Source organism: Pseudorca crassidens, chromosome 2, assembly GCF_039906515.1.
Source record: "Pseudorca crassidens isolate mPseCra1 chromosome 2, mPseCra1.hap1, whole genome shotgun sequence".
In the NCBI taxonomy this organism is placed as follows: Eukaryota; Metazoa; Chordata; class Mammalia; order Artiodactyla; family Delphinidae; genus Pseudorca; species Pseudorca crassidens.
In genome coordinates, this window is record NC_090297.1 from 122,002,641 (window position 1) to 122,146,819 (window position 144,179).

Sequence of the window (144,179 nt, forward strand, 5' to 3'; positions counted from 1 at the left end):
AGAGACCTCCCAGCTCCACATAACATCAAACGGCGAAAATCTCCCAGAGGTCTCCATCTCAACACCAGCACCCAGCTTCACTCAACGACCAGCAAGCCACAGTGCTGGACATCCTATGCCAAACAACTAGCAAGACAGGAACACAACCCCACCCATTAGCAGAGAGGCTGCCTAAAATCATAATTAGTCCACAGACACCCCAAAACACACCACCAGAGTGGACCTGCCCACCAGAAAGACGAGATCCAGCCTCATCCACCTGAACGCAGGCACTAGTCCCCTCCACCAGGAAGCCTACGGAACCCACTGAACCAACCTTAGCCACTGGGGACAGACACCAAAAACATTGGAAACTACGAACCTGCAGCCTGCAAAAAGGAGACCCCAAACACAGTAAGATAAGCAAAATAAGACAGAAAAACACACAGCAGATTAAGGAGCAAGATAAAAACCCACCAGACCTAACAAATGAAGAGGAAATAGGCAGTCTACCTGAAAAAGAATTCAGAATAATGATAGTAAAGATGATCCAAAATCTTGGAAATACAATAGACAAAATGCAAGAAACATTTAACAAGGACCTAGAAGAACTAAAGATGAAACAAACAATGATGGACAACACAATAAATGAAATGAAAAATACTCTAGATGGGATCAATAGCAGAATAACTGAGGCAGAAGAACGGATAAGTGACCTGGAAGATAAAATAGTGGAAATAACTACTGCAGAGCAGAATAAAGAAAAAAGAATGAAAAGAACTGAGGACAGTCTCAGAGACCTCTGGGACAACATTAAACGTCCCAGTATTGCAATTATAGGGGTTTCAGAAGAAGAAGAGAAAAAGAAAGGGACTGAGAAAATATTTGAAGAGATTATAGTTGAAAACTTCCCTAATACGGGAAAGGAAATAGTTAATCAAGTCCAGGAAGCACAGAGTCCCATACAGGATAAATCCCATACAGGATAAAAGACACATATAAATCAAACTGTCAAAAATTAAATACAAAGAAAACATATTAAAAGCAGCAACGGAAAAACAACAAATAATACACAAGGGAATCCCCATAAGGTTAACAGCTGATCTTTCAGCAGAAACTCTGTAAGCCAGAAGGGGCTGGCAGGACATATTTAAAGTGATGAAGGAGAAAAACCTGCAACCAAGATTACTCTACCCAGCAAGGATCTCATTCAGATTTGATGGAGAAATTAAAACCTTTACAGACAAGCAAAAGCTGAGAGACTTCAGCACCACCAAACCAGCTTTACAACAACTGCTAAAGGAACTTCTCTAGGCAGGAAACACAGGAGAAGAAAAAGACCTACAATAAAGAACCCAAAACAATTAAGAAAATGGGAATAGGAACATACATATCGATAATTACCTTAAATGTAAATGGACTAAATGCTCCCACCAAAAGACACAGATTGGCTGAATGGATATAAAAACAAGACCCATGTATTTGCTGTCTACCAGAGACCCACTTCAGCCCTAGGGACACATACAGACTGAAAGTAAGGGGATGGAAAAAGAGATTTCATGCAAATGGAAACCAAAAGAAAGCTGGAGTAGCAATTCTCATATCAGACAAAATAGACTTTAAAATAAAGACTATTAGAAGAGACAAAGAAGGACACTACATAATGATCAAGGGATCGATCCAAGAAGAAGATATAACAATTGTAAATATTTATGCACCCAACATACGAGCACCTCAATACATAAGGCAAATACTAACAGCCATAAAAGGGGAAATCGACAGTAACACATTCATAGTAGGGGACTTTAACACCCCAGTTTCACCAATGGAGAGATCACCCAAAATGAAAATAAATAAGGAAACACAAGCTTTAAATGATACATTAAACAAGATGGACTTAATTGATATTTATAGGACATTCCATCCAAAAACAACAGAATACACATATTTCTCAAGTGCTCATGGAACATTCTCCAGGACAGATCATATCTTGGGTCACTAATCAAGCCTTGGTAAATTTAAGAAAGTTGAAATTGTATCAAGTATCTTTTCCGACCACAACGCTATGAGACTAGATATCAATTACAGGAAAAGATCTGTAAAAAATACAAACACATGGAGGTAAATAATACACTACTTAATAACGAAGTGATCACAGAAGAAATCAAAGAGGAAATCAAAAAATACCTAGAAACAGGGCTTCACTGCTGGCGTAGTGGTTGAGAGTCCGCCTGCCGATGCAGGGAACAGGGGTTCGTGCCCCGGTCCGGGAAGATCCCAGATGCCGCCGAGTGGCTGGGCCCGTGAGCCATGGCCGCTGATCCTGCGCGTGCGGAGCCTGTGCTCCGCAATGGGAGAGGCCATAACAGTGAGAGGCCCCTGTGCCGCAAAAAAAAAATCAAAACAAAACAAAACAAACACCTAGAAACAAATAACAATGGAGACACGACGACTCAAAATCTATGGGATGCAGCAAAAGCAGTTCTAAGAGAGAAGTTTATAGCAATACAATCCTACCTTAAGAAACAGGAAATATCTCGAATAAACAACCTAACCTTGCACCTAAAGCAATTAGAGAAAGAAGAACAGAAAAACCCCAAAGTTAGCAGAAGGAAAGAAATCATAATAATCAGATCAGAAATAAATGAAAAAGAAATGAAGGAAACAATAGCAAAGATCAATAAAACTAAAAGCTGGTTCTCTGAGAAGATAAACAAAATTGATAAACCGTTAGCCAGACTCATCATGAAAAACAGGGAGAAGACTCAAATCAATAGAATTAGAAATGAAAAAGGAGAAGTAACAACTGAAACTGCAGAAATACAAAAGAGCATAAGAGATTACTACAAGCAACTCTATGCCAATAAAATGGACAACCTGGAAGAAATGGACAAATTATTAGAAATGCACAACCTGCCAAGACTGAATCAGGAAGAAATAGAAAATATGAACAGACCAATCACAAGCACTGAAATTGAAACTGTGATTAAACATCTTCCAACAAACAAAAGCCCAGGACCAGATGGCTTCACAGGTGAATTCTATCAAACATTTAGAGAAGAGCTAACACCTATTCTTCTCAAACTCTTCCAAAATATAGCAGAGGGAGGAACACTCCCAAACTCATTCTAGGAGGCCACCATCACCCTGATACCAAAACCAGATAAGTATGTCACAAAGAAAGAAAACTACAGGCCAATATCACTGATGAACATAGATGCAAAAATCCTCAACAAAATACTAGCAAACAGAATCCAACAGCACATTAAAAGGATCATACACCATGATCAAGTGGGGTTTATTCCAGGAATGCAAGGATTCTTCAATATATGCAAATCAAACAATGTGATAAACCATATTAACAAATTGAAGGAGAAGAACCATATGATCATCTCAATAACTGCAGAGAAAGCTTTCGACAAACTTCAACACCCATTTATGATAAAAACCCTGCAGAAAGTAGGCATAGAGGGAACTTTCCTCAACATAATAAAGGCCATATATGACTAACTCACAGCCAACATTGTCCTCAATGGTGAAAAACTGAAAGCATTTCCACTAAGATTAGGAACAAAACAAGGTTGCCCATTCTCACCACTCTTATTCAATATAGTTTTGGAAGTTTTAGCCACAGCAATTAGAGAAGAAAAGGAAATAAAAGGAATCCAAATTGGAAAAGAAGACGTAAAGCTGTCACTGTTTGCAGATGACATGATACTATACATAGAGAATCCTAAAGATGCTACCAGAAAACTACTAGAGCTAATCAATGAATTTGGTAAAGTTGCAGGATACAAAATTAATGCACAGAAATCTCTTGCATTCCTATACACTAATGATGAAGAATCTGAAATTGAAATCAAGAAAACAGTCCCATTTACCATTGCAACAAAAAGAATAAAATATCTAGGAATAAATCTACCTAAGGAGACAAAAGACCTGTATGCAGAAAATTATAAGACACTGATGAAAGAAATTAAAGATGATACAAATAGATGGAGAGATATACCATGTTCTTGAATTGGAAGAATCAACATTGTGAAAATGACTCTACTACCGAAAGCAATCTACAGATTCAATGCAATCCATATCAAACTACCAGTGACATTTTTCACAGAACTAGAACAAAAAATTTCACAATTTGTATGGAAACACAAAAGACCCCGAATAGCCAAAGCAATATTGAGAACGAAAAACGGAGCTGGAGGAATCAGGCTCCCTGACTTCAGATTATACTACAAAGCTACAGTAATCAAGAAAGTATGGTACTGGCACAAAAACAGAAAGATAGATCAATGGAACAGAATAGAAAGCCTAGACATAAACCCACGCACATATGGTCACCTTATCTTTGATAAAGGAGGCAGGAATGTACAGTGGAGAAAGGACAGCCTCTTCAATAAGTGGTGCTGGGAAAACTGGACAGGTACATGTAAAAGTATGAGATTAGATCATTCCCTCACACCATACACAAAAATAAACTCAAAATGGATTTGAGACCTAAATGTAAGGCCAGAAACTATCAAACTCTTAGAGGAAAACACAGGCAGAACACTCTATGACATAAATCACAGCAAGATCCTTCTTGACCCACCTCCTAGAGAAATGGAAATAAAAACAAAAATAAACAAATGGGACCTAATGAAACTTCAAAGCTTTTGCACAGCAAAGGAAACCATAAACAAGACAAAAAGACAACCGTCAGAATGGGAGAAAATATTTGCAAATGAAGCAACTGTCAAAGGATTAATCTCCAAAATATACAAGCAGCTCATGCAGCTTAATAACAAAAAAAAAATCCAATCCAAAAATGGGCAGAAGACGTAAATAGACATTTCTCCAAAGAAGATATACAGACTGCCAACAAACACATGAAAGAATGCTCAACATTACTAATCATTAGAGAAATGCAAATCATAACTACAATGAGATATCATCTCACACCAGTCAGAATGGCCATCATCAAAATACCTAGAAACAATAAATGCTGGAGAGGGTGTGGAGAAAACGGAACCCTCTTGCACTGTTGGTGGGAATGTAAATTGATACAGCCACTATGGAGAACAGTACGGAGGTGCCTTAAAAAACTACAAATAAAACTACCATATGATCTAGCAATCCCACTACTGGGCATATACCCTGAGAAAACCATAATTCAAAAAGAGTCATGTACCAAAATGTTCACTGCAGCTCTATTTACAATAGCCCAGAGATGGAAACAACCTAAGTGTCCATCATCGGATGAATGGATAAAGAAGATGTGGCACATATATACAATGGAATATTACTCAGCCATAAAAAGAAACGAAATTGAGCTATTTGTAATGAGGTGGATAGACCCAGAGTCTGTCATACAGAGTGAAGTAAGTCAGAAAGAGAGAGACAAATACCGTATGCTAACACATATATATGGAATTTAAGAAAAAAAAACTGTCATGAAGAACCTAGGGGCAAGCCAGGAATAAAGACACAGACCTACTGGAGAATGGACTTGAGGATATGGGGAGGCAGAAGGGTAAGGTGTGACAAAGCGTGAGAGAGGCATGGACATATATACACTACCAAACGTAAGGTAGACAGCTAGTGGGAAGCAGCCGCATAGCACAGGGAGATCAGCTCGGTGCTTTGTGACCACCTGTAGGGGTGGGATAGAGAGGGTGGGAGGGAGGGAGACACAAGAGGGAAGAGATATGGGAATATATGTGTATGTATAACTGATTCACTTTTTTATAGAGCAGAAACTAACACACCATTGTAAAGCAATTATACTCCAATAAAGATGTTAAAAAAATAATAATAATATTTCTTAAAAAACCTGACCACTAAAAAAAAAGAGAAAAAGAAAAATGCTCATCATTAGGAAATATTAAAGATATGCAAATCCAATCTTCAAAAATGTATCAGCTCACACCGGTCAGAATGACCATCAGCAAAAATTCTGCAAACAGTAAATGCTGAAAGGGCTGTGGAGAAATCCGTACCCTCATCTCTAAGTGGGACTAAACTGGAAAGAGCCACTAATGAAAACAGAACGGACCTGCCTTTAACAGATACCCATTGAGGCACCATAGGACTCAGCAGGCACGCTCCCGGGCCTATGACCTAAGAAGACACAATTAGAAAGACACAGGCAGGCAAAACTGCACTGCAACAGTATGACAATAGGCCAGACAGGGAAGCTACCAAAAAGTCCATCCAAAGATGAATGGAAAAGGAGAGCCGGTACATGTACAGATGGAATAGGAGCCAAGGAAAAAAATGAAACAATGCCGTTTGCAGCACCATAGATGAGTCTGGAGGTAATCACAACACGAAGTAAGTCAGAAAGCGAAGGACACATATCCTATGATATCACTTAATGGTGTTACCTGAAAATTGATAATAAAGAAGATTTTTCACAGAGCAAGGCAATCAAAGATTCGATCGGCAAACGTATGGTTAACCAAATGGAAAGGTGTGAGGTTTGGATAAATTAGCATATTGCAGGAAACAGAGATATACCAACACATGTGAAATATATAAGCACCAAAGACCTATGGAATATCAAGAGAAGACTACTCAACACTGTGTCCTAACCCACATGGGAAATGGATCCGAAGGTGAACAGATAATATGTATATTTGTGTCATAACCTACATGGGAAATAGGTCCTAACATAAAGAGATATATGTATATGTTTAAAAGAACCACATCTTGCACACTTAGAAGAAACAAAACATTGTAATGAAATTTGCTGTGATAACAAATAAAATGTAATTAAGAAAACCAACAAGAAATAATGAGACATAAATGTATGGGGTTTTTCCTGGCCCATTCCATTCTAACTTACAAGTTGGAACATTACACCCAGGAAGGTTCTTTTGCCCTAGTAACCAGATATGGGAATGGAGAAATGCTGCAGCCTTGTGACCGTCTCCTGCAAAAGCAGCTTTAACCACAGTGCTAAGGGTCACTTAATATTCACAAGAATTGCAGATTTGTAAATGACACCTGCCCTCAAAAAAATCCTGGATTCGAATACAGTTGAAAAAATTGAAAAGAGGGCAACCTTGCAAAACGAAAATTTCAAGAGGCACATTTAACTCATATTTTTCCTTTTCCTTCTTTTTTTTCAATTCAAAATAAGCCATGGAAAAAGCTCAACCTCACGAATTACTAAAGACAGGCAAATCCAATCTACAAAAACTTGTACCTGACAACAGTCAGAATGATCATCAGCAAAATATCTCTAAACAATATATGCTCAAGGGGTTTTAGAGAACTGTGTACCTCTAGCTGCTGGTGGGATGTCAAATGGTAACAGCCAGTAGTGGGAACAGAAAGGATGTGCGTTTTCAGGTAAAAATTGAGCTACCATGTGATCTGGTAGCCCACTACTGGCTCTAACACCTGAGAAGACCAGAATCAAAAAGATACAGGCTGACAATCCTACAGTGCAGCACTATTTACCCTAGCCAAGACTTGGAACAACCAAAAAGTCCATCAAGAGACGAATGGACAGAGAAGAACTGGTACGTGTAGAGACGGAATATTAGCCACGAAAAATAAATGAAATAATGCAGTTTCCAGAACCATAGATAACTCTGGAGGTAATCACAGAACTTGAAGTAAGTAAGAAAGTGAAAGATACATATCCTATGATATCAATTATAGGTGTTACCTAAAAACTGACACCAATGAAGATATTTCCATAGAGAAAGGCAATCACAGATTTAGTAAACAAACTTATGGTTAACCAATTGGAAAGTTGTGAAGATTGCATACATTAGGATATTGGGGTTAACAGGTATATACAAACACGTGAAATATATAATCACCAAAGACCTACGAAATTCCAACAGAAGACTACTCAACACTGTGTCATAACCTAATGGAAAAAGGATCCCAAGATGAATACATATATGTATAGGTGTAAAACAAACACATCTTGCACACCTAGAACAAAAAAAAAACAGTATAATCAAATTTGCTGTGATAAAAAATAAAAATTAGGGCTGCCCTGGTGGCGCAGTGTTTGAGAGTCCGCCTGCTGATGCAGGGGACACGGGTATGAGCCCTGCTCCAGGAAGATCCCATATGCCGCGGAGCGGCTGGGCCCGTGAGCCATGGCCATTGAGCCTGCGCGTCCAGAGCCTGTGCTCCGCAACAGGAGAGGCCACAACAGTGAGAGGCCCGCGTACTGCAAACAAACAAACAAATAAATAAATAAATAATTTTTGAAAAATAAAAGTTATATTAAAAAAACGAACAAGAAGTAATGAGGCATAAAATTATAGGGGTTCTTCCTGGACCTTTCCATTCTAACTTACAACCTTGGAACAGAGCTTCCCAGAAAGCTCAGTGACGTAGTAACCAGATTTGAGAATGAAGAAATTGTGCAGAATTTTGGCCTTCCTCCAACAGCACTTTTAAACACAATGCTAATGATCAGTGAAAATTTACCTTAATTGCAGGCCTGTAAATGACCCCTGGCCTCAAAAAAAATGTTCTGAGGCAGGGAGTGGCCAAAGAACTCAAAAGAGAGCAAATTTTTCAAGAAGATCCTATGAGAGGTAAGTTTTACACACTCTTTACAGAAAATAAAGGAAAATGGATAAAAGCTCAAACTCAGGAATTATTAGACTCATGCAAATCTAATCTATGAAAAGGTTTCAACACACACCACTCGAATGACCCTAAGCAAAAGGTCTACAAACAATGAATGCTGAAGAGGTTTTAGAGAACTGTGTACCCTCTAGCTGCTGTTGAGGTGTAAAGGAGTAAGAGCCAATAATGAGACCACAAAGGAACTGTGTTTCAAAGTAAAAATTGAGGTACCATTCAATCCAGCAGGCCCACCGCTGGGCCTTTCACCTGAGCAGATCAGAGTCGAGAAGACACAGGCTGGCAAAGGTGCACTGCAGCAATATGCACAAAAGCCAAGACATGGAAGCAACCAAAATGGCCATCAACAGATGAGTGGACAAAGAAGGAGTGGTCCATGTGCACAGTGGAATATTAGCTGTGGAGAACAATGAAACACTGCTCTTTGCAGCACCATAGATGATGCTAGAGATAATCACAGAACATGAGGTAAGTCGGAAAGCAAAAGACAAATATCTTATGATATCACTTCTAGGCGTTATCTAACAACAGACACAAATGAACTTATTTCCTCAGAGAAAGACACTCACGGACTTAGAAAACAGCTATGGTTATCTAAAAGGAAAGGTGGGAGCAATGGACAAATTAAGATTAGGGTTGCCATAGGTATATCAATACATATTAAATACATATATCAAAGAGACCGACCATATACCAAGGGAGGTCTACTGAACACTCTGTATTCATTTAAATGGGAAAAGTATCTGTACATGAACATATATATGCATATGTATATATATATGTATGTGTATATATATAAAATGTACAAATGAACCAGATTGTGTACACCTAGAACAAATAATATTCTAATCATTACCTTGATTAAAAAATTTAAATTATAACAATAAATAAGATGTCCTGAGACATAAAGTTATGGGGTTTTTTACTGGCACATTCCATTCTAATTTACAACCTAGGAACACGACTTCCACAAAAGCTCTGTTATCCTAGTAACCAGATTTGGGAATGGAGAAACGCTACCGCCGTTTGGCTTTTTCCCACAACAACAGTTTTAAACCCAGTGCTAAACGTCACTAAATATTAAAACAATTGCAAGCTGGTAAGTAATACACGCCCTCCAAAAAATCCTGAGGTTGAAAATCGACCAAAAAATTCAGAAGAGGGCAACCTTTCAAGAAGATAATTTCAAGAGGTATATTTTCCTCGCACTTTTTTTTTAAACAACAAAAAAAAAGGGATGAAAAAATGCTCATAATTAGGAATTATTAAAGACATGCAAATCCAGTCTACAAAACTGTATCAGCTCACACCTGTCAGAATGACCATCAGCAAAAACTCTTCAAACAAAAAATGCTGAAGGTGCTGTGGAGAAATTCGTACCCTCATCTCTAAGTGGGACTAAACTGGAAAGAGCCACTAATGAAAACAGAATAGAGGTGGCTTGAACAGGTACAATTTGAGCTACCATAGCATTCAGCAGGCACACTCCTGGGCCTATGACCTAAGAAGACACAATTAGAAAGACACAGGCAGGCAAAACTGCACTGCAACAGTATTACAATAGGCAAGACATGGAAGCTACCAAAAAGTCCATCCAAAGATGAATGGAAAAGAACTGGTACATGTACAGATGGAATATTAGCCAAGGAAAAAATAAAACAATGCTGTGTGCAGCACCACAGTTGAGTCTAGATGTAATCATAAGTTGAAATAACTTAGAAAGCAAAGGACACATATCCTATGATTTCACTTACTGGTGTTACCTAAAAATTTATACCAATGAAGGTTTTTCACAGAGAAAGGCAATGAAAGATTCAATCAACAAACATATGGTTAACCAAAATGAAAGGTGTGTGGATTGGATAAACTAGGATATTGGGGTAAACAGAGATATACCAACACATGTGAAATATGTAAGCACCAAAGTCCTATGGAATACCAAGAGAAGACTACTCAACATTCTGTCTTAACCCACATGGGAAATGGATCCAAAGATGAATAGATATATGTATGTGTGTAAAAGAACCACATCTTGCACACCTAGAACAAACAAAACATTGTAATCAAATTTGCTGTGATAACAAATAAAAATCAAATTAAGAAAACCAACAAGAAGTAATGAGACATAAACTTATGGGGGTTTTTCCTGGCACATTCCACTCTAATTTGCAACCAAGGAACACTACTTATAGAAAGGTACTGTTTCCCTAGGAACCAGAGTTGGGAATGTAGAAGTGGTGCACCCTGGGGCCATTTGAGGCAACATCAGCTGTAAAACCTGTGCTAAAGGTCACTTCATATTCTCAAGGACTGCAGGGCTATAAATGAGACCTGCCAAGAAAATGTGTTGAGGGACATAATGGCCAAAATAATTCAAAATAAGGCACATACGTCAAGAAACCATTTGAATATGTAAGCTGTACTCACTCTTTAAAAAAAAAAAGAAGAAAAGAAAATGGCTAAAAGCTCAATATAAGAAATTATTAGACATATGCAAATCTAACCATGAAAAGGTATCAGCTCACACCAGTCAGAATGACCATCAGCAAAAAATACAAACAATAAATCCAGAAGAGGTTTTAGAGAACTGTGTACCCTGTAGCTGCTGGTGAGATGTAAAGTGGTAAGAGCTAATAATGAGAACAGATAGGAACTGCGTTTCAAAGTAAAAATTGAGGTACCATTCAATCCAGCAGGCCCACTGCTGGGATTTTCACATACGAAGACCAGAGTCGAGAAGACACAGGCTGGCAAAGGTGCACTGCAGCAATATGCACAAAAGCCAAGACATGGAAGCAACCAAAATGGCCATCAGCAGATGAGTGGACAAAGAAGAAGTGGTCCATGTGCACAGTGGAATATTAGCCGTGGAAAACAAGGAAACACTGCTCTGTGCAGCACCATAGTGATTCTAGAGATAATCACAGAACATGAGGTAAGTCGGAAAGCAAAAGACAAATATCTTATGATATCACTTATAGGTGTTATATAACAACTGACACAAATGAACTTATTTCCACAGAGAAGACACTCACAGACTTAGAAAACAAACTGTGGTTATCTAAAATGAAAGGTGGTAGGATGGATAAATTAAGATTAGGGTTACCATAGCTATACCTATACATATTAAATACATATATCAAAAAGACCGACCATATATGAAGGCAGGGCTACTGAACACTCTGTATTAATTTACATGAGAAGAGGATCTGTACATGAATAGATATATATAATGTACAAATGAAGCAGATTTTGTACACTTAGAACAAATGATATTCTAATCATTACCCTGATTAGAAAAGATAAATTAAAAGAACATACAAGGGCTTCCCTGGTGGCGCAGTGGTTCAGAGTCCACCTGCCGATGCAGGGGACATGGGTTCGTGCCCCGGTCCGGGAAGATCTCACATGCCGCGGAGCGGCTGGGCCCGTGAGCCATGGCCGCTGAGCCTGCGTGTCCGGAGCCTGTGCTCCACAACGGGAGAGGCCACAACAGTGAGAGGCCCGCGTACCGCAAAAAAAAAAAAAAAAAAAAAAATACAAGAAGTACTGAGACATAAACTTAGGGGGGTTCTTCCTGGCACATTCCATCCTAATTTACAACCTAGAAACACTACGTCAAGGAAAGGTCTACTGCCCTAGTAACCAGATTTGGAAATGGAGAAATGCTGCCACTTTGCGGTCGTTTCCCACAATAGCAGTTTAACCCAGTGCTACTGGTCACTTAATATTAACAATATTTGCAGGCCTGTAAATGACACCTGCACTCAAAAAAATCCTGGGGTTTAAAATCGACCGAAAAATTCAAAAGAGGGAAACCTTTCAGAATTCAGAACAATGATAGTGACAATGATCCAGGGCCTTGGAAAAAGAATGAGGGCAAAGATCGAGATGATGCAAGAAATGTTTAACAAACACCTAGAAGGATTAGAAAAGGAACACCTAGAAGAATTAAAGAACAAGCAAACAGAGATGAACAATACAATAAGTGAAATGAAAAATACACTAGATGGAATCAATAGCAGAATAACTGAGGCAGAAGAACGGATAAGTGACCTGGAGACAGAATGGTGGAATTCACTCCCATGGAACAGAAAAAAGAAAATAGAATGAAAAGAAATGAAGACAGCCTAAGAGACCTCTGGACTACATTAAACGCAACAACATTCACATTATAGGGGTCCCAGAAAGAGAAGAGAGAGAGAAAGGAACAGAGGAAATATTTGAAGAGATTATTTTCGAAAACTTCTGTAACATGGGAAAGGAAATAGCCACCAAGGTCCAGGAAGCACAGAGAGACCGAGGCATGATAAGCCCAAGGAGAAACATGCTGAGACACATAATAATCAAATTGACAAAGTTTAAAGACAATGAAAAATTATTGAAAGCAACAAGGGTAAAACGACAAATAAAAGACAAGGGAACAGCTGATTTCTCAGCAGAAACTCTACAAGCCAGTAGGGAGTGGCATGATACATTTAAAGTGATGAAAGGGAAGAACCTACACCAAGAGTACTCTACCCAGCAAGGATCTCATTCAGATTTGATGGAGAAATCAAAAGTTTTACAGACAAGCAAAAGCTAAGAGAGTTCAGCACCACCAAACCAGCTCTACAACAAATGCTAAAAGAACTTCTCTAAGTGGGAAACATAAGAGTGGAAAAGGACCTACAAAAACAAACCCATAACAATTAAGAAAATGGTAATAGGAACATACATATAGATATTACCTTAAACGTGAATGGATTACATACTCCAAACAAAAGACACAGGCTTGCTGAATGGATACAAAAACAAGACCCATATATATGCTGTCTACAAGAAACCTACTTCAGACGTAGGGACACATACAGACTGAAAGTGAGGGGATGGAAAAAGATATTCCATGCAAATTGAAATCAAAAGAAAGCTGGTGTAGCAATACCCATATCAGATAAAATACTTAAAAATAAAGAATGTTACAATATACAAGGAAGGACACTACATAATGATCAAGGGATCAATCCAAGAAGATATAACAATTATAAATATATATGCACCCAACATAGGAGCACCTCAATACATAAGGCAACTGTTAACAGCTATAAAAGAAGAAATAGTCAGTAACACAATAATAGAGGGGGAATTTAACACCTCACTTACACCAATGGACGGATCATCCAAAATGAAATAAGGAAACAGAAGCTTTAAAAGACACAACAGACCAGATAGAGTTAATTGATATTTATAGGACATTCCATCCAAAAATAGCAGATTACATTTCTTCTCACGTGTGCACAGAACATTCTCCAGTATAGATCACATCTTGGCTCACAAATGAAGCCTCAGTAAATTTAAGAAAATTGAAAACATATAAAGCATCTTTTCTGAAAACAACGCTATGATATTAGAAATTAATTACAGGGAAAAAAAGTAAAAAACACAAACACATGGAGGCTAAACAATAGGTTACTAAATAACCAAGAGATCACTGAAGAAATCAAAGAGGAAATCAAAAAATACCTAGAGACAAATGACAATGAAAACATGACAATCCAAAACCTATGGGATGCAGCAAATGCAGTTCTAAGAGGGAAGTTTATAGCTCTACAAGCCTACCTCAAGAAACAACAAAAATCTCAAATAAACAGTCTAACCTTACACCTAAAGGAACTAGAGAAAAAAGAAGAAAAAAACCCCCAAAGTTAGGAGAAGGAAAGAAATCATAAAAATCAGAGCAGAAATAAATGAAATAGAAACAAAGAAAACAATAGCAAAGGTCAATAAAACTAAAAGCTACTTCTTTGAGAAGATAAACAAAATTGATAAACCATTAGCCAGACTCATCAAGAAAAAGAGGGAGAGGACTCAAATCAATAAAGTTAAAAATGAAAAAGGAGACGTTACAACAGACAACACAGAAATACAAAGCATCCTAAGAAACTACTACAAGCAACTCTATGCCAATCAAATGGACAACCTGGAAGAAATGGACAAATTCCTAGAAAGGTATAACCTTCCAAGACTCAACCAGGAAGAAATAGAAAATATGAACAGACCAATCACAAGTAATGAAATGGAAACTGTGATTAAAAATATTCCAACAAACAAAAGTCCTGGACCAGATGGCTTCACAGGTGAATTCTATCAAACATTTAGAGAAGAGCTAACACCCATCCTTCTCAAACTCTTCCAAACAAGTGCAGAGGAAGGAACACTCCCAAACTCATTCTGTGAGGCCACCATCACCCTGATACCAAAACCAGACAAAGATACTACAAAAAAAGAAAATTACGGACCATATCACTCATGAATATAGATGCAAAAATCCTCAACAAAATACTAGCAAACAGAATCCAACAACACATTAAAAGGATCATACACCATGATCAAGTGGGATTTATCCCAGGGATGCAAGGATTCTTCAATATATGCAAATCATTCAGTGTGATACACCAAATTAAAAAATTGAAGAAGAAAAACAAGAAGATCATCTCAATAGACGCAGAAAAAGCTTTTGACAAAATTCAACACCCATTTATGATAAAAACTCTTCAGAAAGTGGGCATAGAGGGAACCTACCTCAACATAATAAAGGCCATATACGACAAACCCACAGTCAACATTATTCTCAATGATGAAAAACTGAAAGCATTTCCTCTAAGATTAGGAACAAGACAAGAATGTCCACTCTCACCTCTATTATTCAAGATAGTTTTGGAAGTCCTAGCCGTGGCAATCAGAGAAGAAAAAGAAATACAAATTGGAAAAGAAGAAGTAAAACTGTCACTGTTTGCAGATGACATGATACTATACATAGAGAATCCTAAAGATGCTACCAGAAAACTACTAGAGCTAATCAATGAATTTGGTAAAGTTGCAGGATACAAAATTAATGCACCGAAATCTATTGTATTCTTATAAACTAATGATGAAAAATCTGAAAGAGAAATTAAGGAAACACTCCCATTTACCACTGCAACAAAAAGAATAAAATACCTTGGAATAAACCTACCTAGGGAGACAAAAGACCTGTATGCAGAAAACTATACGACACTGATGAAAGAAATTAAAGATGGTACAAACAGATGGAGAGATATACCATGTTCTTGGATTGGAAGAATCAATATTGTGAAAATGACTATACTACCCAAAGCGAGCTACAGATTCAATGCAATCCCTGTCAAATTACCAATGGCATTTTTTACAGAACTAGAACAAAAAATCTTAAAATTTGTATGGAGACACAAAAGACCCCAAATAACCAAAGCAGTCTTGGGGGAAAAAAGCAGAGCTGGAGGAATCAGACTCCCTGACTTCAGAGTATACTACAAAGCTACAGTAATCAAGACAATATGGTACTGGCACAAAAACAGAAATATAGATCAATGGAACAAGATAGAAATCCCAGAGATAAACCCATGTACTTATGGTCAGCTAATCTACGATAAAAGAGGCAAGGATATACAATGGAGAAAAGACAGTCTCTTCAATAAGTGGTGCTGGGAAAACTGGACAGCTACATGTAAAAGAATGAAATTAGAACACTTCCTAACACCATACACAAAAATAAACTCAAAATGGATTCGAGACCTAAATTTAAGATGGGGCACTAAAAAACTCTTAGAGGAAAACATAGGAAGAACACTCTTTGACATAAATCACAGCAAGATATTTTTTGATCCACCTCCTAGAGTAATGGAAATAAAAACAAAAATAAACAAATGGGACCTAATGAAACTTAAAAGCTTTTGCACAGCAAAGGAAAAGATAAGATGAAAAGGCAACCCTCAGAATGGGAGAAAATATTTGCAAATGAATCAATGGACAAAGGATTAATCTCCAAAATATATAAACAGCTCATGCAGCTCAGTATTAAAAAAATAAAAATCCAATCCAAAAATGGGCAGAAGACCTTAATAGACATTTCTCCAAAGAAGACATACAGATGGCCAAGAAGCACATGAAAAGCTGCTCAACATCATTAATTATTAGAGAAATGCAAATCAAAACTACAATGAGGTATCACCTCACACCAGTTAGAATGGGCATCACCAGAAAATCTACAAACAACAAATGCTGGAGAGGGTGTGGAGAAAAGGGAACCCTCTTGCACTGTTGTTGGGAATGTAAAGTGATACATTCACTATGGAGAACAGTATGGAGGTTCCTTAAAAAACTAAAAATAGAATTACCATATGACCCAGCAATCCCGCATATACCCAGAGAACACCATAATTCAAAAAGACACATTCACCACAATATTCATTGCAGCACTATTCACAGTAGCCAGGTCACGGAAGTAACCTAAATGCCCATCGACAGACGAATGGATAAAGAAGTTGTGGTACATATATACAATAGAATATTACTCAGCCATAAAAAGGAGCAAAATTGGGTCATTTGTAGAGACGTGTATGGATCTGGAGACTGTCATACAGAGTGAAGTAATTCAGAAAGAGAAAAACAAATATCACATATTAACGCATGTGTGTGGAACCTAGAAAAATGGTGCAGATGAACAGGTTTGCAGGGCAGAAATAGAGACACAGATGTAGAGAAAAAACGTATGGACACCAAGGGGGGAAAGTGGCTGGGGGGGGGGGGTGGGATGAACTGGGAGCCTGGGATTAACATATATACATTAATATGTATAAAAGATAACTAATAAGAAACTGCTGTATAAAAAATAAATAATATAAAAAATTTTTTTTAAAAGAAAGAAAAAGTTCTTCCCTTCCCATAGACGTATTTATATGAATGAATTATTTCTATGCTTATATCTACAAATACAAAAAAAAGGAATAAATCCTACCTTGAGGGCTTCCCTGGTGGCGCAGTGTTTGAGAGTCCGCCTGCCGACGCAGGGGACACGGGTTCGTGCCCCGGTCCGGGAAGATCCCACATGCTGCGGAGTGGCTGGGCCCGTGAGCCATGGCCGCTGAGCCTGCGCGTCCGGAGCCTGTGCTCCGCAACGGGAGAGGCCACAACAGTGAGAGGCCTGCGTACCGCAAAAAAAAAAATAAAAAATAAAAAAACTTACCTTGAAACAAAAAAAGAAAAAAAACCACAGAACCCACCAGTTATACAGAGAAAAACCCTATCAGGGCACTTGCTCCAGTGGTAAACAATTCTGAAGTTGGTCAGAGGTGGGGAATCCTCTCCCATGCAGCCAGCAGCCCACCCGCAAGGAGCGTCCTCATTACAAAGCTGGCGGACCGTGCTGAGGCGTCTGTGAGTAAACGTGAGCTGAACCCAGGCCAGCTGCTGCTGAACTGTTCCCACCCTTCCCAGGTAAAACACCTGAATGTGTGCAAGGACTTGAAAGCCTAGAGGAAGGGCCGTGGAGCCACACCGGCGACAGCACGCAGGCCGACTTGGTGCCTGCAGGCCAACCAGGATGGTCCTGGCCCTGGGCGCACTTCTGGAAGCTTTCCATTTCCCTGCCTGAGATACCCCTCCTGTCCCGGCCCCCACTGCTTTTTTCATTCCTCACCTCTGCCCAGGGAGAAATTCCAACAGCAGGTACGGGTGACACATAGTCTTCTTTAGCAAGTAGCAGACTGGCAACTCCTGCAGAAAGTCCAGCAGAGCCCCATTCACACCGGGCCACCCACAGAGCCGTTGGCCCTACTCCCTCCCACCAGCCCAGCCCCGACACTGCTGACGGGGCAGAGAAAATGGCGTCAGACACAGCTGCAGGGGCTTTTGCTGCCTGGAGCGGTGTTTATATACACCTCAACCCAGGCACACCTGGGGAGGGCTGGCCGGCCGGGTCAGGCTGCCCAGGTCAGCCAATCCTCGCCCCTCAGGGGCTCACAGTTGCAGAAAATGGGCCTTGCTGCACCGGCCAGGTCGAAGGAACAAGTGTAGGGTTTTGAGAGCCAGGATAGACAAGGGGCTGCAGCTCTGGCTTGTTTTCTAATCATTTTATTTGGTCCATGAGTGGGAGACAACTTCAAGAAGACCCACTCCTAATGGGAGGAACCTAGGAGTCAGGGAGAGGAGGGGTGGTGGGTAGAGACAGAGGCCTGGTGCTGCGGCTGTAGTGGAAGCCTCTGGAAGACCAGGTGGAGTGAGGCCGCCCAGAGTGAAGCCCAGGGTCACAGACCTGTCGGAGCTGCTGTTTGTTAGTTCAAGTCCTGCTCTGAGGTGCTCTGGGTCAGCTCTGAGCGACAGGTGAGCTGGCGGTGCTCTGCAATGAGGGCTATGTGCACGGTTCCTGTGTGCCCAGCCCTGCCGGGGTACCTGCCCAGGTGAGCTCCATATCCTGGGAGGGGCCTGCCCATGAGAGCCCCGTGGGCTGCTGGGTGCCAGCCCAGGTGAGCTCCATATCCTGGGGGGGCCTGACCACGAGAGCCCCGTGGGCTGCTGGGTACCTGGTAAAGGGTGTCAGGACAGTCAGTGAAGCCACCAAGGATATACATCCAGTAGTTCCTAATTCCTACACAAAGCTTGTCATTCTACTATCAACCAGCACCTGGTATTCTGTATTAGACTTAAAAGATGCCTTCTTCTGTATTCCATTAGTCCCAGAGTCACAAGAAACTTTAGCTTTTGACTGGCAGGACTCAACATGCAACAGAAAGAATCCAGCTGGGCCGTCCTACCACAAGGGTTCAAAAATTCCCCCACCATCTTTGTGGAAACTTTAGCTAAAGACCTAAAAGATCTACCTCTGGAGAAGTGAACCCTCCTTCAATACGCAGACGACATTCTGATCGCCAGCCCTACTAAGGAGGTCTCTGAACTACCAAGCCAATAAAGGATAGAAGTTGTCCAAGACAAACGCTCAAATATCACAGACTAAGGTGACCTGCCTGGGCTTCATTCTCACAGAAGGTCAGAGAAGCCCATCCCAGGAAAGGGAAGAAGCCATTTGCAGCCTTACCCCTTTCTAAAACTAGCTTAGGGGTTCCTGGGGAGGCCGGGGTTTGCTGCATCTGGATCCCTAACTACAGTCTACTAGCTGGGCCTCTATGTGAAACACTGAAAGGAAAAGATGATGATCCTTTTGAATAGAATCCAGAAGTGGCCTTTCAAGAATGGAAAGAGCAGTCAATTCAGACCCTTGCCCTGGAACTCCCTAATTGAGCTAAACCCTTTGACCTTTCCATTCCCGGTGAAAGGTGAATCGCCATTGGAGAATTCGTGCAAAAACTGGGACCACTTGACATGGAACAACGCAAGAATGCCATCCAGGTAGGATAAACTACGGTCACCAAGGGGCTTGGCCCACTGCCACATCTGGCCAAGATACTGGCGGTATCTAAACTCCTGGAAATCAGCAGCCCAAAAGGCCACCTCCCTCCTGAGGGAAAAGGACCCCACGTGGTGATCCTAACCACCAACCATGCCCTGAAGTTGCAGGGTTCGCTCCGTGGGCACACCAACCTCGAGTGAGGAGGCCCTCCAACTCCAACATCCAGAGAGATAACCGGGGGCAACAGGGCACCATGACGACTCGTGTGAACATCACTTGACCTGGAGCTTCTCTCAGAAAACAAGTGTGTACCCCAAAAAAGCAGACTACTGCTTGCAGGACTTACTGCACCCAGAGGGGAGCTAATAATCTTGGCAGGGGAAACGTATATCACACTGTCACCATAGAAAAGCCAACAGCCACCGCGGTGACGGCGGCCAGTGAGACCGGCTGGACTCCTGGCTACTTCAAAAGGCCGTTGACTCAGTGGCTGTCATGGTCTTGGATCAGCACCGGGCCTGGACTGTCTGGGAGCTGAGCGGGCAGGGCCCTGACACCTGGTGCTGTTTGTACGTTAACTCAGGGGCCTAACTGAAGAAAGCGCAGACTACTGGTCAGAGCATCTAGGCTGGCAGAAACGGTCAGCCTAAGGTGGCCGAACAAATGTGGGGCGGGGTAAAACCGGCCTCCACAGCGTCTCTGCGCATCTCTTTCCTGGACCCTTAAAGGTCATTGGAATCTATAACACTTCCAATGCTGGCGCTCAGGCGGACAAGCAGTGAGGCAGGAGGCCTAGGGACAATCAACCTCACCTGGAGGCTGCTGGGGAGAAGTTCTGCCCCTCCCCACCGGGTATGAGGACTCCCAACTTAGCACGAAGCATTTACAGAAGAGGGGTCTGCACCCTCAGCGCCCCAAGAATGAGGAACGGGACAAAAGGCAGAGGAGGGTTTTGTCACTGGCAAAGCCCATTAAAAATTCCTGGGAGATAAAAATAGAATCTGGGCAATAAAATAAAGTCTAACCTTTTTTTCCTTTGTGCTTTGTCTAATTTCACTTGCTCCTAGGGTTCCGCAGACAGAGGCCTCACACCCGGCACTGCAGACCCGATTTCCTAGTGCAAAATGGCTGGGCCGACACCTCAGCTCGCGGGGCCCCGTTCAGACTCCGCGACATAGAGCCGGAGCTCCAGCCAACCCGGCCCTCGAGAGCTCCGCCCCCTCCCACCTGCTGACGCTGACGGGATCCCTACACAACAGCCCGGCCCACAGCCCGCGGGGGAGCGCTCGCTCTTACCTCTCCATTCTCTGATCAAAATATAAAGTTTCCTTTGCTTCTGAACCAAACTCAATCTCGATCTGTTGGCTCCAATGACACTGGGCAGGGGGACCCTTGTTGGGGCCCACTCTGGAGGATCAGTATCGGAAATTGAGAACATTGTAACTTCAATGAACAGATGTGTGAGCCAAACTGTAATTAACATAGAGCAGTGTATAAGGCTCGGGTAAAATAAGATGTTTCTAACACTTCCCTTGGATATTTCCATCACTTTATTATAAGCAAGTTCAGTGAAAAGGTTTGTCTTATTTGTCAGGTCAATATTAGAGAAATGAAGTGATTTCTTTCCAAGGATGTACGTCTAATAATCTTGGCTGAAGCTTCAATCTTGTTTTGAATGCTTTTCCATTGAAAATGATACCTCTCTTTCAGCTCCCCCATTTCTGAGTATAAGATCTTATAACTTATTATTACCAAAGGGGAAACGCGGGAGGAGGGATAAATTAAGAGTTTGGGATTAACACATACACACTGCTATGTATAAAATACATCATCAACAAGGAACTACTGTATAACACAGGGAACTACACTCAATATTTTGTAATAACCTATAAGGGGAAATAATCTGAAAAAGAATAGATATTTTTATCGACATCATCTATCAATGACAGATAAAATGTAACCTAAAGGAGGTCGATGGTGAGCGCTTCTGACCGTGAAGACTTCAATCATCTAAAGCTCGGAATCTGACTACTGCCCAAGGCCCTTAATGAACAAACATGTACCCGTAGCTTAAAAATTTCCCAGTGTGGGGTTCGGGGAGACACTGATTTGGAAAAATCCCTGGTGTTCTCCTTACATGCAGGGAACTCTTCCTACAGCTAAAACATGCCTGTAACACCTAGAAGATAGTACACCCTTTGATCGGAAAGAGTTTGGAAAAGACACGTCATCTCCTCATATCCTGGTAGTTGGGTTCACCCCTCCAGCCTCTTTCCTAACAAGCTCCCCACTTGGAGAATCAGCACCTGTAACCTCCTGTTTTGTACAGTTTGCAATTTTTCCGAGGATGGACGGGAAGAGGGGGAACCAATGAGAGACAAGCTCTAGGTGTTTGGACAGGCACATGTCACTCTAATTTCCAATCAGGAATAATTAACCAAAGGCTCAGCTTGTTCCCCGGAACCAGAATAGGGCCTGAAGCAATCCTGCTGTTTTGCGGCCAGCTCCCAAAAAAGTGAGTTGAAAAATGGAGCCGAGGGGCACTGCAATTCACAAACCTGCAGAGTTATAAATGATAACTATCGTCCAAAAATATATTGAGGTAAGGCAACGAAAAGGATTTGAAAGCAAGGCAGAGTTGCAGGAAACAGTTTTCAAGAGATACATTGGACTCGCCTTTAAAGCACATGAAAAGCGGCAGAACTTCGCCAATGATGCAGTTGGCCAAAAAGGGAGTATGTGTTTTTCCTGAATACAATAGTATATATATATATATATATATATATATATATATATACTATTTTACAATTTTTTTACCATTTCTAAAACCTAAAATAAATGGTAAGCAGGAGGACTGGAATGAGGTGGGAATATTCCTAAATTACCAAATTCAGGTTAGAAAAGTATTTAAATATGTGTTTGTTACATGTATATATAGAAGCATGTAACAGTTCAAAAATATTTTTTCTAGGTCTTCATCTACCTGAAGGTTTACATATTGGGCATTTCAAGTTGTCCTAAGGGTTACAGATACATAAAAATTGGATAGGATTGAACAGTTATACTTTTTATTTTTAAAAATGATTTCCACATTCTTCATCATATAATTTGTCTTTTCTGATAGAAACTTGTACCTCTGGCCACACTAAATTTTGTTTCTGTGGCTTTTTTTCCATCGTGGGTTTTACTGTGCTGTTGCACACATAACCTAGAAATATGCTAAAATATCACAGATTAAATGCTCTGTATATGATTCCTTCCTAAAGCATAGCAGACTTTGTCAGTGCCCTACCTAACCTCAGGTCTGACTGTTGTACTTACTCCACCAACGTCCAGCTGCCTGAGGTCTTCTGGCATCAGGAGCTTCTGCTTCTCTAGTGAGGTCACAGGAACCTAAATTAGTTTAAATTTTAAAAGCAATTTAGTAGGATGCATCAAAGGCCTTAAAAACGTGCATACCCTTTGATCCAACAAGAGGAAATAATCAGATAGATGGCTCAAGAAGCATATTTAAGGATGTTTTCACATTCTTACCTAATTAAAAAAGCAGAATATCTAAATGTTAAAAAAGAGGACCATTAAACAAATTATAACAAATTTATGCAATGGAATACTGTTCAGTACTTAAAATGATATAAATGCATATTGATGGCGTTGAAAGTTCACAATATATCATGTGACTATATTGGTTCATTGGTAAATGTATGTTAGGACAATCTTTGCTTTTTAGTGCAATCTCTTAACTGTGGGTACTTGGCTAATGAGATCTTGGCTGAAAAGGACCACTTTTTAAAAAGTTACATATATATATGCACACACACATACCACATAGGAAAACATCTAGAATATTGACAATAACTTGTAATTTATTGTCAGTATTCTAGATCTTGCATAGGGTGGTAAATGTTTATTAGCTTATTAATAAATAATAAAGAGGGTCAATGATGAGAATGTGTTACAAAGTAAGGGTTATGATTATTTCAAATTTGTGCAGTTGAAGTCCATTAAAGAAAGGAAAGAAAGGAAAGGGGAAAAAACATCTAGGAGGTTATACTCTAAACTGTTCATGGGAGTTATATCTGACTAGAACTTTAAGGGTGATTGTTTTCTTTTTTACTCATTTACGAGTTTCTAATATGACTATAGTTCTATATTATGTATATAATGGAGAAATAATAAAAGTCAAAACCATTAAATTTAAGATTAAAAATATTCAACAATAACAACAACAGTGAAGCTTTACGCTCTTAAATACACGAAAGACTATTGTGTGTGTTGGCCAATTATGTTCCTTTGTAGCAAATGCATTACACTGATTTGTGGGGCATCCCATGTGGAATACAGACAAAACATTTCTGTAAACAATGGATAAAGTATATTGGATTTGATTCATTTCACCTATGTCAGGCTACTTTTCCACAATACTTGCAGAAAATGCCGGGTTGTTTATCAACTAACACATAAAAGAAAAGAAGCTACTCGGAAATATAAAGCCATTTGGAAAACACTCCCCTGGGTTGTAAGGTGTTATTGATATGGAGGTGCCTGAATGTAGCTACTTTTTTAGGGAAAGGAGAATTTCTAAATGTTACTACTTAAGGTACTTTATCTTAAATAAAGGAGAACTGCAGATGTAATTTATTTAAACATTCATAGTTTCAAATAGTGAAGTCATTTTAAAAAACTGAGGTTGCTTTGGGACTTGGTTATATGTCTCTGCTAAATATTCCCTAGTACTTTCCCTAGGATTACATTTTATTGTCTTGGAGTGTTCAAGTACCTGTCTTTCTACATTGTAAGCGCAGTAGGAATAGGAATGATATCTGTCTTACTGGCACATTAATAGGAACTTAATATTTTTTAAAAAATGAAAGAATGTATAAGTGAATGAGTGGATAGAGTTGTGAATTTTAAAAAAAATTTATTGGAGTATAGTTGATTTACACTGTTGTGTTAGTTTCTGCTGTACAGCAAAGTGAATCAGTTATACATTACATATACAGTTATACATTACATCCACTCTTTTTTAGATTCTTTTCCCATATAGGTCATTACAGAGTATTGAGTAGAGTTCCCTGTGCTATACAGTAGGTCCTTATTAGTTATCTATTTTATATATAGTAATGTGTATATGTCAATCCCAATCTCTCAGTTTATTTCCCCCCCTTTTCCCCTTGGTAACCATGATTGTTTTTTATATCTGTGACTCTATTTCTGTTCTGTAAATAAGTTCATTTGTACCATTTTTTCTAGATTCCACATATAAGCGATATCAGATATTTGCCTTTCTCTGTGTGACTTACTTCACTCAGTATGACAATCTCTATGTCCATCCATGTCGCTGCAAAAGGCATTATTTCATTCTTTTTTATGCCTGAGTAATATTCCATTGCATGTATGTATCACATCTTCTTTATCCATTCCTCTGTTGATGGACATTTAGATTGCTTCCATGTTCTGGCTATTGTAAATAGTGCTGCAATGAACATTGGGGTGTATGTATCTTTTTGAATTATGGTTTTCTCCAGATATATGCCCAGGAGTGGGATTGCTGGATCATATGCTAGCTCTATTTTTAGTTTTTCAAGGAACCTCCATTCTGTTCTCCATAGTGGCTGTACCAATTTACATTCCCACCAACAGTGTAGCAGGGTTCTCTTTTCTCCCACCCTCTCCAGCATTTATTGTTTGTAGATTTTTTTGACGATGGCCATTAGGGTTGTAATTTACAGCTAGGAAATAAAGGGTTGGGGTTTTAAAAAGCACAATGGAGATGGTTACTTACACACTGATGGAGAAGTGTATGTTACATTAAGATTTGAGATTTTAAGGTAAAATATTTACATCTGTAGTTGACACTAACCAACTGCGGTAAATGAAATGCCAAGATAGAAATATAGTGCTAAAAGTTCCTATGAGGTGTAAGAATGTAGAGAAAAATGGCAGATAAGCTACAATAGCATAATTACATAAATTCAGAGCTGGGAGGGAACTTAAGGCACCTAAAAGTCAATCCTTTCATTTAGTACATGAATAAATTAAATAACTTACAAGGTCACATAGCTCATTATTGATAATACCAGACCGTGGGCAAGGACTCCTGACTTGCTGTTTCCACCAAACCTAAAGAAGGATTGACTATCATCTAAACCAAGGAAAGGGGGGTGGTCAGAGACAATCATCTTGTTCATTGAACATGCTGGTCCAGACTGGTTCTTCAGCCTCAAAGAGCAGCAAAAATGTGGGGTCATTAGGAATGGCATTGTAGAGGAAACAGAAGAGTTCACATTCAGAATACAGTATGCAGTTCTGTGTCCACACTGGAGGAAAGATACATTAAAGCTGGAGAAAGAACCACAGGAGGAAATGAAACTGATCTGAGAGTTGGAAGAATAGTATATAAACACTCTGACATTTCAGCCTGAGCCGTTAAAAGAAAATAATTGTTGGAACTGGACCTGAAACGTCTGAAGTCAGCATAGAGGAAAATGAGATGCTTCCACAAAATAGCCCTGGACACCATTGTCAGATGTTGTCATGAATTAAATGACCCATAAGACTGATCCAGTATGATAATTACTATGGCCTTGTTTACAAAACCCTTTTTCTTGTCATTTCAATTCCCACTGGATCCCTAGAAACGCCACCAATGGAAAGGGGACTAGTTGAATGCCTAGTTGTTTCCCTTGGTGACAGTGGTGCTTCAGGTGTCAACAGGATGACACTTACTTGGAGTCCCTCCTCTGTTGACCTTCATTTCATTCCAAATCCTGGATTATTGTGAATGAGAGACACCTCCTCCCCATCAACCATAACTGTCAACTACTGATGTCTTTTATCCATTTTCTCTTGTTGGCGTAAACAGTAATTTCATGCCTGTGAATATTTTCCTGTGTAAGTATGCCTTGATTTGTAATAGCCATAGTGAAAACTGTTTTTTATGAAACTGTCAGAGCATTCAAAAGGTAAGTGTTTTGTGTATCCAGAAATAAATAAATTATCCCTTTGTTTCCCATCTTTGGTGTGTTCCATTTCTTGCTTCAAGTTAATCAGATGTCACAGTCATCATCTTTCTTTTCCTAGGGTTTTTTCCTTCTTTTATCTTCCCTTTTGTATTTAACTTTTAATGTTCATCTTCTGCATATATTTTTTTTAAACTCTGATATTTTCATATTTATTTGAAAGCTTAGAGGTTTTAATGGTATTAATGTGTGCATTTTCATTAGATAGCAAAAACTGACCAAATCCTCTCCTAGTGAGCAATTATTGTAAAAAACTTTGCAAAAAATATGAGTTTTAAATACTGAATAATAACACTAAACTGCTAATAATGATAATCTCTAAAGGAGGGGATTAAGGAGAAATTTAACATTCTATATAAAACTTTTCTGCGTTGCTTGATTTTTATACACTAAACATCTATAACTTAAGTGAGAAAACAATTATAATAAATTATTAATAACTGAATATTGAACATGAGATATTGAGCTAATAGAAAGCTGAAGTCAATAAATATCTTTCTCAATGTAAATAGGTCTCTTAGGACCTCTTCCAAGCTAGCAAAATACTGTTTAGTTCCTGGTAGGAGATAATTTGCTGTATGGACCCTTGGTTACTATAGACGAGCATTTCTTAGGGTGAGCTCCACAAAATACTAGCTCTGCCCCTTAGTAATAGGCATACAGGAAAAAAAAGGATTCTGTGCTTTGGTAACTTTGGTAAAACACTGGTTTAAACAAACATAAATAAGTTTCTTCACTGCAGTATTTCTCAGGGTGTTTAATATGCTACTGCACAAGTGGGAACAGAGGGTATTACACAGGTTTTTCCAAACTTATTTGTTCCCAATACCTTTGTTCCTCCCAGAACTACTGTTCCAATGCACATATTTTGGGAAACACTGCTGTAGGGTGTTCAAGAAAGAGTTCATTTCATAGTGATAGGTAATGAAGGACCCTACACCTTCTTATTTATCACAGGATTTATCCATATATAAAGATACCCTTACTGAATGAAGTAAGTCAGACAGAGAAAGACAAATATCATATGATATGGCTTACATGTAGAATCTAAAAAAATGGTACAAGTGAACTTATTTACAAAACAGAAATAGAGTCACAGATGTAGAAAACTAACTTATGGTTATCAAGGGAGAAAGGGGGTGGGAGGGATAAATTGGGAGATTGGGACTGACATATACAAACTACTATATATAAAATAAACAACTAATAAGAACTTACTGTATAGCACAGGGAACTCTACTCAATACTCTGTAATGACTTATATGGGAAAAGAATCTAAAAAAGAGTAGACGTAGGTATATGTATAACTGATTCACTTGGCTGTACAGAAGAAACTAACACAATGTTGTAAATTAACTATACTCCAACAAAAATTATTTAAAAAAAATAAAGTTACCCTGTTTGTTGCATGTCATTTTTGAGCCAGATGTAGAATATTGAAGGTATAGATTTTTCCAATATTAAACTAATACATTTTTTTAACTAAACAAAACTTGTTTGTGATGGATTGTCCTTTTTATGTATTGATGGATTTAAAATTGTGGTTTACGTTCAGGATTTTTACATATTACGCTTATAAGAGAGACTAACCTTTAATTTTCCATTCTTGTAACATGTTGTCAGGTTTTGGTGTTAAAGTTCTGCTGGTCTCATAAAATGAGTTGCTTAGTGTTCCATCGTTTTTCTTCTCTCTGGTAGAGCCTGTGAAATCTTGGTATTAACTCTCCTTTGAATGTTTGGTATAACTCACTAATGAAAATATCAGAGCCTGGAAATTTATGTTGCTGTGTTTTATTTCGCTCGATAGTTTTCAGTTTTGCAAGAGAATCTCACTTCTGCAAGAGGAGTCAGGCGCCATTCAGTGTAGTGGCCACAGTCCCACAGCCTTGCCAGCAATAAGCAGTGGACTTAGTTGGGCACAAGGGAAATGCTTCACGCAGCTCTGCCAGCTTCAAGATGACGTTCAGGTTCAGAGCAAGTGGTGAAGCAGCCAGAAATTTAACAGGGTAATTCTGGAAATGAGACACGCATAGAATAGCTGAGATAAGCTCCTCATACATCCTTGGCTGACTGAGACACTACACATGGTTAGAGAAGATCCAAGAGACCTTGGAGAGACCAGCAAAACGTAAAAGATGAGGGACACTTGAGCACAGGCTGAAACTTTGAATGCATTCCCCAGTCCACACACATATCAGTCAGCAGAGGGTAGGAGCCTAATTGGCTCAAGATGTTTGAGTACAACCTCTGCCCAAAGCATTGACTGACCAGTAAGCTATGCAGTCACAGAGGAAATCACTAGGGAGCCAGTTTAAGCAAACATAACAAATTAACAAACAAAAATAAAACAGCAGAGGCATCAGTGGCTGCACATCAGGGAGATAGATTCTGCAGTTTAAATCTAGGCATGTTATTAAACAAAAAAACCAAAACTCCAACAACTCTCAAAAATATAAAATGAAACTCAGAGTAGCTACAATATATTATCTAAAATGTCCATTTTTTTTAATCAAAAACTACTAGATACGCAAAAAAACCCAGAAATGTTCTACCCATATACAGAGAAAAAAGCAGTTAGAAGAAACTATGAGTGGGCCCAGCTTTTAGCTTTAGCAGGGAAACACTCCAAAGCAGCTATTATAAATATGTTCAAATAATTTTAGAAATGCTAACAATGAATCAACACAAATCAAATCTCAATAAGGAAACAGTATAAAAAGGAACGAAATGGAAATTCTAGATTTGAAAAGTATAATAACTCAAATGAAAAATTCACTAGATGGTCCCAGCAGCAGATTTGAGATGACAGAAGAAATAATCAGTGAATCTGAGGATAGACTAATAGAAATTATCCACTCCCAAGAACAGAGAAAAAAGAGGATTGAAGAAAAATAAACAGGGTCTTAGAAACCTTGGAGTCAAGCATTCCAACTTAAATGTAATGGGAGTCCCAAAATGGGGAGAGAGAAAGGAGTAGAAAAAATATTCCAAGAAATAATGGCTGAAAACGTCCCAAATTTAATGAAAAACTTTAACTTACACATCCAAAAGCTCAATGAAATTTGAATAGGATAAACTAAAAGAAAACCACACCTAGACATAAGAGGCAAATTTCTGAAAGCCAGGGACAAAGAGAAAAATCTTGAAAGCAGTGAGAGAAAATGACTCATCATATATAGGGGGAAAACAATTAACTAACTAACTTCTAACTTCTCACTAGAAATACTGAAGGCCAGAAAGACAGTGGAATGACTTATTAAAAGGGCTGGGGAAGACGTAGAGAACGGACTTGAGGATACGGGGAGGAGGAAGGGTAAACTGGGACGAAGTGAGAGAGTGGCATGGACATATGTACACTATCAAACGTAAAATAGATAGCTAGTGGGAAGCAGCCGCATAGCACAGGGAGATCAGCTCGGTGCTTTGTGACCACCTGGAGGGGTGGGATAGGGAGGGTGGGAGGGACACACAAGAGGGAAGAGATATGGGGACATAAGTATATGTATAACTGATTCACTTTGTTATAAAGCAGAAACTAACACACCATTGAAAAGCAATTATACTCCAATAAAGATGTTAAAAAAAAAAAAAGGGCTGGGGAAAAAATACCATCCTCTTAACCAAGAATTCTATATCCAGTAAAACCATTCTTTGAAAAAGAACCTGAAATAAAGATATTACCAGACAAGCAAAAACTGAGAGAAGATGTTACTAGCAGACTTATTATATTATACTGTTAGATCTACTACAGATTGTCAGGCTATATAAAGAAGCAAGATCCAACTATATACTGTTCACAAGACACACACTTTAGATTCACAGACACAAAGAAGTTAAAACTAAAAGATGGAAAATGATATACCATGCAAACAGTGATCATAAGAGAGCTGGAGTGGCTTATTAATGTCAGACAAAACAGGCTTTAGGGCATAGAATATTCCTAGAGATAAATAGGGACATTTCATAATGGAAAAGGATAGGTATATCCTTTATATATATCTATATATATGTGACCACTCATAAATTTACATGTACTTAACAAAAGAGCCCCAACATACATGTAGCAAAAAGGGAGATAACTGAAAGGAAAAATAGATAATTCAACAATTTTAGTTAGAGATTTCAACACTTCACTCTCCATATGTGGTGGCCAGGAGAAATGCCTCAAAGAACTCCACCCACAAGGAACAGACCTGACCAAGAGCCTGAGCTACTGTGCTGCATTTGCTCCCCGACTGTGCTTCCCACAGGCTACGGCCAGCCAGTTGGAATACTCCATGTCACTGGAATACTAAGGCAGGTCCATTCCTAGGAGAAATGAGGCTCTTCTTATTGTTAACTTTAACTTGAGGACTCCCAGCAGCTTGGCTGAACCTTTCTTAGTCTGCACAGTAGTCTAGCGTGCTTCTGCCCAATCTTCCTTCTCCCTCTCCTTCACTCAGAGCCAGGTCTGTATTGCAGTCTGGGGTCTCTCCCAAGTTTTTCCAGCCCCCTCTTTCCTCTCACAGTCATTACCCCTAATCTTCATGTGTTTAATCCCATCTTGGCATCTGCTTCTTAGAGGACCCAGATTAGCACCACTGGTACCAAGAGTGGTCCAAGAAAATAGGTGGTCAGACAGAGATTTGGAATGGCTCACTTACTGCCCAGCAGAGGAAGAAGATGCTGTCCTGGTTGGGGAATGGGATGTGGCACAAGATGGTGCCTCAGTTGCTAAAGGTTTCACTGGTGGTGGCCTGTGAAAATGTCCTGGTGGCGGAGAAAGCCGTGGCAGGAGCCATGTTTCAGGCCTTTCAGAAAATATGGGGGACCAGTGTCTACAAAGGCCGGAGTTGGCTGGTTGCTGCTAAGTTGTGACATGCTATTGTTAGCAAGCAGTTAATGGTTAAGTGTGAGAGTCAGAGAACCTCTGGTAGCTTACAAAGAGGTCCTGATTGTAAGGTCGGATCTTAACAGACGGCACCGCGAAACAGAGGAAAGCTTCAAGTGAGCTTTATTAGGGAGCGCTCCCGGGCCAGGTTCACTGGTCCGAGAGAAAGGGGCCAGAGAAGTCGCACCCGGGCGAGGGTTGGGCAAGATTTTTTAGGGGAAGAAGGGAAAGGGGTGTGGTGAATCTGGGAGGGCGCAGGGTATTCCTTATTTGGTGGTCTTTTCAGGTATCCTGGGGGACCGTTAGTACCGCGCCTCGAAAGGGGGGAAGGCTGGGCTGGGTTCGAAGTCCCCAGGTCAGTTCCCGGAACTGGGTGGTCCGGAATGTCTCCAGGGCAGTTTCTGGAACTGGGTGGTCCGGAGAGTTTCGGTCTGATGCAACCTGTGAATCTGATTGTGTTCCCCTGCCTCGGGCCAGTTGGCCTTACACTGATCTTTTGCAGTAGAAGTGCAGGCACATTTGAGCAGCAGGCTGAAGACCTAGTTGTTAGAGGCTCAGAGCTCAGTAGCTGTTTACACTGGTCAGCCAAGGCAGGACCGGTAGGAAAATGTCAGGGCCTTGGTGATAAAAACCTAGGATCCTAAAATATGGGTGGGGACATCTGGATGGGTGCCTTTGAAGATATTGCCTTGGCAACCACCATGCCCCCCGGGGCCCTCTGTGCGCGCAGAGATGGCCCATATTCCTTAAAAAGAGATTTAACACTTCCATTGTGCTGGCAATAGGTGCTCTCCTCAGAAGCTGTCCTCACCCCCACCACCTCCCCTGGCCACCAGGATGAAAACTGGGGCTATGTCAGGCCTGAGTAAATTATACTCAAAATTCTACTTGTGTGTGTATGTGTGTGTGTTCCTGGGGAATCGCCTCCTTTTTTTAGCTTTCTCAGTCTGTGACTAAAAATATTTCTGAAACACTAGGTTCCATCACTCAAAGCCTTAGGCCTCTTTGCCACCAGAAACAGCTGTAATTTCATTATGAAGCAGATTTGAACTAATTTTCTCTCCTAATGATCTGGGGAGAGGTTGCTTCCAGATACCAAAGTAACTTTTCAGCAACATACCATTTGAACTCTGAGCAAAAACTAACCTGCTAAATCTGCAATCTCATTTAGCCTCCAACACCAATTAGCACCTCAGTCCATTACCCTGAGGAGAGTCAAACCTGCCATCCTTGGCCACCAGTCTAAATACAAGCCACGCCACCAGACTAAATGTAGCTACTGCTCTGAGGTTGATGCCATTAGCTGTACTGTCCTCTGCTTCTCCTGTTGACAATTACCAGGGCTGGGACTGGGGTGAGGCGAGGAAGGAGTCTAGAGCAAACGCGTAAGGAAGACTTCTTTTTAAGTTCCACCCTACGCTAGCACTTCCTCCATCCAAGGGTCAGAGCCTCCTTACATTTTGCACCCTAGGGGTCTCCCTTGTGTCACGCTAGTCCCCAGCACTGTACATCACCAACCACGATGCATCCATTATGGTGTAATAGACAGAGCATCAGCCCCAGGGTGGAGGGGGGAGGGGTAGAAGTAGAAGTAGATTAATTACAGAGAAAGTGACCTTGTAGCTAATTGAGGAAGGTGAAGGAAGTCATTGTAGAAAAGTGGGATGGGCAGGGTGGTAATCTGGTGATAGGAAAAGAAGCAAAGGGTCAGATGCAGGTCTGGGATAAGACCTGGGAACAAAATGAAGCTAAATGGCTTAGAACAAGGAGAGTGAACAAAATAGTGATGCTGGGAGCTGGCTGGGCAAGACAACTGAACTCCTTATTTTATTTAAAGTCTTATTTTCATAGAATCACACTAGAAAATCCTGTTATAAGGTAGGGAGAGAAAATCAGAAAATCCCTATAGAACTAAAATCTATATGTTAATGTTTTCAAAGTCTGGGAAGACTTCTGTGGGCATGTGGGATTTCTGAAGTTGGGCCAGCTAAAATTTAAGGGCCCTTGTATGACTATTATTTTTCTGAGGAAGGGGACGAGCATATGTGCAAAAATCAATATACTGAATTTAACAAAATTAACAACTTGCATTTGGGTACTGTTTTATAGGTTACAAAGTCCTCTGACCATTGTCTTTTTAGTTCTCAAGTCTTTTTTCTGTGCCTTTGCCATTTCTGTTCCCAATTCTGAAAAATCTCTTACCCCTCCTAGACTGCAGGTTGAGACTTAATTTTTGAAACTGCTTTGAGAAATAATTTACGTACCATACAATTCACCAACTTAATGATTCAATGATGGTTCTTAGGCAAAAGTTGTGCAACCATCATGACAATTAATTTTAGAACATTTCCATTACCCTAAGAAAGATATCCTGGACCCATTGGTCGCCACTCCCTATTTATCCCCCAACTTCTCTAGCTGTAGGCAAGCTCTACCTGTAGTTACCTATTCTGGACATTATATTTCATTTTTAGTTTAAAGTGTCCTTGGGGATTAGGAGTCCTTACCTTTGGAATTCCTAATCTCTAAATGGTATGACTCTTGCAATAATCAGGGACCTGTGACAGAAATAGGAGGGAAAGAGAAATGATATTTAACAACCACTATATGCATACCGATATAGATTCGTTATTTTCACAACCATCCTATGAGCCAGGTACCATTTAACAGCTGAAGAAACCAAGGATTATAGAAAGTAAGTAACTTGCCAAAGGTTACAAAGTTAGTAACAAAGCAAGGATGTAAAGCTTGCTTTTCTGACTAGAGCTCACACTGTCTTTGTTCCACTAAATCAGTAGTTCTCAAACTTTGGTGGGCACTAGAGTCAAGTGGAGGGTTTATGAAAGACAAATTGCTTGGCCCCTCCCACAGACTTTCAGGTTTATTACCTCTGGGGTGGGGCCCATGGATTTGCCTTCAGAGGCTGCTGAAGCTGCTCTTTCTGGGACTGTGCTATATCCTGCTGCTTAACAGAACAGTATCTGAGAACAGGATTGATTAAGATCACAGAGCCAGATGCTGAAGTAGCTTTCATATCATCTGGTCATCTTTTCAGAACAGTACTTTTGACCTGTCAAAGCAATTGCTGATTGATAAAAGGCAGGAGGTAGTTGGAAAGGCAAAACAGGGAACTAACATGCTGCAGAAGACATACTGAAGTGTGAGAACATTTTTTTCTGGTTGGGAAATGTGATAAGCAATTAGAGAGTTAGCTATGGTGCATGAAGCACCTAGAGGTAGCATTTGTCAGCTGGATGCAAAATGTAAGGTTGCTTGTCTAGTTCAGAACTATAGCTGCTTTAAGGAGAGAAGGCAGGCAGATAGAGGACTGTCAACAGCAAGGTCTTTTCTCCTTCTTTGGCTACAGCTATAGTTGCACACTCATGCTGACTTCATTCCCAAATGTTAACTAGGCCAGAGCTTGATCAGACTGAAATCTGAATTTGTATTAAAAACATTCTCACAGATACTGAGAAAATGTGTTCCCTTGAATCTGTTCTAGCTCTGGATTTTATTGAAAATGTTTGATTTTTTTTTTCTTAGTGGGAGGGGAAAGAGGGCATCTGGAAATCACTTAATCCAGAATCTGCAGTGTAATTGCTAGAGGAGGCGCAAACATGATTTGAACATCCCTAGCTGTGGGATTTGGTGACCAGGCTCCCAAGAGAGGATGACACAGCACAGGGAATAGCACAGACAGCCTGCCTTGCTTTTTAGAGAGCAAATATGCAAAAGTCCTTGCTCAGGTCACCAGTGCTGAGAATACTCTTAATAATTTAAATGGACAAGGGGAACTTCCTTATGTGTAGGTGAGCCTGCCCTAGAGACAGAATAGAGAAAAAACAGCAAAGTGAAAACAGGGAGTGCAGAGTGCAGCTGGATTAGGCCTTTATATAGATAGCTTTTGTTTTTTTTTCAGAGCACTTTTTTTTTAAGTTATTTATGTATTTATTTTTGGCTGTGTTGGGTCTTCGTTGTTGCGCGTGGGCTTTCTCTAGTGGTGAGCAGGGGCTACTCTTTGTTGTGGCGTGCAGTGGCTTCTCTTGTTGCAGAGCACGGGCTCTAGGCACGCGGGCTTAAAGTGGTTGTGGCACGCGGGCTCAGTAGTTGTGGCTTGCAGGCTCTAGAGCTCAGGCTCTGTAGCTGTGGCGCACAGGCTTAGCTGCTCCGCGGCATGTGGGATCTTCCCAGACCAGGGATGGAACCTGTGTCCCCTGCATTGGCAGGCAGATTCTTAACCACTGTGCCACCAGGAAAGTCCCCAGAGCACTTTTATGTATATTAACTCATGTCAAATATTATTATTATTAAACAGGGTGCAGATAAGTGTAATGAGTTAGCTCAGTTAATGAGTTAGTTTAACTAGTTAATAGATGCACGTACTAGGATTAGAGGTAGACAGTTACTTGGAATGCCAGGAAAACAAAACATTCAGAAATAATAGTAACCACATAAATGCAATCTAGGGAAAACCACATTTCCTTCCAAAGTGGTAGAAGTGAAGTTTACTTGTTGGTATTTTCTTACCTCTTTCATATTTGTTCATTCATTCATCCATCCATTCATTCAACAAACATGTATTGAGCGCTTCCTATTTCCAATTATTTTGCTCTGTGGGCCTTGGGAATGTAGAAATGAGATATGGTGTCCATTCATTCAACAAATATTTATGAAGGTCCTACTGTGTCTCAGAAATTGTTTTAGGTGCTAGGGATATAGTAGTTAAAAACAGACAAACAGGGGCTTCCCTGGTGGCACAGTGGTTAAGAATCCACCTGCCAATGCAGGGGACATGGGTTCGAGCCCTGGTTGGGGAAGATCCCACATGCCACAGAGCAACTAAGCCCGTGCACCACAACTACAGAGCCTGCGCTCTAGAGCCCGCGAATCACAACTACTGAAGCCCTCGTGCCTAGAGCCCGTGCTCTGCAGCAAGAGAAGACACCACAGTGAGAAGCCCGCGCACCGAAGCGAAGAGTGGGCCCCGCTCAGCAACAAAGAACCGACACAGCCAAAAATAAATAAATTAATTAAATAAATTAAAAAAGAAAAGATTAAAAAAAAAACTAGACAGACAAAGCAAGAAATGTATAAACCAGTTTGGAGTAACAAAGGGAAACAAGCTATAATAAAAATAATAAAAATGTGATAGAGGATAGGTAGACAACTAGTGTGATGAAACAAGTATAGTACAATGTTAACAGCAGAATCTAGGTGGTGGCTATATCAGTGTTTACTGTAAAATCTTTCAACTGTATGTCTGAAAATTCTTATGATAAAATATTGTAGAAGAAAGTTATAGGAATGATTAAAAAAAAAAGGCAGAGATTTGGGGAAAGTTCATGGAGGACATGGCAGTGTTTTATCCTCTTCTTCCTCTCAGCTACCTAATATCCCCTTAGCTATGAGTCCATCAACTTCCAAATTCCAATAGGCCTTGTCTTGGGCTGTGAAGAGCTCTGCAAAAGTCCTTGAAGATCTTATCTTTTTAGTGGAGAAAAACTTGGAGGAGGAGAAGCAGACACATGAATCAGCTAAAACTCACCCACCCCACAGGCATTTGATAAGGCACCCTTCTAGCTAACCTCCCCCAAATGCCTGCCTCTGGGTACCAGGTAGCTGCATTCCCCAGCTTAGTTTCCTGTCTGAGCTTCTGTGGAGTTTGGTTTTGGATGGTTACCTTTAATATATAAAAAGTGAAGCGAACATTTGTTTTTTCTAATACTCAATTTTCTTTAGTAATTTTTTTTCAAAATAATTCTGAATTTTAGGTAACACTAAGTTTTGAAAGAGAATGCTATAGACTTAACTTCTCCTTTAGACTGTAGGACCCCCATCAGCTCATTTATACCAGTCCCAGGTTCACAGGGGCAGCGGCTGTGACTAGTCTAGTCCTCCCTCTCTCCCCTGTGCCCAAACGAAGCTTCCCTTTCCAGTTTCAGCCCTTTAGGGGCTTTTCCTCATAGATCATTTATATAGGGTCTTGTACCTGTGCAGGGTACCACGTTAAGTACTTTAAATACAATAGTTCATTTAATATAATAATCTTAGCATGTAACTGCCATTATTATTCCCATTTAACAGATGAGAACATTGAGCAAGGGAGATTAAGTAACTTGCTCAGGGAACTGCAAGTCAATGCAGAAATCTGGCTCCAGAGGCGGCGCTGTTCTGAGTCATCAGCAGCTACTGCCTTTGTAACCAAGTGCCTAATTCCCCATCTCTGAGAAACCAGTTCACTTAAAGGTATTAATAAGTCAACGTGACATTAAGCATCATTTATCGTTTCCACAGCTCTAACTCCACAGGAACCTCAGTGTTTGGGATTTCAAACTACGGTTAGAAAGGGCGTTGATGTTAGGAGGGAGGGCTTCCCTCAGATGAGCTCCTCAAATTACCTTTCTCTAGGAAGGACTCCAGAGAGTCGCCGTTTAAGGAGGATGGTGTTTGGGGGTTTCTAAGAGAGGAAATATTTAAAGCCAGAGGCTGACATATTATTTTGGCAAACGGGATGGGAAAAAGAAATCTCATTTTCGCAACACAAGTTTTTAGTCTGGATAATGGGTAAATGACATTAACTCTTTGTTTCATCTTAACCTTCCAAGCTTGTTCTAATTTTGCTTCTCAAACCTGAGGCATCTCCTCCATTATTTGATCTGTCCTTTTAGCTTTTTATCCCTTTTGAAATAGGTGGGAGCATACCCAATTAAAACGCAGAAGGCTCCTTTCTTTTCCCTTGGTCCCGCCGCAGGTCGTCGTCGCGGAAAGGGTTAACCAGGCGGGTTGGGAGAAGGGTCGGGCTCATACCTTTCCCAGAGACCCCAGGCGGCGGCGGCGGGGCCCGGGAGGGGCGGAGGCTAGGGCAGACGCCTCGCCGCCGCTGCCTCGGCGAATAGCAGTGCGCTGTCCGCCCGGATTGGAGCAGCAGCATCACGCTGACCTCTGCCTGGGATGTAAACCGGGGCGGCCACAGCGGGCAGAGGAAGGCTCTCGGCTCCTTCGGGAAAGCCAGCTCCAGCACCGGGATCCGAGCGGTGCGCAGGGAGCCGCGTCAGCCTCGACCTGGGCAGCGCCCAGCGGAGGCTGCGGGAAGCGGAGGGAGCCCGGCGCGGGCGGGGAGCGTGCGTCCGTTCGCACAGGCAGCGGGAGGAGGGGCGGCGCGAGCCATGGCTGGGGACAGCGAGCAGACCCTGCAGAACCACCAGCAGCCCAACGGCGGCGAGCCCTTCCTGATCGGCGTTAGCGGGGGCACAGCCAGCGGCAAGGTACGGCGGGGCCCCCGGGCCGCTCTCTCTTCTCCTCCCCACCTCTCCCCACCCCGGCCGGGGCCCGGCGGCGCCGCATGTGGCCGGCGGCCGCGGGCCATGTCAGTTCCTGCAGCCACCGCGTGGCCCGCGCGCCTCCGCTGCTGGCCCCGCTCCAGTGCAGAGTCTTCCCCGCGCAGACTCCGGGCGCCGCGGCAGCGGATGGGCGGCCGGGGACTCGGGCCATCTGAGATTCCAGGGGTACTGCGGCCACCGATCACAGGGCTGGCACGCTCCCCGGCGGCGGTAATTCGTGGCCGGGGTCCTATGGGGGAGGGGCAGAGAAAGCGGATGCTTATTGTTTTGCAAGTCCGTCGTGGGGGAGAGGGCTTTAAGCGGGGTCCTCTACGAATCCCCGGTACACCCGTCTTCCCTCGGCCTGGCGTTGATGTGCTCGCCCGGCGACGCAACCCCGGTACCGGGTGGGAGCGAGCCGGGTAGCCCGACCGGGAGGGCTGCGAGAACGTGACGCGGCGTCCCGGGGAAGGGGAGCCCCACTTGGGCTGGACGCCGGTGCCGGGCACTGCAGAGGTTTTCGGGTAAAATCCCGAGAGCCAAATAGGCGAGGTGACATCAGTGAAATGATCATAGTCGGGGCTTCTCTTTTTGGGGGGTTTTAAGAGGAAACGCGGTCGGCTTCAATGAGAAAGTTGTGCTGGCCCCATGCTCTTAGATGTCTGGGGCCGTACGCGTCTTGCATCCGCGGAAGGAGGTCGTTCTCTGGCTGTCTGACTCCTCTAGGAGCCTGCTTTCTTTGTTTTTTCAGCACGGCAAGGAGAGACTAGGGATATGCTTTCCTAGCTTTGCCCGCGGCTTTTTCTGCAGGTGGAGAAGGGTAGAGTCCTCTCAGATAGTTTTCTTTGCTCCCCTGCCTTTAAGATGTGGCTACTTGTTTACCCTACTGTTACCCTACTGTTTAACAAGTTCATTTGGTGCCCGGGCTCCTCAAGGGGAGCCTGCGAGAAATAGGTGCTGCGCGCTGGGTTTGGCGAGGTGGGATGATGCCTCCTAGGGTCAGGGAGAGCGGAGCAGGAAGGCTGGTTGGCGCCATGAGAAGCGAGCCACGAGGTTTTTGCTCCGGAGCAGACTCTGCCGTAGCCCCTCCTCCATTTTGGTTTTACATTTTTCCCTCCAGGTCTGGACTACTTTGGCGCCCGGGGCCCAGGCACGGCAGCTGGCGCTATGGAACTTCTTTATTGATTAGTTAATCTCGACTGTAGCCCCCAGGGCTTGGGATCTGCCTGCTTTATGTCCCAGAAGTTTATGTTGAATTTGCCCCTGGTTGAATGCCTTTTTTAATTTTTAAAAATTTTACATGTTTTTTATTGGTACTATTACTAGTAAGTCAAAGCCAAACCAGGATGCCAGCTCTTTTAGGAAATGTACCTGTTATATTAGAATTTTCTCAGTCCCCCTCCGCACCCCCCCCCGCCCTTTCCATAGTATATTCGTGTTATGTGGGACCTTTTTTGTTGTTGATGGCCATATTCCCAGCGCTCCTAGCACGATGCCTGGCACATAGTTGGACCCAAATATTAACCTGAGATCCAGCCCTCCTAGGGGAAAGGAGACCGAAACTGGCAGGTGAGTGTAGCATTTAGAAACAAAATGACCTTGGTAATCATCTAAATAATTTAGTCACTACAGAGGTGGAAACTAAGATCCTAAAAGGTGAACTAACTCGCTTCTTATTATTGTGCGTTCCTCAATCATCACCTTTTCTCAGTGGATAATCAGTATAAATGTGTTTTTTCTGTAACGTGTCAAGTAGGAGCTAGGAATGAGCCATTAAGGGAACTCTTAACTCTGCTGTCCCTATTTCTCATCAAGGAGGAAGATACTCCTAAGAAAGGGTCTATTTTCATGCAGTTTTTAAAGCATGTTGTATCTTTTGGGCATTAACAAATACTTTGTCATTGTAAGATTTTATAATTTTTTTGTTATTAAGAAAAAGTCCAAAGGAGCATTGGACTTCAAAAATTCTTTACTGCAGTCAGTTTGCTGCAATTATGTCTTGATTCTTTAGTCCAGTCTTTAGTGCCTTTTCTCCAAGGAATTTGAAGTTTTTGTTTTTTTGTTTTTTTTTTAAAGGATGGTCAGCATTAACAAACTGGACCTCCTTTGGAAGCCTCAAGTCTGAACATTGTGGTACAGGAGGGCCTGGAAGCAAAGTCGATACTCTACCCCCTGCATATTTGCTCTGTGCCTGTTAAAGGAATTTGGGAGAAGGCAAAGGGCCCAAGGACATCAACAAAAAAGGACAGTTTTAGAGCTAGAAGGAACCTCGGAGGCCCTGGAGTCCAACACTTCATCTCATCACTTACGGATGAGAAAAATAATGAATTCAGATCATATATTTGTCCCAGCTATTGGCCTTGTTTAAGAAGAATTGACTAAGGCATGCCCGGAGAACACAAGTTTACACTTTCAACCTGGAAAGGGGCTACTTGGAAATGGCTACAGAATGGTTTCAGAGGTACTTGACCCAAAAGGAAATGGAAATGCAGATTGCTTTGTACTCAGTGGCCTGGCAATATAGATCTTGATTGCTTTCTCCCCTCCTTTATAAGAGAAAACAACTCCCTGTTCAGCTTCTCTTGAGAGCTCTAATTTGTCTCAATGTTGTTGTTGCCCTGAGTTAACAAGTATTTTATCTTAGCCTAAATTAGTTTGGTTGTAGAAGGCAAAAATAGCGATTGTGGTTATATATTACATTTTTGTTTGTTTGTTTTGGCCATGCCACACAGCATGTGGGATCTTAGTTCCCCCACCAGGGATCGAACGCGCACCCCCTGCATTGGAAGCGTAGGGTCTTAACCACTGGACCGCCAGGGAAGTTCCATACATCACATTAAAGTTTGTTTTATACATGAAGATTAATTAGGACTCTAGAGTAAGCTTTGCTAGGCTGACATGGCAAATCATTCTTAAAAACTCACCTTAAAATTGTGGTGGGGGCTTCCCTGGTGGCGCAGTGGTTGAGAGTCCGCCTGCAGATGCAGGGGACACGGGTTCATGCCCCGGTCCGGGAGGATCCCACATGCCGCAGAGCGGCTGGGCCCGTGAGCCATGGCCGCTGAGCCTGCGCGTCCAGAGCCTGTGCTCCGCAACGGGAGAGGCCACAACAGTGAGAGGCCCGCGTACCGCAAAAAAAAAAAAAAAAAAAATCACATTCTCGTATTTCCTCCTAAAGGACAAGTCTAAGAGAGCAAGAAGTAACACTGGATGGGGAAAAAAAACAGTTTAAACTTCTTTACCTGAATATATATCCATGACTTTAAGTGCCATTCCCTCTCCTCTTTATTTTTGCTGTTTACTGCGCTGTGACTTCTTCGCCAATTAAAATAGCTTCTCAGTCTGCACTGCCATCAGAGCGGTCTTCCTTAGTGTAGCTCTGACTGTGCCACTCTCCTTTTTGGAAACCTTGGATGCCTCTTCACTGCCCAGGCTATAGGTCAGATATTTCAGCACAGTGCACATCCCCCTGGCCCCCAAATGTGGTCCCAGACTATTTATTTATTTATTAAAAAATTTTTTTTAAATAAATTTATTTATTTATCTATGGCTGTGTTGGGTCTTCCTTGCTGTGCGTTCAGGCTTTCTCTAGTTGCAGTGAGCGGGGGCTACTCTTTGTTGCAGTGTGTCGGCTTCTCATCGTGGTGGCTTCTCTTGTTGTGGAGCACAGGCTGTAGGCGCGCAGGCTTCAGTAGTTGTGGCTTGCGGGCTGATAGAGCACAGGCTCAGTAGTTGTGACGCATGGGTTTAGTTGCTCCTCGGCATGTGAGATCTTCCCGGACCAGGGCTCAAATTCTGTGTCCCCTGCATTGGCAGGCAGATTTCTAACCACTGTGCCACCAGGGAAGTCCCACCAGACTATTTTTCCACTCTTGTCCCGCTTCCCCACACCCAAATGCACACACACACATCTGTGGAACTTCTTTCATTTATACTTTTGCTTCTGGTCTTCTCTCTGGAATGGCCTCTAATCCTTTCAAGGTTTCAGTTTTGTTAATACTTCCCTCAGGGAACTTTGTTATCCATTTTCTTAATCAGAATTATTTTTTGTCTCTAATGCTTCCATAGTTTCACCACATTTTGCCTAGTGCTGGGGTTATTTGTTGACTGCTTCCCCCGCTATAGTAAAAGTTCTATAAGAGCGCCTCATTTATTTCTGCCTTAATGACCATTACAGTGTTTGATACAGTGTTTGTTGAACTGAGTTAGGCAGACCATCATTTGTAATTATCCTTTTATTCTTTTAATTCATAAGACTATTTGAATTAGGCTTTGAAGCCACAGTTGAAACCATGTTTAACTGTGCTATTCGTGTTGCAGTGACTAGACAGTAAAAAACCCCGCTGAACCCTAATACTGTACATTGGTATTGCTTATTCAGAGCCTAGCATTTAATTAGTATGTACTAAATGAACATTTGTTGAATGTCATTGTGAAGAATACTGTATTATGAGGAAGTCAGGTCGTAAGGAAATATGAGAGAAAGTCTGTCAGTATTTTATAGTTGCAAGCTGCTTAAACAGCTCATCAAGCCAATTTATCATTAAAGCATTTCCTTATCTCTTCCTTTTGAAGTGGGGCAGGTGTCTTCCCCACTGATGGATAACACTGGAAGGTGTTAGGAGAATTTTTGACTTGCCTGAGGTCATGTAGCTAGTAAGTGATAGAACTTGGATTGGAATCCAGGTTTTTCCTTTACTAAAGCTATGCCTGTTTTGAACTTTCTCCACAAGCAGGGACCAGCCCTCGGACGTATTTTGAGGGAGGTCAGTAGGACAGTGTATGAATAATACAGACCAAGAGAGGACATTGCAGTCCCCTCAGAGGTGGGGGCTGTCACCTCAGCTCTGCCTGACCATGAGTCAGCATCTGCTTTTGGAGCGCTCTGGAATGCTCCCTGGACCTCCGGCTCCGACTCCCATTGCTGGGTTCCTGGAACCTCGGCAGCCATCCCCATCCGGCCAGATCACTCATTCCGCACCCTCCCTCCATCAGGTGCTCCCAGAACCATGGGACTGCTTTGGTTCTTTTGCTGTTTTTCTCGGAGCTGGCATTGTCTGCTTTGTACCGCCTCAAGCTGCTGCCTGGGAGGTCTGACGGGATCTGGCCCTGCTGACCTCCTGCCACTCTCCCCTTTGCTCTCGATTCCAGCCACATCCCCAGCTTGGCCCATCATGTTTCCCCCTGCCCAGGGCTCTTCACACTTGCTGTTTGCTCTGCCTGAAATTCCCCTCTTGTTCACTGTGCCAGTGCCTAGCACATGCCTGCCAGAATGAAGCCCAAGCAGCAGGTCTTGCTGCTGCTGCCTTTCCTCAGCTGCTGCCTCATTTCTTGTTGGAAAGTCTTTGAAGTGTGTTTCTGATGCACACTGTCTGTGGTCACCTAACTCCAGCTCAGTGTACCTGTAGCATTTGCTTAGGTCTTCTGCCTGATATTATTTCTTTCTTATTTTTTTTAAACATTCCCACCAACAGTGTAGGAGGGTTCCCTTTTCTCCAGCATTTGTTGTTTGTAGACTTTTTGATGATGGCCATTCGGACCAATGTGAGGTGTGATACCTCATTGTAGTTTTGATGTACATTTCTTTAATAATTAGTGATATTGAGCATCTTTTCATGTGCCTGTTGGCTATCTGTATGTCTTCTTTGGAGAAATGTCTATTTAGGTTTTCTGCCCATTTTTTGATTTTTTTTTTATATTGAGTTGTATGAGCTGTTTATATAATTTTGGAAATTAATCCCTTGTCAGTTGCATCATTTGCAAATATTTTCTCCCATTCTGTAAGTTGTCTATTCTTTTTTCTTTTTTTTAAAATTATCTTTTGAGTTATGTTGCTTTATATATATATATTTATTTATTTATTTTAAGATTTCATTTTATTTATTTTTGGCTGCGTTGGGTCTTCATTGCTGCGCGCGGGCTTTCTCTAGGTGTGGTGAGCAGGGGCTACTCTTGGTTGCGGTGAGCAGGCTTCTCATTGCGGTGGCTTCTCTTGTTGCGGAGCACGGGCTCTAGGCATGCGGGCTTCAGTAGTTGTGGCTCGCGGGCTTTAGGGTGCAGGCTCAGCAGTTGTGACACATGGGCTTAGTTGCTCCACGGCATGTGGGATCTTCCTGGACCAGGGCTCGAACCTGTGTCCCCTGCATTGGCAGGGGGATTCTTATCCACTGCACCACCAGGGAAGTCCTGTAGGTTGTCTTTTCATTGATATTATTTCTTTGTTGAGTCTTGCTCTCATGAGGTCCTGTGATGGAGACAGGTTGTGTTTGGGAATTTCATGGCTGAAGACCTGGCCTTTTTTGCTAGTGGGATCTGAGATGGTGCTGTTGGAATTGCTTAAGATCTCTAAGGTCTTTTAGACGTGTGTCTCAATTTTTTAAATCAATAAAAACGTTTGAATGTATATTCTGTGTGTGTGTGTGTGTGTGTGTGTGTGTGTTTATGTGCTTTCTTGTCCATTAAACTTTTTATCATTAAACCAATTTATCATTAAAGCATTTGATCATCTTGTTATTGTAATGTGTCATGTATCTGAATATGCAAATTATGTAAGTATAATCAATGTAATTAAAAACAAAAATAGGGATAATGAAAAGATAAGAAAAATGAGATAAACACTTAAAATTGTGGTTTCTTTAGCAGTATAAAGACTTTTGGTTCTTACTGAATGTTTTATTTTTAAAAATCTTATTTCAAATGTGGTGATTCATGAATCTTGGATGATCTTGGTGATATTACTCTTAGTGATAATATAAGGCTGAAAGTTTGGTTCTAAGTTAAGTATCATGAATCTTGATTTCATGACTGTATTTTAAAAAGTTATTCCCCAAAATGATCCAAGTACAGGAAACTCATCCTTTGCAGTATTTATAAAATCATGAGAGTCCCATCCCCCAATTATGCAGCTAGAAAATTTTCATCGTCCTTGTTGTCCATCAGCTGTTTTTGCAAACCAAGATGCTCCATTTAATGTTTTCTTTCTTTTTTTTTATACAGCAGGTTCTTATTAGTTATCCATTTTATACATATTAGTGTATATATGTCAATCCCAGTCTCCCAGTTCATCCCACCACCACCATCCCGTGTGATCACACATTTCATTTTGGTGGAGCATTCATTTTCACAATAATAGTGACAGAAGATTCTACCACTTGCTTTTTGTATGACTTGTGGCACATTACTGTAGAGCTTTGGTAAGGTAAGAATTTTGCCTGGTACATACATGGTAGAAGCATAAGAATTTTGTGTGTGTGTTGTTGAAGTTGAGTTGTGCTTCTTTATTACTTTAATGAGGCTGGAAGTATGCTGTCTGGTCTGATATCCATACCTCCCTTCCCCTCAGCTGAAGAGCTGTTTTGTCATATCTCAGGAAACATCCTCTGTTTGTTTGCCTGTCCTGTAGGCAGTCCGGAGTTCTGCAGTTGTCTGTAGGATTGCCTCCTCCCGCATGGTGGAGGGTGAGCTCTGTCTCTGTGCAGGTTGGTAGTCTCTCTCAGGCTCTACACAGAGCTTGTAGTAGAATGGGATGCTAAGAGTGCTGACCTGTGATTTTGGACTATGGTCTTTAAACATGTTTGCATCCATTTCTGCTAAGAGAATTTTGGAGAATTCTTTATCCCTGTCACATGGTTTTGACATCAGTTTCTTTTATCACATGAGTAAAGAGTAGCAAAATATGTAATTTCTGATATAGTGTAAATGTTGACGTTTTAAAATAATTGTTTCCTTCTCTTAAATGTGCTCTAAATACTGTAATAATTTGACCTATTACCATCCATTTAAGAAATACATGAATAAGCTCTTCATTGAATCAGAAATGTTAATTTTTCATTTTTTTCTCCTTGAAATCTTATTTCAATTCCACTTCCTCCACAAAATGTTAATTTGTTTTTGTGCTTGAAAATTTTTTATCGATCACTCTGTCATCCTTCTGCAACAGAAATATGTATGTACATTGGAATGATCTTTATTTCCTGTTCTCATAAGTCTCTTCAGTGTTTATTTCCTTTGGATTGCATCAGTATGGTTATTAGCATAAATTAATCAGATCAAGTAGATATACATTTTGGTAAGTAATTAGACGCAAAAGGTAGAATTATGTTGGAAAGCAACTTGATGAGACAGGTGGAGCTCCCCCACCCAATTACTTCATGTATTGGGGGATGATTACTACTTAATGCTAGAATAAGATGTTTTGCTTGTTTAGATGTAAACTTTGAGAAACCTTGTTGACGTAAGTAGATGGGAATGGAAGAACTTTTGTTATATCAAGGTCACCCAGTTTTCATCTTTCTATTTATATGTCAGAACCTGATGTGTATTTATGAATCAGCCAGCTTGCCACCCACCTCCCTTTAATTTTATCGAAAGCAGAAAACTGGAAACCTCCAGAATTGTAAAAGCATTTGTTACCCACTCGTTGGGTCATTCACTTTTTAGTAACGGCACTAGTATCTCAAATCAGTGTATGGCCACTAATTTAGGAAACTTGCATTCCGGTCCAACTTTGCCAGTTACTTATTAGGTATATTCATCTATAGAAGAGGGTCCTTTCAGCTCTTAGTGTTTCACAATTCCACAGCTTGCCTTGAGTATCCTATAATTGTTTTCTCACTACCGGTCACACAGATCAAGTACTTTTCAAATCTTCACCTCCGAACCTCTATGACGCGGTTGGCATTTGTCATCTTTTGGTGGGGTTCTGAGGCACTGTCAACTCTTGGCCCTTGCCAACATCCACCTGAACTGGATTTCTCGTAGGTCCTGGGGCCCTGTGTGCTTCCTCTCACAGATAGATGTTGCTTCTTTTCCCTAGAGTTCCTTCCTCCCTGAATCCTCCTTCCTTTTCCTTACCCAGATAGCCCCTGCTCATCTTTCCGTTGGTGTCTCTGTCTCCTAGGCAGTCCTCCTAGGCTGGCATGATTGAGTGTCCCTCTGCTGTGCTGCTAAGTGTCCTACCAGACCTCCGTTGTAGAATTCTCCCCCACCCAGGGCAGTCCTTGTCTTCGTCTCTAGACGGAGCTCTCAGCATCAGGGACTATGTTTACCACACTGTTGCCTGAGTGAGGCTCACACGTGGGCTAACAACAGTCTGTGTGAGTTCTCAGTAAGTGTTTGTTAAATAACCAAACATTAAGGACTCATCTGTAACTCCCTGACATCTTCACTTAGATGTATAACAGGAATCTCAATACGTCCAATATTTAAGTCCTTGCGCTTCTCTCAGATGTGCTCAACCTGCAGCCTTCCCCATCTTAGTTGACATTTTCAGCCTTCTAGTTGCTCAGGCCTAAGACTTTGGAGCCATTCTTGACTCCTCTTATGTTCACTTGTATCCAGTCCATTAAGGAATCTTGTTGACCCTACCTCCTTACCTACATGTCCACAATCTGACCACTTTTCATCTCCACTGCTTCCACTCTGATCCAAGCCACCAGCATCTCTCAGCTGGGTCACTGCAGTAGAATCCTGACTCATCTCCCTGATCTACTCTTGTCTTCTGTCTATACTCTGTTCTCATCGTAGCAGCCAGAGTGATTCTGTTAAAATGAAGGAAGGTTGGGCTTCCCTAGTGGTGCAGTGGTTGAGAGTCTGCCTGCCGATGCTGGGGACACGGGTTCGTGCCCCGGTCCAGGAAGATCCCACGTGCCGCGGAGCGGCTGGGCCCATGAGCCATGGCCGCTGGGCCTGCGCGTCCGGAGCCTGTGCTCCGCAACAGGAGAGGCCACAGCAGTGAGAGGCCCATGTACCGCAAAAAAAAAAAAAATGAAGGAAGGTTGATTAGCAGTTTCCCTGCTTCTGCTCACAACCTTGCAGTAGCTTCCCATTTTACTCTCAATAAAAGCCAAAGTCCTTACAAAGATCCACAGGGTCCTACAAATGGGCCTTTGCATTGGCTGTTCATTCTGTGGGGACAGCACTTCCTTCAGACATCGGAATAGTTAACTCTCTCACCTCCTTGGTCACCTTATTTAGAATTGCACCCAGTAGACACTCAAATATTTGTTGAATCAATGGATGAAGAGTGCGTTATTTCCTTGCTCAGTTATCCCTTCTAATACTAGTTTTCAGCACTTAAACCCAGTTGCTTTGGCTGTTGCTGGGAGATCACTGTCCCTTTGCTGGTCACATTTGTACTTCCTCTTGGACATCACTTTACCAGGATAGGATTGTGGGCACATTGCCAACCACAGAGCTCGGCGTCAGTGTACATTCTAGATGGCTTCGGTGCCTGTTTAATGGCGCATTTAAAAAATATATAATGAACGTTAATATCTCGCTGTCAAATTCATATTAGGGATGCCACCTAATTTTGTTTAATGAAATGCTTGTTGATATGAACTAGATTTTTACTTTAACTCAAGAAATGCTAGAAGAGTAGATCTTTTAAACCAAAACGATTATCTTCTCTATCTTAGAGGAAGGTAGATGCATCATCTTTTGAGAAAAACTCTCTCTGCTTTGGGCAGCTTGCATTCCTCTGAATATAGGCCTTTCATAGCATGGATTGGAGTTGCAGAAGTGCTGAGCAGAGCCATAGGGTGGGAAAACATGGTTGCTTTTTAGGTTCTTTTGAGTTTAGTGTGGCTTGTAGGCAACAGAGTGTGTCCTTACTGAATTAGAGAGATTCGACATGACAGACACTGTCCAAAGCTATGTGTGTAATTTTGTATTGTCCCATTGGGGTTATTAGTGTTCTTCCTTTCATCAACACAGATGAGACATAATTATATGTATTACAAACTTTAGTTTCTGCTGTAAAACAGCAGTGTTAAGATCTGAGATGCTACTATTTAAAATGTTTTCTCTTTTTCGACAAAAGAAATGCAGATACTTTGTAAACTGAAACAGTTGAGGTCTTCACTGCTCTAGTAAATTTATGATAGGACTGATAATAAGTAGTTCTGCGCAGGAATAGAACTTGGAACCCGGGGCAAATACCCAGGAGCCACGGGTAGCCTGCCGCATCTGTGCAGCTCATGAGTTAGCACCTCTACCAACAGGTGCATTGGAATCAGCCTGGCATTTATCAAAGCAGCTGTGGTATGACTGCCCTTTGTCTCAGTGGAAGGTTTCTTTTCTTTTTTTTTAATTTTTATTTTTTTGGCTGTGTTGGGTCTTCATTGCTGCGCGGGGTCTTTCTCTAGTTGCGGCGGGTGGGGGCTCTTCTTCCTTGTAGTGCGTGGGCTTCTCATTGCGGTGGCTTCTCTTGTTGCGGAGCACGGGCTTCACTAGTTGCAGCACATAGGTTCAGTAGTTGCAGCATGTGTGCTCTAGAGCGCAGGCTCAGTAGTTGCGGCGCACGGGCTTAGTTGCTCTGCGGCATGTGGGATCTTCCTGGACCAGGGATCAAACCCGTGTCCCCTGCATTGGCAGGCAGATTCTTAACCACTGCACCAGCAGGGAAGTCCCAGTGGAGGGTTTCTGAGGACCTGTTTCTGTTGTATGGTGTATTGGTTGTCCGCGCAAACTTTCTCCAGAATTTCTCCAGTAGTTGAGTTTGGTGAGGAGATTGGTTAAGAGCCCTACTGTTTCAGGTGGGCTGCATTTCCTGGGGACCTGTTGATTTTTCTAATGAGCTAAAACATGCATTAAAAGTTTATTTTATTTTATTTTATTGAAGTACAGTTGATTCACAATGTTGTGTTAATTTCTGCTGTACAGCAAAGTGATTCATTTATACATATATTTATACATTCTTTTTCATATTGTTTTCCATTATGGTTTGTCACAGGATATTGAATAGAGTTCCCTGTGCTATACAGTCAGACCTTGTTGTTTATTCATTCTATATATAATAGTTTGCATCTGTTGATCTCAAATTCCCAATCTTTCCTCCCCCCCACCCCCCCTTGGCAACCACAAGTCTGTTCTCTGTGTCTTTGAGTCTGTTTCTGTTTCATAGATAAGTTCATTTGTGTCATATTTTAGATTCCACATGTAAATGATATCATATGGTATTTGTCTTTGTCTGACTTCACTTAGCATGATAACTCTAGGTCCATCCATGTTGCTGCAAATGACATTATTTCATTCTTTTTTATGGATGAGTAGTATTCCATTGTATATTCGTACCACATCTTTATTCATTAATATGTCGATAGACGTTTAGGTTGTAAAACATGCTATTTTAATTAGTCAGTGGCTTCATTTTCCTCTACCCCCCTTGTAGAGAAAGTAAAATTTTTTTTTAATATTATTAATTAATTTATTTTGGTTGTGCTGGGTCTTAGTTGCGGTGTGCGGGCTCCTTAGTTGCCACACATGAACTCCTTAGCTGTGGCATGCATGTGGGATCTAGTTCCCTGACCAGGACCGGGCCCCCTGCATTGGGAGCATGGAGTCTTAACCACTGCACCACCAGGGAAGTCCTGAGAAAGTAAACCTCTGAAAGCATAAGTAGCAGATGACGGAGTGACACATAGCAATTGAATAAGGGGCAGTGAGTATTCTTCTGAAGGCATTGCAGGCAGAGCCCTCCTTGTGTGACTCTGGAGGACACAAGCTAGAGGCTGTGCTGGATTGACCATTTGGGTTCCGGAGGGACACGATCACGGGACGTCATGCTGGAAGTGGAAAAGCTTGTGTTTTGTACATCTGAGAAAAGCTAATCCCCAGCCTGCCATGAGGCTCCTTTTGCAGGTCTTTGTGGGGTTCAAGGTCTTGGTGTGATAGAATCAAAGCTTTATGATGTCTCTCCTTGCAGCAGGGATTGCAGTAGATCTCCAGTAGGTCCAGACAGCTCGATGGGCTTTGGAGTCAGCGTGCTTGTGTTAACGTCCCAGTTCCACCACTCTTCATCTGTTTCTTCTGAACCCCTTTCTCCATCTGTGAAAAGGAGATCATGTCTCGTTTGGAGAGTTGCTAGGATTCCATGGGAAGGAGCAGAAGTACATACATTGCAGGGAGTCTACAGGGGACCTGTTCGCCTGCACCGTGGTTCCTGCTCTGCAGCAGCCGTGCTGTCACTGCAGGCTCTTTGGCCATCCTGCTGACACTTCTGACCAGCACGGCTCCCTGAGCACATGAGCCTGGTGCTGTCCAGGCGTTGCGGTGTTGATAGTGATGAGGACCCATTTGGGCATTGTGATTCCTACCTGCTAACCGTGGTGCTGTCTCCTTGAGGCCATGGCCTGTCCTCTTTTCTGATAAGGCCATGACTAGTCAGATGTTGACTTCTCAGTGTTCTTTTTCTCATCCCCAACTTGCTGGAGGCCTTAGCGATCCTGTTCTGTAGCTGTTAAGATGGACTTGTTTTATAAAGTGTAGTTATGGGGGGAAAAAAAGCAATTAATTAACATACCTTTTTTTTTTTGGCTGTGCCACGTGGCTTGTGGGAACTTAGTTCCCTGACCAGGGATCAAACCTGCGCCCCCTGAAATAGAAGCATGGAGTCCTAACTGCTGGACCGCCCGCCAGGGAATTCCCTAACGTTACTTTCTTTTATTTCTTTTGCGGTACGCGGGCCTCTCACTGTTGTGGCCTCTCCCATTGCGGAGCACAGGCTCCGGACGCGCAGGCTCAGCGGCCATGGCTCACGGGCCCAGCCGCTCCGCGGCATGTGGGATCTTCCTGGACCGGGGCATGAACCCGTGTCCCCAGCATCGGCAGGCGGACTCTCAACCACTGCGCCACCAGGGAAGCCCCTAACATTACTTTCTTAAAAAAAAAAAACAAAAACCCTTTTAATTAAAAATACAACATACAGGAATGGGTGTAAATTACAAGTGTGTGGTTCAGTGAATTAATCACAAAGTGACTGCACCTGTGTAGGTACTCGCCCAAGTTAAGAAATATATTGTGACCAGCATCACTGCAAGTTCCTTGCCATCACTACCCTCCTGTCAATTGTCTCTTGATTGTCTGCTAGATGCGAGGCAGTGTTTCATAGCTGTAGAGTTACCACGTATGACTTGTGGGACTCTAGGAACTTGGTCTAGTATAGGAGATACATGCATATGAAAATAAAGCCACTGACGCTTTCACCCTTGTCTGCCTCTGAGAGAAAAGGTCGTGTCTTCCATTCATTGGTTCATTCTGTAAATATTTATTGATTTCTGACAAAGGGCCAGGCACACTGTTAAGTACTGGGACCACAACAGTGATTAGATAAAGCCCTTGACCTCGTGGGGCTCACATGTCTAGGTCTGACTCACGGGTGCTAACCTACTACCCAACCACGTGGTAGGTGTTTAATAAATGTCTTCCAAACCCAACTAAATATAATCCCTTTACTCTTCTCCTATGGCATTTACCCTTTTGTAGTACTGTGCTCAGCTGTTAGACCTCTGACTTTTTCCCCCCCGTATTTTAAAGCATTTTTATTTATTTATTTTTGAGATATAGTTGACTTATAGTATTATATTAGATCAGGTGTACAATATAGCAATTCAAAATTTTTGTAGACTATACTCCATTTATAGTTACTGTAAAATATTGGCTATAATCCCTGTGCTGTACAACATATCCTCGAAGCTTATTTATTCTATTCATAGCAGTTGGTACCTCTTAATACTCTACCCCTATCTTATCGCTCCCCGCTTCCCTCTCCACACTGGTAACCACTAGTTCTCTCTATCTGTGAGTCTGTGGGTTTTTTTCTGTTATATTCACTAGTTTGTCTTATTTTTTAGATTCGACATATAAGTGATAACATACGGTATTTGTCTTTCTCTAACTTATTTCACTAAGCATGATACCCTCCAGGTCCATCCAAGACCTCTGACTTCCAGATTCCAGGATCCTGGAATGCAGGTTGTCCATCTTTGTATTCCTAGTCTCTTGCATAGAAAGGACTTCGGTCTGATTATTGAAGGTGTGACAAGTGCCGAATAAATGGTACAGTCAGCAAGTGTTGTCAGAAGTTAAGAGGAGTTGGAGAATGTTAACGGCTATGGTAAAGCTTTTCTTGCTAAAGTCACCAATAATCACCTGGTCCCTAAGGCCCGTTAAAGCTGTTGATTCCTTAGTTTACTCTTCTGTAACAATTGACAATGACCAATTCCTCTGACGAACGTTTCTTTTTTTAATTAATTTATTTTTTTACTTTTGGCTGCCTTGGGTCTTCGTTGCTGCACGCGGGCTTTCTCTGGTTGCCGCGAGCGGGGGCTGCTCTTGGTTGCGGTGAGCAGACTTATCATTAATCGAGGTGGCTTGCCTTGTTGCAGAGCACGGGCTCTAGGTGTGCGAGCTCAGTAGTTGTGGCACGTGGGCTCAGTAGTCATGGCTCGTGGGCTCTAGAGCGCAGGCTCAGTAGTCGTGGCACATGGGCTTAGTTGCTCTGAGGCATGTGGGATCTTCGCAGACCAGGGCATGAACGCATGTCCCCTGCATCGGCAGGCGGATTCTTAACCTCTGCGCCACCAAGGAAGTCCCTGGGGAAAGTTTTTAGATTTTACCACTCTAGGCTGACTTTCTTCCTGTCTCATGGTTCTTCCATTTCTGAGGGTTTTTTTCTGCCTGTGAATGTGTCATGCCTCAGAACCCCCTCCTTAGCTCACTGGTTTGTACCCTCTGCATACTCTGTATCCTCCATTTGTTGGTGACTCCCAGGTGATTTCTTGCCCTGAGCCTGTTCCTGGGTTCCTTTCCCACTTATCCAGCTGTCTCCTGGGCATTGCCCTTTGATGTTCATGAACTAAGTTTATTCAGGACTAGACACCTAGTCACTAGTACCCAGTCTCAACTGCTTCCAGCCACAGGTGCTGCACTACCCATATTTTCCCTCCGCAGAAATGCATGGGAAAGAAACCTCAAGTCATCTCTCTCCAGCGCTCCTCCATCCTCCCACACCCTTCCTGGCTCCTGGGGTCCCACCAGTTCTACTTGCTGAATTTCCCTTGGAATTACCCCCACCCTCCCTCGCCTGCATCCATCATTTCTTGCCTGGATAACTCTCCAGTGGTTGACTTCCCAGCCGCCAATCTGGACTTCTTTCAAGACATTCTCCACACTGTTGCTAGAGTGATCATGCCTGTCACTCCCCAGAAATGCTTTAGTGGCTCTTCTTTGCCTTCAGTCTTGCTGTCAGCATTGCCTCCCACCTAAGCAATGGTTTAGTCTCTCCAGGCTTACTTCCTGTTTCTCCCCATACATACACCATGCCTGTCCTTTCCAACCCAGATGTCAGTTCCCAGATCTTGGACGGCTCACCTCCACACCTCTGGACGTGTGGCTGCTGCTTCTTCACATGTTGTCCCCTCCCCTTTTGTCCAGTCCCTTCAAAGCCCTGGGAGGTGTTCTCTGGCCGTCCACTGTGCTCTGAATTGAGGTTCCGATCCTGTGTTCTCTTCCCTCTAGCACGCTGTTCGCTGTTTGCTTATTTTTCTTCCCAGCAGACTGAGTTTTAAAAGCAAAGTCTTTCATCTCTACTATACCTAGAATATCATAGGTATGAGGGTTTTCTTTGTTTTTGTTTGTTTTGTTTTTTGCTTTGCTACGAGTGTAGGGTTGAGTTATGTATGGGTTCACCTGGATAATTTTTTTTTTTTCATTCTAACATCAGAATTTGAGATCTGAAAAGTTAATCTCACATATATATAGTTCTTGGTTGGTGTGGCACAGATGTTCATGGCAGTTGCTCTCTGCAGAGCTGAACATTAAACTAGTGTTGGTAGGAAGTATACTAGCAGGAGGCACACTTGTTGATTTTTTTTAGTAATTTATAGCCAGGCCTTTTTTAAAAAAAAATTAATTAATTTTTTGCTGCATTGGGTCTTCAATGCTGCGTGCGGGCTTTCTCTAGTTGCGGTGAGCTGGGGGCTACTCTTCGTTGGGGTGTGTGAGCTTCTCATTGCGGTGGCTTCTCTTGTTGCGGAGCACGGGCTCTAGGCATGTGGGCTCAGTAGTTGTGGCTCACAGGCTCTAGAGCACAGGCTCAGTAGTTGTGGTGCACGGCTTTAGTCACTCTGCGGCATGTGGGATCTTCCCAGACCAGTTATCGAACCCGTGTCCCCTGTATTGCCAGGTGGATTCTTAACCACTGCACCACCTGGGAAGTCCCACACTTGTTGATGTTGCATCTGGTTTAACCTCTGCCGTGCCTGTCATGTGTGTGTAGGTGTGTGAAAGGAGAGCAGGCATGGGGATGGCAGATGGACTGGGCACTGATGTTTTAGAACATGGGACTAGTGCAGAAAACTTTGTCAAAAGTTATTATAGGGCTTCCCTGGTGGCGCAGTGTTTGAGAGTCCGCCTGCCGATGCAGGGGACACGGGTTCGTGACCCGATCCGGGAAGATCCCACATGCTGCGGAGCGGCTGGGCCCTTGAGCCATGGCCGCTGAGCCTGTGCTCCGCAGCGGGAGAGGCCGCGACAGTGAGAGGCCCGCGTACCACACACACAAAAAAAGTTATTATACATGAGTGTGAAAAAAAGTCAGCTTTAAATGAACCCTGTATTTATAGGAAAAACCATTGCTTTTCTATTGAGTTCCTAGGTAGATATTTCAATTTCAAGAAGTTGTTGGGTCACTGGTGTTTTGAGGGGTGGCACAGTCTTTTTTAAAATTATTTTATTTTATTTTTTAATTTTATTTTATTATTATTTCCAGCCACAGCCCACGGCTTGCAGGATCTTAGTTCCCCGACCAGGGGTCAAACCCATGCCCCCTGCAATAAAAGCATGGAGTCCTAATCACTGGACTGCCAGGGAATTCCCTGACCACCAGGGAATTCCCAGGCACAGTCTTTTAATTTATTAGAAAGTACAACTTTTATCATCTTTTGCCACTTCTTTTTTTTCTTAATCAGAAGTAACACATGCTCTTGTGAAACATCAGCATGACATGTTGGAGTGCCTGCAGTCACTCTATTCCACTGCCTTATTTTATTTTACTTGCATCGCTTTCTGAAATTATTTGTACATATGTTGATTTTCTATTTCTTTTCAAAATACTTTTAAAAATAATAGCTAATGTTTTTCTGAGCACTGACTGTGTACTGTTCCAAGTGTTATATATTTCTTAACTCCTTAAATCCTTCTAAGAACCCCGAGAGATACGTTACTGTAATTATCCCCGATTTCCAGATGAGGAGATTGTAGTACAGAGACGTTAAGTAACTGTCTCAAGTCCGTAAGCACTATGTGGTAGCAATGGAATTTAAATCCAAGCAGTTTGGCTCCAGAGTCCAAGACCCCACTGTCTTCTGCTGAGTCTCAGTGTAAGCTGGATAGGACAGGTGCCTGGCTTCCTGCAGCTCCCAGTGTGGTGCTCTGCACTGGCTGTGTGGAATGAACATGAAATATACCAAGCAAAAAGTGGAAATGAAGTCCTCTTTCAGCACCCTTCTGCAGTACAATTTGGTTGGTTTCCTCAAAAAGCTTTTTTCAATTACAAGCATACACTTATTCACAGATAGAGTCCTTTTACATAAATGTTAACCCTCTTGGGAAACATTTCTTTTCCTCCATGACTCCCTGGGGACATGTCCCTTGAGCTATGACATTATCTTAGCTGTGCAACAATGAACGGCCCTGAAATTGTTTTATGTTACCTAAATGTCAGTCTTCTTGAGATTTGGGGAACATTTTAGCTTCATCAGCAATATCCTGGGGAGAGTGGTGCTCGTCCAGATGGCTGCTGCCATCTATTTTCTGTTGATTCTTACTAGAAGATGTCATCCCTGTAAAGAAAGTTAATGTTGCTAAACTCTAAGGATATACCTTATTTGGAGGTTTGAGCATCCTGGTTACTGACTGCGGTCTTTTCCTAGTTCCTATGATTGTGCTGATGAGAAAAAAAAGACGGCGTAAAATTTTCTTTGTGTAATAACAACCTTTTATAATAACATTTGGGAAGTGGTTAAGTCATGTCTTTCCTTCTCTTCCCCTCCAGTGGGAGCGGAGGCTTTCCCTGAAGGGCAGGGGCTCTTAGGTTAGCCTGGGGCCCTAGGGTGGTGTTCCAGAAGGGCCATCAATTTCTTAAACTATGTAGAATCTTGTTAAGTGTGCGCATTTTGCTGGAGGAGCTTTCCATCCCAGAATGGAGCATGAGGACACAAAGAGCCCTTTTTGATACGGGTATTAACACACTCTCATTCTCAGGCTACAGCGGTTCTGGAGGCTGACTTGATTTAGAGATTGGAAATACTTTTTTCTAGTTTGAGGAAATGAGGTGGGTGCCCTCTAGAGAGGGCAGTTTGGACGTTTCCTCATTAGGGCACAGAGGTTCTCACTAATTGAGGAGAATGTGGGCTCAGCCTGTATACAGGGGGCACCTGGTCAGATTAAATAAACATTTTGGTGTGACACTAATGTCATGCCCACTTTTGTCCCCATCTGAGCCTTTTATCATGTAGTTTGGAAATAGCTCACACCCTCATATTTAACTGGCTGTTTTTTTTTGTTTTGTTTTTGTTTTGTTTTGTTTTTTTTTGCGGTATGCAGGCCTCTTACTGTTGTGGCCTCTCCCGTTGCGGAGCACAGGCTCCAGACACGCAGGCTCAGGGGCCATGGCTCACGGGCCCAGCCGCCCCGCGGCATGTGGGATCCTCCCGGACTAGGGCACGAACCCGTGTCCCCTGCATCGGCAGGCGGACTGGACTCTCAACCACTGCACCACCAGGGAAGCCTTAACTGGCTGTTTTTATTCCAAATGCTGCTGCTTTTGTGCAGGTACCTGATTAAAAATTTAACCTGTATGTTATTACTTGGTAAAAGTTTAAAAAATGTATTTGGTATAAAAAGACAAATAGTTCTGCCTTTGCTCTGCTACTGCCTAGTGCAGTGGGCTTGAGGAAAGTTGCTTGCTGTGCCTCATTTTCCTCATCTGTAAAATGGGTACCAAAATGTACCTCTCAAAAGAGGTGAAATAATATAGAGATGGCAGTTGAAACGTTACCTGGTATTTAGTAAATAGCTTTTAGGAAGATGATGATGACAGTAAGGATGACTACCTCTGCAGAAAGGCTTATAACCCTAAATAAGGAGTCCTTTCTCCTTCGCTCCATCCCATTTCCCAGAGACAAACACTTTCAATTCTTTTGATTATTTCACTATTTCTGAATTTCAGAAAATCACATTTTCACTGCTATTTTCCTCTCCCAATATTAAACATTCTTTATTGACTCCCTGTTGTAGATGATGAGGTTTTAACTAACACCTCTTCCCCTACGTCTCTTGTTCTAATATAATTATATCAAGTTTCAGTTAGAGCAACATTTATTTATTTCTTGTTAAAAAAATAAATTTTCTTTTTTTAAAAATTTTTATTGATTGATTGATTTTTGGCTGCATTGGGTCTTCGTTGTGCGTGGGCTTTCTCTAGTTGCGGCGAGCGGGGGCTACGCTTCATTGCGGTGTGTGGGCTTCTTATTGCTGTGGTTTCTCTAGTTGCGGAGCACGCTTCAGTAGGCGCTGCAGGCTTCAGTAATTGCAGCACGTGGGCACCAGTAATTGCAGCACGTGGGCTCAGTAGTTATGGCTCACGGGCTCTAGAGCGCGAGCTCGGTATTTGTGGCACACAGGCTTAGCTGCTCCGCGGCATGTGGGATCTTCCCCGGACCAGGGATCGAGCCCATGTCCCCTGCCTTGGCAGGCGGATTCTTAAGCACTGCGCCACAAGGGAAGTCCCATAAATTTTCTTTATTAATTAATTTTTATTGGAGTACAGTTGAATTACAGTGTTATGTTAGTTTCTGCTGTACAACAAAGTGAACCAGTTTTGGTTTTTTTTTTTTTACATCTTTATTAGAGTATAATTGCTTTACAATGTTGTGTTAGTTTCTGCTGTATCAGTGAATCAGCTATATGTACACATATATCCCCATATCCCCTCCCTCTTGAGCCTCCCTCCCACCCTCCCTATCCCACCCCTCTAGGTGGTCGCAAAGCACCGAGCTGATTCCCTGTGCTATGCAGCTGCTTCCCACTAGCTATCTGTTTTTCATTTGGTAGTGTATGTATGCAGAGCGACATTTAGTGTTTTACATTATTATGATCATATAAACTTTGTTCATAGCTGAGTTGTGGGATAGTGTTGGGTGTTACTGAATATTTCAACTGCTATTTTGAATTGAAAAAAAATGAAGGGTATTGTTGATTTGCTCTCAGTTATGAAGTTAAAGGTTGTCATGCGGTTGCTAACTGCTTAGATGTATTTTGTGACCCGCTTATTTTTCTCCTCGGCTGTTCAGTTTTACCTCATTCGTTCATATAACCATACAGGAATCTTAGAATTGGTAGAGGTTGAATTTCTAGAAGAAACATTGGGCTTTCGATAGACTGGGAGTTTGGAGCAGACATGGATGTCTGTGAGTCTGTTAGCTTTTGGTACTAGCTGCCCTTCAGGTCCTTATCCTTAGGCTTCAGAACATATGCCAGGTTTCAGGGAAGCACAAGGTGGGACTGCCTAGGTGGGTGTGGAACGAAATGAGCCCAATGTGGGAAAAGGCAAACTGCTAATATGATTATGAAAAGGAAATACGAATGACAGTAGGGAAGAGCAGAGTCTTCAAAGTGCACTCAACAGAAGGACTAGGCAGATTTTCACAGATGGAAAGTCAGTGTTGATTTACTTCTATAATACTTGGTACAGTTTACCCAGCCTGGGGGGAGGGGCGGAGATAAGGACAAAGGAGGAGTTATGGTTTTGTGGGTCTCAAGTGTTTACCAACGAACCAGACAGGAGGTCAGGTGGTGCGGTGCCACTGCTCTGAGAATCCTAACTGGAGACAAAACATTGCCTTTGTGTAGTTCATGGTGAAAGTGTGGGCTCTGGATTTGGGACAGGGGTTGGGGAAAACCAGACCCCAAGCAGAATTTCTCTCTGGAGCTGCAGTTAATGAAGTAGTCCTGAAGGGATCCTGGTCTGGGACTTGCTGGCCTCAGAGATGTAGCGGGAAAGGGGCAGGGCAGGGCCGGAGTGGGGGGAGGGTGGGGAGAGAGGAGGAAGCCAGTGCTCAGGTACTAATGATTGCTTTATACAGAATGATCAGGTGCAGCATTGAGAGAGAAACACAAGATTAATTCCTGCTTAAGACAAAATTCCTTTTCTCATCTTTGGCTCTAACCTTTTTTTTTTTTTTTTTTTTTTTTTTGCAGTATAATGGCTTGACGATGTTGTCTTAGTTTCTGCTGTACGACAAAGTGAATCAGCTATATGTATACATATATCGCCTCCCTCTTGGCTCTTTTTGTGTTGGGGGTTAGTGACCAGTTTTGTAGGGTAATTGTCGTGAGGGTTTATACACACTGGAAAAGCTGGTTTTAGCTGGGAAAGCATGTCTCTTGGAGTGAGTAGCAGAGGGTTTTCTTGTTCGCAGTAGTTCTTCCCTTTCTGTTCTTGGTGTGGTACCTTCCTCCACATTTTTCATTCAGCCTTTACCAGGTTTTGCTGAATAGTTAATAGTAAGTCATAAACCTCCGTAACTTGGTCATTTTCTGTATCAAGAAGGTGTAATTACTAACACTCATTACTCAGAGAGATGGACTGGATTAACAGGTAAGAGGTTTGACTGGGGTGACCCAGAAATGGTAAGGAATAGTCAGGAAAAGAACCCAAGCTTGCTCCATATGCCGGAACAGACACCTTCTTTAGGTCCACGTTGAGGGGAACTGGATTAGACAGCCTTGAAATTCCCTTCCAGGTCACATAGTCTGAATCTTGGGGAAGGTAAACACAAGATTCTTTTCCCTCTGTGATCTGTGTCTCATCTTTGGAGCTGACCCGGTACACCTGGGTATCTCTGAGATCCGGTTGTGGCCGTCAACCCCCAGGGGAAACATTGTGAAAGGTGCATTGTGGTGGTGGTTTTTCTCTCCGATTTATTCTTTTGTCTTCTGGCTTCATCCATAAGCACACAGATTCTCAGGCTCTTTCCTTTGTCTTAGTTTCCTTTTGAATGTTTGGAAGGAAGTTTTCATTTTGTGCCCCAGTTTTTTTTTTTTTTAACTGGGTCTGGGTGAGGTTCTTAGGGGTGACCTCAGTGCCCAGCCTGGATACCTGGTACCATCTGGTTTAACTGGGACATTCTGAAAAGTCCTCGTATACAGTGATGAGAATCAATCTCAAGCCAGTACAGCTCTTGCTGTGGCTTTGAGTCAAACATCTCTCAAGTATCAAAGCAAGGTCTCCCTCGTCAAGGCTCTTGTTCCCCAGGCTGTGCCCCTCTCAGGGCCCTGGCTCTGGTTTCTTCTCTTCTAACTTGTCCCTTTCGTTGTGAGTTACGTGTCACGTGAATATCAGGGTTCCAGCCTGGCGTCTGTGAGCTCTGAGGGGCCACCTTCCCACAGAATTTTGCAGAACCACGTGAATCATAGAGAACAGACTTTAAAGCTATGGATTGCCATCAGGCCTTCAGATTAGCACCTGGAGGCACCAGAAAGAGCCCAACCTACTGACAGTTTTTCTCTCCTGGATCTGGTCAGAGGTTGGAGGGCAGGATGGGAAAATTTGGGTGCTGGGGAGCAACTCAGTGTAGAGCAGACCATCTCAGTGATTTTAATGCCCATCTGTTTTTGCAAAGTCAAAGGAGAAGGATATTCCCTTATTGCATCTCCAACACTGAACTTGTCAGGCATATTTATGAGATTTTTTTTGTCTCTATGAAAAATAAACCAGCATGCCAGTATACCAAATAATTATATCTTTTTTTTTTTTTTTTTTTTGTGGTACGTGGGCCTCTCACTGCTGTGGCCTCTCCCGCTGCGGAGCACAGGCCCTGGACACGCAGGTTCAGCGGCCATGGCTCACGGGCCCAGCCGTTCGGCGGCATGTGGGATCTTCCTGGCCCGGGGCACGAACCCACATCCCCTGCATTGGCAGGCGGACTCTCAACCACTGCGCCACCAGGGAAGCCCCAAATAGTTATATCTTTTAAAGAACGCTAAGTATCATGTCTGCCTGCTAAATCCAGTGGGTTCTCTTTCCGTCTCTCCCCTACCCAGCTGGGAGTTTGCAGAAAGGGTCTTTATCCAAAAAGGAATCACCTCCCTCCGTGAATGTCATCCTCTGTCAGAATGCATTTCACAGAGAGCTTTTCTTCTCTACTCCCTCCTCTGTTTGGTGCTTATAACCTGTGAAGATAATGGAAAGTATTTATTTTGGGCCCCTGGTGACACAAGGTTAAGGTACTAGTGATATTCTGGAAATTTTCATTTCCATCTCCACGCCCTAGTTGTGTCTCCCTTCATGAGTATTTCACAACTGGGGACAAGTGAGTTACCTCCTTGGGAGTTCTTAACTTGCACAAACACAAGACTCTGGAAAAGCCATCAGAGCTCTTGGAATGTCCGTTTATGGGAGCACTTGTATGTAGTTATTCGAATGTAAAGATCTCATCTTTCAAACTTTCTTCCTTAGCAGCTTTAGATAGAATCTTGGGTACCGCTTTTTCAGCAGCCTTCTCAACTAGAGCCGAGCTGTCAGAATCCCCTGCTCTCAGGGAAGTTTGAAGACTGGGGGAGGTGGGGTCCCATTTGTATCTCCCTTCATTTGGGGGTTCCAGTGGTGAGGCAGAATGCCTGCTGAGATTTCCTGAGGGAGCGGTAGGAAGCAGTCAAGCAGTGGATTCTGGAATGGTTTTCCCCCAAGGCACCATGGAGTGTGGTGGCAGGCCAGAGAATGTGTACACCATCCCACACAAAAAGAAGGGGCTTAGCTTCTGAAACCACCCATGCCACAGGGAGGGATGGGGAACAAGGGGCTCTGGTCCTAGGATATTAGTTAATAACTTCATTCAGGTGATTACCACGCATCCCATGGGAAAGTAAACTTTGGTTTCTCTGGTTTCCCTCCAGGACTTGATCACTCGAATAATGCAGAGAACTGCCGGGTTGTGTAAGGCCCATGACCAACCCAACCAGTGTAGCTGTGTAGCTGCATGCCAGTGCCCTTTTCAGTGACCTGTGTCCCCTCCCCCAGACCCGCCTCTTAGAGTTAGACTGTACATTGCTAACTCAGCCTCCTTTTAAAAAAAAATGTATCTTTTGAATCTTTATAGATTAAAGAAAGAAATTTGTATTTTCCTCTCTTGATGTTCTGATTTTTGTTCAGCTCTTCACTCTAAATCAGCCCCCCACACCATAACTCTTCCTTCACCATACCTTTTCTTTTAAGTTAATTTTTTAAAATCATTTCTTTATTCATTTTTGGCTGCGCCGGGTCTTCGTTGCGGTGCGCGGGCTTCTCTAGCTGTGGCACGTGGGCTCAGCAGTTGCGGCACGCGGGCTTTGTCGTGGTATGTGGGATCTTAGTTCCCTGACCAGGGATGGAACCCAGGCTTGCTGCATTGGGAGTGTGGAGTCTTAACCACTGGACCACCAGGGAAGTCCCGACCATATCTTTTCTTTTCTCTCTTTTTTATTTGGCCGCACCGTATCTTTTTGAGTCCATAAATAATACCTTACTTTCTTCATTTCAGTCCCCGAACTCTTTCCTTTATACTTCTGTTTTTCCTACAGATCCCCAACACTTATTGGACCCTACTTTAGAAGGACATAGTTGAAAAGATTTTAACTGGTTTTGAAAAGTTAGGTAAGTCCCTTCTGAAGGTGTAATTAATAGTTTGCTAGGTACCTTGCACACAGGGACAATGAAAAGAGAAGGGACAGAATAAAGTATCTTGCTGGAGAAAATGATGATCGCCACTTTTTCACCCTGTGTGAAGTGCTTGTCAACCTGTATTTTTTTCTGCCTGTTCTGAACTGTTTTACCTTGGAGAGTTGGACACTTGTAAAACAAAGGAAAAGGACATTCTTCATCTCTGGAATGATATAGATTGTAATTGGCAGGGTCCAACTAGCTCTCTTCAGGACCTCTTTCCCCATGTTGTAGGCCTTAGTGTGTGAAGGTTAGTTCCAAGGAGTCAGGCTTTCTGAATTCATTCCTATAAATGCCTATTCCTGGTCTCTCTGAATCTCCATGTACTTTGCAGTAAAGATGTCCCCCAGTAAGTCACTTATATATAGCAACAGATCCTACTTCCTTGCATCTTGTTTCAGAACCGCTCACAGTTGAACACATTTCAGTTGGCACACAGTCCACCACGGTAGGAAGTAAAACTGTTTTCACATGTGGGTTCAGTCACTTCCCAGTTTTTGCATTTTCTCTCACAAGCTCCTTCTGTCTTGTCTAACTGGGACCCACGTGATCTCTGCACCTGCGCATCCCAAGGTTTTCGTAGTTGTCTGAACACAGGTTGGGTGGTGGAACACGTGCTGTTTGGTTGAACCTTGCTTTGGGTGATGCGCTGGAGTCGCCATGTCTGAGGCTGTGGCACGTGGAGACAGGGCTACCTGTGATGTAGAACGTGGGGGCAGAGGTGAAGAGAGGGGCCAGCCTGGCCCTGGGAGACTTGGAGCTCTGTTTCCCTTCCCTGGCCAGCATGGCCCCCGGGAAAAGCCGCAGAGTAGAGAAGTCAAAATACTCTGAATCTGCGCTCTGCTCGGCCTCTGGGTGTGTCCTGGTGCAGGTCGACTAACTTCCAAGATGTTTGATCATCTCTATAAAGTAGAAAGGAATTTGCCCTATCTGTGGCACTCAGGTGTTACAAGAATAAAAGGTGAAAATAGGTATGAAAATGTTTTTAGACCCTAAAGAACTCTCCGTGATAAGGCGATGTGCATTTTCCAGGGTAGAAGGTATTATGTATTATGTGTTCTAAGCGGTATGTTACATTTTATATAAAGTAGATACGCCATCCCACTTACTATAGATGATAGAACCGAGGCTCAGAAATGTGTCTTCCCCAAGCTCATACAACTAGTGAGTGGCACAGCCAGCACTTGAATCTTCTTTTTGAAACCTGGTTTTTACTAAGCTAATCAAGGTCCATCAAAGCAGTAGGCAACTTACAGTACTAGGTACCATCTGATGGGTTAATTTCTTCGGCAAACGTTAAGTGACTGCTGTAGGCCTAATACCTGGCATTTTAGGTGTTAAGTGAGTTTTGTTTGTTGTCATTTCAGTTTTTTCCTCTAAGTAACTTGTAATGATCTTTAAAAGCGTTGGGCTTAAAATTTTTTTTCCTCTTTTTAACTACTCCAACCTTGGTTCTCAGTCTTGATTTCTTTTTTCTTTTCTTTTCTTTTTTTTTTTTTTGCGGTACGCGGGCCTCTCACCGTTGTGGCCTCTCCCGTTGCGGAGCACAGGCTCTGGACATGCAGGCTCAGTGGCCATGGCTCACGGGCCCAGCCGCTCCGCGGCATGTGGGATCTTTCCGGACCGGGGCACAAACCCGTGTCCCCTGCATCGGCAGGCGGACTCTCAACCCCTGTGCCACTAGGGAAGCCCTCAGTCTTAATTTCTTAGTTGACATTCCTGTGTGTATATACCCTGCAACTGGCCAGAGGCGTGTCTCCTAGGAAGAGAAACTTGGCATGACTTCAGTAAGTGAACTAGGAGTTGTGACATGTGATTGTGTCAGCTTTGCTTGTGTTTAGTTGGCCAGGTGGTGATTTAACTGTTAACCTTCCTAACTCTTCAGCTTTGGGCTCACCTAGGGGGAGCTGGAAAGCTTTGGTAGATAAATTAATTGGAAAACACTTCCAGAGTCAAATGTCAGTCCTTTGGCAGTTTCAGATGTCACCTGGGACGAGCATTTAGAGCCTGAGGATGAAGGATATGCGTTAAACGCAACCTTCATGGGCTCCAGGGCTTTCTTTTTAACATTGGGCAACCTGTCTACAGAGATGAGACCGAGAAGGCCTCCTACAGGTGATGTGGCTTCATTCTCTGCGGAGAGAACATTTTTCAGGGGCTTGGGAAAGCATTTGCCTCCACAGTTCCCAGAGTTCTCTTCTACCTGCCTTCTCGAGATCCTGAGGTCAATCACAGTCATGGAAGGTGGACGGTATTATTCATCCCTCCTTTTAATACATGAAAAACTGAGGTTCAGAAATGAGTGTCTCCCCAAGTGTCTTCCCCGGTCACATACAGCTAGCAGATGGTGGAGCTGGTACTTGAACCCTCATCTCGCTGAATCCTGGTTTCCACTAAGCTGATGAGGCTCCATCAGAGCAGGAGGCAGGCTATGGTACTGAATACCACCCGAGTCATCAATTTATTCAGCCAACGTTAAGTGCCTGTTGAGTCCCTAGTACCTGGCATACAAAGACGAGTAAGGCAATAGGAGAGGACAGAGATAATGGATACAAGCGATGGCTGTGCAGTTGGGTAGGTGACATGATGTGGGAACACCAGAGGGAGATGTCATCGCAGGGGTGGGGAGTTGGAGAAGGCAGAGACGGTGACTGAGCTGCAGTAGGAAAGATGAGCAGAAGTTTGCCAGATTGGAAAGGTGGGTGGGGATACTCGCAGGGTGGCGTTCCAGACAGAACGGGAGCAGCCAGTAGAGGCCAGCTTGGCAGCTTCGTGTGCCAAGCCGGAGGCATTTGAATGATGTCCCGTTGCCACCATACCCCACATGTCCTTTATGTGCTGCTCTGGCTGTCATCTGACTGTCATTCTGGCCACCCTCCCTCCCCTTCCTTTCTCCTTTTTTTTTTTTTTAACCCCTCCCAAGGCTGTCAGTGTCAGCCTCACACATTAAAGGGTTACAGGCTTTCACCAAGCCAGGTGTGTCCCCTCGGAGTGATTTCCCTATGTTGTTTCCCCGTATCTGTGTCTGCTGGAGGGATGGAGAGAGTGGTACAGGAGGAGTTCTGAGGATCTTGGATCTTGGCCTCTGGGATCAGCGCTCTGAGAAAGTGAGGGAGGGGAATGGTAGGAGGACTAGAGAAAGGTTTGTTTCCAGACCATTCCAAAAAATCTCAAGTTAGGGTACATGAGGTATGTGCATGAGGTTGGTTTGTGAGACCACAAGCGTTATTGAGTGTTCTAGCCACTGTGCAGGGTGCACCTAAAGATAGAAAGCTGCTCATTTACTTCTGTCCTGAGGTGAGGTTCTGGTCCTCTGTTTCAGGGGAGGGAGTGGAGACTCAGAGAGGTTAAGTAACCTGCCCAAGCTTGCTCAGCCAATAAGGGATGGACCCGGGGATTCACACGTGTGTCTGTCCAGCTCTTCCTGCTTGCCCTGTGCCTGCTGCAGGTGTCAGTGGGTCTGGTGGTGCTGCCCTGGGTGCCATGCAGAAAGTGGCTGTGGTTCCCTGTCTGCCCCCTTGGCAGCCTTGCCTACGTTAGCTCGATTTTTGCTGACAGATGAGCAAGCCAGCAGCGGCTGCTCTGATAGGCCTGGGAACTTGTCCCTGAAGGGAAAGGCTGAGTCCAGGAAAGTTATACCAGGCCTTGCAGCAGGAGTGTCTGGACATGTCACAGAATCTACTGAACTAGCAGCTGTCCCGTTTCAAATCCCATGCTACAGATTTACAGGTGATGCTGGCCCTGACTCCCTGACGTTTGATTTGAAGACTGAGAAAGGTAAGACAGTTCACTGGGTGGTGACATTTATGACACAGGGAATGGAAGACTGTAATAAAATCCATATAAATTTATGTATACAAACCTTCCCCTGCATTTCAGACCCAAACAGCACCCTGTTAGCAGGTTCAACTGGAATGAAGAGAAAGTCCCTTCCCAAACTCGAATCCCGGGGGAGGGTCCCTCACCCTCTCTGGTGAACACTCCACCCTCCCTGCCCACCTTGCCTCCCCTTGACAGTAGCCCTTCCATCCCACTGCAGTGCCCTCCCCCTTTCCCCAGCCTCCTTGTAGGTTGCTGTGTGCTGGGGCTGTCTGTGTTCATTGCTCCCAGCTTTGAATCAGCTCACATCACCATCGCATTTGCAGTAGGACAGACCCCTCCCGTCCCATGGGAGCTCTGGACTTTCATCTGTACCTTTCATCTGAAACCCATCTGTACCTTAACTCCAAGCATGCCTGGTGCGCTGCTGTTTTCAGTGTTAACCACCTGCCTTTCAGGATCCACTTCTTCTTTTCTAAACTGTTTTTTTTTTTTTTAATTAATTAATTTTTGGCTGTGTTGGTCTTTGTGGCTGTGCGCGGGCTTTCTCTAGTTGTGGCTAGCAGGGGCTACTCTTCGTTGCGGTGCGCGGGCTGTAGGCACATGGGCTTCAGTAGTTGTGGCACGTGGGCTCAGTAGTTGTGGCTCGGGGGCTCTAGAGCACAGGCTCAGTAGTTGTGGCTCACAGGCTCTAGAGCACAGGCTCAGTAGTTGTGGCGCATCGGCCTGGTTGCTTTGCGGCATGTGAGATCTTCTCAGACCAGGGCTCGAACCCGTGTCCCCTGCATTGGCAAGTGGATTCTTAACCACTGCGCCACCAAGGAAGTCCAGGATCCACTTCTTTTCCCCCACCTTTGTCCCCCTCCTTCCTTGAAGTCGTTGCTAAGGCTGCAACACCACCACCATTGAGCTGCCTTTTTCTCTGTTGAAGTCTTTTCACGATTGTTAAAAAGAGAAAGTACTATGTCCACAGGACTCTAGCTCACCTCCCTGCAATTATGCGTGACGTTTATACAGAGTAAATTCTTCATCTTACCGAATATCTAATCTAATATCCCTGTTTGTTAGTATCCTTGGGATTGTGATGATAAAGTCCAAGAGAGCAGGGATTAAGTCTACATGATTTTCCATAAATGCCCCATACTTTACCAGGCATAAGTAAGTGCTTGAAACTGCTTTTTGTTTTGAAAAAGAAAAGAAAGCAACTTGTCAAATATAATTTGTGTCTTAGCACCAGTAAAACGAATTAGCTCTGGTTTATTGAATGCTTGTACATTCCTATAAGATAGGTGTCCCCTACCTGGCCATCTTGTGGTTGAAGAAACTGAGGCTAAAGGAGATGAATCAAAGGTCACCCATCCACATCCGGATTCGAGCACAGATCTGTGTAACACAAGCCTGTTTTGTCTTCACCATGCTCTTCTGCCTTCAGGGGAATACATGCCAATTTCATGAAGCCGCTTTTAAATTTCAGTAAATTATATTATCATTTTCAGTAAACTGATTGATAATTATTGGGTGACCCTCGGGAGAGAGGAGTTCTGATAGGAGACCCTCATCATTTTTTATTATTCTTTAATGATTCCCACTTGGAAGTCCTTGCTTATTGAAAAGAAAGCCATCAGTCCTCTTATGAGCCTTGGTAGAAATCCTTACTAAATACTTGACTGAAAACATTCAAGTCCCCAGGTATGTGCTCTCATCAGTCTCTTTATGCCTACGCATAGTCTCATTTTTGATTTTCCCTTCCTTTTAAGTGGTCTCAGATGGTACTATTCTCGGAAGCTAATCCTGTCACCTGTGCTCTGAAGTGTCTCTTCCTGCTGCTTCAAAAACACTCAGGGAAGCGTGAGGTTGCCCTTGCTAAGGCAGCCAGGGCCAGGACAGGGCCGCATCCGCATCAGAAAGCATCCGTAGGGTGGTAGTCTGGCCACATCTCTGCTGCTCAGGGAATGGCAACCTGAGATGCCTGGAAGCGTGAGGTCCTGGGGAGTAAAAAACCCCAACCCGCCCCCGGAACCTCGAGGGTGGCACATTTCAGAGAGCCCCGTTTAAGTACCAACACTTGGGAAAACTTAATTTTAGGGAGAAGTGATCGGAGAACATCCCAAGCGCCCCCTTGTTTCCGCAGGGGGAAATGGAGCTGCTGCAGTCTGAGACTTGTGTCAGCTTTTTTTTTTTTTCTTTTTCTTACCATAATAGTGCACTCAGCCTGTTGCTGGCTGCCGACTCCTGGCATCGACTGCTTCCAGGGACTTCAGATCCACCAGGTGGGGTCTAGTTTCAGGTCACAGTTCCAACGTCATTGCTGAGTGGCCTTGACAAGACACTTAGACCCTTAAATGAGAATAAAATAGTGCCACACAGAGGCACTCAACAATTACTGTTAATTACTGTCCCTTTGACTGGAAATCTGGAAGGGAAGCTTCTTAGATTTGTGGGCAAAAATAAAGAGGAACCTATAATTGAGGATCTCCCTGTGTAGAAAAAGTAGAGATTTATCTAAATCAGGGACCTTGCTAGGCATTTGGCTACTTAGTGATAATTTTACTGTCTGGTTCTCAACTGCCCCCAGCCAGATCTGGAACTTAGGAAACATGTAATTATGTGTGAGCCTTTGGGCCCCAAGACAACAGATGCGCAGCTATTGCGACCTCCATTTAGAGGCTGCTGCCTTCTCCTCTGCCTGGTTCCCAGCTGTGCTAAAGATGTGCTTTGCATGTTGACCCTAAGAGGGTTTTATGCACTTGAGGGCTCGTCTCTGGAGACACACAGAAAACTAGTGAGGCCAAGAGGTTTGGAGTAGAGACCTCCGGAGAGATGGTGGACAGGTTATGTGTTGAAGAACCAGCCATGCTGGCCATTTTCTGTGAGTAGCATGAAGAAAAAAGCTTTAGAAGCATAGGTCTGTGTCCTCAAGCACCAGCATTTACTCAGTTGTACTGGTGTTCTTCTCTACTTAAATTTTAGAAATGCAGCAGTATTGCTTTCTCTTGTTTTGTAGACTGTTCGTCAGTATGGGTTAAATGACATTAGAAGCTATGCTGGGAACCTAATCCTCACTCATTTATGTGGAAAAATGTGTTCCATTTTTGCACAGCCAGTGAACTTTTGGGTGGCAGTGTGTTTGTAAGTTGGGGACTGCTTGTAGGGTATTTTGCAAAGAAGGAAACATTCTTTTCAAGTCAGGACCTTCTGTGGGTTAAAGGGGAGTCACTGGAACCAGATGCTAAAAAAGCATGCTCGAAATGAGTTTTGGACTTGACTGTAGTATGGTCAAGCCTGAATAACTTCCAACAGGGTGTTTAGAAATTCAGAATATTAGTAGTGGAGTCATAGAGATGATCTAGTGCTTCCTGATTGCTGGTTTTCAAACTGTTTTGTCTGTAATAAAGAATTAAGTTGTCGGCGATGTCTATAGAAAGCACATATGGTATATATCAATTACATTATGTATTTGTGAAATACGGCAATCACCTTACATGTATTATAGAAAGTCATGTCATTTATCTTTTAATAGTTCCCCCCTTATTTTTCCAACAGCTAGGTAAGTGACCCTTCATATCAGGGTCCTGGATCTGCCACCTGTTTTTGTGCATTCTTTGTTCTTTTGTAATGGTCAGACTCAGGGTGCCAAATGAGAATAGGAAACCACAGAATTTTTTCCGTCTCTACCTGTTCTAATGATAATGGGCTGTAAACCTTACCAGGGTGCACAGCTTTTCCTCTTAGCGGTCTTTTTAAAATAAATAGACTGATTTTTAAAAATAACATTTTAGGAACAAATGTCATTTTTATTATTTTTATGAGTAGCAGCATGTTGTGTATGGGGTTTTGGATTGGACCTCTTTCTGTTTGAACGTTATCATTTGGTGTGAAAAAATAAGCAAAATAGTGTAAGGAGGAAGAAAAATGATTTACTTGATTCACCCAGACCTAACCATTGTTAAAACTATGAAATTTCTTTCTGAACTGTAATATATATACATCCATGGACCTTATTTTGTTTTCGGACAAAACTGAGAAAAACATAGCTTTTGAAAACATAATATATCCCGAGCATTTTCCCATATTACCCAAATTGTTTTGCAAACATGGCCTGGTACCTGTGTTATATTTTATGCGCAACGTACAAGAATTTACTTAACAAACCCACTCCCCTCATTGTTGACTAAGTAGGTTGTCATTAACGTTTTTGCATTGATGAACATCTTCATAAATTTTTTGTTCCTTTTTAATTATTTCCTTACAATAAATTCCTAGAAGTCTAATTATAGGTTAAAAGGATGAACGTTTTTCCTGCTCTTGCCAAGCCGGGAACAAAATCCTCGGTGCATGCCATTGGCAGCATTGTGAGTAGTTTCCCAGGACAGCTGGGCCCCAGATGCAGTGTGTCGCCGCCGGGGCGGCAGTGCAGTAAGGGTCTCCCCCACCCCCTGCCGCAGGCATGGTGAGCGCAGCAGCGCGAGCCGTAGAAGAAAAAAAACCGAGAAAACCGGTTGTAACTAGCATTTTTTGCTCTTGCTTCTTTTGGGGGTGGGGCGGGGTGAGTTCCTTCTCGAAAACTCAGCCCTATTTATATATTCCTTATTTTTTCATGTAAAAAGAGAGACCTATATTATATTGCCTTTATCTATTTATTTATTTAATATACATGTATCTATTCTTTCTCGAATTCTTTTCCCATTTAGGTTGTTAGAGAATATTGAGCAGAGTTCCCTGTGCTATACAGTAGGTCCTTGTTGGTTACCTATTTTAAATGTAGCAGGATTATCATACTAAGTGAAGTCAAGCCAGACAGACAAAAGACAAATATCATATGATACGGCTCTAATGTGGAATCTAAAAAAAATGATAAAAATGAACTTATTTGCAAAACAGAAACAGACTCACAGACTTAGAGAAAGAACTTAAGGTTATGGTGGGGGGAGGGATAGATTGGGAGTTTGGGATTGACATGTACACACTAGATTTTCTTTTTTTTTAAACCATCTCTCGTACACGAAAAAGCGAGCCACTGACTGTTCATTCCATTTCAGAGTGTCTACCATGAGAAGACAGTAGAGGTGATCTGAAAGGAGCAGACCTCCCATCATAGCCGAGGACCCCATGAGAGAGCTTGGAAAAGCCAGGGGGTGGTTAACTAGGGTGACCACAGCCGTGATAACTAATCACAGAACACGCGTGTCGTCAGACTTGACTTCCACCAGTGATGGCAGGACTCACATCAGGATTCTTGCTTCCGTGTAGGTGTGAGACCAAGCCTGATCTAATTCTCTTTTCACTAACCTGGGCTTTCTTCTTAGCAGTTAGTTGGGGTGTGGCTGGGAATGGAAGAAGGGCTATAGAAAACTGAGTGGTTGGCCAGTGTGGGGAGTAGGGAGAGGAAGAAAAGGAGGATGAGGGGGGAGCAAAGATACTTTCAAGGAGCAATCTTTTAAGTCTTCTTGGAAGAGGACGTTAACTCTGGGAGATTAGAGTATATGCTGTGTTTTTGGCATATACCAGGAAGCAAGCACCTTTTAAGAGCTTGGCTTGAAGTTGGTAACTAGTAATGCAAACTATTGATTTTTAAATGTTTTTGGTTAAGTATTTGTTAATGAGAGAATTGATTTCTCTAAGTGAGAAAAGGGTTATAAGACATGGTGTGTGTCTCGCCCCTCCCCACAAATCATGGCTTCAGGGGCTGCTTTTCAGTACTCTGAACCTGAAGCTGGAAGGCATCTTGGTTTTAGACTCTACATGAGAAATGTGACTTTGGCTCAATATACTTTTATTGAGGGCTTGGCACTGGGATAGGTGTACAAAGATGAATGAGATCAGACCCTTGCCCGTCATTTGGTGGTACAAGGTTAGTAATATAAATAATTTATTCTAGGTACCTCATAAGCAAATCATACAGTATTTATCCTTTTGTGATTGGCTTATTTCATTTGGCTTAATTCTTCCAGGAATTAAGTTTCATCCATGTTGTAGCGTGTGTCAGAATTTGCTTCCTTTTTAAGGGTGAATAGATATTCCATTGTATGATTATATACCACATTTTGTTTATCCATTCCTACATCAATAGACACTTGGGTTGCTTCCATCTTTGGCTGTTGTGAATAATGCTGCTTTGAACATGGGTGTACAAATATCTGTTCCTTGCTTTTAGTTCTTTTGGGTATGTATCTAGAACTGGAATTGTTGGAGCTTATGGTAATTCTATCTTTAGTGTTTTGAGGAATCACTGTACTGTCTTCCACAGTGGTTGCACCATTTTACAGTCCCACCAGCAGTGCACAGGGTTCCAGTTTCTCTACATCCTTGCCATCACTTGTTATTTTCTTCTGCTAATAGCCATCCTAATGGATGTGAAGAGGAATCTCACTGTGGTATTGGTTTTCGTTTCCCTGATGATTAGTGATGTTGAACATCTTTTCATGTGCTTATCGGCCACTCGTATATTCTTAGGAGCAGTGTCTGTTCAAGTCTTGATCAGTTTTTAATTTTTTTATTTTTTTTTATTTTTTAAATTTATTTATTTATTTATTTATGTTGTGTTGGGTCTTTGTTTCTGTGCGAGGGCTTTCTCTAGTTGCGGCGAGCGGGAGCCACTCTTCATCGCGGTGCATGGGCCTCTTACTATCGCGGCCTCTCTTGCCACGGAGCACAGGCTCCAGACGTGCAGGCTCAGTAGCTGTGGCTCACGGGCTCAGTTGCTCCGCGGCACGTGGGATCTTCCCATACCAGGGCTCAAACCCGTGTGCCCTGCATTGGCAGGCAGATTTTTAACCACTACGCCACCAGGGAAGCCCAAGTCTTGATCAGTTTTTAATCCGTTTTTTTGTTGTTGTTGTTGTAAGAGTTCTTTGTGTATTCTGGGTACCAATCCCTTATCAGATACGTGATTTGCAAATATTTTCTCCCATTCCTTAGGTTGCTTTTTTACTCTGTTGATAGTGTCCTTTGATGGTCAAAAGGTTTTACTTTTGATGAAGTCCATCTTATTTTTTTCTCTTGTTGCCTGTGCCTTTGGTTTCATATCCAAACAAAAGTCATTGTCAAATCCAACATCATGATGCTTTCCTCCTGTGTTTTCTTCTAAGAGTTTTGTGGTTTCAAATCTTGCGTTTAGGCCTTTGGTCCATTTAGAGTTAATTTTTGTATATTGTATAAGGTATGGTTCCAGTTCTTTTTTCCCTTCCCTCCCTCCTTCCCTCACTCTTCCTTCCTTCCCTCCCTCCCTCCCTCCCTCTTCCTCCCTCCCTCCCTCTTCCTCCCTCCCTCCCTTCCTTCCTTCCTTCCTCCCTCCCTCCCTCCCTCTTCCTTCCTTCCTGCCTCCCTCCCTTCCTTCCTGTGGATATTCAGTTTTCCTAATACAATATGTTGAAAGACAACTTTAATATATGAAAGAAGATGCTTAGCTGCAAGCAACTCACAGGAGTTATTGAGCCACAGTCTCTGGCAAGAGGGCTCTGTTTGAATGATATAGGAGGAAGAGATTCAAGCCTCTCACTGCATTATGGAGAGACAGCACACTGCAGGAAGCTTCCCTGTGGGTACTTCCTGTGCAACACAAGTCTGGGAATTCCCACAACACACGTCTGGGAATCTGCAGGAGCCATTTCAAGTGAGAAGGGGGGAAAGAGAAGGACATTATCAAGGTAAGATGAGAAACACATGGTATATAATGTGCTTCTTAATCTGTTATCTTTAGTTATATATGTATTCTTTATAGGAGGCTTGTTTGGACTAGAATTCCTCGTTAGTCTTTAGTTTGTGGGGGGTTTTTCAGTGGGGATGTGTGCGCTTACTTTAGCTATTTGTCATGGTAGAGAAGAAACAGGGTTTCGTGTTGGTGGGAAGATATTACCTTGTTTGAAAGAAAGATAACTTTGCACATGGCCTTCATCTGTGATGGACTCTAAACCTGCTGCAGATTTCTCCCCTAAAAGTGGTGCCACAACACAAGCCTGATCTCAACATGTGTGCAGCTGTGGACCAGAGGGTTGAAAGCAGATCCTGTGTCTCTTTCCGGATGAATTCCAGGGGGACACAGCTGCAGGTTTTTCTGTAACTCTTTGCATGTGCACAGGAAGTTCCTTACAACCCACTCCTTTAGATCTCATTTCCTTTCAGTTTTTTGCCCTCAGTGCTCCCTGGGTGTCTGGCCTGTAGGTTCAGGGTTCAGAGAGCCTCTGGATTGGGGCCCTCTTGTGGTCCTCCTTTGATCTGGTTGGGATCTTGGGAGTTGAAGGCCAAGAAAGGGTCCCTAAGAAGAAGAAAACTTGGGGGAATTGATTATAAATTTCTGCATGAGGAAGTCTTTTTAAAATATAACACGATAAAAGCATTACGAAGTTAATCAATTTAACTACACAAATAAAATTTTTCTTCAGGAAACATCCCTTTTTTAAGGGTAAAAGACAGTTCACTGGAAAGGGTATTTGTAATACAAATGAGAAATGCTCAGTTTTCTTAATGGATATCAAGAGCTTTTCAATAAAGAAAAGATCAGTAACTCAACAGAGAAGTGAGGATAGGATATCAACAGACTGGTTTCAGAAAAAGAAAAACAAAGGTTTTTAGGCATATAAACGATGTTTAGCCTCACTTAAAATAGAAACGTAAATTATATAGGTAGATAGCATTAAGTTAGATACTAAGAGTATGAGGAAATCGATGTGTGTAAATCACTGATGCTGGGGGATATCTGGGCTTATGTATGGAAATTTTAAAAAATAGAGATTCTTTGCCCTAGCAGATCTACTACTAGAAATTTATCTGACAGGTGTATACATTTGCCCATACATGATGCTTGTTTTAGAAAAAGTTGGGCACGATTAAAATGTTTATCAGTGGAAGACTAGCTGTGGTTCCATTCATACAATGGAATGTATGCACTTGTAAAGGAAGAGGTCTTAAATGTGCTGATGAGAAAATCTTCAAAATATATGAGTGAACGAAGGTACAGCATTGTGTTAGTGTTTGTTTGAAAAGTTTGTACACGCTTCTGTTTTTTATATGCAGTGACCGCCTCTCAAATGATGTACATGAAAACTGAAAACAGCACCTGCAAGAAAGTCAGAAAGGTGGTTGGGATGTGGGGTGGGAAGAAGGTAGACTTCACACTTTGTGCTGTTTCATACCTTTTAGATTTTGTACCATGTTTCAGATATTGCCTCTTAAAAGGTAACTGCCTTGAAAAGGGTAATAGAGATAAGTAAGTAGAAAAACCAAGATAAAAACTAAAAAAAACCCCAGAAAAACCAAAAACACCCCCCAAAACCCGACAACAACCTAGAATTTCAGCTCAGGTTTTAGATCACCAAGGTTTAACAATGAAGCGGGGACAAATGACAGAATTCTGAGCTAGAGAGAGAACGTAGTCCTGTACGGGTTTCATAGATGTGAAGAAAATAAAACGAATGGGCATGAATCAGGATGAAGTCTTCAACTGAGTTACAAAATAAAAAGTTTCCCAATAGACTGTTTCCAGGAAATATTTGTATAAATGAAAATTTAAGGGGTTTTAGAGACAAGAATAATTTTTATTGAGCATGTATTTTGTGTTAGCCACTGTCTTATATATATTGACCTGTTAACACTTAGAGCCCATTTGTGGAATGGCTGTCATTCCTACCGTTTGCAACAAGGACAGTTAATGGTCTGAGAGGTTGAGTTGTCTGATAACTGGTGTGGGTGTGGTAAAGTCAGGAATCAAGCCAGGTCCCGTGTGCCCAGCCTGATTCAAAAGGACCCATTTTTCACCTTTTAGACTTTGTGGTAAGTGGGTAGTTTTTGTCCATCTTGGCCTCTTTTTTTTTTTTTGATCTATCTTGCTCAGAAGCTTAGGGCATTTCTATCACGATACAAAATGGCACTTTTTACACATCTGCAGCCTAATAATTGGTACTCATTTTGAAGACTCTGAAGCACCTTGCTGGATCTAAAAGCAACTTCTTAGTTACCAAGGAAACAGTAGATTTAGCCTAGTGCTCAGTCTAGTTTCTTTTAAGTATAGTTGAGATCTTTAAAAATTGGTTGAGTCTGTTTAGCTTGTATGATAATTATTAACCAGGATATTTGATGAAGTAGACACTCCTATATGCCAGCTAGTAATAGTCTACACTTAGAGCAAACGAAAAACATCAGGAAAAATTCTGCAGGAAAAGATTATAGAATGAAATGATACATATCCTATGGCATATATCCTCTGGAAGAAGAAAAAAAAAATTGTGTCCAAGAGTAGACATAAATAGTATATGTGCTGCCGAAGCGAGCACAAGAGTAGACATTAATAGAAGTTGAAGAACGTGCTCATGTTCTCTGTGATTTAAGAAAAGAGAGAAATTGAACCCAGCCATTGAAAAATGACAGGTGTATTAGCTTTCTAGGGCTGCAGTAACAAATTATCACAAACCTCGTGGCTTAAAACAACAGAAATTTATCCTCTTACATTTCTGGAGGCAAGAAGTTCAAACTATAGATGTTCGGCGGCATTGGTTTCTTCCGAAGGCTCTGAAGGAGAATCTGTTCTGTGCTCCTCTCCTAGCTTCTGGTGAAGTTCCTTGGCTTATAGATACATCACTCCAATCTCTGCCTTCATCTTCACGTGGTGTTCCCTCATGTCTCTGTGTTTCCTCCTCTTCTGTTTCCTTCAAGGACACTTGTCATTGGGTTTATTAGGGCCCATCCATTGCAAGGATGGTCTCATCTCGAGATCCTCAACCTTAGTAACATTTGCAAAGATCTTTATGCCAAATAAGGTCACATTCTGAGGTTCCAGAGTTTAGGACATGGTCATATCTTTTTGGGGGGCCACAATTCAACCCACGACAAGTTGAATCACAAAAGATGGATGGTCATTGATCTTTTTTTTCAGATAAACTTTTTTGGGAGATAATTGTAGATTCACATACAGTTGTAAGAAATAAAGCAGAGAGATCCCATGTACCCTTTACTCAGTTTCCCCAGTGGTAATATCTTACAGGGCACTGGCCTCAATAAAGTGAAGATATAGAACATTTCATCACCACAGGATCCCTCCTTCATGTTGCCCTTTATTAGCCACCCCTGCCTTCTTCCACCACTGCGATCCCCCATCGTCCCTCATCTCTGTCAACCTCTTCTGCATTTCCATCATTTTGTCATTGCTAGGTTACATAAATGGAATCATACATTACCCCCCCTTCCCCCGCGCCTTTAGCATAACTCTCTGGAGATTCCTGCAGGTAGGTTAGGAGTTCATTCGTTTTCATTGCTCACTGGTGCTCCATGGTGTGTGTCACCAGTTTGTTTAAGCATTCACCCACTGGAGAACTTCTGGATGATTTCCAGTTTTTGCCTATTATGACTAAAGCTTCTATGAACGTATGGGTACAAGCCTCTGTGTGAACATGTTTTCATTTCTCTGGGCTATATAAATGCCCAGGAAGGAGTACAATTGCAGGATCATATCGTAGTTGCGTGTTTAGTTTTGAAAGTGCCGAATTGTTTTCCTGAGGATGTGAGCCATTTACATGTCTCCCAGCAGTGTATGAGTGATAGCTTTCCTTCCCGTCACCAGCATTTGGTGTGGTCACTATTTTTTGTTTTAGCTGTGCTGTAGGTATGTAGTGAAATGTCATCCTGGTTTAAATTTACATTTCCCTAACGGCTAAATGATATTGATCATCTTTTCATGTGTGTATTTGCCATCTCTATACCCTCTTGGGTGAAATGCTCCTTCACGTCTTTTGTCTATGTTCTAGTAGGAGTGTTTGTATTTTACTGTTGAATTTTGAGAATTTTTTATATAAGATACTTCGTTTGACATGTGCCTTCGTTTGATATGTGCTTTGTGAGTATTTTCTCCCAGTCTGTAGCTTGTCTTTTCATCCTCTTAAGAGAGATTTCACAGAGCAAGGTTTACTTTTGACAAAATTCAGTTTATCAGCTTTCCCTTTTACGGGTCATGCTTATGGTGTCAAGTCTAAGAAATCTTTGCCAAGCACTAGATCCTGAAGACTTTCTTTTCTTTTTGGCCGCGCCACCTGGCTTGCAGGATCTTAGTGCCCCCACCAGAGATTGAACACGGGCCCTGGCAGTGAAAGCGCCAAGTCTTAACCACTGTACCATCAGGGAATTACCCCTAATAAGTTTTCTGTTTTACATAAGCCCATTATCCATTTTGAGTTAATTTGTATATAAGGTATGAGGTTTAGGTCAAGGTTCATTTTTTTTGCCAATGAATGTCCAGTTGGTCCAGCACCATTTCTGGAAAAGACTGTCCTTCCTCTGTCAAGCAGGTGGAGTTATTTGTGTGAGTCTAAAACAAAAGTTTGGCCTGTGTCTACTGATAGTTGCTTCAGTTTCACAAATTAATAAAAGAAAATCATTCTCTGCAAAGGATACGTGCTTTAGTGCCTCTTATCTGCCAACAGTAGATTAGCCCTGATGATTTATGATGATTTATATTGTGGTAAACTCACCATACTTTATAGAGTAACATGGTGTGTAGCTTTGGGAATTCTTTTATTTATTTATTTTTGGATTCCAGAGGAGTTTGGGGGGCCAAGGAGGTAGTTGATGAATGATGAATCCATCAAAATCTGGAAGGGATAACTTGAGGCAATTGAATATCTTAATAGAGGATTTGAACCCCTTTCTTCAGATGCTATGAGGAATAAATGGGAAGTTGGGTTTTCAAGGACAGTGAAAGAGACTTTCCAAAAGGACAGGGAAGTGGGTGCGTGGCACACGCTTTTGGTTTCCTCTCCCTGCTGTGCTGCAGTTAGACGCAGGTGCTAGAGGAACCCTAAAGAGAAAAAAAAAAAAAAAAAATCTTTTGACCGCCAGATAGTCTAACTTCTGGTTTTCCACGATTTGGATAAGGATTACTGGAAAGGAAGAGTTAACTCAAATATGCTTTGTACAACAAAGCAGTCTTGTGCTGTTAAGTCCACGTTAAACGTTTACCCGTGTGTGGCCTTCAGTTTGCAAAGATTTAGCCAAGGATCCAACCGCACATTGTGCTCGCCTTTTTATCCATTCATTTTTTAAAAACGGGGGGAGTCAGCTTTCCTTTTTGTGCCTCTCTCCAGAGGGACTTCAAGTCCTGGGCCATAATTTCTGTAACAGGCATATTATCCTTGCTTCGTAAGCCAAACTGTACGAAGTGGGTGGGTTTGGGCACCCCTTGTCCAAAGACGTGCTCATCTTTTCCTCGGAGAGGGGGCTCGGTTGGCTGAGTCTTACCATCTCAGCTTGCCTCCTGCCCCTCAAGTAAAAGGGGAAGAAGAGATCCAGCCTCACTTGCACCCATGAGGCAGTGAGAATTGACCCTCCGGCATGCCTCCTCTTGCTTCTGCGTTTTGCAGAGGGCTTCATAAGGAGCAAATTCATCAAAGCTAGCAATAAGCCTAGATGCATTCCATTTTTTTAGGAGTGAGGAGAGCGGTGGTGGTGCCTTTTGTGTTTGTCCTGTGGGGAGTACAAAGAAGTGTCCACCGATTCCATATTCAGGCTCAGAATCAGCAAGAGGGGGCTGAAATCAATCACTGTTTTTATACTGAATAATTGTAACCCGGTGGTGAGGCCCGCATCACCCCTTGAGCACAAGCACAGTCCTATCTTGCTTGATGTTTTGCCTGAGTTTGGTGGCAGATGTTAACCAGGCTGTGGCTGAGACTGGAACTCGGCTTCACATAAGGAGCATGGGTACCCCCCCCCCGTTTTTTAACTGAAGTATAGTTATTTTACAGTGTTGTGTTAGTTTCAAGTATACAGCAAAGTAGGGGGATCAGTAGTGACTTGTGTTGCTCTTTTCCTAGTAAAATATTTCTCAGGAAAACTAACTTCTAAGGAAGTCCAGCAAGCCTGTGCTTTGGAGCCCAAGGGGAGGAAATTACAGAGCTGTGCTGAGAGTGTTCTGTTCCTGGCAGCTCCTGTATTATTTGTTGTGGACACTGTACCTGTGTTGTAGGATCACTGTGGCTCTCGGGAAGAGAATAGGTTTCTGTCCCCTTCTGATGCAGTGGCAAGGCAGGCAGTGTGTGTGGTTGTTAAGAGCCGGCGTCCTGAAGCCAGCCTGCCTGGTTGTGAAGACCGGCGCAGCTGCTCTCTCGCTGTGTGATCTTGGGCCAAGTCACTTAATCTACCTCTGTACCCCCATTTCCTGGATGTAAGATGGGCACAGTAAGACCACGCACCTCACAGAGTTGATTTGAGGATTAAATAACATAGTAAATGTGAAGTCCTTAGAACAGTTCCTGGCGTCTGTGTGTTAGCTATTGTTCATCATTCCTCAGTTGATTCTAAACAAGTTTCATTTCATGAGCGAGTGTTCTTTGAGGGGGTTTCTCTGCAGGGGCTCGTGACTCCAAAGAGAACAGAGCCAACTAGGTAATTTTACAAACCCAGAAGTGAATTATTTTAAATGTCTTTACTAGGAATAGAGCTTAGATGGACAATTCACTGAAAAGTCCTGGGAATATGTTTATGTTGGTGACTGTTGATCAACTAGAATTTTTCTCAGCTGCAGGCTCATACCTGGGATTTTCTAGGCTGGACTACCTTTGCAGTACCAACACGGATCAGGAATTAAAACTGTGCTCTGTGATGACCTAGATGGGTGGGATGTGGCGGGGGAAGGAGGTCCAAGAGGGAGAGGATATATGTATACATATAGCTGATTCATTTCGTTGTACAGCAGAAACTAATACAACATCGTAAAGCAGTTATACTCCAATTTAAACACAAACACACACACACACACACACACACACACAACTGAGAGCTTTGTGAGAGCATTGTGGGGCGTTTTCATCTAGTGCTGTTTATAATCTGGTTTCCCCCTCCCAGCTGCAGCTTCCTCTATGGAGTGCTTGGCTTGCAGCACAAGTAATGTGCTAAAAGATGGGGAGGATGTTTAACTCCACTCGGACACGTCAAGGTAAATACAGAGAGAGAGGCTGGCAGGTGGCACAGAGGTACCCAGTGGTCTGGGGACATTGGCCCAGGCAAAATGTTCCTCACCTCACCTTTTTTTCTTTTTGCGGTACGCGGGCCTCTCACTGCTGTGGCCTCTCCCGTTGCGGAGCACAGCCTCCGGATGCGCAGGCTCAGCGGCCATGGCTCACGGGCCCAGCCACTCCACGGCACGTGGGATCTTCCCGGACCGGGGCACGAACCCGTGTCCCCTGCATCGGCAGGCGGACTGTCAACCACTGCGCCACCAGGGAAGCCCCCTCACCTCACCTTTTAAAACTCAAAGAAATTGCTTGGCTGAGGGGATGCTTGTGGCGCCTGTGATGAATAAGGCAGCCTCTTGGCCCAGGACAGGAGAATTATTGCAGCTTTCAACAGGACATTTACACTAAGGTATACTGGGTATGTGGGTGTTGACGTTAGGATTATTTAAGTTGAAAGAGACAGAAACCTTCACACAACAGGGTTTAAACAAGATAATTTACCTCATTCCTATCTTAGTTCTATGATCCTTTGAGTCTGTGGCTCCTTTATTTAGCTGCTTCACTACCCTTAGTTAGCATGATATCAATCCTACAGTGTGGCTGCCTGAGCTCCAGCCATCAAGTTTTCATTCCAGCCAACAGAAAGGAGAGAGTCAAAAGGGGACCCTTACTTTTAGGAGATTCTAGAAGCTTCCATTTCACAATTGGTCTAATTGGTCAGAACTCAGTACAATCACAAGCTGTAAGGGAGGCTGGGATATGTAGTCATGTGCGCAGCTAAAACTCGGAGGCTGAGATTTGGGTACACAGCTAGTTGTCTCTACCTGAGTATGTGATATGCTGTAGGATGGAATCAAGGCTGATGCTAAGGATGAGCAGGGCAGACTATATTTTTGAAATTCCAGGTCTGAAGGAAAAAGAACACTGTTGGGCCATCAATTCAGACATTTCCTGTGGTCATCCATTTAACCACATTCGAGTGAGCCCCCCAGGTGCCAAGCCCTGCCAGGCCCTGGGAATAAAAGCTGAGCTGAGTCATAACTGGTTCCTGTGTTCCAGGAACTCTTAATTATTGTAAGGTAGCTATGCTCACCAACGCCTGTTAGTGATTGGATTGATCTGTGGCTACCTCTTGATGTCTAAGACCCTTTTTATCACATAACAAGTTAGTGAGTTTCTGATTTAGATCTTATTTATTTGTGTGTGTGTGTATGTGGTGGTGGTATTGTAGTTGTAGCTAGGAGAACCCGTTTAGCAGTGCATGGGTTCTGGGGTCATCTGTGGACCCAAGGCTGGTTGGCCTTAGAGATATTCCTGGGGAAGCATTGAGTGACACCTCCCTATTGCTTCCATATAGTTGGCTTGACCAGGAATTGAGTCAGCAGATTTGAGCTCTCTTCTGTCTCAGGGCAAATTACTGGGGCTTTGGTTTTCTCATACTTGTAAATTAGAGTTTCTGAGCTGCATGGGGAGCAACCCCAGCCCCCAAAGGTGTGATGTAATGTCTGGGGGCCGTGCTGAGCACCATATAAGGTAGTGGTGTGTTTCTTTTTTCTTTCTCTCTTTTTTTCTTTTAAATTAATTAATTTATTTTGGGCTGTGTTGGGTCTGCGTTGCAGTGTGCAGACTTCTCATTGCGGTGGCTTCTCTCGTTACAGAGCACGGGCTCTAGGTGCGCAGGCTTCAGTAGTTGTGGCTCGTGGGCTCTAGAGCGCAGGCTCAGTAGTTATGGCGCACGGGCTTAGTTGCTCCACATTATGTGGGATTTTCCCGGACCCCAGGGCTTGAACCCATGTCCCCTGCATTGGCAGGCGGATTCTTAACCACTGCGCCACCAGGGAAGTTCGAGTGGTGTGTTTCTTACTTGATGATAGTGACAGGGAAAGCTACTTTTAAGAGTTCTCGAGGTGACTTGTACACAGTCCCAGAGTGACGGAGTTAGATGGGGTCTTCCTGCCTGAGGAGGCTAAGCATCTGGCCTTCTTACAGTCTTAGCTGCTGGGTGGTGCCTTCAGGGCAGGTGTTAACTGATGCCCACAACCCATTCTGAAGGGTGGGGAGGGAGTGATGAGTCAGGTGCCTCACCTGGAGCTGGCTGACTATTTTAAGCTGCGGGCTGTGTGGTTGCTAGGTTTTCCTCCATCTCAGCAGCGCTCCCTCTGATAATGAAGCAGCTCACTCTGAGCAGGACAGACAGCTTGATGCGATTCTTGCATGTTGGGCAGCATAGCCCTCAGCCTGTACTCTTCTGTAAGGTTGCGCGTGAGAGATGCCAACCCCGTCCCCTGGGGACACACCCAGCCTGAAGCCCTCTGTGGGGCTGAGCTATGTTGTTCTGAGCTGACCAGCTTGGGCTCCATCCAGGTTATGTGTTGGGGTGGTTGGTGGTTCACCCAACAAAGAGGCCACCAGAGCTCATTTGCTCTGTTTGTTTCGTTTGTTTTCCTCATTTGGCAATATTGGGATTGGACAAGAGGATCTTAAGGAAGATCTTGGAAGACACACACACACTAGAAATGGCACACTAAGATGGTGTCTAGGCTGTCTGAGCCACCTCCTATGTGAGAATCAATTTAGAGAATTGCTGTACTTCCTAAAGCAATGGGAAGTGTCCCCGAGAAGGGAGTCCGCCATATTGGTTAGCACATCTGGTGGACTGGCCTAATTATGAAGTCCAGTGTTGGCATGTTCTCGGAATTACAATGTGGGAAGGAATCTTAAAGTCATTGTGAGTTGTTCTCCATCACTGTAGTTGTTTGTGAGATTTAGTCCTACAGATTTTTCTTCAGAGAATTTTCTGGGCCCTCCAAATTTCTGGCTGCAAACAGCTGGATTCGTTGAGCATAATCCAAATTTAGGTTCCAAATACCTTGAGTGTGTGTGTGTGTGTGTGTGTGTACTTTTAGCTTCTTTTTGATATACAAATCACTTGCCTGCCTTGAGTCACATGAAATTCTATGAAAGTTGACTTTAATGATACAGTGGGACAAAACAGTATTATGTTTCTAACCAGTTCCCTCCCTGCTCTCTGGAAATGGAGTAAATTTATAGAGAGTAGTGGGGCTGATGCCAGAGCTGCTTCAGTTTGGAATTGTGAAAAGAATTGTGCCTTTGCAGTTAGAAGATCTGTGGCTTGAGATTGGGCTCCATGACCTTGAGCAAGCCATTCAGCTTGAATGAAGTCTCTAAGCTTCAGTTTTCTCATTAAGGAAAAAAAAAGATAAAATAGTATCTTGTAAAAGAATTGAGATAATATCTTCAAAATGGCACAGGAGTGAAGAAATTGTAAATGACCTTCCCTGAGTCTTCCATATGATTTCTTTTTTTCCTTTTCTAAAGCTAACCTCATTGATCTTAACTTTGTATTCAGACAGCAACCCTAGCTGGCTTGTTGCTGTGTGTCCTGTCCCCCACCCCCTCTTCTTTTAAAATAGTGTAGTAGAAGTGGCAGGGACAGAAGACATTCTGGATACATCGCGCTACATGTGGAGATACGATGCAAAACTGAGTTTACCTCCAGCCCCACGGGTGGTACCAGTTTGCCTGGGAGGTGCAGCTGGAAGGAGGGTGGGCTCTGGGGTTGGACTCCTCGCTTTGGAATCCTGGCTCCACTGCCACTTGACTTGGGCAAGTCACTTCACCTCAGGCTTCACCGTAAGTAGAGTGGGTATAATAATAATGGCCAGCATACAAGGTTGTAATAAGTAAATGGGATGATTTAAAAATGTTGAGCCCAGTATCAGCACATAGCAAGAAACTGCCCCTTAAATGTGGACTCTTCTTATAATAATAATTATTATTTTTAATTGTGGTAAAATATACATAACATAAAATTTACCATCTTAAACCATGTTTAAGTGTACGTTTCAGTAGTGTTAAGTATATTCACATTGTTGGACACCCAATCTCCAGAACTTTTTCATCAGGTAACACTGAAACTATATCCGTAACACGGCTCCCCACTACCCTGCCTCCCCCAGCCCCTGGCAACCTCCATTCTACCTTCTGTTTCTATGAGTTTGACTACTCTACATACCTCCTGAGTGGGATCATATGGTACTTGTGGTTTTGTGACTATAATTATTTAATAAGTCTTAGCTCACCACAGCAATTGTGCTCTCTCCCATTTTTAGCATTCTACAAGCTCAGGATTGCCTGCCTTCTCCTCAAACCCTAGTCATTAGTGACTTACTTCCTTTCTTGAGGGAACAAGACACCTTGCACCTCCATTTCATCCTTTTGAAAAGGGTAGGGTTAGAGAAAAGGGAAATTAAAGTGAAGGAGACATAAAAGGAGGGCCTTCAGTAAGGAAAAAACCATTCACTCATTGCAGACGTCCTCTGTAGGACTTCTTCCTTCTGATTGTGTGAAGATTCAAACCTAAGCACCAGTAGAGGCAATGAAACCCTCCCCAAGTATCTGTCGCCCCGATTTAACAGTTTTAACAAGTTCCAGAAAGAAGAAAATACTAGAAAAATCTAAATTAACCTAGAGGCAAGTGTTTGTTTGTTCATGCAGTGGTGTTTATCTCCTGAGTGATAAAAGGGTTTCTTCGGCTTGGAACTTCTGACTACCTTTTTTTTTTTTTTTTCTTTTGAAGCATAGTTGACTTACAGTGTCGTGTTAGTTCCAGGTGTGCAGGAAAGTGATTCACTTATACATATATCTATATCTATTTTTCAGATTCTTTTCCATTATAAGTATTACAAGATATTGAATATATATAGTTGCTTGTGCTATACAGTAAATCCTTGTCATTTGTCTATTTTATATGTAGTAGTGTATATATGTAAACCCCAAATTTATCCCACCCCCCACTTCTGACTACTTTTTTTAAAAAATAAATTTATTTATTTTATTTATATTTGTTTTGGGCTGCATTGGGTCTTTGTTGTTGCACGTAGGCTTTCTCTAGTTGTGGCGAGTGGGAACTACTCTTCATTGTGCATGCGGGCTTCTCATTGTGGTGGCTTTTCTTGTTGCAGAGCATGGGCTTTAGGCACACGGGCTTCAGTAGTTGTGGCATGCGGGCTCAGTAGTTGTGGCTCGCAGGCTCTAGAGCGCAGGCTCAGTAGTTGTGGCTCACGGGCTTAGTTGCTCCACGGCATGTGGGATCTTCCCGGACCAGGGATCAAACCCGTGTCCCTTGCATTGGCAGGCGGATTCTTAACCACTGCGCCACGAGGGAAGTCCCTGACTACTTTTAAGTTGAAGAGGAAAGGAACCAGGATTGTATGGCTGTAGCCAAGTCCTTTAATTTGGTGTCCACATCTGTGAAGGGTAACACTTGTGACTTCTGGGGGTAGCTGTAATGGAGCACTTGGCCTAGGGCCTGACACCTAACCAATAATCAGTTAAAATGTTAGCAGTTGGTGGTGGTGGTATGTTTGTGGAAAGAACGATCACCAGCTCAGTCCTTGAAAACATAGAGCTGAGACAAGCAGCTGTGGACCAACAAAACAGCCATCTTTACCCTCTTTCTGTTTGTTTGTTTGCTTTGTTTTGGCCACGCCACGTGGCTTTCAGGATCTTAGTTCCCCGACCAGGGATCGAACCCAGGCCCCGGCAGTGAAAGCGCTGCGTCCTAACTACTGGACCACCAGGAAATTCCCCAGCCATCCTTACTCTTCTTAGAGAGGGTGATGAGCACTAACGTTCTAGAATTGTACCTATTGTATGTTCATTAACCAATTTTATTGGCCATTGGATAGGTTCTGTCCTAGGTTGTGCCTGGGTTAAGGGAAATGATGGTTTATCTGTGAAATTAAGTAGTGTAACTTCCTTATATGCTTTTCTGGCAGTGGTGGGATTACTATTCTTCTTAAAAAAACACACATTTAATGTGTTTTAGCTACAAATAAAAAAATACCATTATTTGAATAACCTGATAGATTATATATATCTGGCTTCATGAATCACTCTTTTCATTTTTGTTCTTTGGACTTCTGGAAGGAGTTCTATCTACTAGTGAAGGCTGCAGGTATAAAAGTTGCCCTCTCATAGCCTTGAGCTAGGAAAAGGAAATTATGGGCCTATACATGTTTAAAAACTTAAAGAGGTTTTGATTGCATAGAACCTTTGATTCTGTTGTAGCATTTTCATTTTTGAATGTAGTTTAAGTCATGTGCAAGCTTTATACCTTCCTGTGATTCCTTTTTTTTCTTTCTTTTGGCACACCTGTAGTTCCAAAAATCCTAAGTAGTTTTAAATGCTTTTTTGTGTGTTAATATGCAAAAGTGTCATAAAAGTAAAATAATTTTCTAATAATTAACAGTTGAGTCAAAATATTTTTCCCCGGTCTTCCCTGATGGCGCAGTGGTTGAGAGTCTGCCTGCCGATGCAGGGGACACGCGTTCGTGCCCCGGTCCGGGAAGATCCCACATGCCACGGAGCAGCTAGGCCCGTGAGCCATGGCCGCTGAGCCTGCGCGTCCCGAGCCTGTGCTCCACAACGGGAGAGGCCACAACAGTGAGAGGCCCGCGTACCGCAAAAAAAAAAAAAAAAAATTTCCCCCACAGATCCTTATAATATGGCAGTGTGTTTCACCACGTGTACAACAGGACATATTGTGCAAAATAGTTCTTTTTTTTAACAACTTTATTGGAGTATAATTCAAAATAGTTTTAGTTTGCACTGGCTAGTACAACAGGAATGACCAGTTTTCCTTATGCTTGGACAAATCAAATACATTCTTCATAAGAACTTTTAAAAGTTTCCTGGTTTTTCCCTGTAAAATCAGTTGGTAAAATAAGTTCAATAGTAAGACTTCTAAGGCTGAGCCCAAGAAACCTCTAACTGCTCATTTTTTCATCGCTTGTAATTAGGTCAACCAGTTCCATAGGGGGCTTGAGTTACAGCTTCTAGAGGTTTTGTAATGTAGACATTCTTATTTTTCAATTAATCTTTGTATCAAATGAAAAAAAAAGAAAAGAGTTATTTGGTAAATACAATCTTTCACTATCTCATTCTTTGGAATGTGCTTGCTTTTATACTTTTCCTTTTACAAAGAGCGTATGTTATTGGAGAGAAAAGGAGTCAGATATGTGTATTACTAGCAACACAATACAAAGCATGTAGGTTTGAGTTCATCTGGAACTGGCGTCCCTACTCTTAGTTGGGATACCCCTAGGTTGTTTCAGGTATTGGTGATGTTTATGTCTCCAGCTCTAAAGCGGGGGCACACATCTGTGACAAGGCTGTCTGGGGTACTATGAGGGCGATGATGTCCACGGCTCTGGACCAGAGCAAAAGAAACCAACAGAAGTAGGATGGAAACCATGACCTTGGCCTTACTGCCAACCAGTCAGGCTCTCTGCTATGAGATTCCTTTGACATAAAGAGATGTGCAGGGGCTGTGAGATGTCTAGCAAATGCCCAGGCACTTCATGACCCAGAGGCCCTTGGGCCCATCAGCACAGCCTCAATGTGCCCTTTCCCCACTTTCTGCTGTCTTTTTTGTGTATCTATACCAGGGTGTAAGCAACGAAGAATAAAATAGTGTCACCTTTTATTAGTAGCTTTGGGGAAGGCTTTTTGGGGAAGGCTTTATGGAAGAGGAGTTAGAGATTACGGCCCTCCTTCCCCTGCCTTCACTGTGGATACCTGAGTGTAGTAAATTGTGTTAAGGAAAGAGAGGAGGAGACTTTTGGGGCCCCCGAATTCCTTCTCAGCGGACGTTTCCTCCCTTCCCCTAATGCATCATCCAAGATATGGTAGCCTTTGGGTTCTTCTTTCCAAAGGCCTCCTTGCTCAGGGCACACACATCAGCTCAGTGACTGGACCTCCCTTATTCCGTGGTGTTCCCTTCTTTCCTTACAGTCTTCCGTTTGTGCTAAGATTGTGCAGCTCCTGGGACAGAATGAGGTGGATTATCGCCAGAAGCAGGTGGTCATCCTGAGCCAGGATAGCTTCTACCGTGTCCTCACTTCAGAGCAGAAGGCCAAAGCCTTGAAGGGCCAGTTCAATTTTGATCACCCGGGTGAGTTGGGGCATTGAAGGGGCGTGGGGGCGGGGGATCGGTTGAAGAAGTTACTTAACCTCTCTGTTTCCCGTCCATAAAATGGAGGACTGTTAGGTACCTTGCGGGGTTGCGGTGGGGCTTATAGGAAAGAAGCGCTTTGCAACGCATCCTCTGGTGCTTGGCGCCTTAAATACTGATCGAATCTGTGTCTGAACAAGGGCGACTCTTGGAGAAGCCTATTCCTCAGGGTGGGCCAGACACAGGCTAGCGCACACACAGCTGGTTCTCCCGCCTCCTGCTCTGCAGCAGCCTGTGTCACACCCTCCCGCCAGCACCCAGCACGTGCGTGTACATGGCTCGTGTGTTAAACTCACCGACTGGCAGAGAGTGGGGTGGAGGGTCCAGGATGGCTGCCTGAATGTCTTTGGCCCTGACAGTCCCAGATGAGCACACTCGCCCTTCAGCTGGTTTGGAGTTCTTATAACTGTGAGAGTCAAAACTTGGTGTGATGCCTGCTGCAGTGCCCTAGTTGTGAGTATGCTTTCCAGGTTATCATATGCTGCCGGATTTAGAGGGAGGACAGAGATGTCTGAGGCCAGAGACGGAATGGCAAGCCAAAAAAAAAAAAAAAGAATCCACTTTTCAGAACTCATTTATACACTTTGGTTTGAGATGCAGGGAATTGGCATTCTGCTTTAGGTAGAAATCTGGCTTTTTTGTGGGGAGGGGATGCTTCTCTAGGGTGTGATACACGTATGTGAAATAATAGGTTTCTAGGGATGCCCTGTTCATCACTATAGGAGAAATCATTTTACAATTAAGAAACATCTTAATAGTTTGATTTCCTTCAGATGCCTTTGACAATGAACTCATCTTCAAGACACTCAAAGAAATCACCGAAGGGAAAACAGTCCAGATTCCTGTGTATGACTTTGTCTCCCATTCCCGGTAAGTGAGCTGCTCTGGGCTGGGGATTGTTACCTGTTGCTCCCCAGAGGGTCCCCAGAAGTTCCAGGCTTCTTCACGCCGCCCCCATGTGTCTGGTGCCCAGTGCAGCCTGTCAGTGACAGGGCGGTGGCGTCAGCATACCTGTAGGTGCACGGGGTCAGGAATTCATCCAGGTGCTTCCTGGAACAGTCCCATCGTGATCATCATGCTTTGTTAACTCTGAAGGGTTAGATTTGTGAATTTGGACTCAGGTGAGGGACTGCACATTCGTCCTCATCCACATGCCCAAGCTGTTGTTCCTGGAACAAATGCAAGGGGGTGTGGTAGAGGAAAAACAGGAAGAAGAAGAAAAGAAGCTGTTCTTTCTGCTCTCCTGGATTACTTGGGATCGAGCTGTGTGGGGAGGTGTGAGGGCACTGGGGTCACCAAAGACTAGACCCACCAGAGAGCTTCTCAATCACGTCAGACGTGTCCTTTCCATTTGTCGATTCTCATGCTCCTAATAGAATAGCAGAGTGGCTTGACCTCCATCACAGCCTCCTTCCCTCTTGAGTGGTGGGAAGGGGCTTCTGGAGGACTTCCCTCCTGCTAGCCAGACCCCAAGCTCTTTCAGAGCTACACAGAGCTCTTTGCTCACTTTGTCTCCTTCGGGGGACCTCCCAGGCACATTCGACACTTGTAAATGTTGTGTCACATCACGTGTAGCTCCTTAGTAGTGGCTCAGTAAGTGTTTTTAGCTCTGGGATCTTTTGAAAGTTTCTCCCTCCCGCTTTTCATTTTCCTTCTTAGTTTCTTTATCCCACTCTCTCTTGAGTTGATTTTTTAAAAATGGGAAATTAGATTTCATACCAAATATTTCTATAATTAAAAACAAATGTTTCTATCATTAAAATGTTTCTACTACCAAATGTTTACTACCAAATGTTTCTATAATTAAAAGCCCAATCTTCATCTCCCTGTGTGTTCCTTTAGGACACATCTCAGCCTTTAATGCAGTTAGCTCACATGTTCTGTGCTCTTCTCATGAACTTTCTCAGAACTTGAGGGTGTGGCAAAGATTGGGTTGGAGGAGGAGGAAAGAGCACATTGTGATGGAAAGCCAGGCTGCTTTGGTTCTCACCTTCATCCCTCACCAGTAGCTCTTGAAGCACTTCCTACTATGGACCCGATTCTGCTGTGCAGGACATTCAGAGAACAAGATATGCCTCCTATATCAAACCTCTCCAGACTATGCAGGAATAAAGGGGCGCTTAGAATAGGGAACTGGAGCTAACATGAATAACGAGGGGGCTGGGAGAGCAAAGATCTGGGAGGCCGCAGCCGGAGAATCAGAGAAATTCGTCCCCAATGGTGGCAGCCTGAGCTGCCATCTGGAGAAGAAGCTAGGTTCATGCAAAGTCCAAGAATCCGCTGCATCCATCCGGGCCCACAGCCTCTGAATGGGAACTTATGGAGTGTCTGCAGTTTCCTTGTCTAGCTTTATGGTCTCCTAAAAATTACAGCTTTTGTTTCACTTTCATCTTCTTTTTTAATTTAATTTTAAACCTTTATTTTATTCAAGTATAGCTGATTTACAGTGTTGTGGTAATCACTTTCATCTTCTGAGTTTCCCATTGGTAAAGTAGCTGGGACCATGTAGGGAAAGGGATTCTGGGAATTGTAGTTTCTAGCCTTGGGGGAGTGGTGGTGATGTCAAGTTGACAAGAGACAGTCTAGCCCACCACCTCTCAGGTCCTGGGCAGGGTACTGCTACAGAATTACAGTGCAGCCTGACGACTGAGGCAAGGGGATGTGGAGCACTAGGAGGGAGGAAGGGCTGGAGTATTTAGTGCAGGTTGTGTAAAGGAGATGATATTTAAGCTGTGCATTGGAAAGCATGAGAAGCTGTCGGGAAAGGGATTTCCAAGGTGATGGGTAGGTAGACATTTCAGGGGCCAGCTTGGTGGGGGATTGCAGTAGGTTAGGTGTAGAGGGATGGGGGTCAGTGTGTGGGAGGAGCGGCGGGAGGTGGGGAGGCTGGGAGGCAGGCAGGCCTCAGATCAGGAAGGACCATGGATGGACCCCAGGGCCAGAGGATAAACGTGTTGGCAGTAGGGAGCCATAGATGGCAGTTATGTAGGAATGGAGAGGTCAGTCTTGTGGCAGGAACGAGGATTCACAATGCTGTTTAGGAAGCCGTTGGAGTGGCCCAGGTGAGAGACTGATACAGGCCCGATGGAAGGGAGTGGAGTGAGGGTAGTTGGCAGGAGTCAGGGCCTGACCAGTGTAGTCGGGGGGCAGGGGGTGAAGATGAGTACCTTGTGCAGCACGAGCTCCATCAAGTTCACGTATTAACAACAAAAAAAAAACCCTGCAGAGTTGCCCGTCCAGGTGTGTTTGACTTTTTTCTCCAGATTCCCCTCTCATACCTTTTATTTTAAAATCCTGTTCTTTAGTGGCCCAGCGCCCATCTCTTGCATGAAGCTTTGTGACCACCTAAGACCACAGCAGTCCCCCCCAACTCTTAAGAGCCACTTGTGAGGGACCCAGCTGTCCAGGGTTAACTGATCCCATCCCAGCCATGGGTCTTTCTTGGTGACCACAAACAAATGTTGGGCTACAACTGAGAAGTCACCTATTCTCTGTAAATACCTTTCTCTGGTCTTCCCCTTCTTTATCGTAAGGAATGATTGTCAAATGAGAAGGTTGGGCTAGGTAATCCCAAATTTGGTAATCCCAGATGCTCTAATACTCCAGGTTTATGTGAACCTCCCAGCCCATCTCTAAACTCCTAAACAGAATATTGCACCATAGGTTCCTGGTGCATCCTGGGCTAGTAGGTGCTCAATAAATGTTGTTTTTAGCTCTAGGCTATTTCTAAATGTTCTCCCACCTAGACCTACATGTGGACTTGGGGAGTGATTGATTTCAACTTTTGGGGGCACCACCCACAGAGCAGGCAGTTTGGTTCTCCTTACTGTCCCAGGATTGAAGAGGCATGACTGTTGAGTTGGAAAACCACCTGTTCCTTTTTAGTGTTTATCAGTTAGGCAAGCTGATCAGCACTGCCAGACAGTGTCAGTCTGGGTAAATTAGCACGGTCATTGCACTCACTCTGTGTATTCCAGATGGAACCCTAGGAATCCCACACACGTTTTGTTTCCCGGCAGAGCCTTTCTGCCCTCTTCTTGGCCCAGGGCAGCTGCCTAGAGTGACTCATTATTTCACTCACTCATTGATCCTTTTTTCTATCCATCTTGCTTCTGAACTCTGCCCAGTTTGGTTCCTTATCCTAAACCACAATGAGCACCCTGTTTTCCAGTACCTGACATTCTTCTAGGGTTGGCGTGTCTCAACCCTGGCTGCACAGTAGACATACCTGGGAGCTTTTTTAAAAAAGGGCTGAAATCTTGTCATTTGCGACAACGTGGGTGGACTTAGAGGGTATTATGCTAAGTGAAATCAGTCAGACAGAGAAAGACAAATACTGTATGATTTCATGTATTATGTGGAATCTAAAAACAAATGAACAAACAAGAAAACAGAAACAGCGTCATAGATACAGAGAACAAACGGGTGGTTGCCAAAGGGGAAGGGGGGGGTAAGGGAAGAAGAAATGGTGAGGGAGATTAGGAGGTACAGACTTCCAGCTACGAAATAAATGAATCACAGGTATGAAGTGTACGGTGTGGGGAATATACTCAATAATAATAATGTAATATCTTTGTGTGGTGACAGATGACAACTAGACTTAGCATGGTAATGATTTGGAAATGTATAGAAATATGAAATCACTGTGTTGTGTACCAGCAACTAACGTAGTATTGTATGTCAATTATACTTCAAAAAACAAATTCATAGAAAAAGAGATCAAACTTATTGATACCAGTGTGGGGAGTTTGAGGAGGTGGGGAAATGGGGAGATGGGCTTGCAGGGGGAGGGAGAATTAGATAATCAAAAGGTACATACTCTAGTTATAAGATAAATAAGTACTAGGGATGTAACGTACAACATGATAAAGATAATCACTGTTGTACGTTATATATGAAAGTTAAGAGACTAAATCCTGAGTTCACAAAAAAGTTTTCTATTTCTTTAATATTTCTTTTAATGTTTCTTTAAATATTTCATTTATATGAGATGACAGATGTTCACTGAACATTATTACCATTATTGTGGTAATCATTTCATGATGTATGTAAGTCAAATCATTATGTTGTACACCTTAAACTTACACAGTGCTTTATGTCAATTATATCTCAATGAAACTGGGAGAAGAAAATGTAAATTTTTTAAAAAAAGAAAAAATTAAAAATAATGTATCAAATATGGAAAAAGAACAAACATTGCTTCTAGAAACGGAAAACACAACGGCACATTTTTAAAACTCAGTAGACGTATTTAGCAGCAAAATGGACCTAAAAAAATCCAATTCAAACACTAGGGGATTGATCTGAAGAAATCATTCATTAATGCATTAAGGAAAGAAGAAGACAGAAAAAAACCAGAAAAGAGATTAAGAGACATAAAAGACAGTGAAAAGACCTGAAAAGTATTTAATCAGGAGGAAAGGAAAGAGAATAAAGGCAATATCTGAAGAGACAGTAGCTTAATTTTCCCCAGAACTAATGAAACTCACTAAATCCATAGATTCAAGAAACGCAACAAATTCCCAAGCAGGATAAATAAAAATAAATACACAAGTGAGTTCTACTCTTTGGAATTGGTTAATATTCCATTGTGACCTAACAGTTAATTTTTGTGCCTGCTGCAGTTGTATTTCAAAGTTTTGTACAAAGTTGTGTGCACGCACAAACACATACATGATTGCTAATTGTGTTATTCATACTTTCCATTTCCTTCTTTATTGCTATTTCATCTGTCAGTTTCTAAAATACAGAAGTTAGGCGTCTCTCCAATACCAACGTGGATGCAGTTTCTCCTGGTATTTTTATCCGCTCAATATACTTCGAACCTCTGCTGTCAAGTAAATAAAGTTTCATGACTTTAAAAAAAAAAAAAAAGAAAAGAAATACCTGGGGAGCTTTTAAAAAATATCGATGCTCTAGCTCCACCCCAGACTAATGAAGTCAGAGCCCCAGGGGAGTCGGGTCCAGGTATAAATATTTTTAAAAGCTCCCCAGATGATTCTGTGTGCATCCAGAGTTAATACCGCCATCCTAGAGAGTCTCCTAATTGCACTAACCTGGTGCTTTTCTGCTGTCTTTCATGCTCCCTATTCTGCCACCTTGGTAGTTGCTCCAACAGTGCTGCCTTAGAATTTAGACAAGAACCCAGGGGACTGAGCCAATAAAGAATCAAAGCAAGTTTATGGGAGGGAAGTCCCTACTCAGTGGCCAGCTGCTGCTGACTTCACTGTGTTTGCACAGATAAAACCTATAATCTTAAGGAACTTTTGAAATAACTGTGTGGTTTTCTTCATAAACGTCTGCTAGTTAGGGTGAGTGGTAAACCTTGCAGTGGCGTCATTACTTCCCTTTTCGTGAATTTTGAGGTGAAGTGCAAGGTGGTTTTCCGACAGAAGCGAAAGACAAGATTGCAGTGAAAGTTGAGACAGGGCAGAGCTGGACCCCCAGTTATCCATTTGGTTTCACTCCCCTGGCTTTTGAAAAGTCGTGTTTACAGTAGTATCTGCCTTGGGCTTCCCAATCCTGTGGGGAGATGGATGAGGTAATGTATGTCCCTGCTTTATTTATTTATATTTATTAATTTATTTATTTTGCGGTACGCGGGCCTCTCACTGCCGTGGTCCCTCCCGTTGCGGAGCACAGGCTCCGGACGCGCAGGCTCAGCGGCCATGGCTCAAGGGCCCAGCTGCTCCGCGGCATGTGGGATCTTCCTGGACTGGGGCACGAACCCGTGTCCCCTGCATCGGCAGGCAGACTCTCAACCACTGCGCCACCAGGGAAGCCCGTCCCTGCTTTATTGATAAGGAAGACAGTTGTAGGAGCTGGGCAGAGCCAACCCTGGCAGGACTGGGACTCTTTCCTTCCACAGAAATCCTTTCCCCTTCCCACCCTCTTACCTAAAGTTTTCTTTTCCCCTCCCTCCATCTGCCCCTTCCTTCTTCCTCCCAGTTGCCTCAGCACTGGGGGAGGGGGTGGACTTGTTGGCAGAAAACTGTGAGTTTCTGTTTTTGAAAGTTCAGAGTGTTAGGTTCCATAAATGCCAGGACTGAGAGCATTCCTGGAGACGCCTTCGGAGGGGGAAAAAAAAAGTGATCACATCTTCTTTTGTCTGTCTTTATTCTTCATTCAACAGCAGGTTTTTTTTGTTTTTTTGACCGCGCTGTGTGGCATGTGGGATCTTAGTTCCCCGCCCAGGGACCGAACCTGCGTGTCCTGCATTGGAAGCGCAGAGTCTTAACCACTGGACCGCCAGGGAGGTCCCAACAGCAGGTTTTTTATTCCAAGGAGAAGGATGTCTACCCATCTGCTTTATGGCGGAAGCTCAGAAGAACTGGTCACAGGAGACCTTTGCTGCAGCCGTCCTGGCCCTCATTCTTGGGTCTTCCGTGGTGGTCTGAGGGCTCTGTAAGGTTGTGTTAGCTAAACCCTCTCAGTGCCCTTTCAGTCAAGGGGCTAGGACCCCAGACTCCCAGACAGCTTCTCTTGTTTCCTCCTCCCGGGCTCCCCCTACCTGGCTCGGCCCATCATCTGCTCTGTGCTTTGCAGGAAGGAGGAGACGGTTACTGTCTACCCCGCAGATGTGGTGCTCTTCGAAGGGATCCTGGCCTTCTACTCCCAGGAAGTGCGAGACCTGTTCCAGATGAAGCTTTTCGTGGACACAGATGCGGACACCCGGCTCTCCCGCAGAGGTGCGTTCCAAAAGCCTCAGATGGCCCTGTCGGTGGCCTGTGACAGGCCCCTGCCCTCCCCGATTCTGGGCCCCGTGCCTTCCCCGAGGCAGCCTTGTGCAAGGCTGCCTCGTGGCTGCATGGCCCAGCCCAACTGAGTCAGTCTAGCCCCAGGGATGTCCTGTTGCCCAAACATTTGGTGACATTTGAGAAGGGATTAGTCACTTACTGTTTCAGATGACGAAAAGCTTGTGAGGTCACAGAAATGACATAAGAAGTTCACGTTTTGGTTTTGCTGGGGAAAAGTTTGGTTAAGTGCTCAGTTCCTTATGATTTACCCACAGGTGTCATAATCAAGATGGGAACTCACTGTAGGAAATCTGGGGGGTGGGCAGGAACACCCTCTGCCTGCAACTCTGGGCAGCTGGTCCCACCTGCCCGCTTCTTTCGCCCTTTGCTTTCCGGAAAGTTCTGTGGAGGTTTGGTCACTCTGTCCACCCAGCTCGGGAGCAAAGTCAGTTGTTCTCTCTGCAGGCCTTCCTTCCACGAGTGCTGAAGACACCAAACTGCTTGCTGGTGGGAGAGCGGAGCCCGTGAATTCAGCTCTGCGGCACACGAAGCAGAGGGCTTGCTTCTACCAGAGAGCTTGGGGGGCTTTGTGGGGGAAGTGGGTTCTGGACTTGGATGTGGCGGGGTGATGGCCTAGGCAGCCCAGGAAGGCATATACCTCAAACAGAGACACCATGGCTCGTTAGGACTGTCTTGCTGATCTGGACAACAGGTAGGGCTGTCGCCCGTGGGTGGTGTGAGGGGGAATGGAGAGTTGGGGAGAGATGAGAAAGGTTCCTAGCAGAGTTAGAGCTGACCGGACCCCAGCCAAGGCAGCGGGGTGTGGGTGACTGAGGAGAGGGATGAAAGCTGACTTAAGGTTTGAGTCCCCATCGTGCGGAAGAGGAGTGACACAGGAAACGCCAGGGTTAGCTCCTAGTCGCAGAGCAAGTCATTGGCAGAGTCAGATTTCATAAGCTGCAGCCCGGAGCCTTCTGACCTCAAAGTCTGTGAAGTTTCCTCTTTTCCGGTTCATGAAACAGATTTTTAGTTTATCCAGTTCAGTACTCTTGTCACAAGAACTATAAGTGGAAATGGCAGAATCTAGAGAAATGACTCCCTGGGTTTTACCCTCCTAAGAAGTAATAGGAGTCACACTCTTTTAAGTCAGGGGACCTGTACTTCCCCTCCCCAGTGGTGTCGGGCCGTGGGAGTAACCTGATAGAGAAAAGGAGAATTCTAGTCCCAGCAGAGCCCCTTGCTAGCTTTGTGACTTTGGTGCCTCTTGTGACCTCCCAGGCATGGGTTTTTTTTTATTTAAATGGGTAATATGAAGGAGACAGGCCTGTTTTTTAGGGTTACACAGGCCAGGTAAGAATTGCATGATCTTTTTTGACAGATAATTGAGGCTTGAGCCTGACAATTGCTTATGCATCTGCCCCAGGGTCTGGTTTATCACCTTCATCCACAAACCCAGGTCCTACCTAGGCTGATCTGCTCGGATGTCCATATTAGCTTGCCAAATTTGGGAGGCATCACTGGGGGGAAAATTGGAGTCAGATGAACTGGACATTATTTAAATCCTGGTTTCACCATTGAGTAGATGTGTGACCTTGGGCAGATTATGGGGGTTTTTTTTGTTTTTTTTTTTACATCTTTATTGGAGTATAATTGCTTTACAATGGTGTGTTAGTTTCTGCTGTATAACAAAGTGAATCAGTTATACATATACATATGTTCCCATATCTCTTCCCCAGATTATGTTTTAATCTCTTTGTACCTTATTTTCCTATTGGTTGATCATGTAAGGATTAGTTAGTACTCCTGGGATAGTTGTGCCGATCAGAGGTAATGCAGGGAAAATGCCTGGTGGTGGCATTAGTCGATAAATGTCAATGTGGCAGATCAGAAACCTGCTTCACCTGAGATGATGATGTTATGTTTTCCAAGTGTTCTCTCAGGACTTGTCAGAACCTCTTGAGTAGTCATGTCCTCAGGAGCTGGTGACACCTGCGCTGGTAGCATCATTAGTCCAGCAGGTGGTACTAAAATCCCAGGGGATGGAGTGATGCCTGAGGGTGGAGCGAGTGCAAGAAATTGCATAGGAAATTAGAACCGCGTTTTGTGGAGGGGCAACATCCTTGGACTCTGATTCATTCAAACAAGTAATCCTAGGGTAGATTAAACAGAAACTTCTCCCTCCTTTTCTTGCGCTGAGATCCTTATGTGAAATGGGAGAGAGACCTGAGGTGATGGTGGCCTTCTCTGGGGATTTCTTTGGGTCAGTTCTCTTCACCCCCTGCCTTCCCTGGTGCCCCCGGGGCAGGTCGCTGCCTTCTTTCCGTTCCGCTGTCTTGTCATGTCACCCACTGCTTAGTCACTCTCAGCAAAAGCTGTTTCTACAAATTCACTCTCTGTCCACCTAGGACAAAATACATGCCTGGCATGTGCTTTGTGGGTAAGGGAGAGGGAGGGAGGGTCAGTCGGGAGCTGTGGGGCAAAAGAACATTCCTGGAGACTTGAGTGAGCGCTACGATTTCACCTGTCTGTGGGTTACATCCTCCTGGGCACATTCCAGGTTGACCCTCATGTGGGAGGGAGGTCTGCATCAAGTCTCATAGCCTTGGAAGGACTTCCTTCCTTCCCAGGGACCCCCTTGTATTTCTAGGGAATTGGTTTCCTCCCAGCAAAGCTTGCCTTTGCCTTCCCTCTCTATATGCATTTAACCAACCCTTGAATTAGGGACAGGGGAGACGAGAGGCGGGGGCCCTGAGACTGCTGACCCCTCGTCTCTCCCGCCACGGCTCTCTGTGCCCAGTTTACACGGAGTTAGGGCTGCAGTGAGCCTTGGCATAGTCAGTGTGTTCTTTTACTAGAGTAACACGTCTCCTCAACGAATTTTTAAAGTGACTTGACAGCCATGGAGGAATTGTGTTTATTCTGGGTCCTTCTACGTGTGGTTCTCAGCTTTGGCTGATGGGAAGCAGCATTAGCTGATTTGGAAGGGCTGAGTGGAGGCCAAGCAGGGAAGGGGAGACCTGTCGTTTCCTGCCCTTTACCCTGCAAGGCCCCTCTGAGAGGGCCTGTCTCAGCCAGCAAATGTGCCAGGGCCAGAGTGATGACAAGGAAGCTGGTTTTAAGTCCCTGGGGTGTCCGGTTTGTGCCAAGACCTTGTTCTGCCTTAGTTGTCGGCTTCGCCCCGTTTCCTGACTGAGGAGGAGGGCGTTTCAGGGCGGTGAACTGGCTGGCCCCGAGCTGTCCTTAGCTTAAGGAGGGGACCCGTCTGTTTAAGGTAGTAATTCGATGGAAGGCTCTTGGGAGCGGAGGTGGGCGAAGCCTTCTGGTTTTGCGTGTTCTCAGCGTCTGGGCAACGTGCCGACCCACTGCCATCTCCTTTTCCAGGGTGGAAGCTGGAGGATGCCCCCTGCCTGTCTTCCTGTTTCTCCCTCTCCATCCTGTCTTTCCACGTGTCTGCCCTCTACCTCCTGCACTGCAGCCCCCCCCGCCCCCCCACACCTTCCCAGCTGCTCTGAGGGACTCCCACCCCCACTGGGTCCAGCCTGCTCACCTGAGTTCACAGTTCCCATCCTTCCGATACGACAGTCTGCTGTCTCAGGGAGCCATCCCCCTCCCGGAGCTTCCTCAGTTCCTGTTGTCTTCATAGAAATTTAGGCTTATTAAATACACACCATGTGCCAGCCACGGTGCTGAAGCGTTTTATGGATATCTCCCTGTCTTCCTAAGTGACTGCTTTGTGAGAAAGTTGCTATTATGGGCTCTGCTTTACAGTCAAGGAAAATGAGCTCCAAAGATGTTAAGTAACTTGTCTAAGGCCACAGAGGTAGTAGTTAATGGGGTCAGGATTCAAACTGGGTCAGTTTTGCCCCCATCGCTGTAGCTGATGGGGCAAGAAGTGGCTTCGGGCTTCAGCGGTCGCAGGTGTGACTCACCTGCGTCCACTGCTTTCTCCCTGGTACGTTCCTGTCTCCCGTGACATGACAGGTGATGCTCTCGGGTCTGCAATACACAAGAGAGCTGCAGGCCTGGGCCGAGGGCAGTGGCAGAGCGATGTGAAAGGGGAGTGAGAGTGTGTGTGTGTGTGTGTGTGTGTGTGTGTGTGTGTGTGTGTGTGTGTGTGTGTGTGTGTGTGTGTGTTCTGGGGGAAGGACAGAGGTTCCCACAGTGCTGAAGCTGTCAGCAGTTGTGTGAAATGCACGTCTTGTGAAACAAACCCGGCATCAGGCATTTGCAGGGCTTTTGAGTCAAAGCTGCTTAATAAGTGCGGGCGTGTGTTTGCTTTTTTCCCTCCAGCTCTGACAGCCTTTTGGTCTGGCTTCCTTTTTTCTTTGGACCTTATCTGGAGACGTGTGAAGAGCTGGAGGCCGCATGGGCTGTGTGTTTTGGTGAGCTCGGCCCGTTGGCCTGAGTGCCCGAGCTCTTGGAGGCCCGTGGGGCTGAGCCACGTGGCACCTGTTGGGGCTCCTACTTGGCCAAGCGTCCTGGCAGAGCAGCGGCGGTGGCAGCTGGAGCAGGGCCCTGTGTCCAAATGCCTGAGAAGACCATTTCCTGGCTGGGCTGGGTGCACAGGCGCCAGGGTTTGTGAGGCAAATCCTGACGATTTAGGGACCAACCAACCGTTTTATTGCCAGGGCTCATGCGGGGGGAAAACTCCTTGTGATCTGAGGAGCTGGTAGAGAAGTCAATGGTGACAGCAGTATATTTGTTACCCGGGTTTCTGGAATGGGGTCTTCCTGACAGTTTTCTAGCCATCTGATCGTGCAGACTTCATGCCAGCCTGGACCAAAACCACAGGCTCTCCCTGTTACCTGCCCTTCCCCACGTGCGTGCGTTCCTGTGCGCATGCCTGCACGTAAACACAGAATTATTTACAGACGTGGCTTTCCAGAAATTCACTTACAAGTATTCCCTATGTTTGTTTAGAGTTTCATCCCACACTGAAACGATTACCTGAGAAATGATTGAGGGGAGCTGAGAGCCCATTGCAAATGACTGTAGATGGATTCGATACCCTTTTGGGGTAGGAGGGAAAGAGTTAATAGCCAAGATTGAAAACATTTGTAGGGAGGGGCTGTTTTTGATTATGGGACTCAAACTCACTTGCTGAGTTTGGGAGAAACTCAGGCCCAGGGAGGTTAGTGTACAGTGGCGGAACGAGGATTCTGGATGCTTTTCCGTGTTTTGATGAAAGACTGTATTAAAAGCAGTGTTTGTTGCAAGTCCCCGAATAACAGCACCCCCAGGAGGAAGAAGGTAGAAGATGGTGAGTTTGGGTCCATCTGGGCAGCTTCACAGCTCCAGGCCATGGTTTCTTACACCATGGTTTTCTCATCTTTCACTAAGAGGTCTTCCCTTTGCAGACCTCTGTGCTTGAGGTGGCCAGGAGTGGCTGACCACAGCTGGGCCCTCTGCCCCACTTCTACCCCCTGTAGGGGCTCAAGTGTGGGTGGGAGCCGGGCAGGTGGAGGTGGCACATCAGCAGAGGGTTGCCGCCCTGAACACAGGTAAGTGTAAGGGCAGGGGATCAGGGTGGGCAAAGGAGAAGTCTCCGGGCAACCCGCACCCTTTTCCAGGAAGCCCCACCACCTCTCTGGGCCCGGTCCACTTCCTATTATGAGTTTGTCCTGCCTTTTTCTGGGGTTCTCAATGAAGTTTTATTTGGGTCAAATGTTGCTTGAAACCAGAAGACTATTGGCCTTTCCTGGAAAACCTCTTGCTTTGGAGAGCATAGCTGGATTTGACTGTAGCAAGATGTGAAAATGCAACTTGTTTTCCCCAAAGCGGCTGCTGACTGGCTCTCGGTCAAGTCTCTTAGGAATCCGGCTTGTGAATCATCCAGAGTCATTGTGAAGCCTGTGTGATCCTGGTCGGCCTCGTGAAAGGCGGACATGTATTGACTCATGCACTCTTTTCTTGATTCTTGTTTTTCCTTCTCTTCTAGTATTAAGGGACATCAGCGAAAGAGGGAGGGACCTTGAGCAGATTTTATCTCAGTACATTACATTCGTCAAGCCTGCCTTTGAGGAATTCTGCTTGCCAGTGAGTTGTGTTCTTGTTTTTCATTGAATTTAGTCTTTAAAATGTAATCAAACAAATAAAGGTCTGTAAGTTGAGCTCCCTGGCTGGGATTTCACTCATTCCCTCCTCTATCCTCAAGTCCCAAGAAAGGGCAGCCTTTGGTGCTTTGTTTCCTATCACTGTGTTCTCCAAGAGCTCTGTCCTGCCCCTCTTTTTCTGGGGTACCCCTTCAGGATCCTGCTGTCTGATTCCAGCAAGCTGTACACTTCTTGCTTGGTAGGCTCATGGTGTGAGACTACCTCTGAGACCACCTCATGGTGTGAGACCCTTTATCGAGGGTGCATCAGTATCCCAGGATAGACTCAGCCACTTGGGTCTTCAGAAGGTCTGTGATGGTTGGAGTACTGGTGTAGGAGGCCTCAGCTACAAGGTATTCCCTTCTGAGTCTCTTCTGCCACTACATCAGAGCCCCGTTTCGAGCTTGTCGTTGGTCCCCGTGTAAGTTCCGATTTGGGAGGTTCGCCATATTGGAACAGGCTTCTGTACTTCTGCCCTAGCACGGGCTCTGTCAGGCCTGCCCACGGCAGCTGGGAACTCTCTAGTGAGGTGGCTTTCAGAGAAGGAAGGGTGAGGACGGGGGAATTCTCAGCTTTTAGCGAATCAGCCCTCAGCCTAGGAAACACCCCAGCTTCTTCATGAAAGACCTGCGAACGTTGAGGGAAGACCTCAGGGACATGAGGTTTGGAGTGGTGGGGTTAAGTTCTGAGAGAAAGCGAGAGAGGTTGAGTCTTCGTCTTGTCTTGGGTGATGCCTTCAGGGAGATGAGAGGTGTAGAGTGTGGCCGAGTGTGGGGATTTCTCTGCTTCGCCTGATAATTAACTTCTTTTTCCTCCCATGGAAAAATATGATCCCAAACCGTCTTTCTTTCTTTTTTCATTTTTATTGGAGTATAATTGCCTTACAATGTTGTGTTAGTTTCTTCTGTACAATGAAGTGAATCAGCTATACGTGTACCTATATCCCCTCCCTCTTAGATCCCTGCCATCCCTCCCATCTAGGTCACCACCTAGAGCAGCAAGCTGAGCTCCCTGTGCTATGCAGCAGCTTCCCACTAGCTCTCTATTTTACACATGGTAGTGTATATATGTCAGTCCCAATCTCCCAATTCATCCGCCGAACCCCACCCCTGCCCATCCCCCCCACCCCGGGGGGCCTCTTTGTTTCTTTAAGTCTGTTAGTAGGTTTTGCATCAAAACAGACTTGACATTTGTTTCAGCCTGGAACCGGGCAGACTTTGAGTCAGCCTGAGTAACGCTGATGCCCTGTTCATTCCCCTGGAGAGGATTGGGTCACAGGATTAGGTTTCTGGGAAGAGGGCAGAAGTGGCTGTGGAGCTGTGAAATTCTATCCATCCATCTGAGGACCTCTCCTGCTCTTTTTAACTTAATAATAAGAATACAGGGCTTCCCTGGTGGCGCAGTGGTTGAGGGTCCGTCTGCCGATGCAGGGGACGCGGGTTCGTGCCCCGGTCTGGGAAGATCCCACATGCTGTGGAGCGGCTGGACCCGTGAGCCATGGCCGCTGAGCCTGCGCGTCCGGAGCCTGTGCTCCGCAACGGGAGAGGCCACAACAGTGAGAGGCCCGCGTACTGCGAAAAAAAAAAAAGAATACAAAGTAAACTGATTACTGAACATACATTAGAGTTTACTGCCAACTTCCTGCTGTTTAACTTATTTGTAATGGAGCTCAGAATTTTACGTAAATATTTTCTAGGTTGTTCTACCTGTTCCTCCTGTCCAGCCACTCAGCTCAGGGAAAAGCAGCTCATTCCCACGTCAACCAGGAACTTGGGCCTGATAAATTGTCGGCCTGGTTCAAGTTGGGCATCAGTCGCAATTCAACAGTTGTAGCATGGAAGCTGCACAGAGTACAGATGCCCATGTCCTAAGGCATCGTTTATGTGGTCTCACCAGGACACAAGTTATTTGTAAAATGGTCCACAAAATGTCAGTAAACTTTACAAACAAAAAGAGAGTCTGTGGGCTTTTTTTTCTTTCTTTTTTTTAAGGCTGTGTCATAACAGAGCCAGGGAAAGTGGTCATCAATGGCGATTACTTCTTTGTGGGTTTACCCTCGTGCTAGATAAACAGTGTATAGAAATCCAAGGTGAATTGCTCCCCTTTAAGTTTGGTCTTACTAACTGATGGTTTTCCGTCAGTGAAGAGGCAGTTATATATTTGGTTTCAAAGACCACGTTCTCTGTACAGATTGTAAGCTGAAACAATGTTAACTGCTAATGAGAACTCAGGGAAAAGCCGATTTATTATAAATTAGATAACGTGGATAAAATGTATTCTGTTTAAAGCCACAAGCTGCTGCTCTCTGGGATTGGTAGAAGGCTGGCCCTTTCCCCACATTCCCTTAGAAGAGGGGCTTGGTCCAGCTTCTCTCTTTAATGCGTTGTAATGCATTTAATGCATTGTAAATATCTTTCTCCACAGACAAAGAAATACGCTGATGTGATCATTCCTAGAGGTGCAGATAATCTAGGTGAGTCCTCATGGAGTGCCATCCCTTGGGGCATAACTTCTACCCTTTGTCAGTTATACTTTGGAGTAGGATGTGGTAACCAGACAAGGCTCTGTAGATGTGGTTGAGCCACTGGCTGCTGCTGTGAGCCAGAAAGGTATTTATACCTATGCATCTGGCCTCGGGGACAGGCCCCTGTGAATATGCCTGTACATAAATAGGGACAGGCGTGAACTTGTGCTTCTCTGGCAACAATCAGAGGGCAATAGATTACCTTCTACTGTCATCCCCAGTGATGATACCTGGCTGCCTTGTATCTGAGGCCATTTTTTAGCAAAAGTAGATTTCCTTCTTAATCTAATTTAGAATGACCTGCCACTAAGGTAGCCTTTCCTAAAGGGAAAGGGATTTCTACCACTAGTGCATTTATGCATTAGCTTTGACTTGTCTAGAAAGTAGGACTATCCCTGGACTTAGGCATAGTGGGGCAGAGTTGAATTGTGAGAATACCCTGTCCTCTCATTCTCTTTATCGTTTATTTCAATTTTCCTCTGTTTAAAAAGTAAAATTTTTGCCGAGCCTTTTGGGAGTTAGTCACAGCAGTGAAAATTTCACTGTATATTTCTTAAGGACAAGGCCATTTTCATTTACATTGCCACAGTGCGCTCGTCACATCCAGGACAATTAACATTGACTTAATCTCCTTTAACTTTCCTCAGCCTTTCTTTGTTTTTTATGACACTGACATTTTTGAGGAGCACAGGCCCATTGTTTTGTAGAATGGCACTCAGCTTGGGTTTGCTTTTGTGTCCTCAAGATTAGCTTCAGCTTATATAGTCTGGAGAATACCCTGGGGGAGGGGTGTTCTTGGGGCATCACCTCAGAGAGCACTTGATGTTTATCCCATTTTGGGTGACGTTAACATTGATCATTTGCTTGAATCATATGATTTCTTTCCAAGGCTAAGGAAAGAGAGTCCCGTTTGACCTTTGGAGGGGAGGGCCTTCTGTAGGGTCCCTGTCCTTGGGATGGGGAGCTGCACGGGATGGGGGCCCAGTGGAAGGGTCTCACAGCTAATGGATGGTGTCAGAGTGAAGGCCAGACCTCATGTCTACAGAATTTGGGTCGATTGCTTTCATCCAGTCCGTGCCTCTGATCGTGTTCTACGTTGTCCTACTCCGAGAATGCCCCTGCGGGGGTCATATTAGCCCTGATGGAGGCTTGGGGAGGTGGCGTGACCTGCTCGCAAGCAGCAGAGCCAGCTTCCTGGAACAGTTTTAACCTTTGGTTCCTGAGTGCCGTCCACCCAAACAGACACACAGCCCCACAGACGTGCTCCCACCCTCCTCGTGTCCCTAACACTCTTCTGGTCTCTGCCCCACAGTGGCCATCAACCTCATCGTGCAGCACATCCAGGACATCCTGAACGGAGGGCTCTCCAAACGGCAGACCAACGGCTATCTCAATGGCTATACCCCTTCACGCAAGAGGCAGGCCTCGGAGTCCAGCAGCCGGCCGCACTGACCCCCGTCTCCTCAGACCCTGGCCCCGATCTCCAAGGGACAGGAGGAGGGGGCAGAGGCACTGTGCATCTATACATATGGTTTCCTATGACATTGCTGTATTTAAGAAAACACCATGGAGATGAAATGCCTTTTTTTTTTTTTTTTTTTTTTTTTTTTTTGGTACTTCGGAGCAGAGAAATGAAACAGAACTTGACCCTGAGCTTAAATGACAAACTGTGCCAACTACTACTGGTGATGCCTAATTATGACTTCAACGTGTAACCAGTTATAAATACATACATATATATATATATATAGAAAAGGATCTATTTTTGTGTAAATGTACAAATACTGTACAGCTGTTTGCCGTAAGTATTCTGCAGGAGGGCCTGTACTTGAGTGTGTTTTGGGGGCTGGAGCTGGAGTTTCACCAAAGGGAAGTTGCCTGGTGGGTTCCAGGTGGGGCAGGCTCAGGCGTCTGGGAGGGAGGCTCACGGCTCGCGGCTCTCGGTGTCCGTGGGTCTCGTTGGAAGTGGAGTTTGGAACTTTTGATTGCTTCCCCTGCCAGATGCCACCTTCCTGGTGCTGGAGCTTCAGGATAATGTTAATGAGAGATCCTCTTTTCTTTTTTTTTCTTTTTCTTTTTTTTTTTTTTGAGTTGAAATTAGGCAAGACCTCAACTCAAAACTCAAACTCAGGGAAGGGGCCCACTGAGGGGAACGAGTCTTCTGCGTTTTCTTCTTGCCCCTGCCCACCTCTGGCTGCTCGGGTAGCTCCACACTTCCTTCCTTACTCACCCGCTTCTCAGTCTCTCGGAAAGCCAGAGCTGCCTCGCTCTCCTTCCCTGGTGGGGATGTGACGGGGTCGCTTCCTGACTGAGTGGGGAAGGAGGGAGTGGGACTATGCCTGTCGTATCGTCTGAGATGCTGGTGCCTCCCAGGGAAGTCACCCATGAGATTCCTTGGGCTGTCCCCCAAGCTGTGGAGTGCACACTGGACCCTTGCAGTCTGGGCTTCGGTTGAGGGCCTCTGCTGGCAGCCTGCCCCTCACAGGGTGGCAAGAGAGCTCTGCCGTGTAGGGAGCCTGTAGCTTTTGTTCCCCGAGGCGTGGGGATTTGCAGCGAGGTGAGGATAACGGGGACCGTCACTGGCAGCATCACAGTCACATTGATTGACTTATTTACCACGCTGCCGCGTCACGTGGCAGCTGCCGGAAACGAGGGGTGGGGAAGGGGAGTGGCGTGTTTTTTTGGTTTGTTTTTGACTTTTTGCGGTACGCGGGCCTCTCACTGTTGTGGCCTCTCCCGTTGCGGAGCAACAGGCTCCAGACGCGCAGGCTCAGCGGCCATGGCTCACGGGCACGGCCGCTCCGCGGCATGTGGGATCTTCCCGGACCGGGGCACGAACCCGTGTCCCCCGCATTGCAGGCGGACTCTCAACCACTGCGCCACGAGGGAAGCCTGGGAGTGGCGTTTTTAAGTCACAAGTTGGAGTCTTGGGCTGAAAACATTTGGGGTGGAGAATTCCAGCTTTTCCGAGGGCTCCCTCTTGGTGAAAACTTCCTTCTTTGCAAGAAGTACGGATTCCTGAAGATTTCCTGGTGGGGAGGGGTGGAGGAAGCAGGGGACCAAGCGAGAAGGAGGAGGTGTAATTATAGAGGCCTGAAACGTCACCTTTTAACTGCAGAAGAGGCAGAAGCTTTTCACCTCAGTGTGTTCCATCTCAGTGCTCGGTAGGCTATGCCCTTAGTTATTCCCTTGTGACTGCCACAGCCTGAAACATTTTGGTGAACGCTTCTCCTTCCATTGCTTTCATAGCCCCTTGAGCCATTCAGATAAACTGATGCCGTTAACTCTAGTCACACGGGAGCAAGCGGCCATGCAGTTTGCCTCCCCTTTTCTGGACTCCACTTGACTCTAACTCCGTTGGGCTGTGTCAAAAAGTCCAACCTAATCCCCAGCAGGACTTTGCCACCCCCGAGACCTTCAGGAGACTGTGCTGCAGGCCCTGAGGGAGCCCCCCCAAGGGCAGCAGCTGCCTGGTTGGAGAAGGGGAGGGTCCCGAGGTACCTGCTCTGAAGACCGGTACCTGGCGGGATGGCCAAGTTCTGGAGTGCGTGTTTCCGAGTCAGTATTGATTATCTTTCCAGTCATGCCTTGTGCGGTTCTGAGATGAAGGGTAGATGGCAGGATCCTGAGGACCCAGGGGTCTCCTGCCTTGCTGGGTGGGGCCTGTCTGTGCTCAGGGGAAGCCCGTCCCTGTCTGGGAGAGCCTCGGCCCTTCGGTGGTAGCACGGTCAACTTTACTTGAAGCTCCCAGGTGCCAAACCATTCAGTGCCTTGGCTGTCTATCCCACTGCCTTGGAAGATGGATTCTTCTCATCTCTGAGCCTTGAGTTACTTAGCCGCTTCCTCATCTACTCCTGGTGTTGGGACCAAGCCTCCAGTGTCTCCGAATAGCCCTGTCCTCGCTGGAAGCAGCTCTAGGGCTGCCCTGCCTCTGGGTAAAACCGTCACCAATTCTTGGTGTCTCGGTTGGGGGCTCACTGGGCCGTGCTGACGACTCCTCTGGTTCTGTGACATAGTACGTCTGGGGCCAGGAGGGGACGGGAAGCTCTGCTTTGGTGTGGTGACCCCAGCGTTTAGCCAACTGAGTATCTGAATTTGAGCTTTCTATGTGGCCAATCCCGGACTTGGTATTTTAAGAGTCACTGGATCTCTGATTCCATTGGAGAGTCAGGTAGAGCCATTAGGCCAGACATCATGACATGAGTCACCTGGGTACCCTTTGCTGTCCAGGGAGGCGACACGGATGAGCAGAGTGGGGCGATTGATGTTGGTCGTGTGTACGTGGGAGTCTCTTGTCTTCAGAGATACCCTGTGGTGCTTGCTTCTCCCAGCTGCGCAGGTATTGTCCAAGGACCATGTGTTTAGGGAACAGGCATTGTGTCGTGGGAAGGCCTGGTCCCAAGCTCCTTCACCCCAGTAGAGCTTCTGCTCCCTTCTGCTCCCTTCTGCTTTCTTGTTCTTGGGCAGCCTGAGACCAATAGGGGCAGAGAGCTGGCAGTATGTATACGGAAGATGCAGTGTTGTGACTTCAGGTGTCCTTTGATTTGGAATGGATAAGGTAGGCCCTCAAAGAGGCAGCGGTCTCTGAAGAACAGGCTGGGGAGGGTGGCAGGGAAAGGTCCCCGGTTCACCCTTCAGAGCCTGTTGTCTCTGCAGCAACCCACTGTGGTCTCGGCTGCTGGGCAGTCAAGGACACTGGCTTCTTGCCTCTCCTGGGCTGGCTTGGACACCTGTCTCTGTGTCCAGGGTGGGTTGCCAGTCTCATGAGGTCACTAGGTCAGGCTAAGGCTTGTGTGCGGGAGGGACTGGAGCCCAGCTCGTTTGTGTATCACCTCCTTTGCTGTCCTTGTGAGGTTTCCCTGATTTGACATCCTTGACCAGCACTAGGGCCCAAGGCTATTGGAGGGAAGTAGTAGCCTCCTGCAGGGAAGTGTTTTCCTCTGCCCTGGAGTCTCCCACCTGCCTGTCCACAACCGTGTGGGTGAGGCGGGCTAGGGAGATTCTGGGTCCCAGGGCTGGGCTTCTGAGAAGGGCTGACTGGACCTCTCTGCCACTCCTCTCCTTCACCCTGACCTCGGGGTGGAGTGGGGAAAGTCTCGGTGTCCGAGCAAACGAGAGGGAGAGCAGGCTGAGGAAACCGTCGGGGTGAGCCTGGAGCTGAGTCCCCTTTGATCTTGGTCTCTGGGCCTTCTTCGGCCCTCCTGGGGCAGGGGGCTGGCTACAGGTCAGCATCCGGCCACCCTTAGAGGCAGTGAGTGCCTAGCCAGTCCTGCCTTAGGAACAGAGTGAGTGGTAAATAAAGACGTAGGCTTCTTTTGTGTGTCTTAGATGCTTGCGCTTCCCCCTTTTCTTTCTACTGCCCTGCCTTTACTCTTAGCAGTTACATAAATGACCACATACTCTGTACTTTGCTGTAAATAAAGACTGAACAGAAAAGAACCCACTCTTGCCTTCTTTGTGGTGCTTGGGCCGGAGGAACAGTGGCTGAGGCCAGCGAGCTGAAGGGAAAGTAGCGCCTCCAGGCCTTCGCTGTGTGGATACGGGCACCAGCCTGCTGTCACTATGCCTCCCCTCCTGGGCTGCACCCAGGCCACCATGTGTGCACTTGTGTGTTTCTGCTCTGCTTCTGAAGCCAGGTCGAGATCCCTGGGAGGCTTCTCTTCTCCGGCTCTGGCCGGCTCTGCTCCCTCTGAGGTCATCCGGTTTGTGCAGTCTTCTCCCTTCCTGTCCTCCCTTCCCCATCCCTTCCTCAACTTTCACAATAAAAGCCAGAACAAAACCTTCTAAATAAAGAAAACTTTATTGGGGTTGGGTGGAGGAAAGTTGACATTAGGACAATGTGAACAACTTCAGGTTGAATTCACATACATATATGTGTGTGTGATTACCCTGATGACTATATCCATTTAGTGTATAGTCATACATCAATCAAATGCAGATAATCATCATCTCTTGTTACTGAAAGATCTAGGTCACCCACCACCGAGGATTTGAAAATAATTAAAGTAATTGGCTTTTGTGCTCCTTGTAGCACCCCGACTCTTCCCCCCCGGCCCCGCCTTTTCTCAGCTTCCCTTTCATCCCTTCACCTGCTGCCTCCCAGGCACCCAATGACCCTCATTGATGTGCGGAGTTGCCCTGCTATTTCCAGCCACTTGTTCCAAGGACAGAGGCAAACCCTTCAAGGAATTCAGATCCAAAAGAACTTGGATTTAAGAGGAATCCATCCTCAGAAGGCCGCTGTGTTTTCACATAACACTTAGGTGTGTGTTATCAAGCTCGATTATTACCTGCAGGCAGATGAAGACGTGAGTCGTGGTTGTGCAAGCCGCTTTAGCTGCGATCCAGTTTGCTCTGTGCGTTGCTCTCACATTTCCCCTATCTGTGGACCACGTCTGGAGTCCAAGCTTTGCTTGGGACTCTGTTCATTTCTCAGAATTCAGTTCTGCTTCCTTGTTGTAACTTGAGGCACAGTTGTGCAGGCCAGTGAAGCCCTTGAGCGATTTGCTCTGCCTCCCACCCGCCTGTCGCAGCATCCTTTGAGCCACTTTCCGCTCTGCATCCTGGACTCACCCTTTTGACGGGTGAGTGCTGCTTGAATCAAACCACGTCGGCTCAGACTGAAGGAAACCTGTTAGGACCTGCGTAAGAGTTTTAAAGACAAGAGGTGGAGAAGGAGACCTAGGATGTGGGAAAGCTTTGAGAGGATGGGACCGTAGGGATTGATTTCTTTCATCATCTGGTGCTGGGGGCTGTTTAGATTTCTATTTTAAAACAGAGTTTAAACACATTTGCTAAAACCCAGAATGAAGTTAACCTTCCTGCTAAATCTTGGGCTGTACCTGCATATATGCTTATGTATCTTTTCAATTACACCATGAACTAAAATAACAAACTAGCCAACTGAATCAATTTGAAGCTAGGACTAAGGATTTATCTAGACATATCTCCTCAGATGAACGGATGGAGCTTACGGGTGGGAGAACATGAAACTGTGCCTTACGCAAACTCATTTTTCGCACGGTCCAATCCATGCTTGGCATCCCCTTTTACAATGAGGATTTGCTGGGACTAGGTCAGTGGCGCCCGTGATGCAGGGGATGAAAATGGCCTGGGGTTCACCATGGTGTTAAGTGCTGACTGCCCTGGGCCAGGGGAAGCCAGCCTGGCCTCTGCCTTACAAGCTCATGTGCTTCATGGGGTTTTATCTGACAAGCCCAGGATGCTCTCACTAAGGGAATTAGAGTTGAGGATATTTCCAGATTCCTCTTTATCAGTGAGCACCATGTACTTTCTTTTCAGTTCTTGAAATTTCCCAGTTTTCATGATAACACTCACATCAGACTTTTCCAGCCTTCAAACAGTCCTGCAAAGTATGTTAGGAATGCGGTCCTGCTCCAGTTCTACCGAGGAAGCTAGGAAGTAGGACTGTGCTGTAGGAGGAGGCTGCCTGGTGCGTGTCTGCCATCTAGTGGTGGAACTCAGTTCTCAACGGGGGTTGGGGGTTGCCTTGGGTTGTGGAACTAATACTTTTGCTTGGCTATCACGGTTTCTAAGGGAATGGTCAGAGGGCCTAGAAGTCTAACTACTTCTGATGTGATTCTTTTTTTTTTCCTGGAAGATCTTTATTAAAGCCTTCACTAAGGCAGGTAGGAGCATCAGCTCCTACTTCTTAGTTTCTCTGTTGCTGCAGTCTACTCTAGTGGTTCCCCAAGCTGGCCATCATCATCACCGGGGCTTGATAAAGACACTACTGTGATCCATTCCTGAGAATTCTGATTCTGTAGGTCTAGGGAGAGGGTCTTTTATAACAAACTACAGGTGAGTCAGATGAATAGGCAGAGTTGGAAACCCAGGACCTTGTGTATTTAATCGCGTAGACCGTTTAAATCTGTGATGTTCACAGCACTGGAGAGCCCATTTCTCCTGAAAATGTCATCTGTGCTGTTTAAAGCCCTTCACTGCCTGCATGGGGACTGGAAAGGGGCATTAAACGCTGCTCAGAAGCTCATTCAAGTCCAGCACTGCCTCTTAGGTTATAAGACACCCTCCACCCCCCCAGCCCCCCCAAAAACCCGGCACCAGGAGACACTAAACTACGGCTGCATGTCTGCCCTGGGAAAGTTCCTAGGATGTCCTGGGAGCAGGGCAAGCTTTTAGAAGTCATCTAGTCCACTGCCTTCAAGCATGCTTTTAGTCATGGAGCCCTTCGTGAAGTCTTCTTGAAGTCTCAATGTGAAAAGCAGAAAAGCAGCTTCTCCCTTGAGAATTCTCAGGGTTTTCTTTGAAGCCATTGAAGTCAAAACCCTTCATTTTACAGATGAGGAACCTAGGGCCCAGAGGCAAAACGACTGGGTCCGGATCCTACTACCGACTGGGCTGTAGGTCTGCAGTGGACTTGATTTCAGGGTTGGAAACAAAAGTCCCTCCTCCTGTAGTCCTTTAGAACTTCTCCAGGGCAGGCATTGGTGGCAGAAGTTGGGGTGGACCACTGCCATTGGACTGATTCTTTTTTTTTGCGGTACGCGGGCCTCTCACTGTTGTGGCCTCTCCTGTTGCGGAGCACAGGCTCCGGACGCGCAGGCTCAGCGGCCATGGCTCACGGGTCCAGCCGCTCCGCGGCATGTGGGATCCTCCCGGACCGGGGCACGAACCCGTGTCCCCTGCATTGGCAGGCGGACTCTCAACCACTGCGCCACCAGGGAAGCCCTGGACTGACTCTTTTGGGCAGCTACAGGAAGAAGGACCTGGGTGGGTGGAAGGCAGGAGAATGAAGAGAGAGAATCGAACTTCTTTTAAAAATTATGTTTGGTTAGTTGGGGGTCAGCTGAGTTCTGTAAAAGGGATTCCACCTTCTGCTCAATGATTTCACTGTTGTCTGGCTTCAAGTCAAAGGGAGACTTCAAGCCTGTTGGGGGAAATCACTGTGGAGTTGACAGATCTAGTTTCAATGTTGACTCTTTCACATAATGGCTGTGTGGTCTTGTGCAGCCTGTACTCTAGGGATAAGGACCCCTGCTTTGCTCAGTGTTGAATGAGAGCTTGTACACAGGCAGGACTGCCTGGGTGTAAAGTGTCCAGGGAGTGGCAGCTGTCTTTATACTCTTAGTAATTGGGCTGCAGTGGGTGAGACTGAGTTCCTAGAAGGCTTTTTCTTAGTAGCTCAGGGCATCTGGGAGAGGCTGGCTGGCTTGGGGAATAATTCCTAAACCAGATTTCTCTGTAGCTACTGCTGGAGCCCTGCCCCAGGGCTAATCTCAGAGTTGCCAGAGGAGGGTTTAGCAAAAGCACAATAGGATATTTTGACGCAAAGACCAACCCAATAGGTTCAAAGCTTTAGCCCGCCCCCAGGGCTATGAGCATCCCAGGCTGAAACCCACCCATTTCTGGCCCTCTTGTTGACCCTGACACCTCCCACCGGTGTGAGGCTCAGAGATGGGAGTTGGATTCAGGGGTGGAATAAGGAAGGATATCTGTTGTACATATCATTTAGGTATTTAAAATGGATCCAAATACTTGATGGTGTGCTTTTTAGGACCTCAAAATGTTGACTATCCAGAAGGCTTGGCACCAAAACAAAGGGGTCAGATATTATGTTCTCTTGTTCTGTAGCTGAAGAGTCTGTCTGTGGGGCAAACAAGCTGAGGGGCGGCGCTGGGCATCTCCAGTGGGACAGCCTACGTTATCCTGGCAGCCCCTTCAGGGTTAGGGGTCCCCCCTGGTACTCCAGCCGATGAAAGTGCCTTGTCTTTCTTGATTAGGGTTTTCAGTCTTTTTTTGTGCCATGGAACCCTCTAGCAGTCTAAGGACACCTGTCAGAATAATGTTTTTACACCTATGAAATAACATCCAAAGAAATTTAAGAAAATAAATTATACTGAAACACAGTTACCAAAATATAAAAACAAATCTGTGATACGTGTGCTTCTTTATTAACACATCAAATAACAAGATTCAGTGGCCGGTCTAATAACCACTACATGGTATCATAGTGATGAAACTAAATCGTATTTTGAAATTCTGCGGCAACTGTAAGGTGTTAGGAACGTAACTCTGATTTCTATTGCTGACAAACAAGTCCAAGTACAACTAACATTCATTCCTGTGGTTTGTTTCCTACATTCATAACGGAAGGCAAGGCTAACATGTCAAGTAGAGGCCAGTGAAAATAAAGATGTAAATTTTAAAGATCATAGACCACCTGAATTCTGCCCAAGGCTTCTGTCCTTAATCCTCAGATTAAGAAACACTGGTCTAGATCCAAATCTTCCGGGTCACCTGGTGACTAAGGTAGATGAATTTGTCTCCTTTTACTATGTGTCTTGAGTGAGTCAGGACCCAGCCATGGCACTGGGCTTCTTGTGTGACAGCTGTCTGGGTGCTGGCCAGTGGACACACAACAAGCAACCCCAATGTAATTGAAAATGTTCTTGAAACCACACTTAAAAGAGTAAAAAGAAGGTGAAATTAATTTTAACATTATATTTTATTTAACCCAGTATATCCAAAATACCGTTATTTCAACATGTAATCTATGTAAAAATTACTCATATCTTGCATTTTCTTTTTTTTGTACAAAGTCTTCGTTATCTAGTGTCTATCGCACACTCACAGCACATCTTGATTTGGACTGGGCACATTTCAAGGGCTCAATGGCTACATGGCTAGTGGCTGCCTTATTGGACAGCGCAGGTCAGTACCGTTAGAATTATATTGTGTTTGGGTCAGGCAAGGGCTCCCATTAAATACTATCTTTTTACCAAAGTGGGTACTGGGGTCCAGAGAGAGGAAGTGACCTGCCCAAGGTCATGGCTAGTTAACTAGAGAGCCAGGCCTTGGTTAGGCCTTTGTCTAGTGGGGTTTCTGCCTTCATGTTACCCTTCAGGAAAGATTACATTTTTCCAGCCCTGGGTTCCAAAAGCCTTGGGTTTTTCAGGAGTGGCCTAAGTGTTGGGAGTGCCCCCTCTGAAAGCCCGTGAAGAGGGCTAAGAAAACAGCCAAAGAGAGAAAATCCTGGAGGAGTGAAGGGCTCAAGGGGAATTCGGTGATGACAGAAGTGGAGGGTGACCTCACAGCAGGAAGAACGTATGTTGGTTCAGCAATGGATGAGGATGAAATAACCAATTCAGAGTGGAGGGAAATAAAAAGAAAACTGTTGAAAAAGAATATAAGGCAAAATCTTTGAGATGATATTGAATAGATGGGGAACATAAAAAATCCATTTATCACACAGAGGTCCAAAGGAGATGATTATGAAATGGAAGGCAGAAATGACTGGTAATGAAAGGAGAAAAGGGGGAAATCCCAGAATCTTCTGTTTTTTTCCTAAATACAGATAAGGGAAGACACCAGGGAATTGTCTTCACCGCAGCTCAGTCACTAGGTAGAGATGCTGCATGCTTGTCCACGGTACTGTCTGCGTGTGTAAAAAGTTGTCTTTCCTGCATGGGGAGCTCCTTGAGAGCATAGAGCATGTCTGGCTACTCTTAGTATCCCCACCCAATGCTTGGCATGGCTTAGTTCTGCCACAGAGCAGGTGTTTGACAAACTTTTGAAAAACAAAGGGGAATAAATGAATGAGGGAGGAGAGCTCTGCATGCAGTGCAAGATGGGCACAGAGTCAGGGAACCTCATCTGGTCTGAGCTTCCACTCTTTCCTTGGGATGTTGGCAAGTCACATCACCTCTCCTGCCAGGCCTCTCCATCTGAGAAATGAGAGACTCCTCTCTGCCCTCCTCAACTTAATGGTTTAGTAGATCATGTGAAAGAACAGCTATAACATGAATTAGAGCAATAAAAGCTGTCATACAAACATAAAATGTGTTATTTATTTTCAGTGGAAAATGTGACTAGGCCAAAGTGGTATTAAGAAATGATCAAGTTGGACTCAGACAAATGTGTGGGTGAGGAAAATAAGATGTCTGTACATAGCCAGAAAGGAGGTGAGAGCAGATGAAAACAGCAAAGTGGATTAATGGAGTGAAAGCCTGTGTCAGCCACTCGGAGAGCGTGGCTTTGGGACAGTGTCCGTGAACCTGCAGGAAGCATGAAGACAATGTTTGTTTCTTTACCTCTGGTCAAAGTGTCAACCTGTCACAGGATCTAACCTTCCCAAAGTCTGAGAAGTAGCTCTACCATACCAAGCATCATTGAAAGAGGCTCTGTCAGTTAGGATTAGGTTCAGTTGCATATAACAACAAAACAAACTAACGAAGCGCCCCAAATAATTGGCTTTAAGCAAGGTAGTTTATTTTTCTCACAAAAGAAGTCTAGGGACTGGAGGTTCAAGGCAAATATGGTGGTTTCATCATGTTGTCAGGGACTCAGGCCTCTGTTTCTATCATCAGCACTTGGGTTATATTTTCAAGATTACTTTGTGTTCCAAAAAGGCTGCTAGAGCTCCAGTCAACAGGTTTGCATTCCATACAGGAGGAAAAGAAAGACATGGCTTATTCTTGTTAAGAAAGACTTTTCAGAAGTACCACACACTTCTGCTGATATCTCATTGGCCAGAACTTAGCCTATGTCCGTATCTGCGTGTAGGGAGATAGAGAAATGTGATCTTTTAGCTGAGTCATTCCTACTCTGCTTAAAATGGAAATATGCAAAGATAATATAAGCAGAAAAACCAATCAAACATGACAAGTTCTCAATGAATGATAGCTGTTAATGTAATTTTTTGTTTTGTTTTTTAAAAAGGAGTTTTGAAGGTATAAGTGACATAAACTGCACATACTTAAAGTTTACAGTTAGATAAAATTTGACATGTATATATTCATGAAACCATCATCACAATCAAGATAGTAAATATATCCGTCATTCCCTGAAGTTTCCTCATAAGCCTCCTTCCTCCTCTTCCCCAAGTAACTATTGCTTGGCTTTCTCACTATAGACTATTTTGTATTTTCTAGAATTTTATATAAGTGGAGTCATACACTATGTACTCCTTTTTTTTGGTCTGACTTTTTCACTCAGCATAATTTTGATATGGATCCATGTTGTGTATATCAAATTTTTGCCCTTTCTGTTTGTTTTCCTATTGAATTTTGAGAGTTCTTTATATATTTTGAATACACATCCTTTTTAAATATGTGCTTTGCAAGTACAGTTGACCCTTGAACAACATGGGTTTGAACTGTGCGGGTCCACTTATCCATGGATTTTTTTCCCCCATAAATACATATTAAAGTATTACAAGATTCCCCAGTTGGTTTAATCCACAGATACAGAACACTGATTGTGGAGGGCTGACTATAAGGTAATACATGGGTTTTTGACTGCGTGGAGGGTTGGTGCCCCTAACCCTTGTGTTATTCAAGGTCAATTGTATTTTCTCCTATTCTGTGGTTTGTCTGTTCTATGACGGTGTCATTTCAAGAGCTAATGTTTAAAAATTTGATGGTCTGATTTATCAAAAACTTTTTACTGATCGCACTTTTGGAGTCATATCTAAGAAATTTTTGCGTAATCCAATGTCACAAAATTTTTCTCCTGGGTTGTCTTCTAGAAATTTTACAGTTTTAGGTTTTACATTTAAGTCTGTGATCCATTTTGAGTTAATTTTTGTTTATGGTGTGAGGTATAGATGGAAGTTCATTATTTTGCATGAGACATCCATTTTTCAACAGCACCACTGTTGAAGACTCTCCTCCATTGAATTGTCTTTGTACCTTTGCAAAAACTCAGCTGTTCATATTTGTGTGTGTTTCTGGACTCTACTCCACTTATCTATTCGTCTATTTGATGTCAATACCACATTGTCTTGATTACTATAGCTTTATAATAAGTCTTGAAATCAGGTAGTATAAGCCCTTCAATTTTGTTCTTTTTCAAAATTGTTTTGGCTATTCTAGGTCCTTTGCATTTCTATATGAATTTTAGAGTCAGCTTGTCAATTTCCACAAAATGTCCCGCTGGGACATTAATTGGGATGGCGTTGGAGACTTAGATTAGTTTGGGGAGAACTGACATCTTAACAATGTTGTGTTTTTTGACTGTCAACTCAAGTAATCAATAAACAATCTATGATAGGAATAGAAAAGAGTTTTATTTGAGCCAAGCTGAGGACTATAGCCTGGGAGACACAGAATCAAGAAGCACTTGAATTGTATTCTGTGGACTACAAAATGCGGGAGGCTTATACAGGCAAAAACCACAAAGTTATATAAATTGTTTGTCAAGACTTAGGATTGGAGCTGGTAAGAAGTAAGGGTGCTTATTAAGCAAGGATTGATTGGGATCCGAAATGGTCACATTGTTACAAGATTGCAGCTGGAAGTTGCTAGCAAATACTATTTTGAAAACAACTGGTGGCGTCCTTGAGTTTGATAGAGTTCAGAAAATTTAAGTTCTCAGTGATGCAGGAACATGTCTGAAACCACATCCACAGTGGCCATCTGGCTCCATTTTGAATGCTTGAACCAGAGTTACTCCATTTTGATTTTTAAATGATCTTCGACATATAATCATGACCTATGAACAAGGTATATCTCTCCACTTATTTTGCTCTTTGATTTCTCTCAGCAATACTTTGTAGTTTTCAGTTTACAGATTTTGTACATTTTTTATCAGATTTTTTCCTATGTATTTCATAATTTTTGGTGCTATTGTAAATAGTATTTTTTAAAATTCTAATTTCCAATTGCCTGTTGCTAGCATATAGAAATACTATGGATTTTTGTATACTGGTTTTTTATCTTGCAACCTTGCTAAACTTACTTATTAACGTTAATACTATGTTTAGAGTAGTTTCAGGAGCGAGCAGAGATATAACAGTGGTTTAATCTACCATATTTAATGAAAAGTTCTTGAGATTTCTGTATTCATTTTCATCATCTCTACAGGTTTGGAAATTACACATATTTTTCTTCCTTTGGTGATTATCTTTTAAAATTGACAGGCGTACTTGACTTGAAAAAAATCTCTAATCTCCTACCTAACAATATGAGCTTTAGAAAGTTTTAACTCTGATCACGCAGTCCAGCTTACATGTCAGCATTACTGAGTTTTATTTCTACCTCGCTTTTTTAATTTTTATTGAAAAATTAAATTTTTTTTACTTTTAATATTCATGTATTCATTTTACTGAAGTATAGTTGAGTTACAGTGTTTCAGGTGTGCAGCAAAGTGATTCAGATATATATATATTCTTTTTCAGATTCTTTTCCATTGTATTCACCTTGCTTTTATATGCCCTAAGTTAGTTATCATTTATTGTTTTTAAAAAATCTGTATTGTTTTATGCTGTCAGTGCTTGTTTTATATTTACCCAGAGTTTTATAATGCCTTTGTTCACTATTTCATTTTGCATTGTTCTTCTTAGTTCCAGATTCATTTTTTTCTCTAAAGTACACTCTTTAATGACACTTTTACAAAGGGTGTTAGTGGTATGCTCTTTGTTGGAAACTGTCTATTTTACTTTCACTTTTGAAAGATAATTTAGCTGTATATTTCCTCTCAACATTTGGAACATATTTTTCTACTGTCTTTTTTTTTTCAAAAAGACTTCTCTTTGTCTTTGATGTTCTGCAATTTGCCTTGAAGTGTTGAGACGTGGATCTATTTTTATTTATCCTTCTTGTGCTTCCTGACTGGCAAGAGCTACGTGTGTCATATATTCTGGAAAGTTCATAGCTATTATCTTTTCTAATGTGCCTCCTCACCTTTAACCCTCTGGATCTGTAGTTACATGTATTAGGACACTTTATTCTTTTTTTTTTTTTTTTTTTGCGGTACGTGGGCCTCTCACTGTTGTGGCCTCTCCTGTTGCGGAGCACAGGCTTTGGACGCGCAGGCTCAGTGGCCATGGCTCACGGGCCTAGCCGCTCCACGGCATGTGGGATCTTCTCAGACCGGGGCACGAACCTGTGTCCCCTGCATCGGCAGGCCGACTCTCAACCACTGCGCCACCAGGGAAGCCCAGGACTCTTTATTCTTTTCTCTAAGTCTCTTACTCTCATTCTATTTTTTCCTTTTTTAAGTACTTTTGCAAAGTTTCTCAGATCTATTTCCAATTCACTTATTGTCTCTTTAGCCATGTTCAGTCTGTTGTCTAAAACTTATCCACTGAGTTTTTAATTTCATTGACTATATTTTTAGCTTTTAGAAAAACTATTTCATCTTATTACAAATCTGCTTGTTGATATTCTACAGTGTCTTATCCTTATATTTTCAATTTCTATTCTTGGCCCCTGTAAAAAATTTTTAATTTTCTTATGTACTCAACTATGCATTAAGCAAGACATATTTTGGTATTTTATCTAGAATTTCTAGTATTTTATAGCAAGAGGGCTTTCTGCTTATCTGACTCACAATAGTGAAAAAAATAAAAGTAATCCCATTGGTTTCTTTCAAACTTTTTTTCTCCAGAAAAATTCTGCTTTGTCTACAGGATCAAGTCTTACTGGGAGTTCTAAAACTTCCATTGTTCTAAGTATGTGAGTGTGCTGGGATGCCTAGGGTGTGGAGTGTGTTACTCCAAGTTAAACTGTAGGCTCTTTAAGTTCAGGAACTGTGAAATGTGCTTTTCTTGTACCTTCATGTGCTCCTGCACATACTTGTCCACATAATCAGTGCCTAATAGTTGGCCATTTACTTGACTTTTGTTTTGGAGCCAGGCACAGTGTTAGCATGAGATGCACACATATTTTTAAAGAGTGTCAAGGAAATCTGTCTGAGTTGGTCCTGACCAGAAAAATGGTCTGTAGACTAGGTGTGACTATGCTGCAGCCAGATCGGCTTGGGAAACTCAGCTCCATCTGTGGTCTGTTTCTCTTAGAACTGGCCACTAGATGGCGAGAGTGAGCCACAGCAAGTCAAGTCCTGCTTTAACCTTCAGAACAGCTGGAAGGCAGTCAATTCAAAAACATTGAACGCCTGTCATGTGCCAGATACTGTGCCAAGCCGTCTCTGCCCTCAGGGACCTCATAAATGGCCAATGGCCACTCACGTATAGACACAGCATGTATCCGAGGCGGAATGGTATGTGCACATTCAAGTTCCTAGACCCAGGGAGTCTTTTTTTGTTTGTTTGTTTATTTTATTTTTGGCTGTGTTGGGTCTTCGTTGCTGCGCACGGGCTTTCTCTAGTTGCAGCGAGTCTTCGTTGCGCTGCGCGGGCTTCTCACTGTGGTGGCTTCTGTTGCGGAGCACGGGCTCTAGGGCCTGCAGGCTTCAGTAGTTGTGGCACGTGGGCTCAGTAGTTGTGGCTTGAAGGCTCTAGAGCGCAGGCTCAGTAGTTGTGGCACACGGGCTTAGTTGCTCCGCGGCATGTGGGATCTTCCCGACCAGGGCTCGAACCCGTGTCCCTTGCTTTGGCAGGCAGATTCTTAACCACTGCGCCACCAGGGAAGCCCGACCCAGGGAGTCTTAAGAAGGAGGAACCACTGACCTCTTCCCTGCAGGACTCAGATTGGTCAGTTTATGAGACAGGAGGCTCCAGGAGCGTGTCACCCCCTCCCAGTCTCACCCAACTTCTTCTTACAGTTGTTTCGTGTGTATATATCTTATCATTCCCATCAGGTTTTCCTCCTAGGCCTCACTTTGCAGTTGACTAGTTATGTGACCCTGGATTAACTGTTCTCTAAGCCTCAATTTCATTTAGGGATCATAATATCGGTCCTTACCACCTCCCAGAACGGTGTCACATTTAAGTGAAGTATTAAAGGTTAAAATGCTTTGAAAATTCATAAGTGCCATAAACTTAGGAGGCATTAAAATAATTGTTCAGGGCCTTCCCTGGTGGCGCAGTGGTTGAGAGTCTGCCTGCCTATGCAGGGGACACGGGTTCGTGCCCTGATCCGGGGGGATCCCACATGCCGTGGAGCGGCTAGGCCCGCGAGCCATGGCTGCTGAGCCTGCGCGTCCGGAGCCTGTGCTCCACAACGGGAGAGGCCACAGCAGTGAGAGGCCCGCATAACGCAAAAAAAAAAAAAAAAAAATTGTTCATATAAATTTCTCTAAAATTCCTTCAGGGAAAGTTAGGCCCACTTGGGCATTTGTTGAATGAATTGAATGTAAGGACTTCCCTGGTGGCGCAGTGGTTAAGAATCCACCTGCCAATGAAGGGGACACGGGTTCGAGCCCTGATCCAGGAAGATCCCACATGCCGTGGAGCAATGAAGTCCATGCACCACAACTACTGAGCCTGCACTCTAGAGCCTTCAAGCCACAACTACTGAGCCCACGTGCCACAACTACTGAAGCCTGCAGGCCCTAGAGCCCGTGCTCCGCAACAAGAAAAGCCACTGCAGTGAGAAACCTGTGCACTGCAATGAAGAGTAGCCCCCGCTCGCTGCAACTGGAGAAAGCCTGCGCACAGCAATGAAGACCCAACACAGCCAAAAGAAAAAAAAAGAATGTAAGCTCTTCCAGAAAAGGAGGCCCACAGCTGGTTGATGTGTACCAGCTGGTTCAGAGCCAAGGAAACAGCAGTGTCAGTGAAGTGCTGGGCTGAGCCTCGTGCTCTGATGTTTCCTGGGCCTGATGCAGCCTGACATCCAAGAAGGGAGGTCTCCTGTAGCAGGAGTTTCTGTCTCAGGCTCTGTGGGAGGGGTCTGCCTCAGCCTGAGGAGAGGGGCTCTCTTCCTTCCCCACGCAGGCGCCTTGAGGAAGATGACATCGAGGGGGAAGTAGGACAGTGTGGGTGGAGTGTGGCTCTGTCCTAATCCCTGAAACAAGCTCCAAGAGGAAAATCCTCTGTCACTTTTCAGGACAGATGTGATAAAAGAACATGTGGCTAGGGGGGACTTTTCTATCCCACTGACAGTTGAGGGAAGGGGACCAAGTCCTCTAGTCAATGGGAGACTCCAGGTACCCTCCCATGGTCCATGGAAAGAGAGGAGAGGAGGACAGCCTGGAGACATGTTATCATGCTATCTTCCTGCCCCATCAAGGAACACCCCTGTGAGGATTCTTGAATTTCTTTGCCACCAGAGTCTATTTAATTAAATTAATTAATTTAATAAATCTATTTATTTTATTTATTTATTTTTGGCTGTGATGGGTCTTTGTTGTTGTTCACGGGCTTTCTCTAGTTGTGGCGAGCGGGGGCTACTCTTCGTTGCTGTGTGCGGGCTTCTCACTGTGGTGGCTTCTCTTGTTACGGAGCATGGGCTCTAGGCGCATGGGCTTCAGTAGTTGTGGCTCATGGGCTCAGTAGTTGTGGCTCGCGGGCTTTAGAGCGCAGGCTCAGTAGTTGTGGCGCACGGGCTTAGTTGCTCCACGGCATGTGGGATCTTCCCAGACCAGGGATCGAACCAGTGTCCCCTTCATTGGCAGGCGGATTCTTAACCACTGCGCCACCAGGAAGTCCCCCAGAGTCTATTTTAAAAGCAATGTGTTAATAAATTTGATCATAGTCGCTGTTTTTAAAACTTAAGTTAAAATGAGATTTCCATGCAGACATTTTCGTGTGACACTGTGTGTGTGTGTGTGTGTGTGTGTGTGTGTGTGTGTGTGTGTGTGTTAGCCATGACATCCTATAGTCACACCGTCTCCTAAATGCTCCTTCCATTTTCCAATGTGCTAGGCTTAATTCCACCAGAGGGCGTAATTGAAATTTCTCCTAATCATTTCATTCATCAGCCATGTACCTAGGCTCTGCTGTGTGTCTGTCGCTGAAATAACATTATTTTATTTTAAATCTCACTTGACTTATATGAGGTGGATTATGTTACCCCACTTTCCATGAAAGGAGCTGAGGTTTAGGAGAGGTTAAGTAAATTATGCCAAGTCAGCAATGCATGGAGGTGCTGGCATTGGAACCCATGTTTTTCTAATTGCAGAGCTTCAACTCTGTACCTTACACTCTGCTGCCTCCTCTGTGTCCTGCGTCCCAAAGACAGGGTTCTCGCCTCCCAGTCTCCCCCACCTGGAGAGCTTTACAAGTGCTACGCTGCTCTCCACTAAACTAGGTTTCCTGCTCACCTGACCAGGAAATGGTTACCTCAGCCGCCTGGCCTGGGCCTCATGTTCCCGATAACATCCCCATTTGGGACAGTATCGAGCACAGCTGCACTTTAAAAGTCCCTCTTCACGGACCTCTCCAACCCCACCCTCAGTTCTTTTACTCGGGTCTGTGGCTTGGCCCATCTCCCTTCAGGTGGCTCCCCCCTGAGCTCACAATGGCTTAGAGGGGAGGAATATCCCTTCACTAGACTGTTTCCACCCAACAGTCCTCTGGTCAGGACGGCCAGGGAAGGGGAGCAGGGCCTTGATGGGTGCTGCCTGAGAAAGTCAGGGGTTCATCTTGTCCTGAGTGAAAGGACACAAGAAAAAGAAGATTTGTCAAGAGGGCAGTGGACCACAGAATTCTGTATTAAGGGTCTGGCTGAAATATGCTTGAGGGTGAAGCGGGCAGCACATGGGTTAGAGCTTGTGTTACTCAGGGCTTCAGAAGAACCCAAGCTAATCACTATCTCAGCAAAGTTTACGCTTCTTTTCTGTTTTTGTACCAGAACAGAGACTAGGGGGTGAGGTGGGGGAACGGAGGGTGTGTTTTATTGTCCTGTTACAAACTGGAGTCTTTTTATTTTATTTTGCAGTGACTATATAGATTTTTTTTAATGTTTTTTTATTGTGGTAGAAGTCACATAACATAAAACATACCATTTTAACTATATTCAGCTGCACGGTTCCGTGGCACCAAGTACATTCACACGGTTGTGCAACTCTCACCATCATGCATGTCCCAAGTCCTTTACCTTCCTAAACCGAAACTCTCTGCCTTAAACACTAACTCCCCGTTCCCCCTCCCCCACCCCAAGTTTTTCTTCACATCTCACAAAATAAAAACTCTTAGCTTTGAGAATATGGTTATATCTATTCAAGGACACTGCTCAGGGCTATCGATTTGCTCTCTCCTAAAGGACAGACTTGTCATTAAATCATACATTCTTGAAGAAGGGATGTGGGCAACCTCACTGACCTAAGGTCTAGTGCGTATCCCTGTCACTGAGCCAAGGGAGGGACCCTGGCCTGGATGCAGGCAGCTCCCACACCTGTTTCCAGAGTTCGCTTTAGAGCTGTCACCTGTCTTCCAGTGCTACCAAGGGCACTGCAAGGAGAATGGCACAGAATGGGATGTGGTTGAGGAAAACAGTCCTGGCAATGGTGTGCAGACCCAGCCAGACTGGGGGACGTCCATCCACCTAGTCCTGTGCCTACTAAAAACCCTGGCCTCAGGAGTCCTGCAGACCTGGGTGCAAATCTCAACTCCAGAAACGAATCTAGGGATTCAGAATTCAGGATAGTGCTTACCTTTGGGGAGGAGGGAAAGGAAGAGTTAGGGAAGGGGCCGGAGAGAGGCTTTGGAAGGGTGAGATTCGGTTTCTTGACTTGGCTGGTAGTTACTAGGTGTATTCTCTTTGTGATGATTTATCCATCTGTACACTTAGGATATGTAATCTTTTCTGTATGTGTGTTATACTTCAATAAAAAGTTTTAAAATTTAATTTAATTTTAAAATTTTTATTTTATATTGGAGTATAGTTGATTTACAATGTTGTGTTAGTTTCAGGTGTACAGCAAAGTGATTCAGTTATACATATATCAATTCTTTTTCAAATTCTTTTCCTGTTTAGTTTATTACAGAATATTGAGTAGAGTTCCCTGTGCAATCCAGTAGGTCCTTGTCGGTTATCTATTTTAAATATAGCAGTGTGTGTATGTTAATCCCAAACTCCTAATTTATCCCTCCCCTCTACCTTTCCCCTTTGGTAACCATAAATTTGTTTTCTAAGTCTATGAGTCTGTTTCTGTTTTGTAACACTTAGGATTTGTAATCTTTCCTGTATCTGTGTTATACTTCAATAAAAACTTAAAAAAAATTTTTTTTAATCCCTCTTCTTACTAAATAATCTTGGTCAACTCACTTAAGCTCTCAGAGCCTGTTTCCTCACCCCATACGACGCGGCTGTGGTACCGCCTGCCTCCCAGCGTTGGGAGGATCAAGTGAGCAATTGCCTTTAAGCTCTTCATGCACGGCTTGCCTGACACATTGCTCAGTAAATATTAATTGTTTCTGCTACAGCTCCTGTTGTTCAGGCCACAGGGACTCCCCCTGCCCAGGACTGCTTGGGGCCCATGCTTCTGCACACCTGCCTGCCTCTGTTTACACATGGTCCTCCCCTAGTCCTGTTCAGGGCACACACATTAAAGACCTTCTCCCGGTCCCTTTTCCCTTACTCCTGGCTTCATCCTTCACGCCTTCGCTTGTGTCCCCCAGCCTCTCTCCCCACCACCAGGCTAAGAGCACAACACCCTGTAATGTGCAGCTTGGTGCCCCAGCCAACACCTGGCAAGAAGGTGCTCAGGAACATGTATTGAAATTAAGCATCCCCAGCCTCTTGGTGGGACACACAGCGTGGCTCCCTGAATGGGAGGGAATTGAGGCGCCTCCCTCAGCGTTCTGCCTTTGTTCCACCATCTTGCATTAAAGTGGCACGCGGTGTTTTCACTACTGGGGAAATGTCATTCGAAAAATACACAGCAAGTGTTATATGGTGCGTCTGGCCTGCCGTCTTGACGAAAGAGGGGTGGGGAACCAAGGACGGTTCCGTGGCTGGCGCTGAGCCTCTAGCCGGACCTTCGGTGTTGCTCTGATGCCTCCCATGCCGAGGTCCCCGGCTAGGATCAGGATTATAACTGGACTAGGACTCTGCTCCGCGGCATGTGGGATCTTCCCAGACCGGGGCACGAACCCGTGTCCCCCGCATCGGCAGGAGGACTCTCAACCACTGCGCCACCAGGGAAGCCCCTCTGCTTCCATTCTTGCCCTTTATAACCTGTTCTCCCCAGAACAGCCGCAGCCATATTTTAAGAATGTAAATCAAATCAAGACGCCTACTTATTCTGTAATCCTCCAGGTTCCAACACATTTAAGAAAAAAAATCCCAAGTCTTTCCTGTGACCACCAAGGCTACATATTCCCCTCGCTGCCCCCTTCCCGCCCCAGCCCTAAGACCTCACCTCCTACCACCCTCCTTCTTGTTCTTTTGCAGCCACAATGTCTTACTTGCTAGCCCTTGATCACTGCACTGCTCCAGTCTCGGGAACTTTGCATTGGCCGTTCCTTCTGCCTGGGATGCCCTTCCTCTGATACTCACATTCTCTCACTTCATTTGGGTTCTGTTGGATGTGATGCTCAGAGCAGCCATCCTTGTCCCTCTGTCTATCCTTTAACCCTGATTTAATTTTTTCATTGAGATTGTCTATGGCTAGGCCTATATCCACCTACTTATCTTTCTTTCTATAGATAATTCTGTGGGGTCTGTCTCCTCACTAGAATGTACGCTTTTGTGGGCAGGGACTTTGCATTGCTTCTTGCCATACCCTCAGCCAATTGTCTAGCATACAGACAGGCTCAGTACATATTTGTTGAATAGGTGAATGAATGAAATGAGATAAGGCACGGGAAATCGCCCTGAAAAGTGGAAGCGTTATCCGTAGGTTGAGACCGTTGTCCAGTGCCTCTGCCTCTAGGGGCAGGAAAGCCTCTCACCCGCTGGCTGGTGGTGAGAGCCTGGGCTTTGCAATCGATTAACTCAGGTTCAGAACCCAGCTGTGCAACTTACTAGTTGTGTGAGCTTAGGCAAGATTCCTAATCCCTCTGGGCTTTAGTCCCTCTTCTGTAACAGGTAAGAGTCATACCTGCCTCAGGTCTCCTGGGTGATTCTTGGAGATAAAAATGGTACATCCCTTAGGCCAGAGTGCCATGCACGAATTCAGGAGGGATATATTAGCCACAAATTGGCCACAAATTCAATCCACATTCTCCAATTCAGCTCTACCAATTAAACTGATTTTATTTTATTATTTTTTTAATTTGTTGGCCGTGCCACACAGCATGTGGGATCTTAGTTCCCCAAGAAGGGATTGAACCCACTCCCCCTGCAGCAGAAGCATGGAATCTTAAGCATTGGACCACTCGGGAAGTCCCCTAAACTGATTTAAAAAATTCACTCTGCTTCAGTTTTGTCTTTTTTTCTTAACTAGTTCTAGGCTCAGGAAGGGAGGATGGGAATATGATTTATTGACCCCCTAAATGCATGATGTTATTTGACTTTCACAAGAGCTCTAAGAGACAGGCAGGTCTTACTTTCCTCCCCCTTTCTCAGGTGAGTAAACTGAGGCTCAGAGATGATGGGTCCTGAGCAAGCCCACACAGTTAACAAGATCCCACGTGGAGCTGGGATCACACCTGGGTCACGTAGCTCTGAACCCAAGGCCCTTGCCTTCTCACCATGGACACGTGTGGGCGTGATGTGATGATTCCACACGCCAGGGGAGGGGACATGGGGGTCCACGGTTAGCAAATCTGCTCTGGAGCTGGCAGGAGTGTAGTAGTCAGAGGCACTGGGTCTGAGGCATAGAAATCCACGGCAGGGTTGGGGAGGAGGGAGGTGGGGCTGAGGTGCAGGAGAGTGGCCCTGAGTCAGGAGGAGGGAGGCGGCAGAAAGGGCATCAGGGACCCCTCCCAGACTCCAGCCTGGGCTGGGGAAGAGTCGAGGGAGCCCGTCAGCCAGAGCTCTTGCCTAATTAGGAGCCCCAGCTGAGGCCAAGCTGCCTTGCGAGCCCTTCCCACCCAGAGGGACGAAATGAGAAGCAGCCTTGGTGGGGAGACTTCCTTAAGAAATAAGAGCGCTTGGGGAATTCAAAACTTTTCTGGGTCTAGGAAAGGCCCTGCTTCTCTCTCAAACGTGTCTGCCTCTCTCCAGTATGGCAACGTGAAGATGGCTGTGAAAATGCCAGTGTTGGGAGGGCTGACATTGTAAGCCACCACCAGCTGTTAGGCTGAAGCTTGCTCATCTGGCCAGCGGAGCTTCAGTCGGCCCCCAGGGCAGAAGCTGGAGAAGCGGCTCTGCGGAGGGCCAGCTGCCCTGAGTCAGAACTGGCTGGTTTGGACCTCTGAGCTCTCAGGTGAGGTCGCTGCTTGGACCCAGGGAATACCTGAACTGTTTTCATCCACACCATCGGCACAGGCTGGGCCCTACTGCTTGACCTGCTCCTCTAACTGCTTCAGCTCCGCCCCAGGGCCTAGGTCTTTGGGGAGCTAGCATGAAAGTGAGGGAGTGCACAAATATCATATAATACCACTTAGATGTGAAATCTAAGAAAAAGATACAAATGAACTTATTTACAAGACAGAAATAGACACACAGACATAGAAAACAAACTTAGTTGACCCAAGTGGGGATGGGGGGAGTGGGATAAATTAGGAGGTTGGGATTAATATGTATACACTACTATATATAAAACAGATAAAACAACGCAGGCCTACGGTATAGCCTGCGTTATTACTACTATGGTATAGTAGTAATAACCAATAATGGAAGAGAATTTAAAAAAATATATATATATGTATAACTGAATCAAATTACTGTACACCTGAAACTAACACAACACTGTAAATCAACTACATTTCAATAAAAATTTTTTAAAAAATGAACCCCTTATCAGAAAAAAACATAGTGCAAGAGTGGATTCAGTGCAGATGTTAGGGGAAATCCTCGTCTCTCCAGGCTCACCCATCCACATTTTATCAGCACTAGTTCTCCCTCTTCCCCCATGATAGGTGATGGGCTTGCAATTTTAGACTCAGAAAATCCTGATGGGTCTTTTGCCAGCTGTGTGACCATTGAGTAAGTCCCTTAAGCTCCCTTATCCACAGATTCTTCATTTATAAAAATTTGCCTCAATACTATCTATCTCTTACGGTAATTGTGACTTTATTTTTATTTATTTTTTTACATCTTTATTGTAGTATAATTGCTTTACAATGGTGTGTTAGTTTCTGCTTTATAACAAAGTGAATCAGTTATACATATACATATGTTCCCATTATCTCTTCCCTCTAGCGTCTCCCTCCCTCCCACCCTCCCTATCCCAACACTCTAGGTGGTCACAAAGCACCGAGTTGATCTCCCTGTGCTATGCGGCTGCTTCCCACTAGCTGTCTACCTTACGTTTGGTAGTGTATACATGTCCATGCCTCTCTCTCGCTTTGTCACAGCTTACCCTTCCCCCTCCCCATATGCTCAAGTCCATTCTCTAGTAGGTCTCTGTCTCTATTCCTGTCTTACCCCTAGGTTCTTCATGACATTTTTTTTCTTAAATTCCATATATATGTGTTAGCATACGGTATTTGTCTTTCTCTTTCTCACTTACTTCACTCTGTATGACAGTCTCTAGGTTCATCCACCTCATTACAGATAGATCAATTTCGTTTCTTTTTATGGCTGAGTAATATTCCATTGTATATATGTGCCACATCTTCTTTATCCATTCATCCGATGATGGACACTTAGGTTGTTTCCATCTCCGGGCTATTGTAAATAGAGCTGCAATGAACATTTTGGTACATGACTCTTTTTGAATTATGGTTTTCTCAGGGTATATGCCCAGTAGTGGGATTGCTGGGTCGTATGGTAGTTCTATTTGTAGTTTTTTAAGGCACCTCCATACTGTTCTCCACAGTGGCTGTAACAATTTACATTCAGACCAGCAGTGCAAGAGGGTTCCGTTTTCTCCACACCCTCTCCAGCATTTATTGTTTCTAGATTTTTTGATGATGGCCATTCTGACTGGTGTGAGATGATATCTCATTGTAGTTTTGATTTGCATTTCTCTAATGATTAGTGATGTTGAGCATTCTTTCATGTGTTTGTTGGCAGTCTGTATATCTTCTTTGGAGAAATGTCTATTTAGGTCTTCTGCCCATTTTTGGATTGGGTTGTTTGTTTTTTTGTTATTGAGCTGCATGAGCTGCTTATAAATTTTGGAGATTAATCTTTTGTCAGTTGCTTCATTTGCAAATATTTTCTCCCATTCTGAAGGTTGTCTTTTGGTCTTATTTATGGTTTCCTTTGCTGTGCAAAAGCTTTGAAGTTTCATTAGGTCCCATTTGTTTATTTTTATTTTTATTTCCATTTCTGTAGGAGGTGGGTCAAAAAGGATCTTGCTGTGATTTATGTCATAGAGTGCTCTGCCTATGTTTTCCTCTAAGAGTTTGATAGTTTCTGGCTGTACATTTAGGTCTTTAATCCACTTTGAGCTTATTTTTGTGTATGCTGTTAGGGAGTGATCTAATCTCATACTTTTACATGTACCTGTCCACTTTACCCAGCACCACTTATTGAAGAGGCTGTCCTTTCTCCACTATACATTCCTGCCTCCTTTATCAAAGATAAGGTGACCATATGTGCGTGGGTTTATCTCCAGACTTTCTATCCTGTTCCATTGATCTATCTTTCTGTTTTTGTGCCAGTACCATACTGTCTTGATTACTGTAGCTTTGTAGTATAGTCTGAAGTCAGGGAGCCTGATTCCTCCAGCTCCGTTTTTCGTTCTCAAGATTGCTTTGGCTATTTGGGGTCTTTTGTGTTTCCATACAAATTGTGAAATTTTTTGTTCTAGTTCTGTGAAAAATGCCAGTGGTAGTTTGATAGGGATTGCATTGAATCTGTAGATTGCTTTCGGTAGTAGAGTCATTTTCACAATGTTAATTCTTCCAATCCAAGAACATGGTATATCTCTCCATCTATTTGTATCATCTTTAATTTCTTTCATCAGTGTCTTATTATTTTCTGAATACAGGTCTTTTGTCTCCTTAGGTAGGTTTATTCCTAGATATTTTACTCTTTTTGTTGCAATGGTAAATGGGAGTGTTTTCTTGATTTCACTTTCAGATTTTTCATCATTGGTGTATAGGAATGCCAGAGATTTCTGTGCATTAATTTTGTATCCTGCTACTTTACCACATTCATTGATTAGCTCTAGTAGTTTTCTGGTAGCATCTTTAGGATTCTCTATGTATAGTATCATGTCATCTGCAAACAGTGACAGCTTTACTTCTTTTCCGATTTGGATTCCTTTTATTTCCTTTTCTTCTCTGATTGCTGTGGCTAAAACTTCCAAAACTATGTTGAATAAGAGTGGTGAGAGTGGGCAACCTTGTCTTGTTCCTGATCTTGGTGGAAATGCTTTCAGTTTTTCACCATTGAGGATGAAGTTGGCTGTGGGTTTGTCATATACGGCCTTTATTATGTTGAGGAAAGTTCCCTCTATGCCTACTTTCTGCAGGGTTTTTATCATAAATGGGTGTTGAATTTTGTAGAAAGCTTTCTCTGCATCTATTGAGATGATCATATGGTTTTTCTCCTTCAATTTGTTAATATGGTATATCACATTGATTGATTTGCGTATATTGAAGAATCCTTGCATTCCTGGAATAAACCCCACTTGATCATGGTGTATGATCTGTTTAATGTGCTGTTGGATTCTGTTTGCTAGTATTTTGTTGAGGATTTTTGCATCTATGTTCATCAGTGATATTGCCCTGTAGTTTTCTTTCTTTGTGACATCCTTGTCTGGTTTTGGTATCAGGGTGATGGTGGCCTTATAGAATGAGTTTGGGAGTGTTCCTCCCTCTGCTATATTTTGGAAGAGTTTGAGAAGGATAGGTGTTAGCTCTTCTCTATATGTTTGATAGAATTCGCCTGTGAAGCCATCTGGTCCTGGGCTTTTGTTTGTTGGAAGATTTTAAATCACAGTTTCAATTTCAGTGCTTGTGACTGATCTGTTCATATTTTCTATTTCTTCCTGATTCAGTCTTGGCAGGTTGTGCATTTCTAAGAATTTGTCCATTTCTTCCAGGTTGTCCATTTTATTGGCATAGAGTTGCTTGTAGTAATCTCTCATGATCTTTTGTGTTTCTGCAGTGTCAGTTGTTACTTCTCCTTTTTCATTTCTAATTCTATTGATTTCAGTCTTCTCCCTTTTTTTCTTGATGAGTCTGGCTAACGGTTTATCAATTTTGTTTATCTTCTGAAAGAACCAGCTTTTAGTTTTATTGATCTTTGCTATTGTTTCCTTCATTTCTTTTTCATTTATTTCTGATCTGATTTTTATGATTTCTTTCCTTCTGTTAACTTTGGGTTTTTTTGGTTCTTCTTTCTCTAATTGCTTTAGGTGCAAGGTTAGGTTGTTTATTTGAGATGTTTCTTGTTTCTTGAGGTAGGATTGTATTGCTGTAAAGGTCCCTCTTAGAATGGCTTTTGCTGCATCCCATAGATTTTGGGTCGTCGTGTCTCCATTGTCATTTGTTTCTAGGTATTTTTTGATTTCCTCTTTGATTTCTTCAGTGATCACTTAGTTATTAAGTAGTGTATTGTTTAGCCTCCATGTGTTTGTATTTTTTACAGATCTTTTCCTGTAATTGATATCTAGTCTCATAGCGTTGTGGTCGGAAAAGATACTTGATACAATTTCAATTTTCTTAAATTTACCAAGGCTTGATTTGTGACCCAAGACATGATCTATCCTGGAGAATGTTCCATGAGCACTTCAGAAAAATGTGTTTTCTGTTGTTTTTGGATGGAATGTCCTATAAATATCAATTAAGTCCATCTTGTTTAATGTATCATTTAAAGCTTGTGTTTCCTTATTTATTTTCATTTTGGATGATCTGTCCATTGGTGAAAGTGGGGTGTTAAAGTCCCCTACTATGAATGTGTTACTGTCAATTTCCCCTTTTATGGCTGTTAGTATTTGCCTTATGTATTGAGGTGCTTGTATGTTGGGTGCCTAAATATTTACAACTGTTATATCTTCTTCTTGGATCGATCCCTTGATCATTATGTAGTGTCCTTCTTTTTTTTTATATATATATATATATTTTAACTTATTTATTTATTTTTATTTTTGGCTGTGTTGGGTCTTCGTTTCTGTGCGAGGGCTTTCTCTAGTTGCGGTGAGCGGGGGCCACTCTTCATCGCGGTGCGCGGGCCGCTCTCTATCGCGGCCTCTCTTGTTGCAGAGCACAGGCTCCAGACGCGCAGGCTCAGTAGTTGTGGCTCATGGGCTTAGTTGCTCTGCAGCATGTGGGATCTTCCCAGACCAGGGCTCGAACCCGTGTCCCCTGCATTGGCAGGCAGATTCTCAACCACTGCGCCACCAGGGAAGCCCTGTAGTGTCCTTCTTTGTCTCTTCTAATAGTCTTTATTTTAAAGTCTATTTTGTCTGATATGAGAATTGCTACTCCAGCTTTCCTTTGGTTTCCATTTGCATGAAATATCTTTTTCCATCCCCTTACTTTCAGTCTGTATGTGTCTCTAGGTCTGAAGTGGGTTTCTTGTAGACAGCAAATATATGGTTCTTGTTTTTGTATCCATTCAGCCAATCTGTGTCTTTTGGTGGGAGCATTTAGTCCATTTACATTTAAGGTAATTATCGATATGTATGTTCCTATTCCCATTTTCTTAATTGTTTTGGGTTCTTTATTGTAGGTCTTTCCCTTCTCTTGTGTTTCTTGCCTAGAGAAGTTCCTTTAGCAGTTGTTGTAAAGCTGGTTTGGTGGTGCTGAACTCTCTCAGCTTTTGCTTATCTGTAAAGGTTTTAATTTCTCCATCAAATCTGAATGAGATCCTTGCTGGGTAGAGTAATCTTGGTTGCAGGTTTTTCTCCTTCATCACTTTAAATATGTCCTGCCAGTCCCTTCTAGCTTGCAGAGTTTCTGCTGAAAGATCAGCTGTTAACCTTATGGGGATTCCCTTGTGTGTTATTTGTTGTTTTTCCCTTGCTGCTTTTAATATGTTTTCTTTGTATTTAACTTTTGACAGTTTGATTAATATGTGTCTTGGCGTATTTTTCCTAAGATTTATCCTGTATGGGACTCTCTGTGCTTCCTGGACTTGATTAACTATTTCCTTTCCCATATTAGGGAAGTTTTCAACTATAAGCTCTTCAAATATTTTCTCAGTCCCTTTCTTTTTCTCTTCTTCTTCTGGAACCCCTATAATTCGAATGTTGGTGCGTTTAATGTTGTCCCAGAAGTCTCTGAGACTGTCCTCAGTTCTTTTCATTCTTTTTTCTTTATTCTGCTCTGCAGTAGTTATTTCCACTATTTTATCTTCCAGGTCACTTATCCATTCTTCTGCCTCAGTTATTCTGCTATTGATCCCATCTAGAGTATTTTTAATTTCATTTATTGTGTTGTCCATCGTTGTTTGTTTCATCTTTAGTTCTCCTAGGTCCTTGTTAAATGTTTCTTGCATTTTGTCTATTGTATTTCCAAGATTTTGGATCATCTTTACTATCATTATTCTGAATTCTTTTTCAGGTAGACTGCCTATTTCCTCTTCATTTGTTAGGTCTGGTGGGTTTTTATCTTGCTCCTTCATCTGCTGTGTGTTTTTCTGTCTTATTTTGCTTATCTTACTGTGTTTGGGGTCTCCTTTTTGCAGGCTGCAGATTCGTAGTTCCTGTTGTTTTTGGTGTCTGTCCCCAGTGGCTAAGGTTGGTTCGGTGGGTTGTGTAGGCTTCCTGGTGGAGGCGACTAGTGCCTGTGTTCTGGTGAATGAGGCTGGATCTTGTCTTTCTGGTGGGCAGGTCCACGTCTGGTTGTGTGTTTTGGGGTGTCTGTGGACTTGTTATGATTTTAGGCAGCCTCTCTGCTAATGGGTGGGGTTGTGTTCCTGTCTTGCTAGTTGTTTGGCATAGGATGTCCAGCACTGTGGCTTGCTGGTCGTTGAGTGAAGCTGGGTGCTGGTGTTGAGATGGAGATCTCTGGGAGGTTTTCGCCGTTTGATATTATGTGGAGCTGGGAGGTCTCTTGTGGACCAGTGTCCTGAAGTTGGCTCTCCCACCTCAGAGGCACAACACTGACTCCTGGCTGCAGCACCAAGAGCCTTTCATCCACATGGCTCAGAATAAAAGGGAGAAAAAGTAGAAAGAAAGAATTAGTAGACGAAGAAAGAAAGAAAGAAAGGAAGGAGGGAGGGAGGGAGGAAGGAAGGAAGGACAAAAAGAAAGAAGATAAAGTAAAATAAAATAAAGTTATTAAAATAAAAATAATTATTCAGAAAAAAAACAGACGGATAGAACCCTAGGACAAATGGTGGAAACGAAGCTATACAGACAAAATCTCACACAGAAGCATACACATAAACACTCACAAAAAGAGGAAAAGGGGAAAAAAATCATACATCTTGCTCTCAAAGTCCACCTCCGTAATTTGGGATGATTCGTTGTCTATTCATGTATTCCACAGACGCAGGGTACATCAAGTTGATTGTGGAGCTTTAATCCGCTGCTTCTGAGGCTGCTGGCAGAAATTTCCCTTTCTCTTCTTTGTTCTCAGAGCTCCCAGGGGCTCAGCTTTGGATTTGGCCACGCCTCTGCGTGTAGGTCGCTGGAGGGCGAGGGCGTCTGTTCTTCGCTGACAGGACGCGGTTAAAGGAGCCGCTGATTCAGGGGCTCTGGCTCACTCAGGCCGGGGCGGGGGGGGGGGGGGGGGGGGGAAGGGAGGGGCAGGGAGTGCGGGGCGGGCCTGCAGCGGCAGACGCCGGCGTGACGTTGCACCAGCCTGAGGCGCGCCGTGCCTGCGTTCTCCCGGGGGAGTTGTCCCTGGATCCCGGGACCCTGGCAGTGGCGGGCTGCACAGGCTCCCCGGAAGGGGGGTGTGGATAGTGACCTGTGCTCGCACACAGGCTTCTTGGTGGTGGCAGCAGCAGCAGCCTTAGCGTCTCATGCCCGTCTCTGGGGTCCGCGCTTTTAGCCGCGGCTCGCGCCTGTCTCTGGAGCTCCTTTAAGCAGCGCTCTTAATCCCCTCTCCTCGCGCACCAGGAAACAAAGAGGGAAGAAAAAGTCTCTTGCCTCTTCGGCAGGTCCAGACTTTTCCCCGGACTCCCTCCCGGCTAGCCGTGGCGCACTAACCCCCTGCAGGCTGTGTTCACGCTGCCAAGCCCAGTCCTCTCCCGACGCTCCGACCGAAGCCCGAGCCTCAACTCCAGGCCCCGCTCGCCCCGGCGGGTGAGCAGACAAGCCTCTCGGATTGGTGAGTGCCGGTCGGCCCTGATCCTCTGCGCTGGAATCTCTCCGCTTTTCCCTCCGCACCCCTGTTGCTGTGCTTTCCTCCGCGGCTCCGGAGCTTTCCCCTTCCGCCACCCCCAGTCTCCGCCCGTGAAGGGGCTTCCTAGTGTGTGGAAACTTTTCCTCCTTCACAGCTCCCTCCCACTGGTGCAGGCCCCGTCCCTATTCTTTTGTCTCTGTTGTTTCTTTTTTCTTTTGCCCTAACCAGGTACGTGGGGGGTTTCTTGCCTTTTGGGAGGTCTGAGGTCTTCTGACAGCGTTCAGTAGGTGTTCTGTAGGAGTTGTTCCACGTGTAGATGTATTTCTGGTGTATCTGTGGGGAGGAAGGTGATCTCCGCGTCTTACTCTTCCGCCATCTTCCCGGAAGCCTCTAATTGTGACTTTAGCAGCCCATCGCAGCTATAAATAAATTCCCTCCCATCTTATCTTTAATCCCCCTGCATTTTTCCATAGTCACAAATTTCCACACCTGATATCCCCTTGGGTTAAGAAAGAGTCTCCAGAAGATTTGTAGAAAATATTTAAACTTATGCTTAGTGAATCAATGCTGCAGGAGGGGCAACACCTGTAAAGATGCATCCATTAACCCCAGCCCTGGGGCTAGTTGATCACATCTAGTAAGCCATGAACAGCAGGGAGTGGGGACAGAGAGAAAGGGACACAGGCTGGGTAAGCATCGAAAGATGTGGCTAGAAAGGCCCAGACAGCTGGGGGAAATCTTAACTTGGGCGGAGGTAGCAAGAGAAGCAACCCAGGTCGGCCTCTAAAAGGGGAGTCGTGAGTGAGAGCAGGAGGCAGGCTAAGGGCGGGGGGTTGGCTTAGGCTGCTGGCCCCATTGAACTGAAACAGACGTTGGGCCTGCAGAGGCTCTGGACCAACCTGCTGTGTTGACCAGCAAGAAGCTCATGGCTGTCTTCTCGAAGAAGCCTTCACCCAGAAGGGACTCTGGCTCTCAGCCAACCTCGGGCAGGGTCTGGCAGTCTGCTGCAGGGCCAGCCACTCTGCACCCCTCTGGAGTGCTACCGTGTCCCCAGTGCCCGGCAGTGGCTGTTCCATATCACTGCTCGAGACACAGTCCTGCTGCCAGGAGCTCTCAGTTCCCTGCCCAACACGACCCCGTTTCTGACCCCAGTGGGCCTTACCTGCCGCCTGGTCACACCGAGCTACTTTGTCTCCTACAAAGCACTGCTCGGGATAATGAAATAGTCATAATGAAACCCTTAATATTTAAATCTCCAGGAGCCGCAGCCCTGTACCCTATTGAACTACAGATAAATCATCCTGGTTAGACGGCCTCACTGGGCTCCAGTTTCTCTGCTTCAGCTGCCTTGCCTGTCGGAGCTTTTCTTTGTGAGGGGGCTGGAGGCTGCGTTTGACAGATCTCCTAGGGAGAGGCGCCCCCGTTCATTTTCCTTGGGTAAATTCAATAAAAAAGTTTTGAGGGCCTACTGTGAGCGAGCAGGGCAGGTGTTTTTGTCTGTTTTGTTCACTGCTGTAGGCCTGACGCTTAAAATGGTGCCGGCACACCATAGGGAATCACTAACAATTGCCTCACGCACGAATCCTCACCATGGCCCTGTGGAGTACTTGTGTCATTCTCATCTACAGATCATAAACCAAGGCTTAGACAGGAGAAGTGACTTGCCTAAGTGCACACAGAGAAGTGGGCAGACAGGGCAGTGAGAGCACACATGTTCATTCCCAGGTCATCCTGGTTAAGTGGGGTAGCTTCTTCTGTGCTGTTTTATGGGGGGGGAGGGGTTGGCTTGGCTTGGCGACACCGAGTGCTATCTCATGGGCCCACCAAGATGTCCTCCTCGATGGATAGCCAGCCAACTCTCATTGCCTATTAGCTGAATCCCATGATTCTGACATTTAATGGGTCACTTGTGAGCAGCAAAAGATGGGGCAGTAAAATTGGAAGTAGGCTGTCCTCCCGAAATTTTGTTTTCAAACTCAAAACAAGGACAGTCCTTGGTTTCTTTGAAAAGTGGATCCACCTAAACGTGAGGAGAGATGTATCAGGAATATTCCTCAAGGTGGAGTCGATCCCCTTCCACCCTCTTACTGCTGCCTTATCTTTAGATCTAATGTTCTCACAGGGGAGCCATGCCAGTTCCTACCTTGGAATCAACAAGTTCTGACTGCAGTGGGGCTTCTAGGTAAGGAGCTGCTGCCTCTTTGGTGTGGGCAGTGGGAGAAGTAAGGCATGCTAGAGCTGCAAGGAGTTTAGCCATCATCAAGACCAGTGGTTCTCTAAGTACGAGCTGGGGCCAGCAGCATCACACCAGCTGGGAACATGTTCTAGGTGCAAAGCCTCAGGTTCCACTCCAGATTTACTGAATCAGAAACGCCAGGGAAGGGGCCCACAATCTGTGTTTTAACAAGTCATCCAGGTGATTCATACCCACACTAAGAATGATCTGGATCACACTGAGCTAGACCAGGGTTTCTCAGACTCAGCACTATTGACATTTGGGGCTGAAAAATTCTTTGTTGTGCATTGTAGGATGTTTAGCAGCATTCCTGGTCTTTCTCCACTAGATGCCAGTAGTACTTACCTTCCAGCTGTGACACCCAAATGTGTCTCCAGACATGACCAAATGTCTCCTATGGGGCAAAATCATCTCTACTTGAAAACCATGGGTCCAGACCCTTGCTTCTCAAAATGTGGTCCATGGTCCAGTAGCATCGGCCTCATCTAGACACTTGTTATAAACGAAGACTCTGGGCCTTCAGATACTCTACAAGTTCTTCAGATGATGCATCTGCAGTTAGAGATTGACAAGTGCTGATCTAAACCGACTGCCTCATTTGACAAATGGGGACATGGCCTTCCAGAGGGGGCAACTTGCCTAAGCTCATGACTCCTGTCTTCTGAGCCCTGAATGTGCAAGTCTAGGTGCTCACTTATCATGGTTATTTCTGAAGTTAGGAGAACCGCCTGCCTGGATCCTAAGGCTTTTGGGGGAGCCTTGGTGGTAAGGGACCAATAGCAGGGAGCCAGGGCTTTCCCACACTCTGGGGAATGGCAGTCTCTGTAGCTGCCAGTATGTACAGTAGTTTGAGGAAACCTGGTTAGATATTTTGCAAACCATCCCTTAATTGGGATTTGTCTGATGATTGTCTCGGGACTAGTCTGGGATATGAGTTTTGGGGGGAAGACCACAGAGGTAAAGTGTCATTTACATCTCATCACATAACTGATTAAAAATGCTCAGATGCCTCCACTCCAGGTAACCACCAGCATAGCCACTTTACTCTTGCCCTGGTGAATGCAAAGTAAATCTTGTGTAACAAAGTGCTTTGGAACGGTTCCAGCATCTCCTGCCCAGAGTCTCCTATGGCCGATAAAAGCCAGCCAGGCAATATTAGAGCTGAGGTCTGACACAAAGTCCCACCTTTCCTTTATTAATGGGGACTGATAGACACAACCCTTCTCTAATGAGCAGCCAACCGCTCAGCAGTTTTCCTTTTATGGTTCCCATTTCTGATCATTGCATCACCCTCATTAGTCAGGTTGACAGCAGCCTCCTGGTGAACAAAGCTGGCAGTCACCAATGCCAGCACAAAGGCAGCGAGAGTGATGTGAAAGCCCCACAAGGAGTAAGGACTCTGCATGGTCCATCCTGCCCAGGTCTCTGGATCAG

General features: G+C 44.1%; 1 protein-coding gene and 1 long non-coding RNA gene across 4 annotated transcripts; one reads left to right on the forward strand and one right to left on the reverse strand.

The window, feature by feature from the left end:
- Positions 1–18,057: 18,057 nt before the first annotated feature.
- LOC137219632 (uncharacterized) lies at positions 18,058–38,502 on the reverse strand. Of its 2 annotated transcripts, XR_010941185.1 has the most exons (6): positions 38,360–38,502; positions 34,165–34,215; positions 28,378–28,799; positions 23,087–23,158; positions 21,062–21,235; positions 18,059–18,135 (listed from the first exon to the last, which is right to left on the reverse strand). It is a non-coding gene; the product is annotated as an uncharacterized lncRNA (long non-coding RNA). The 2 variants fall into 2 exon arrangements; XR_010941187.1 differs by lacking the exon at positions 21,062–21,235 and having other exon boundaries at positions 18,058–18,135.
- Positions 38,503–38,790: 288 nt separating this feature from the next.
- On the forward strand, positions 38,791–113,100 carry UCK2 (uridine-cytidine kinase 2). 2 transcript variants are annotated; one of them, XM_067728513.1, is made up of 7 exons: positions 38,791–38,922; positions 91,090–91,249; positions 92,083–92,179; positions 98,855–98,997; positions 104,984–105,081; positions 107,562–107,610; positions 108,974–113,100. In XM_067728513.1, the coding sequence occupies exons 1-7, from the start codon at positions 38,824–38,826 to the stop codon at positions 109,111–109,113; spliced, it is 786 nt and encodes a 261-aa protein (XP_067584614.1). In that variant the 5' UTR covers positions 38,791–38,823; the 3' UTR covers positions 109,114–113,100. The 2 variants fall into 2 exon arrangements, with proteins under 2 accessions (XP_067584614.1, XP_067584613.1); XM_067728512.1 differs by lacking the exon at positions 38,791–38,922 and adding an exon at positions 39,022–39,207.
- Positions 113,101–144,179: the final 31,079 nt, after the last annotated feature.

Bases quoted from the DNA above. Each gene is read 5' to 3' on its own strand.
- UCK2 (XM_067728512.1), top strand. From the start codon at position 39,022: ATGTCAGTTCCTGCAGCCACCGCGTGGCCCGCGCGCCTCCGCTGCTGG. The intron at 98,998-104,983 runs GTGCGTTCCAAA...CTTCTCTTCTAG, and splicing joins CACCCGGCTCTCCCGCAGAG to TATTAAGGGACATCAGCGAA. The intron at 107,611-108,973 runs GTGAGTCCTCAT...TCTGCCCCACAG, and splicing joins TAGAGGTGCAGATAATCTAG to TGGCCATCAACCTCATCGTG.